This window comes from Chiloscyllium punctatum, chromosome 23, assembly GCF_047496795.1.
Source record: "Chiloscyllium punctatum isolate Juve2018m chromosome 23, sChiPun1.3, whole genome shotgun sequence".
Classification (NCBI taxonomy): Eukaryota; Metazoa; Chordata; class Chondrichthyes; order Orectolobiformes; family Hemiscylliidae; genus Chiloscyllium; species Chiloscyllium punctatum.
The window spans coordinates 88,846,454-88,990,632 of NC_092761.1; the positions used below are offsets into that span (position 1 = coordinate 88,846,454).

The window sequence follows — 144,179 nt, forward strand, 5'->3', positions numbered from 1 at the left end:
TTTACATCTTGTTGTACTACAGATTCTGTTCAATTAGTTACTGATTGGAATCAACTAGACTCACAATCTGTGTTGTGAATACTGCTTTCAGCTGGATAAACTGTCACCTACAGTCAGGACTAAATATAGCCTCATAAGAGACAGTATGTCTACAAACCTGTGCAAATAGTTTGGGAGCAGAAGGAGTTAAAAACAGTAGCTATTTTAAGAGCTTTAAAATGCGGATCAGTCCTTTGGTAGGTTTCCTGATTTTGTTCCCTCTCTTCCACCCTTTCTTTTTTCCTCGACAATAAATACATTGGGATTATTTTTCTTTTTTTTGCTTTTTAATTCAAATGCCCAATTGTTGCAAATTCCACAGGCTTTTATGGTGTCTGTATTAATGTAACTCTTCACTCATGAAAGGAATGTGGTTACTGAATAGACTGGGAGTCCGAATCTTCAGTCAGCCAGTTTGATAATTCAGTTCTTGGATCTGAGTTGATTCAGATAGAACCAGTTTGTCTGAAAAGGGGATTAGCAGATTAAGAGGCTCTGTATTTTTTTTTGTTTTATTTTAATGCAGTGTTACATTTCATAACTGGAAAGGGATTAATTAAAATGTTAATAGACGGGCTGCAGAGGAAATCGAGGTTTCCAATGGCAACGCTTGCAGAGCTCACCACACACACATCAAACATTCCCATGCCCGTCATTTCTGGCTGTGCAGGAACCTCCTTCCCTTAGACTCCTGCAGGCAAAACTCTTCAACATAGCTAAGCACTTCCTGTCGGATTAATTGCCCATGCTACACCGCTTTTATTGCTGTGACTGTAGCACTATTTAAAAGAAATGTTTTCTTTTCTCTCTCTAAAAGGTTTTTTTGATCCATTGTTCTCTGTTTTCTCTGAATGATATATTGCCTGATGTGGAATTTATAAAGTACTGGATGTCGGGCTGTAACAGCTGATAAACTGGTGCTGTGCAGCAACTAACAGTCTTCAGCGTGGAGAGGGGTACAAAGACTAACTCCATAAAATGGCGTCTCAGTGCATCCAATCTTAACGGGCAAGAGAGCCTCAGAATTATGGCAACTGGCCAACACCACTGTAATAACAACTAGTGTTGAAACTGAACCTGCTCCTGGCTTGGCTTTTTCCTAAATGTAAGGCCACCTCCTCCAGGGGTTCCTTCTTCAGAATATGGGACTCCACAGATGAAATTGTCTTATCCTTTGGTACTCTGAGGGCAGCTATTGCCCTCCAGTAGCTCCTGAGGCTCACTATTGAGACAGTAGTTCTGACAGTGCAGCAGTCCCTCAGTACAGCCCAAAGTGATACTGGACATAGTGCGCTCAAATGTTAGAAGTGCAGCTGGGGTCTGGAAATTTCTGCCTCAGAGGAGGATATTCTAGAGTTGATCTTGAAATTTGCAGGGATAAGGGAAACATAGAGCAGTTCGAGATTAAATTGGGGCTCTTTGACCGAGCTAGCATCGGCATGTTGGACTGAATGGCTTCTCCAAATCTGTAAAATTCTATGATTGTTTTGCTACTTTAAGCTAATGCAGATAGAATCATAGATTCCCTACATGCAAAAAGAGGCCATTCAGCCTGCACCAACCCTCCAAAGAGCATACCTCCCAGACCCCTCCCATGGCCAATCCACCTAACCTGCACATCTCTGAACTGTGGGTGGAAATTGGAGCACATAGGGGAAACACAGACTAACAAGGGGAGAATGTGCAAACTCCATGCAGTCACCTGAAGCTGGAATTGAACTCAGGTCCCTGGTGCTGTGAGGCAGCAGTGCTAACCACTGAGCCAATGTAACACACCCCTGACCTGAAAGTAAAGTCCAAGCTGAAACGTTATAAACTTGGAAATATGACAGGTACAGATTAAAGGAAATTACTAGAAATGAAATACTGAAAAGTAGGTGTAGAGACTTTACTGCAAATATGAGAAATATTTGGACTCAAGTCAGGAAGTAGAGACAAATCAGAAACAAAAAGAGAAGTTGCTGGAAAAACTCAGCAGGTCTGGCAGCATCTGTGAAGAGAAATCATTGTTAAAGTTTCGGGTCCGGTGACACTTCCTCAGGATGTTAACTCTAATTTCTCTTCACAGATGGGGCCAGACCTACTGAGCTTTTCCAGCAACTTCTCTTTTTGTTTCTGATTCACAGCATCTGCTTTTTTTTTAGTAGAGAGAAATCACTGGATTTGTTCAAGATACAAGAAGATGCCATGGTTTATAGATTCATAGAATCCCCACAGTGTGGAGGCAGGCCATTCAGCCCATTGAGTCCACACTGTATCCCCCTCCCCACCGAAGAGCATCCCATCCAGACCCATCTCTTGTACCCTATTCCTGTAAAAAAATAACATGGTGGGAGAAGACTTTTTAAAAATATTCTCTTGTGAGATGTGGGAGTTGCTAGCTGGTCAGCATTAATTTACCATCCATAGATGCCTTTGAGAAGGTGGTAGTAAGCTGTCTTCTTGAACTTCTTTATTGGCCTATGACCAATGTTTATGTTCCAGCAACGCATTGCTGAAAGCTTCGAGTTATACTACTGAACAAACCTTTTCCTGGCTAGAACATGCCCCACTCCAGAGATTGGAGCAAGGAGTTCAGACTGGCAGTACTGAGGGGAGTGCTGCAGTCTCAAGCGTCCAACTTTCAGATGAGACATTAAATTAAGGATTGCTGGTGGATGAGAAGGATCTCACAGCATGACTTCACCTGATGAAGGAGCGTCGATCCGAAAGCTAGTGTGCTTCGAATTAAACCTGTTGGACTATAACCTGGTGTTGTGTGACTTTTATCAAAGAAAAGCAACAGAGTTCCACCTAATGTCCTGATAATGTTAAACCTCAAACTAATTAAAACAACGATCCAATCACTAACCCATTATTGTTTGTATGAGCTTGCTGCGTGCAAACTGATAGCTGCATTTCTTACTTTACAACAGTAAATGTACTTCAAAAGTAATCTATTGGTGATAAAGCATTTGGGAATGTTCTAAAGTTATGAATGAATGTATCTCTTTTTATTCGTCCTCTGCATGTGTGTATGAGCAGGTGTTATGGGACAATGAGCAAAACTCTCATTTCATGTAAAGTATCTTTGTGTTAATGTTCTAAGAACTTCAGGAGTTTCACAGTTTCTGCCATCACTGATGTAAAGCTGATCAATGTGCAATGAGCTGCTAAAGGCTTTCATTGATCTCAAAACAGTCACAACTTATGTTTATTGGCTAAGTTCAATTCCAAGTTAACGTCCTCACATTTGCATCAAACTACTTTGTATTGATCTAAAGGTCCTTGTATAATACTTCTAATGGAGTGTCTTCTCCTGTTGTTGAATGAGCCTTTCTCCTGTCTGACTTTCCTTGTCAGAGGTGAACATCAATTCACCTTAATGAGCCATTGGGAAAGACATTAAGGAAATGAAGAACAGTACATTCAAGATGAACAATTTTTAACTCTAAGGGAAAACTAAAGACAATGTCAGCAAGTAACATTTGCAAATTGGAATTGTGTGCTTTATAGTCTAATATCCTCAAGTTGAATTTGGCAACAAAAGACTTTCAGAGATTAGCAAATATTTTATGTAAATCTGTTGTGTAAACACCAGCTTTTACCATTTCCTTAGGGAACTTTACCCTGTCCAGAGGCCAGCACTACACTGGGGGAGAACTCAAATGCAGAACTCCAAAGAGCATGACTTTTTCATTATTAACAGTGGAGCTGATTTGTTTTGAGTCTCAGAGGTACCTGCTTTCCTAATTTAAACAAAGATGTCAAGACCTGTTAGAGGATCCCATAGGTCAATATATCTTTGTCCAATTGTTTCAAACTAGATATAGCATAGCCCAAGGGCATTTATATTCTATGCTTTTACTGTAGTTATGGACATATTGGTTATTAACATAAGGAAATAAGAAATAGGAGGTGGAGAAGTCTATTTCATGTCCAGGCCTGTTCTACCATTCAATAAGACCTTTCAAATCTTCTACCTCAACCCTGCCTTCCCCATTATTCCATATTCATTCATTCCCTTGGAATTCAGAAATGTATTCACATCTGGTGTATACTCATCTATTGAACATCTATCATCCTCTAGGCAAAAATTCACAACCCTCTGAGTGACAAAATCTCTTCCCAGCTCCAACCAGAATCGCTGACCCATTCTTCTGAATTCTTCATGTGGTTGATATTATAGAAACATAGACGTGCAGAAAGAGGCCATTCAGCCCTTCAAACCCACACTGCCTGCATATCCCTAAACACGATGAGCAATTTAGCATGGCCAATCCACCTAAACTGCACATCTTTGGACTGTGGGAGGAAACCGGAAATCAGGAACTGTGAGGCAGCAGCACTAATAGATAGAGCCACCTATCTATTTCAGAGCCATTTAGATGAGCAAAATGTGGATTCCATAGGAGGTTTCAAATCAGAGCTAAACATATATTTGAAAGTGATAAATTTAGAGAGCTATGGAGACAGAGCTGGAGAATGGGACTAGATGGGTAGCTCTTTCACAGGTATGATTGGCTTCCATCTGTATTGTAAAACTCTATGATTCTAAGTAGATATTTGTCTATCTGATGTTTCTCTTTATAATATTCTGGATTTGTAAACAATATCCCAAATCTATAACGTTCTCATAAGTAACCTGAAAGAGCTTCCTGAGAAACTCACTCACACCGACAGTTCTTCCCTCACAATCTCCTGACATCTTCTAAAGCCCAAATCTGTCTAAAACACAATGACTGCTCTCGTGGTGCAGGAGTTCCTATAACTACCTTTCTTACAGAAGAGGAGTTTGTTACCTAACTGTTGAGTGATTATTCCTCTCAACTCAAATCTCTTTCTTCAGCCCAGATTGCAGAATTTAGTTTTAACCTGATTGTTCTGTCTCTGAATGTTCTCCCTTTCCTCCTTAAAAATGATCTGTTTGACAAAGCTTTGGTCACCAGTACTAATATCTTCTTATACGGCTCAGTGTCAAATTTTGTTTTGTAACATTCCTGTGAAATACCTTGAGATATTTTGCTATGTTAGGAGTGCTGTGTAAATATAGCTTGTTGTTTTTAACAGAATGAATTCAAATTGTTCTCATATGAAGGCAATGTGTATATTGATAATTATACATTTCCTTATATCCATTTACAAATACATGTATTTACAAGTTCATGTATTGGTTAATGAATTTATTCAAGGTTAATTCACACAATTAATATGCTGCTTTCTGAATCAAATTGAAAATTTATAAACAAGTGGTTAAATTGTGCATTTGATTTATGAATTTATTTGTAAATGTCTTAATTTATAACCAAATGAGTTTGTTGCTGACTTGCTGAGATTTGTTACAATGCTGGATGGAATTGACAAGTACTTTTTGAATTGAGAAACCTGGTCCAAGTGTCAGTGTTGGAAAGAAGAGGGAAATGAGATAAATCAGGAAGGTGACTAGTCAGCATCTGTGAAGAGAAAATATGATAATACAATAATATAGCATGTTTTAAAATGGTGTTAGAGAAAAACATTACAAACTGATGGAAACCCAGGGGTGAGCTTATGGAGGCTTATAAAATCATGAGAGGCTTAGGTAAGGTGACTAGCCAAAGTCTTTTCCCCAAGATAGGCGAGTCCAAAAATAGATGGCATAGTTCTAAGGTGAGAGGAGAAAGATATAAAAGGGACCTGAGGGCAACTTTTCATACAGAGGGCGGTGTGTATGGGATGAGCTGCCAGAGGCAAGTACAATTACAACATTTAAAAGACATTTGGACAGGTAGATAGAAAGGAAAGACTTAGGGGGATATGGGCCAATTGCAGGCAAATGGAACTAGTTCAGTTGAGGAAACCTGCTTGGCATGGACAAGTTAGGCCAAAGGGTTTGGGCCCACGCTGTATGACTCAATGACTCTATGGCAAGTTAATGGATTGAAGAAAAGATGATTTTGTGGGGACGGGATGACAGAAGAACTTGGGAGAGTAAACGAGGCAAAAATAATGGAGCATTAACATGCTATACAGCCCTTTGAGCCTGCTCTGCCGTTCATTATGATCATGGCTGATCATCCAACTCACTATCCTGTTGCCGTTTCTCACCAATACCCTTTGATCCTTTTAGCCCAAGTGCTACATACAACTCATTCCGTGTTTTGTCCTTGACTGTTTTCAGTGATTGCAAATTCCACAGGCGCACCACAATAGTTTTGTCCATGGGAAATCATGTTTCACTAACTTGATTGAGTTTTTGAAGTTGTGACAAAGAAGATTGATGAATGCAAAGTGGAAAGCATTACCTATGTGGATTTCAGCAAAGTGATCAATAAGGTACTGCATGATAGACTGGTCAGTAAGATTAGTTCACATAGAATCAGAGGGAATTGGCCAACTGGATACAAAATTGGCTTGAAGGTAGGAGAAAGAGGGTAGTAGTAGAGAGTTGCTTTTTGAACTTGAGGTCTTTGACCAGTGGTATTCCACAAGGATCAGTGTTAGTTCCACTGTATTTTGTAATTTATATAAATGATTTGGATGTGAGTAGAGAAGGCTGGTTAGCAAGTTTGCAGATGACATCAAAATTAGTGGTGTAGTGGATAGTGAAGAAGATTATCTCAGAGTACAACGGTGCCTTGGAGTGACAGATGAAGTTTAACTTAGATAAATATGAGGTGTTTCATTTCAGTAAGATAAAGTAGGGGAGGACTCATAGTAGGGCCCTGGGGAATGTTGCCAAACAAAAGGACTTGGAGGTGCAGATGCATAGTTCCCTGAAAGTTAAATCACAGGTAGACAGGGTGGTGAAGAAGGCCTTTAGCATGGTTGATTTCATTGGTCAGAACATTGAATTTTAGGAGTTGGGAGGTCATGTTGCAGGGCTATCCAGGACGTTGGCAAGGCCACCTTTAGAATACTGCATTCAATTCTGGTTGTTCTTTTGTAAACGAAAGGATATTGTTAAACTTGAGAGGGTGCAGAAAAGGTTCACATGGATGTTGCTGGGACTGGACGGCTTGAACTATAGGGAGAGACTGAATAGGCTGGGGTGTTTTCCCCTAGAGCGTCTGAGGCAAAAGGGTGACCTTATAGAGATTTATAAAACCATCTGGACTTGGATAGAGTGAATAGCCAAGACCTTTTTCCTAGGATAGGGGGAGTCCAAAGCTAGAGAGCATAGTTTTAAGGTGGAGGGAAAAGATTTAATAGGGACTTGAGGGGTAATAGTTTCACGCAGAGGGGGGTGCATGTATGGAATGAGCTGTCAGAGGAATTGGTGGAGGGGGGCACAATTACAACATTTAAAAGGCATCTGGATGGGTATATGAATAGGAAGGGTTTAGAGGGATGTGGGCCAAACATTAGCAAATGGGACTAGGTCAGATTGAGATGGAGATAGAGTTATAGCATCATACAGCGTGGAAACACCCTTAGGTCTATATCATCCATGTTGCCAAGTTTCCAAAGCTAAATTAGTCCCACTTGCCTGCTTTTGGCCCATATCCCTCTAAATCTTTCCTATTCCTGTACGTATCCAAATGTCTTTTAAATATTGCAACTGTACCTGTCTACGTGTGAAACCACTTTAAGGAAATATATACCTCAACCCCGAGCTCTCTCTGTTCTACAACACTATCCAGGGCCCTGCCACTAATTGGGTAAGTCCTGTCTTTGTTTGTCTTACCAAAATGCAGTACCTCGCATTTAGCCAAATTAAACTCCATCTGCCACTCCTCAGCCCATTGGCCTAATTGATCAAGATTTCTTCTGAAGACCTCACTGAAAATGTGGCAAATTGACATCAATGCATGGAAGGAAGAGTGGAAATGTTTTGTACACTACCCAAGGGATTGCAAATAATTAAAGTCAAATAGAAAAACACATGTTTGTATAAATCAATATGAGTTTACATAGCTCTTTAATGTAGAAAAATAGCCCAGAGCATTTCACAGAGGCAAAAGGAGAAGATTCCAAATCAAAGATGTATCAGGAGTAGGTTTCAATGAGGGAATTCGAGAGCATGGGCCTTGACAACTGAAGGCACAGTGGTCAGTGACATGGATAACTAAAAGATTTGCTTAAGAGGGAAAGTTTGGGAGGGTCAGCACAGACAAATTAGACTGAAAGGTCTTGTTTCCATGCTGTAAGACACAATGACTCTGGGTGAATGAATATTTTCCCTCACCTCATTCCCAAATGGTTTACCCATATCCTTAGAATGTGACTGCTGGCAAACAATAATGTAAAAATGCATTTAAAACACTGTTCAACAGAGTGCGAATAAAGAATATTCTATTAAAAAGAAAGGAAAGAACAAGATAAACAATACTGGAACTCCATGGATGAAGGAAGACATAAGGGAACAATTGATGGTTAAGAAAAAGGCATTGCATCAATACATGGTTTGCAGGGAAGAGAAAACAAAAGGGTGGCATGGTGGCTCAGTGACTCAGTGGTTAGCACTGCTGCCTCACAGCACCAGGGTCCCAGGTTTGATTCCTGTCTGTGTGGAGTTTGCACGTCCCCCCCTGAGTCTGCGTGGGTTTCCTCCCACAGTGCAAAGATGTGTAGGTCAGGTGAATTGGCTGTGCTAAATTGCCCATAGTGCTAGGTGCATCAGTCAGTGGGAAATGGGTCTGGGTGGGTGACTCTTCAGAGAGTCAGTGTGGACTTGTTGGACCGAAGGGCCTGTTTCCGCACTGTCGGGAATCTAATCGAGTATCAGGAGAGGAATGGAGAAAGGGAACTATGAAATTAAGTTATTATAAGAATGAAAAGTAAAATTATTGACTGTCACCTAAAAAGAAAGCAAATTAGCTATCCATGAAACACCTCTGGATCCCAGTTCTTTTGCCTTGAAACAGGTATGATATAAAATTGATGAATGTGTACATCCCCACTAATAAAGCCCCTTTGAAGCATAGTCATTGTTGTAATTTAAGAAACACGTCCATACAGCAAGATCCCACAATCAGCAATATGATAATGACCAGATCACATGCTTTATTAACGTTAGTTGTGGGATAAATATTGACCGGGACTTTAGGAAAGAACTCTCCCTTCATCTTTGATGATTCCCTTGCTCCTGCTCACCACTTGCCTGTCTTCTCCTCTCCCCGTTGCTCCTACATCTTCTCCTTCTCATTCCACCCACTTGCTCCATTCTCCCATCAGCGTACACTTCTTCACCCTACATTTCCCTTTCACCTCCCTCTCTCCTTCTCCCCTCCATTTCTCTCCTCCCTTCTTCCTCTTCCTCCCTGTCTCTCCCCCTCCTGTCCCTCTCTTTGCTTTCCAGATCTCCAAAACAACCTACAAGCTTCAGTATGATTGATGACATCATTTAGTGCAATTTGATGTAATTATGCACATTATTCAATTATAAATTAATCACAGGAATCTGGAAAAAAGAAATAATGACAATAAAAACACACGATCACAGCAACCTATCAGCTGCAGCTTGTGAATGTTGAGCATGGATGGTGAGAACTTCAGCAAGTCTCCATGCTTTAAAAAGAAATTTAGCTTAAATTATTGTAAAAGACTAATCATTGGTATTAACAGCTTGTTACTCTGAAAATGAGAATACTCCTTTTTTTCGAAGTCATCTCAAATATTCTGGGCAAAAGATACAGCAGTTACCAGAGGTATGCAGAAAAACATACATCAGGGGAAAGTCAAGGAGGACGTACAGATTCAATTGCAACAGATGGTAACATTTTTTCTCAATGTTCTGCGTCTGTGTGTGGAGGAAAAAGTTGTCGCAAGAGTGGTCCTTTACTTGACTTGAGTTTTAGCCAGCTTAAACTGGTTGATGATCTCAGCTGTAAACTCAATTTGATCCTTGGGTGTAATCTCATTCTTCATCCTGGTTGACCTTTGATCTGAGACTTCCTTGTTCCAAGTCTTACTCTTGGCCTTAGTCTTATAGGAACAGGAGTTGAATTTGAATTTGAATTTGAATTGAATTTATTGTCACGTGTACCAAAGCACAGTGAAAAGCTTTGTCTTGCAAGCAATACAAGCAGATCACAGATTTAAGTAGTGTAGATGAGTAAATAATAGTTAAACAGTGGCAACAACAAAAACACAGGTACAGGCAAATATTAAGAGTTTGTGAGGTCCTTCAGTATTCTAACAACAGTAGGGTAGAAACTGTTTTGAAACCAGCTGGTGCGTGTGTTCAGGCTTCTGTACCTTCTCCCCGATGGTAGAGGTTGTAGAAAAACATTGCCAGGTTGGGATGGATCTTTGAGAATGCTGGCTGCCTTTCCTTGACAGCAGACCTGGTAGGTGGATTCTATAGAGTAGGTTGGTAGATAGTAGGTAGGTAGTAGGTAGAGTATAGTTGGAGTAGGCCATTCAACCCCTCAATTCATGGCTTATCTGTGGCCTAGCTCCATATTCCTTAATACCTTTGTTGAACAAAATTATATCTATCTTAAAATTAACAACTAATCCATGATCCACTGCCATTTGCGGAAGCGGGTTCCAAATATCTACTATCCTTTGTGTGGAGAAATGTTTCCTAACATCTCTCCTGAATGGTGTGGCCCTCATTCTCAGACTACGCCCTCCTCCCCAATTCCAAAATCCCAATCAGTGGAAATACTTTATCTACTTTTGGATGTAGGTTTGCTTGCTGAGCTGGAAGGTTCATTTCCAGACATTTTGTTACCCAACTAGGTGATATCTTCAGTGGGCCTCAGGTGAAGCAATGCTGAAAATGCCTGCTTTCTATTTATGTTTTGGTTTCTTTGGGTTGGTGATGTCATTTCTTGTGGTGATGCTATTTTCTGTGGTGAAGTCACTTCCTATTCCTTTTCTCAGTGGTTGGTAGATGGGGTCTAACTCGGTGTTTGTTGATAGAGTTCTGGTTGGACTGACATGCTCCTAGGAATTCTTGTGTGTGTCATTGTTTGGCTTGTCCTAGGATGGATGTGTTATCCCAGTCGAAGTGGTGTCCTTCCTCATCCGTATGTAAGGATATTAGTGAGAAAGGGTCTCTCACACATCCATTCTAGGACAAGCCAAACAAAGACATGCACGTGAATTCCTAGAAGCATGGCATTCCAACCGGAACGCTATCAACAAACACATCAAGTTAGACCCCATCTCCTACCCCCCTGAGAAAAGGAACAGGAAGTGACTTCACCACAGGAAATAACATCACCACAAGAAATGACATCACCAACCCAAAGAAACCCAAACATATAAATAGAAAGCAGGAATTTTCAGCATTGCTTTGCCTGAGACCCACTGAAGATGTTACCTAGTAGGGTAATGAAACATCTGGAAATGAACGTTCCCTTGTGGTTAGATTGTTCCTAGGCGGCATCCCTTGTGGTTGGAGGGTTCTCCAGTTTCATTTCCCCTCCCCCCACCTTGTCTCAGTAAAATCCCTCGAACTCAGCACCGCCTTCCTAACCTGCAATCTTCTTCCTGACCTCTCCGCCCCCACCCCCACTCCAGCCTATCACCCTCACCTTGACCTCCTTCCACCTATCGCATTTCCAACGCTCCTCCCCCAAGTCCCTCCTCCCTACCTTTTATCTTAGCCTGCTGTACACACTTTCCTCATTCCTGAAGAAGGGCTCATGCCCAAAATGTTGATTCTCCTGCTCCTTGGATGCTGCCTGACCTGCTGCGCTTTTCCAGCAACACATTTTCAGCTCTGATCTCCAGCATCTGCAGTCCTCACTTTCTCCTCTAATTGATTCTAGTTTTAGGTTTGATTCTTTTATTTAATATATTCTTACATTAGAATATTAGCATTGCTGACCTAGGCTGGCATTTGATGCCCATCTCTAGTTATCCTTGACAACAAAAACAGAAGTTGCTTGAAAAGCTCAGCAGGTCTGGCAGCCATCTGTGAAGAGAAATCAGAGTTAAAGCTTCTGGTCCAGTGACCCTTCCTCTGAACTCTAGTAATCCTTGAACTGAATGGCTCTCTAGGTCATTTCAGAGAACAGTGAAGATTCAATGGGTCTGTGGGTCTAATGTCACAGGTAGGCCAGGTACGGATGTCTGATTTCCTTCCCTAAAGGCATTACTGAAGTAGATGGGTTTTTTACAAGAATCAATGACTAGTCTTCTATTTCAGATTTATGCATTGAATTTCAAGTCCACCAACTGCTGTAGTGGGGTTTGATCTCCTGTCCTTATATTAATAATCCAGTGACATTCCCACTTCACCAGAGACTCCCACTAATGTTTTAGCAAAGAACAAAAGTAGATTTGGGGATGAAGAATGAACCACAATTAGGCTGAGGAGAAACTTGGAGGGCAAACACAAAGCTAAGGGCAAGCCTGGAATTAAGTAAAACATTATGGGTAACGTTAAACAAAAAGCCAAAGAACTGCAGATGCTGAAAATAAGAAACAAAATTTTTTAAAATGCTTTACAAAAAACACAGCAGGTCTGGCAGCATCTGCAGAGAGAAAGCAGAGTTAATGTTTTGGGTTACAATAACCCTTCTTTTGAACAGTCTAAATGGATAACGTTAGACTCATATTGACGTCAAATTAGGGATCCAGTTATGGTCAAGGTCAATGCTTAAATATTTGGCAGAGGTGGGGGCTAATGGTACCACGGTAATGTCATTGGATGACATAGTAATTCATAGCTAATGTTCAAAATAGATGGGTTCAAATTCCACCACAGCAGACTGGTGAAATCTAAATTCAATAAAACCTGGAATTCAAAGCCAAATGGTGACTATGCGACTATTATCATTAAAAGCCTATCAGGTTCACCACCATTCATTAGGGGTGCCATTTAAGCATAGAGGAGGAATCCTATATGTGGTGATAGTGTCCATGCCTCTGGGCCAGAAGGTCTGGTTTCAAGTCCCACCTGCCCTGGAGGTGTGTCATAAGATATCTGAAAAAGTTAATTTATATAAATGTATATGAGTCTGCAAAGGGGTGTTAATAGGTTAACTGAGTCAATAAATGTTTGATAGACTACAGTGTGAACTTTGAGGAGAAAGTGAGGACTGCAGATGCTGGAGATCAGAGCTGAAAATGTGTTGCTGGAAAAGTGCAGCAGGTCAGGCAGCATCCAAGAAACAGGAGAATCGACGTTTCAGGCATAAGCTCAGGGCTTATGCCCGAAACGTCGATTCTCCTGCTCCTTGGATGCTGCCTGACCTGCTGTGCTTTTCCAGCAATACATTTTCAGTACAGTGTGAACTTGTCCACTTTGGCAGAAAGAACATTTAAAATATCACATTACTCAAATAGAGAGAGCCTGAGCAGCAGAGGGATCGGGGTGTCTTGGCACATGAATAACAATTTAGTATTGCAATACAACAAGTGATGAGGAAGGCATATGAAATGTTGACCTTATAGGGAAGGAAATGGAATATAAAAGTAGGGATTTTTTTCCAACTTTAGTACAAGGCTTTGGTGAGACCATATCTGGTCTCCTTGTTTAAGAAAGGATTTAAATGTGTCAGAAGCAGTTTAGGGAAGGCTCATTTGACTGATGGTCAGGATGGAGGGGACATTATCTTTTGAGGAAAGGTTGGACAGACTGGGCTTGGATCCTTTGGAGTTCGGTGAAATGAAAGGTGATCTTATTGAAACGTGTAAGATCCTGAGGAGACTTGACAGATTGAATACCAAAAAGATATTCTCCTTTGTGAGAAGGGCCACAACTAGGGGAAACAATTTAAAAATGACGAATGCCCCACTTATGACAAAGGTGAGAATTGTTTTCTCTCTGAAGATGGTGAGTCTCTGGAATTCTCTTCTTTAGAATGCAGTGGAGGTTGTGCCATTGATGAAGGTACATTGCTGCTTGTCTAAAAAGGGAGTCAAAGGTTGTTGGGAGTATGCAAGGAAGCAGAGTTGAGGCCACAATTAGATCAGCCATAATCTTACTGAATGGTGGAGTGGGTCCAGGGGCCAAATGCCCTACTCCTGCTCATGATGGGTATGCTCATATGTGACTTCAGACACACAGCAATATGGTTGACTCTTAATTATCTGTTGCAATGGACTAGCAAGACAATCACTTCAAGGGCAATTAATGATGTGCAAACAAAGGCCCTAGCCAGTGACACCAAGATCACATGAAAGAATAAAGAAAAAAGGTGTTCAGTAAAAAAGGTTGAAAGGATATTAATTTTGGACATGCCATTATTATATTCACATAAGCTTTCACCTAGAATAGTTTGACAGTTTATCTTATTCTTCCTTTTGCTCCTGGACTGTATTTGCTTGCCACTTGTCTATTGATGAGAAAGGGGAGAGGGTCTAAGAGAGGAGAGAGAAAGGCGAGGCTGGGAAAGGGATGGGGGAGAGGGAAACACAGAGGGAGTCGGGTGAGTGAAACTGCTTGGATTACAGGGTAATTCAGATAACTACATGTTTTTCTAAAGAATAAAGTTGTGAATGATTGATGGTTTTAGCAGTCCGATTGCCCTTCCCCCAACATTCATAATTATATTCTACAGAATAGGGCTATTTTCCGCACGATTTATTGTGGGCTGTGATTATGCCTGACACGAGGAAACCTGCAGGAGGACATGGTTCCCTGGTGACCTGTGGATTTAATATCATCAGCATGCAGTCCTTTCATCATACAGAACCTACAGTTAGGCTCGAAGGAAGTATTTCCTGGAGAGCATTAGGCTTTGTTTCAACTTGTGCTATCTTATTTCGCCTTTATGCACTGTACAATTCCCATCTGTGTGGCATTCTGAGAATGAAGGACCCACTTAGAGAAAGTGGGCCACAGTCTGTGCTTTAACCATTGATTATCCAGCCTCCTCTGAGTTTTCTAATGTTCCAAATACAATGGGACCACTTTTCATCATCCCCTGAGATTGCTTTCACTATCCACATAAAGTTCCATGAATGGCTGTTACACAAGCAGGTTCAGATAATGAATGGGAAGCCCATGCAAACATTCAGTAATACGGGTCTCCAAAAGCATTGCCAACTCTGTTTGGAGGTATTTCTGCATGTTTTCATCGCATGATATCCTGCTTTAATTGGCCATCCTGCTATTGGCCACTCGACATGGCCAACTTATGTTAAGACCTCCCTCAGCCAGTTGGAAAACCAACAGCCTTGGTTGGAGTATGAGATATTGGAACAGAATTAGGCCCTTCAGCCCATCATATCTGCTCCATCAGTAAGTCATGGCTGATGTGTTTCTCAATCCCATTTTCCTGCCTTCTCCCTGTAACCCTTGATCCTCTTGACAATCAAGAACATATCTATCTCTGTCTTAAATACACTCAATGACTTAGCCTCCACAGCCTTCTGTGGCACTCAGTTCCACAGATTCACTACCCTGTGGCTGAAGAAATTCCTCCTCATTTTGGTTCTAAAGGATTATCCCTTCACTCTGAGGTTGTGCCCTTGGGACCTGAGCTTGCCTCATTGTGGAAACAACTTCTCCACATCCACTCTATCCAGGCCCTTCAGTATTAAGCAAGCTTCAATGAGATACCCCTCATCCTTCTAAACTCTATCGAGTAGACCCAAAGTTCTTAACTGCTCCTCATATGTCAAGCCCTTCATCCTGAGATCATTCTTGTAAATCTCCTCTGCACTCCCTCTGAGGTCAGCATATCCTTCCTTAGATATGGAGTCCAAAACTGCTCGTAATATTCCAAATGCAGTCTGACCAGAGCCTTATACAGCATCAGCAACACATCCCTGCTCTTGTATTCGAGCACTCTTGAAATGAATGCTAACATTGCACTTGCCTTCCTAACTATCAATTAAACCTGCATGATAACATTAAGAGAATCCTGAACTAGAAACTAAAGTCCACTTTTGCTTCAGATTTCTGAAGCCTTTCCTTATTTAGAAAATAGTCTACACCACTATTCCTCCTACCAAAGGATATAACCTCATACTTTCCCACATTATATTCCATGTGCTACTTTTTTGTCTCATCTCTTAGCCTGTCCAAGTCCTTCTGCAACCTCCCTGACTCCTCAACATTACCTATCCCTCCATCTATCGTTGTATCATACGCAAACTTAGCTACAATGTCCTCAGTTCCTTTGCATCACATCATCCCATCAGATCACATTACCTGATTGGATAATTCATAACTTTCAGTCTAAGAGTCAATAATTGAAATCAGTATTCTGGAGAAGGGTCACTGGACCGAAACGTTAACTCTGATTTTTCTCCACCGATGCTGCCAGACCTGCTGTATTTTTTCAGCAATTTCTGTTTTTGTCCCAAGGCAATCTTTCCTCTTTTACAGTGTGTACATTTTCCAATGCACTCAAACAGTGACTGATTTCTTTTTCCCTGTTGTGCCAAATTCTTAATCCAAGCCTAATATTAAAGTATAAGACCCTGGTCCAGGCAGAAGAAAGTTTTCCAGTTCCTGCTCAGTGCTTTCAGAAGCTTTCTGAAAATTCATCATCACTATCATCATGGGATATCCACCTTCATGCAATGTTGCCATCTGATTGAAACTCTTCTTACCTTCACTTTGAAACCCCATTCCCTCTGACCCCAACCTTTTCTGATTCCACTCTTTCTTCCAACTTTGTATGTTCTTCCAACCCCTATTGTCCACCTTTAACACAGTTCTCTTCATCTGTATGCCCCCTCCAGCCTTATTCCCCTCTGATACAATTCCCTCTGAACCACATTCTTCTACAACACTCATACTCTTCTTAGCCCACTATCCTTCTCTAACCTATTTCCTTATAGAACATAGAACATAGATCATTCTAGTGCAGTACACGCCCTTCGGCCCTTGATGTTGCACTGACCTGTCAAACCAATCTGAATCCCATCTAACCTACACTATTCCATTTTTGTCCATATGTCTATCCAATGACCATTTAAATGCTCTTAAAGTTGGCAAGTCTACCACTGTTGCAGGTAGTGTGTTCCACGCCCCTACTACTCTCTGAGTAAAGAAACTACCTCTGACATCTGTCCTACATCTATCACCCCTCAATTTAAAACTATGCCCCCTCGTGCTAGCCATCACCATCTGAGGAAAAAGCCTCTCACTATCCACCATATCTGTCCCTCTGACTATCGCTTATGTCTCAATTAAGTCACTTCTCAACCTTCTTCTCTCTAATGAAAACATCCTCAAGTCCCTCAGACCTTCCTCATAAGATCTTCTCTCCATATCAGGCAACATCCTCGTAAATCTCCTCTGCACACTTTCCAAAGCTTCCGCATCCTTCCTATAATGCGGTGACCAGGACTGTATGCAATACCCCAAGTGCAGCCGCACCAGAGCTTTATACAGCTGCAGCATGACCTCATGGTTCCGAAACTCAATCCTTCTAATAAAAGATAAAATACTGTATGCCTTCTTAACAACCTTATCAACCTGGGTGGCAACTTTCAGGAATCTATGTACATGGACACTGAGATCCCTCTGCTCATCTACACTACCAAGAATCTTACCATTAGCCCAGTACTCTGCATTCCTGTTGCTCCTTCCAAAGTGAATCACCTCACATTTTTCCGCATTAAATTTTATTTGCCACTTCTCAACCCAGCTCTGCAGCTTACATATGTCCTTCTGTAACCTACAACATTCTTCTGCACTATCCACAACTCTCCCAACTTTAGCTTCATCCACAAATTTACTAACCCATCCCTCTACGCCCTCATCCAAGTCGTTTATAAAAATGACAAACAACAGTGGACCCAAAGCAGACCCGTATAGAACACCACTAGTAACTGAATTCCAGGATGAACATTTCTTATCAATCACCACCCTCTGTCTTCTTTCAGCTAACCAATTGCTGATCCAAATTGCTAAGTCACCCTCAATCCCATGCCTCCTTATTTTGTGCAATAGCCTATCGTGGGGAACCTTATCGAAAGCCTGACTGAAATCCATATACACCACTTCAACCACTTTACCCTCATTCAGTTGTTTGTCACCTTGTTAAAGAACTCATTTAGGTTTGTGAAGCACGACCTAACCTTCACAAAACCATGTTGACTATCCCTAATTAACTTATTCCTTTCCAGATGTATATAAATCTCATCTCTTATAACCTTTTCCAACACTTTACCCACAACCAAAGTAAGGCTCACTGGTCTATAATTGCCAGGGTTGTCTCTACTCCCCTTCTTCAACATTTGCTATCCTCCAGTCTTCTGGCACTATTCCTGAAGACAATGACAACATAAAGATCAAAGCCAAAGGCTTGGCAATCTCCTTCCTAGCTTCCCAGAGAATCCTAGAATAAATCCCATCCGGCCCAAGGGACTTATCTATTTTTACACTTTCCAGAATTGTTAACACCTCTTTCTTGTGAACCTCAATCCATCTAGTCCAGCAGCCTGTATCTCAGCATTGTCCTCGCCAACATTGTCTTTTTCTATGATTTGGAGATGCCGGTGTTGGACTGGGGTGTACAAATTTAAAAATCACACAACACCAGGTTATAGTCCAACAGGTTTAATTGGAAGCACACTAGCTTTCGGAGCGATGCTCCTTCATCAGGTGATTGACAATCACCTGATGAAGGAGCGTTGCTCCGAAAGCTAGTGTGCTTCCAATTAAACCTGTTGAACTATAACCTGGTGTTATGTGATTTTTAGCTTTGTCTTTTTCTAGAGTTACTACTGATGAAAACTATTCATTTAGTGCTTCTCCTATCTTGTCTTACTCCACGCACAACTTTCCACTTTTGTTCCTGATATACCTATAGAAAACCTTAGGGTTTTCCTTGATCCTATCTGCCAATGATATCTCATGTCCCCTCCTGGCTCCTCTTAACTCTTCTGTTAGGTCTTTCCTGACTAACCTGTAACTCTCAAGCGCTCTAACTAGGCCTTCACGTCTCATCCTAACATAAGCCTTCTTCCTCTTGACAAGAGATTCAACTTCCTTAGTAAATCACTGCTCCCATGCTCAACAACTTCCCCCCTGCCTGGCAGGTACGTACTTATCAAGGACATGGAATAGCTGTTCCTTGAATTATGACCCCCATTTCCCTATGAATCCTAAACTGCCTCCAGCCCATTCTCCTCTGATCTGTATTCCCCTTGAATGTAGTTTCCTGATGGGACTGTGACTGCACTGGATTGAAAATCATCTCTTTTCCATATGTCACCCAGAGAGAGAGAGAGAGAGAGAGAGAGAGAACGAGAGAGAGACAAAGAGAGAGAGAGAGAGACAGAGAGAGAGAGAGAGAGAGAGAGACTTTGTGGGTGGATGCTGAGCATAATTTCCTGCTTGATCAGAGATCGAGAGCGTTGCCCATGGCACTGCAGTGTGAGAGGAGTGACAGAGGCAGGCAGAGTTTCTCCTGACTGTGGTAGGGTGACTTGTTCTCAGACAGTTCACATGAGTAAACATTGGGTGGGAGCTGTCAGAGCTCAACTGTGAGGTCTGATTTAACCCCTTACACTGTCTCTGACTTTAATTTTTTTTATTCATTCATGGGATGAGAGCGTCGCTGGCTAGGCAGCAGTTATTGCCTATCCCTAATTGCCCAGAGGGCTGTTAAGAGTCAACCATATTGCTGTGGGGCTGGAGTCACATGTAGGCCTGACCAGGTAAAGATGGTAGTTTCCTTCTCCCTACCATAGGAAATATGTTGTTAAACTTGAAAGGGTTCAGAAAAGACTTACAAGCATGTTGCCGGGATTGGAGACTTTGAGCTACAGGGAGAGGCTGAATAGGCTGGGACTATTTTCCATGGGCTGTCGGAAGCTGAGGTTTATAAAATCATGAGGGGCATGGCTAAGAGGAATAACCAAGATGGGTTTTTCTGACAATCGACAATGGATTCATGGTCTTCATTAAATTCTTAATTCCAGATATTTATTGAAATCATTTATTGAATTTATTGAAATGCTTTGATTGGTTGGACCCTGAGCCCTAAGCCCTGGAATTCCTTCCATTCACAAAAATAATTCCAATTCTGTATCCCTCTCCTGCTTTAAGATGATCCTTAGAACTTACCTATTTGACCAGTCTTTCCATAATCCTTCCTACAATTGCTTTACATTACTCAGACTCAAGCTTTATTTGTCAATGCTTCTGTGAAGCATCTTTGAAAATTGCTATATAAATATAAGTTATTGCTGATATAGGCTGACATCCCACCCTCCTCCAACCTGCCCTAAAGTCATCGAATCTACCTCAGCCTCAACCACTTCAGGAAAAGATTCAAGAAAATTGTGGAAATAAGTACAGGAGTTGGGATGTCATGTTATGGCTGTACAGGACATTGATTAGGCCACTTTTGGAATACTATATTCAATTCTGGTCTCCCTACCATAGGAAATATGTTGTTAAACTTGAAAGGGTTCAGAAAAGACTTACAAGCATGTTGCCGGGATTGGAGACTTTGAGCTACAGGGAGAGGCTGAATAGGCTGGGACTATTTTCCATGGGCTGTCGGAAGCTGAGGTTTATAAAATCATGAGGGGCATGGCTAAGAGGAATAACCAAGGTCTTTTCCCAGGGTAGGGGAGTCCAAAACTAGATGGTATAAGTTTAAGGTGAGAGGAGGAAGATATAAAAGGGACCTAAAGAGCAACATTTTCACACAGAGGGTGGTGCGTGTGTAGAATGAGCTGTTAGAGGAAGTGGTGGAGGCTGGTACAATTACAACATTTAAAAGGCATCTTAATGGGTGTATGACTAGGAAGGGTTTAGAGGGCTAGGGGCTAACTGCTGATAAATGGGTCTGGATTAATTTGGGACATCTGGTCGGCATGGATGAGTTGAACTGAAGGGTCTATTTCCGTGCTGCACAACTCCAAGACACTATATACCAACAATAGCACACAGAAGTAGTGTGCACAGATTAGGAACATAATCAATTTTTTATCCTATATGTTGCAATCTATGTTGTTTCTTTGATTAGATTGAACCTCCGGTGAAATGATTGAACAGACTGAGTAACAAGGCTAATCAAATTGCCTGCCTATATCTACAGAATCCTTAGTCATCCTTTTAGTATGTTTAAGCCATGTCTTAGACCTTGTATGATGGACTTCAAGGAGCAGCTGAGAGGTTTAAGGAGGAAATTCCAGAAATTAGGGGATAATCCACTAAAGGTAGGGCCAACTGTGGTTTCAGGGATGTGCAAGAGGTCAGAATTGGAAGAGCACAGAGGGATGTGGGCTGTAATAGTTGATAGGAAGAGTTTTAGATTGTTAGGCATTGAGAGTGTTCCATATCCCATGTGCAAATCCTACTAAACTGAGAATGATCTACTTTCCACATCTATCTTCTCACTCTTTTGAAATTAGTAACTTGTAGAACTCCAATAAAGGAAAAAAGACTTGTGGTTATGTAGTGTCTCTGATGACCCTAATACTCTCTGATGATCCAGTGTGTTTTACAGCCAATGAAGAATGCTTGATCTATAGGTACCTTAGGACAACAAATGTTGGCCTTGTCAGTGACACTCACAATCAAGAAAGGAATAAAGAAATGTGGCAGCCAACTTGTTCACATCAAGCTCCCATATCACCAACAAGAGAGTAATCAATGAATGTTTTAGTGATAAACAAAAGCAGAAATTGTTGGAAAAGCTCAGAAGATCTGGCAACATCTGTGAAGAGAAATCAAAGTTAATGTTTTGGGTCTGGTGACCCTTCACAGTTCTGAGCAAGGGTCACTGGATCCGAAACGTTTACTCTGATTTCTCTTCACAGATGCTGCCAGACCCACTGAGCTTTTCCAGCAATTTCTGATTTTGTTTCTGATTTAGAGCATCTACAGTTCTTTCGATTTTTGTTTAATGTTTTAGAGATGGTGTTTGAGGAAAGATAGTTGGCAAGGACAATGGGGAGAACACCATGTTGTTTTTCAGAATATTGCTCTCTTTTCCAATGGTCCCAATGTTCCAAGATGTCACAAAGCGACACTTGACACTGAGACACATCAGGAACTATTCAAGAAAAAGAAAGCAAGTGTTGGAAATCTAAGATCGACATAGAAAATTCTGAAAATGCTCAGGTAGCAGCTGCAGAGCAAAAAAGCCCAGTTTACTTTTCCAGTTGGTAACACATTACGTACTATGGATGCTGGAAACCTAAAACAAACACAGAGTGCTGGAGAAACTCAGCAGGTCTGGCAGCATCCATGGAGAGAGAAATAGAGTTAATATTTCAAATCCAGTATGTCTCTTCTTCAAAAGCTGAAAGGGATTGGAAAGTGGTTCTTTTATATAATTTGACAGAGACAGAGGGAGGGGCGAATGAGTCTGATGGCATAGAGACCCAGTGTGAATGATAAAGGGGTTATTAATGGTGGTGAAAGAGGAAACGAGATGTAAAATAGGTGTCAATGTTAGAGACATAATAGCTTTTAAAGAATGTAAAGGGGAAAGGATGGGTAAAAGAACTAAAGGGAAGGTCTGTGATAGAATGGAACACAGAAAGGATTGATTAACAAGATGATACATGGGTGTAACTGCACTGGAGAGCATTTGGAAGGGATTTATCTGGAAATTGCCTGGGGTGGAGCAGTTTAAGGATGAAGAGAGGTCACATAAGCTCAGGTTGTTTTCATTAGAGCACAGAAGGCTGAGGGGGCACCTGACAGAGGTGTGTAAGATCATGATGGGCATGGACAGAGGGGAGAGGAAGCAGCAGTTCCCCTTAGTTGAAGGGAGACAATAACAGGGAGACATAATTTTAAGGTAAAAGACAAATGGTTTTGAGTGGAGTTTTGGAAAAGTTTTTTCACACAGAGGGTGGTGGGGTCTGGAATGCATTACCTGGGAGGACAGTTAAGGTGGGAAACCTCACAACTATTAAAAAGAACTTGGATGAGCAAAATGCCAAGTTCTGGAAATTGAGACGAATGTAGACTTAGAGTAGCTTTTTTTTAATCAGTGCAGACTCGCAGGCCAAAGGGTCTTTTCTGTACTGTATGATTCTCTGATACCAGATCATTTATTGGTTTAAGAGTTTGGTTTAAAGAAGCATCTTAAAGGATGACAGGGTTGGCGAGGTTCATGGTAGATTGATTGATCAATGATTGAATTTCCGTATAACTGTAACAAGCGTCAATTAATGCAAATTCTGAGAGACTGTCAGGAACCATGAAATGAAAGCACTTCCTCAATCCTGTCATGATTTGTCACCGTCTGACATTTAGATGTTCACCCCCTCACCTTCTCCAGTAAATAGACTGTTGGAGGGCTGGTATGCATTCATGTTGTGAGACAGTGAGGGATCACATGACATCCTCCACTTTGTGACAATCTGTTTCCAGTAACAACACAGCTGACTAGCCTCACCAATTCCAAGACAATTTTGCCAAAGCTTGTGCTGAAATTTCCTGTCCACCTCATTACGGAATGTTAAAACCAAGATAAACAAACGAAAATCAGTTGGGATCCAGGACAAGTGCCAAACTTATGCCATGTTCTTTCGTTAAATCTCTTTTTATTAAAGTCTGAAGCCATAAAACCATCATTTATGCACATTAGGCACAGCATGGTTAAGAAAATGTAATTATGCGAACTAACTCAATTTTTAATCTTACTCATTCTCATGCCAAAATAAGAAGTTCAAGTTTACAGAAAGCATAGTGTACGCCTGAGTGATTTAAGAAAACCATCTGAATTACACCATAATACACAAGGAATATAATCTTGCAATGTTGTGAAAATTTCTCATGTAAATTTACAATCTCTTCACAACTGATATTCAAGAGTTCTCTTCTTCACCAAAGATCCTTACAGAATACCTTCCAAACACACAACCACTTCCATCTAGAAAGACAAGGACACCAGATTCGTGGGAACACCACTCTGCAAGTTCCCCTCCCACCACCTTGACTTGGAAATTCCTTCACTGTCACTGGATCAAAATCCTGAAATTCCCTCCCTAATGGCATTGTGTGTCAACCTACAGTCCATAGACTATAGCAGTTCAAGAAGGCAGCTCACCACCCTCTTCTCAAGGGCATCCAGGTGCAAGCAATAAATGCTGGCCCTACTAGCAATGCCCACATTTTGTGAGCAAATTAAAAAACAACTTATTTGCAATGTTAGTGAGCAGCAGAGGACCCCAGTGGAGCTTGCTGGAAATCAGTGTCTGTCGCAGATTGAAAAACTGCATTCCATCATTTTATGTATATTTACAGGAATTTCTAGGCCTTTTATTCCAGTTATGACCAGCATTCCCTCTAATTTTTTTCTCCTGAGAGGACCTCCGAGGTGCATGCATGACAGCAACTTTGAGAATGGGAAGTTCGTGCTGTGGTCTGTGTCAGTACTCTGCTGTGTACAGTATAATGGAACGGCTGCACACACGGGCACAGCTTAGAAGGAACTAACATTCAGACTCTATTACGCTCGGAGGTCAGCAAAAATATAATGAGGACATAGGAGCATATGAACATTGAACAAGTGCAGGCCACATATCCTTTCAAGCCTGCTCTGCCATTCAATAAGATACTGACAGATCTGATTTTAGCCTCAACTCTTTATTCCTGCATATCTCCAATAATCATGAACTGGGAAGAAGTTTGTTTGGATAGCTCAGTTGAGTCAAATGGACAATTTATTTTGTAAGTTCCAAATGCATCTGAGTCCCAATCAATAGTTTGTTTCAAATTCTCTTACTCATCCAGAATTGTGATACCCACAACCCATGAATAATTTGTTTTTAATAAACTGATGTATTCTTTCTGGATGATGGACAGATAAAACCTGGAAGGATCTCCCTCCTGATACCTAGGCACGGTATGTACATGAATGCTGAGAGTTCAATCTGTTGTATTCACTCCAACAGCCCCTGAGACCTACACCCGGAGATACAGACACTTTGCTGTGGTGTTGATACGGCATTTGGTTGTTCAGCAAGCCTTCAGAAGAAAATCTGGAAAAGCAACAGAGTGAAACCATCTCAACTGTACAAAATACATCACTTCCCTTGAACAGTTGGTGTCAGCTTTAGACTCCCACCGGCCTTTGAGTTACAAAGGCTTTGGACACAATAGAAAATGATTTTGTGCATTGTAATGTGAAGCAGCCCAAATCATAACACTTCAGAATCAGTCTATCAGACTCGATGGTGCACGGTGTAAACAGCAAGAGAAAAACAAAGGAATTGGCTGTGATCCAGATTACTTACTGCTCTGCATAGCCAAGGGGCACATCTGACTGGTTGAGTAAAACAATGGGACCTTCTTTCTATTGGTCCAGTCAATCCATCACTTTCCCAATCTCATCCCTAATATTCCAATCCACCATTGGTTTCACCAACAATTACTGTTTTTGTTTCAGATTTCCACCTTCTCCAGTTCATTGTTTCATTTTATTCCAATCCATCCTTGCACAGACACTGGCAAACCCCTGTGGTGTCTCCTGGAATTATAAATTAATTTCTCAGGGATGTTTGCAGGAATTTAGGTATTCTTGCTGAGTTCACAATACAACCACATATTTGTATGGATGCATTGTGGCCTTGCTGCATGTGAGCACTCCAGCAGACCAACCTGTACAATGGATAGAGAGGCTTCGAGAGTGCAGAGGATTGTGGGTATGATAGGTGCCATTGTTCACCAAATGCCACATGGCTTGATGCATCAGACAACTCATGGCATGAAGGAAGAAGGAATGTGTAGGTGGGTGCTTGGATATACAGAGGAACCTTGATAATCCAACATTCAATTATCCCAATATCAGATTATCCAGCAAGATCGCAATGTCCTGATGCTTGGTTATTCTATGTTATCTGGCATTCGATTATACGGAATTTGATTAACCGAACAAAATACTCCCGCCCATATGCTTCACATAATTGAGGTTCCTCTGTAGTCTGCAACATAGTGAACCAGAGTTGGAAATCTTGCAAACCATGTCTAATTATCATTTCAATGTAATTTACACACCTTCCTGAGTCATGTCTTTCATTACTCAGCTAATCTGAAAACACCATGGAACAAGGTAGCAAATGTGAAGGCCATTTAGCCCATCTTTCACATGATGACTCTTTAAAGAGTTCTCGCCTTATTCCTAATTTCCCATCTTTAAATACAGGGCTTTCAATCCTTGACCAATGTGAACAACTTGATATGGATCACAGCGGCTTTTCTGTGTGTGAAAGAGCTACCTCAGAGCACCCCTGAACCTTAGTGGGTTGCCTGTCAGGCGAAGAGGGAATTTTTTTTTTATTCATTCATTGGAGAACGAAAGACAGAAAACAGCCACAGTGCTTTACAAGAATAGCATGAGAATGGAGACATTTCCTAACATGAGAATTATTTTCCTATAAATTATCCTCTAAAATTTATAACAATATCAGAGTAAAACCCGAGGACAAACTGCACTTGCATATTTCTAAGAAGCATCTTCATGCAAAATATCAAAATTTGAGCAGTCATTTTGCGAATCTCTGTCCTGCCCCAACTCATTTCCCAGCCCCTTGATTTTTTTTCACAAATCCAACCTACTTGGATCAGTGAGCGCAACTAGAAGTGAAAAAAATGCTAATGCTGTTTATTTACTGTGAATTCACCAGTGCAGTGATGGATTCCTGACTTATTATGCATTCGATTTTGTTTTCTCTCATGGCGACAGTGATCTGTGTGTCAGTTCTATGCAATTCACACAGCTCTGCAGTTGCATAAGAATTCTTGATCATGGTTCTGCTGTTCCACTGCCTCTTTGCCCCCTCAGCTTTCACGCTGAAACATTAACAAGAACTGACACAGGAGATTACAGGCAGCGAGTTAGAAATTCCAGCTCTTTGTGCAATATGGACTTGAGCCAGCGCTGTTTGCATCTGCAATCGTGAGACACAGAATGTGTGAGAGAGAAAGACAAAGCTTACTGTTTTTGGGAGAACTCCCCTTTGCAGAAGAAACTCAGTCGGGGTGGCTCACCGTCGGCTTGAAGGCTCATATTCAATATAGGGCTATGATTGCATTTGGCAGTTCACCTTCCTCCCCAGTTCTGATCCCTGGGCAAAAGTATATGGGCTCTGGGGTATTGAGAGCAATGGGCTGTCTCTGCATCAGCTGTAGTTAGTACACATCCATTATGGATACAACCACGGGCATCGAGGATGGTCCAGGGTCAAACGTCACCTCCAAACCTTAATTCTTAAAGGTTTGAATTATACATGGTATTCTGTCAAAATGTTACCATAATACAAGATTATATCTCAGCCATTTCATGGTATGCACCTCAAATAAATGTCCACGAACAGTATCACATATTTCCCGTCAAGAGGGTTTTTCCTTGAAAAGAAATCAAATACATTGTCATTCCCATTGATGAGTTTGTTATCGTATTGAGACAAAAAGTAAATTTAATTTTAAGTTTTCAAAGGGATGCTACTGATATGGAGCAGAGGCTGGATTCAGCATTGAATATCACAAGGACAGGGACAGCATGAGGTTAGATATAGAGTAAAGGTCTCTCTACACCATCTCCACCAAACACTCTGGGGATAGGGACAGCAAAGAGTTAGAAATAGAGTAAAGCTTCTTCAACACTGCCCCCATCAAACACTCCCAGGACAGGGACAGAATGGGGTTAGATGCAGAGTAGATATTCCTCTACACTGCTCCTATTAAACTCTCCCATGACAGGGTCAGCACGGGGTTAGATGCAGAGTAAAGCTTCCTCTGCACTGTCTCGAAAGCTTTGCCTGAATGGGGCAAGAATGCATTCTGATGCATATTTTGGCCATCCCTTGGTTTTTCTGAATGAGGAATATTAAATTAACCTGGCGTCTTCTGCTTTATACACTTGGAATGATTAGAGTTAAGACTGAACTTAAACTACACCAAAAAATAGTGACACCATCAAGCTGGAATTTACTTGAAATGTGCAACTTGAATACAGGAATAGTTTGCATTTTTATTGTGACATTCACAATTCCTGAGTATCCCAAAGAGTCTTACAGCCAATGAAGTACTTTTAAGTCATTATTATGGAGTAGGAAAAATGGCAAGATTAGAGTGGTGCTGGAAAAGCGCAGCAGATCAGGCAGCATCTGAGGAGCAAGAAGATCGATGTTTTGGGCAGGAGCCCTTCATCAGGAATGAAGTTGGAAGCCTCGGGGGTGGAGAGATGGGAGGGGGTGTGGCTGGGGAGAAGGTAGTTGAGAGTGCAATAGCTGGATGGAGGAAGGGGTAAAGGTGATAGGTCTGCCCCTTGGCCAAACATTTCAACTCCCCCTTCCAGTCTGCTGAGGACATGCAGGTCCTGAGCCTCTTCCACCGCCGCTCCCTCACCACCCAATGCCTGGAGGAAGAACATCTCATCTTCTGCCTCAGAACACTTCAACCCCAGGGCATCAATGTTGACTTCACCAGTTTCCTTGTTTCCCCTCCCCCACCTTACTCCAGTTCCAAACTTCCAGCTCAGCACCATCCTCATAACCTGTCCTACCTGTCAATCTTCCTTCCCACCTGCCCGATCCACCCTCCTCTCTGACCTATCACCTTTACTCCTTCCTCCATCCACCTATTGCATTCTCAGCTACCTTCTTCCCAACCCCATCCCCTCCCATTTATCTCTTCACCCCCAAGACTTCCAGCCTCATTCGTGATGAAGGCCCAAAACATCAATTTTCCTGCTCTCGGATACTGCCTGACCTGCTGTGCTTTTCCAGCACCACTCAAATGTTGACTTTAATCTCCTGCATCTGCAGTCCTCACTTTCGCCTAGGAAAAATGGCAGCCAATTTGTGTACTGCAGCATTCTGAAGACATTAGTGTGCTCAATGACCTGGTAATCTATTTTCTTTTTAATGATGTTGATTGAGGGATAAATATTGACACAAATATTGGGAAAGTTACTCTGTTTTCTTTAAGATAGTGCTATGAGTTCTTTTAACTCACCTGAGGTAGCTGAAGAGTTCTCATTTTAATGTACCGCCAAGAGACAGTGCATCTTAGTATCTAGTAAGGTTTTCCTTCTTCTCAATTAAATCTGAAAGCATTCCTTGTCACTCTCCTTCTGTTTCGAAAGGTCTTGGTTGATTAACTTATTCCTGTTTATGTGACAGCCTGAATGTACAGAGGTGGATGTGTTGGCCAACATATTGTCCTTGACTCGGTTACAGGTGGTGATGACCAACCTTAATAAATCTCTGTGTAAGCAGCATTTAGTCAAGTGTAAAATTTGAAGGAAGGAATTGTTGGGTTTGAACTCATGGTGATACTGAACAGTAGTTCGAACAGTTAAATTGATATGGTTTTACAAATTTTATATGAAATATATTACTACGGGGCATCTGCAAAAGTTGGGAATCATTTTGAGGTTGTATAGATGTTGATGAGGCATCTTCTGGATTACTGTGTCCAGTTCTGGTCTCCCTGTAATAGCAAAGATATTATTAAACTGGAGAGGGTTCAGATGAGATTTACCAGCATGTTGTCAGAAATTGAGAGTTTGTATTATAAGGAGAGGCTGAATAAGCTGGGACTTTGTTACTAAAGCCGAGGAGGTTGAGAGGTTATCTTATAGAGTTGTATAAAATAATGAGGGGTATAGATAAAGCAACTGGCAGAGTGGTGGATTTCCAGATTAGGGTGCATATTTTTAAGGTGAGAGGAGAAAGATTTTAAAAAGACATGGGGAGTGGTTTTTTTACACACAGTGGTTCGTGTGTAGAATGAATTTCCAGAGGAATTGGTACAGTTACAACTTTTAAAGGACATTTAGATAAATATTTGAAGAGATATGACGTGGCAGTGCTGGTGTTGGACTGGAGTGGACAAAATTAAAAATCACACAACACCAGGTTATAGTCCAACAGGTTTATTTGAAAGTAAGCTCAGGCAGGTGGGACAGTTTAGTTTGGGATGAGGGTCGGTATGGACTGGTTGGACCAAAGGATCTATTTCTGTGCTATATGATTCCAGAGAGATATGACCAACTTAATAATGCAGAGTGACCTACTGCCAAACTTGCAAACAGCTACAATGAATGATAAATACAATGAGATGTCAGCTGCCCAGCTACTGCTTAATTATCGCCATAGAGCAGTAAGACACTGGTTCCTCTGTTAAAGGCAATTTAAAATTGTGCATAGCACCAGATACTGCAGTGTACTTGCTTACTGCTTTGCTGTTGGCCTGCCTGGCTGGAGGTGCTGTCTTCCAGAGGAAATTATAAGCATGAAGACTTTTTAAAAATGTTTTTCATGGGATGTTGGCATTCCTGACAAGGCAAGCAGTTGTTGTCCATCCTTAACTGATCTTGAGAAGGTACTGGTGAGCTACCTCCTTGAACCATGGAGGGCACACTTGCAGTGTCTTTAGGGTTGGCTTTGACCCAGTGATTGTGAAAGGATGATAGTGTATTTCCAAGTCAGGATGATGTGTGACTTGGAGGGACAATTGCAGGTGATGGTGCTCTCATGTAGCTGCTGCACTTGTCCTTCTAGATAGTAGAGCTCACGGGTTTGGAAGGAGCTGTCATCAAAGACATGGTGAGTTGCTCCAATACATCTTAATACACACTGTTGCCACAGTGGTCGGGCAGGGGGAGGTGAATGTTGAAGGTGGGGAATGTGGTGCCAATCAAGTGGGCTGCTTTGTCCTGGACTGTGTCAAGCCTCTTGAGTGTTGCTGGAACTGCACCTATCCAGGCAAGTGGGGAGTGTTCCATCACACTCCTGACTTGTGCCTTGTAGATGGCAGATCTCTTAACGGCAATCTCAACTTCTATTTGATTAACCGTTGCTGATTATTAAGTTATTGTCGGCTTTCTCAAAAATTGCTAATCGAAAGGACTTTTGAGGAAAAGAAGTAAAAGGATATCCCACCAGCATTCTCCCTTAAACAAAATCTCCAAAAATTGATCAACTGGTCATTCCCTCATCCAGTGCTTGCTGCATACAAAATTACAATTACAGTTCTCACTGGTACAAATCGCTGCCTCATAAAGTAATGAAATGCTTTGGGGCACCTTTCTGCACAAACCTTCCCATCCTGCTGCCAAAAGCTGTGGGGTTTTGGTGGAAATTCTGGTGACAGGTCAGGACAGCTACTAAGGAAATTCACCCCATGGGGACATGACAGACTTTCCTAAGGGACGGGCAGCATTCCATGGAGGAGAGGAATCATGTCAGAGTGAGGGTTCCACACAAGTTGTGCGGGTTAGCAAAGTGGGGAGTAAAATAATTTGCAACACTCTGAAACCTCACAGAGAAAGAATGGTCTTGGTTTGTGTAAGCTACACAATCTTTTGCTGGGTTTAATTTTGTTCTACATCACACTGACACCTTGCTGCTCCCTCCTCTGCTAAAGCCAGGTTGGAATAAGCATCAATCACTCTATTTGATGTGAAAAACCAAAAATGCTGGAGTAAGTCTAGTGGCATTTACTGAGAGGGGAAAAAAGAATGAATGCATTAAATCCATTTTTTTGTCAGAACTGGAAGGTGATAGTGATCATCAGCTTTTAAGCAAATTAAAAACATATATATTTATTTGTGGGATATAGGCATCGCTGGAAAAAAACAGCATTTATTATCCATGCCTTGAGAAGGTGGTAGTGAGCTGTTTTCTTGAACCGCTGCTCTAGATAGACCCACAATATCACTAGGGAGGTAACTCCAGTGACATTGAAGGAACGGCAATATATTTCCAAGTCAGGATGGTGAGTGGCATCCAGGGGGATTTACAGGTAGTGCTGTTCCCATGTATCTGCTGCCTATATCCTTCCAGGTGAAATCAATTGTGATTTCGGTAGGCAACACATACATTCTTGGCATTTCAAATCAGGTGTTTTGAAGGTCTGAGGTAGTGGGAATTACCAAAACAAAATACTGAATCATTCATTTCAAAGGAGTGACTGAGAAGGGTGGGAGGATGGGAGGATGGGGTGTAGGAGAAAGGCTTTGAGGAATTTGATGGAAAGAAGTGGGTGACAAAGAAGTTCAATCTTGGGTAAAAGGTCACAGAGAAAGAAGGGGAGATTGTGCCAGTGCTAACATCCTTACATCAGGTTCAAACACATTGGTAAGAATGAAATAATTCCTCTGTCTACCCTCTTCCCCTTTGTGAAAAAGTTCTCAGCTTCCACTTGGCAAATACTAACCCTGGCAATTATTGAACTCACTTTCTGGGTTCATCTCACATCATCATTATTTTTGTTTGAATAGTTGGTCCAAAGGTTGGTGCTGAAACATTGTTGAGAATTGGGACTATGTTCTTCAGCAGAAGGTTGGTGAACAACAGAATAATCCCCTTGCTTCCAAAGGGACCATAACATGGTTGATATGATTTATTTATCTATCATTAAATATTTATTTTTATTTACTTATGGGATGAAGGCACCTCTGGCTAGGCCAGCATTTATTGCCCAGAGGCTACATTAAGTCAGCTACATTGCTGTGGGTCTGGAGTCACATGTAGACCAGATCAGGTCAGGGCTGCAGACTTCCTGCCCTTAAGAACATTCACAAACCAGATAGGGTTTTCCTGACAATCAATAACAGCTTCATGGTCATCATTAGACCCTTAACTCCAGATTCTTTATTAAATTCAAATCCCACCATGTACCATTGCAGGATTTGAAACTGACTCCCCAGAACATTAGCTGAGTTTCTAGATTAATAGTCTAGTGATAATACCATCCCAATGAGCATGTTTATCTACCTGTCAACCTATTTAGCTATATGTTAAAACTCTTGTATATAGTACTTGTCATTACACACTTTCTGTTCTAGTTAATCAGTGACAAATTAATTCTAATCTTGGCAAATTTATTCTGCCACACTTGATTAGGTCACTTTGCCATGTGATGGCTTCAAGTGTTGTTCCTGTAGCTTTTAATCCTCAGTTTTTACAACAACTTCCTCAAGTGACACACCAGACTATGGATAAGTAATGTAAAACAGGATAAAAATGTTTGAACAGAGTCAAGCAGTGGTAGAGAAACATGCTTAAAAGGAATAAACAATGATTTTTACAATCATTCATATCATTTGCACATTTTATCAACTGTTCCATCACCAATCTATACAAAACATTTATAAAATGCTCTCTCTAAAATTAAACAAATTCCATACTGCCTCTTCTTTTAAATAAATTTATCATTTGAACAAAATGTCTCATGTGCAACTTGACCTGAAGTGACCCCACTGGTAACTGTAAGAATGAAAAGCAGTTCTATCTTTTAATCTTGCAGTGATGTAGCGCTACATTTTAGAATATTAGTCTGGAAATCAGAACACTTTCATTTTGCTATGAACTGCTGTTTCTAATCCCAGTCCCCTGCGTGCACCCCATAACGCTTTCACATTCCTCATATCCAATAGCTAGCTAACTCTCTTTTACAAGAATTTATTGGGTTAATTTCAGTGGAGAATTCTAACATTCTAACCACCTTCTCTACAATGAAATTTTTTGTCTTCTTTCTGAGCAGATTCTTTCACTTCTACCCTGATCAGAACAAAAAAAATCTGAGATTTATTTTATCATAGTCTGACATAATCTTGAAGATCTCCATCAGCTGCTGTGTATAAAGGACACACTTTATAAAGAAAGCCTTCAAGACTTTAACTCTTTGCTCCGTGAGAACATATTTGCGAATCTAAAACAAAAGAGAATTACACTTACATGGTGCTGTTTACAGCTGCAGGATCTACCAAAGCAAGTTACAGTCAAGAAAGTATTTCAAAATGTAGCCCTAATTATCTATCTAACTATCTATCTATCCATCTCTATATCTATCTATCTATCTATCTATCCATCTATTTATCTATCACATGCAAATCCCTAAAGACAAACAATGGTTTCCTCATTTTCTGCAGTTAGTGATCCACCATTGAGTCTGTAGAGAGGTCACTGCCCAGTAATGTGCAGTATTGTTTGTGCTTCTCCAAGTAAAGGGCTTTGTACTGAGGTGAAAAGTGTGGCGCTGGAAAAGCACAGCAGGTCAGGCAGCATCCGAGGAGCAGGAGAATCGACGTTTCGAGCATAAGCCCTTCATCAGGAGGCTCCAGCGATGATGATTAGATGCCCAGGGCCCTGACTCATTGAGCAGGGACTCTGACTGTGTCGTTCAAAGCCTGCCATTCAATGAGTAGGAGTCTGTCACGGGAATGTGTTAGTGACTGCCTTGATGCACAGAATGTTTACTTACAGGCCTTGTTCATGAGGGCTGCTCCATATGGGCCATTGTGATACGAGGCAACCAGTCCATGCTATAAGGTAAGAAAACTAACAGCCACTCATGCACAGCAAGATCCTGCTAACAACAATGCCATGCCCAAGGAATCTGTTTTCTGTAATGTTTATTGAGGGAGTAAGTATTTCTCAGGAAATTGGGAAACTCTCTACACCTCTTTTTTGAAATAGTGGCTTGGAATCTTTTACATTCAACTCAGATGCTTCTTCAACTGAAATGTTGGAACCTCCACAAAGAGCAGCACTTACCTGGGCACCTCAAGCACATTTTCCTCGCAGTCACATACCAGCCTGACGCTGTTTTTTTAAATAAATTTGTCCATGGGGTGTCACTGGCTGGACCACTATTTATTGCCTGTGTCTAATTGCCATGTGATCTGAGTGGCTTGGATGGGCTATAGGATGTAGACCAGGTAAAGACAGCAGACTCGCTTCTCTGAAGGACACCCATGAACCAAATGAGCTTTTATGACAATAGTTTCATGATTACCATTGGGCCAGCTCTTAGTTCCAGAATTTTGTTGAATTTCACCATCTGCCAAGATGGGGTTTGAACACACATCCCCAGAAAATTAATCTGGAGTTCTGGAGTACAGTGACATTGCCATTATGCTACTGCCTATCCTTAAAGCAACTTTATTGCATTTCCTTCCACGTGCATTAGGTCAAAATCCTGGAACTTACATCCAAACAGTACTACCTACACCCCAAGGACTGTAGTGGTTCAGGAAGGTAGTTTACCAGGGGCAGTTAGACATGGGCATCAAATGTTGCTCTTGAGATTGATTGCCATATTCATTGAATGGATAAATAAATACATTAGAGTACCTCACTACAGATCTGCACAGGGAGTACCCACTTATATATTGTGCTGAATTCTCTGGACTGGCACTTAAACTCATAGCTCTCTGACCAAGAGCAGAAATGTGAGTACCGTTAAATGAGCCATTGCCAATGCACATCTAGGCTGCAGTTTTCCTGTTGTATTTATATCATTCAATTATAAGGTTGTGATTGCCCAGCTTAATGTTCTCCCACTTACAAATTATTGTAAGAAATGCACTGAAAGTTTTGCTTGTTTGTGTGTGTGTGTGTGTGTACTTGTCAATATAGGCTCCTTGTAACTGTCGTGTGTCTATTACATTTTTGACCCTACATTTTAATTTGTTAAGATGGAATGAAAGTTAATCATTTCCTGACAATTATTCAGAACTTCGGGAAAATGCCACAGTTTCACAGCCAGTTGGCAAGACAAAAGTCATTAACATCTTACTGATCTCAGAATATACAGTCATTTAATTGACTACAGGATGTGTCATTTGCTTTACAGATGTTGGACCATTTGAGTAACAGTCAAGTTACATACAATTCTACTGTAAGTGCCAAACATTGGTGTCACTCCTAGCTCTGGTTTGGCATAAGCAATGGCATCAGAGATTGGCTAAATTTAAAACAAAAACAAAATCCTCCTGGACCATTTAAAAATGTTTAGCACAGCTGGTTGTTGTAAGATCCTAACCCTGTGCTGGGCCTCTCCTGATCACCTGACTGTTAATCTGAAGACTTGGAATTCCATACATTTTAATTCCTAATATTTCTTGTTTTTTTTCCCTGTGATCCTACTCTCAAGAGCTGCACTCACTGTGCGTCTGAGTCTCCTTTGTTAGAAACAGTTACTTGCAGTTAAGACAAGAGCAGAGATTGTAGAAAGACCATAAGCTCATTCTGGTATTTCTCTGTTGGCTTACATTGGTTTTCAGATGTTCTGAGATTCTGAAAGGCACTGTGTAAATGCAAATCTTTCCTTTCTTTCTTTTCCCTAGTTCCATGATCAGTCTAGGTATTGTTAACTGAGGAGAAAGTTAGGACTGTGGATGCTGGAGATCAGAGTCAAACATTGTGGTGCTGACAAAGCACAGCCAGTGAGGCAGTATTCGAAGAGCAGGAGAGTCGACGTTTCGAGCATAAACTGTTCATCAGGAATATTATTTGTTGAGATAAAGCTTTGTTCATAATTATAAGGAGCGAATGTGTCCATGTGTTTGTAGGTATAAATGGGGGTATGTTTGTGAGGGGAAGCATATCTCTCTGTATGAAGAGGTGAGTGTGTGCAATTGTGTCTGATGTGATCACCAGTGGACTGATATAAATGCCACTACACGAGAATGACTGTCTGGATGGGCGTGTCTCTACATCAGTTTGTGTGCGTGTGGGAGAGAGTCAGTATATTTGTGTACAAGTATGGTTCAGTATCTGTATAAGTATATGTGTTTCTGTATCTGTGAGTGAGTGCATTTGTGTGCCCATGTGAGTGGGTTTCTTAATGTGTACATGTTTGTGTGAGTGAGCATACGCCAAGGTGAAAGTGATGTATGTGCCTCTGTGTTCATTTTGCCAAACTTGGGTGTGAGACAAAAAAAAACCTGCTGATGCTGGAATCCAAAGTAGACAGGCAGGAGGCTGGAAGAACACAGCAAGGCAGGCAACATCAGGAGGTGGCTGCAAATATTGCCAGGCAAGCAGATTGTGGATATCACAGCTGGAATTCCTGGTTATTTACTCAAAAATTCTTGTTCTCCTAATCCAGGCACATGGATGCAGGGATGTAGCTGGGAAAAAGTACTGACTAACAATTCACTTCAGAGAATCACTTTGTAATTAAATAGTTCAAAACCTGCTTACTCAAAGAGCAGTAACATGTTAAATCGACTGAGATTAGTTAGAAATAGACTCTGTAATCCTGTCTTTGTCATCAAAACAGATGACTTTGTTTAGTGGTTTAGGCTTTATGTAAGTCTCTTTCTTGATCATAGAATCCCTACAGTGTGGAAGTAGGCCATTCAGCCCGAGTCCACACTGACTCTCCAAAGAGCTTCCCCTCCAGACTCATCCCTCTACCCTATCGCTGTAACCCTACATTCCCCATGTCTAATCCAGCCAGCCTGCACATCCCTGGACACCATAGGACAATTTAGCATGTCCAATCCACCTGACCTGCATATCTTTGGACTGTGGGAGGAGACCAGAGCACCCAGCTTCCTGGAGACTGCTCAGAAAGTCTGGAACATTGTCATTTTACCTTAAACCCAACCATAGTAGCATTAGAGGGAACCATTTGTCTACAGTGCCCAGGAATTGGAGAGGGAGAAAAGGTCAACCCAGATTCTGTTGCTGGTCACCAGGACAACTGGTGCATTAAGCACCAGTCAGCAACAAAACAGTTTAGTTACACAGTAATAGACCAGTCACAGTCATTGTTAGAGCTCTCACATGGACAGTGGACATTTCAATGACGTACTTAATGGAGGGAACTTGGTGCCAATTGAAGTGTATGGCCTCGGGAGCTACAGAGAGATTTTTCCATGTACAGCCACGAAGGAACCCCAGACAGCTATGATTGAAAATATTCCTCTGAAAATAATGACTTAGTGTGACTGTCCAGTATCAGTCCTTCCATATATCTATCCCTCCATCCCCAATCCTTCAGTGTATCACTTCCTCTATCTCCGACCCTTCCATGTATCCTTCTCTCTATTCCTAATTCTTCAGTGTGTCTGTCCTTCCGTCTCCAGTCCTTTCATATATCTACCTCTCCATCCCAATCCTTTGCAGGGCAATACTTATATTCTCCCATCCTTTGCTGTGTCTGTCACTCCATTTCACAAGAATACAATGAGATTACTCAGCTCCTTGACATAGTTCAAACCCAATCAATGAGATGATGGCTGATCTGCAGCATTTCTCCAACTACCTGAGGTTTCAGCTCCATATCACATCATCCAGTTGCCCCTCTTCCCCATCTACAGTTCCCCCAGCTCTGAACTGCATTCCCTCCATCTCCCATCCTGAGCTCCTTCACTCTTTGTTATCCTAACAGTTGACCCCATCAAAAAGGTTTCCAGTAGCTATTGCTTGCCTACCCTCTGCTCCCCACCTCTTCACTCCCTAACCTCCACCTCCCCTTCCTATCTTCCTCTCTTCCTCACTAGATCCTCCCAAACCCCGCTGTCCACTCCTTTAATCCCTGCCCCAACACCTGTTCCACCTCCCTGCGCTCTCCTCTGTATTCCTCACTCCACTCCCTCTTCCCTATCCCCCAATCCGCTTCCCTAATTTCTCTTCTCAGCCCTCTCTACGCTCACCTCCACATTTCTCCCTTTCTCAGCTTTTCCCTTTACCACTTTGGTGGCATGGTAGCTCAGTGGTTAGCTACCTGGATTTGATTCCACTCTCAAGTGACTGGGGTTTGCACATTCAGCACAGAAGGAGATAGTTTGGCCCATCATGTTCCTGCTGGCCAATAGAGATAGGACTACATTAATCCTATGTTGAGCTGTTGGCCCATAGCCCTCAATGTTATAGCAGCACAAGTGAATATCTAAATACTGCTCAAATATGATGATGGTTTCTGACTTAATATTCTTACTCTGATAAGTGTGTTGCCTCACAGCACGAGAGGCCTGGGCTTAATTCCAGCTTTGCATCTGTGTGGAGTTTGTATATTCTCCCTGTGTCTCCATGGCTGTCTTCCGGGTGCTCCGGTTTTCTGCCACAATCCAAAGATGTGCAGGTTAGGGTGGATTGGAGAAAGTGAGGACTACAGATGCTGGAGAAGGGTTGGCCAGAGGAAATGCAGAGTTATGGTGTTATGGACTAAACCAGACCACTCAAAACATTCTTAAGCAGCCAGCCCAGACCATAACTTGCAATTTGTTTCAGTAAGTGTACGGTGAAAATTACCCGGAGTAAGATAGTGAGATTGACTACCAGGTTTTAACACAGACAAAGATTTATTCACAAAATTACACAATGAAACACAAAGAACAGAATAAAGAACCCTACAGAACTCTGAAATCTAAACTAGACTTTATTATGCTGTTCTGAATATACACAACAGCCCCAATAAGCAAAACCCCTTAAAAAACAGTACAAATGGAACAGATGCTAACAGTTTGAAGTTAGAAGGGCAGAAAGAGAGAGAGAGAGAGAGAGAGAGAGAGCCTGTTTCCACACAGCTGAACCCCCAACTAGTTCTGCACTGAATTGCTCAGCTGGAGAGCTGATCACTTCCCTTTCATTATACAGGGCACTTCTAAAACATGACCACTTTGGCATGAAGTCTCATTTGTTTAGGTATAAACAAAAAGGCTTCGCAATACCATTTAATCTCTGTACCAAACCAGTCTAATTGGAACCGGGAGAGTTTTATGACCCCTCTGAAACAAATCAAGGACATAGTATCCTTAAGAAAAAGAGCAACCTTTAGAAAAAAGGGACCAGCTTTGTGACAATGGGATTGGGGCAGATCTGGGTGGGAGGGTCAGTGTAGACTTGATGGGCCGAATGGCCTGCTTCCCCACTGTGATTTTACTTCCACATCTCCATTCTTCCTGTCTGTAACCCTTCATCCTTCAGGTCCCTCCATGCCTGCTCTCCACCTACCCAGGATGGCACAGTGACTCAGTGGGGACCTAGGTTCAATTCCTGCCTTGGGTGACTGTCTGTGTGGAGCTTGCACATTCTCCCTGTGTCTGCGTGGGTTTCCTCCCCCAATCCAAAGATGTGCAGGTCAGGTGAATTGGCTGTGCTAAATTGCCCATAGTGTTAGGTATATTGGTTAGAGGAATGGGTCTGGGTGGGTTACTCTTCAGAGGGTCAGTGTGGACTTGTTGGGCCAAATGGCCTGTTTCCAAACTGTAGGGAATCTAATCTACCTGCTCCCATTCCCTGTAAGAGTTTGCCTTCCCTGTGCTGTTCTCTCCAGCATCCAGCAGGTGTTTTGTTTGTTTCTGTCTCTCAATCTATGAGCCAATTCACTCTGAGTATCCCTTTGGGAGAGCATTGACCAATAACTGTACTGTCTGTGACATTACAGATAGGCTGTGCACTGCAGACAAGCCCTGGATCCTGGTTGCAAGCTGTAGCTTGAGATTGAGTTCAAGAGTTAGGCCATCTGATTGACAGTCTGTCAATCCTGGCTCTGAACAAAGGATTTTATTCCAGATTTGAAATTACCCTCAGGGGAGGAGAAGGAGAAACACTGAGGATGTTAATTGTCTTCCTTCCTTTTCCCATTCCCTTAACATAAAAAAATGATAACCACCCCAGCCAAGAAAATACAAAAGGATTTTCAAATCTGAGCAAGTCAATGCGTCGACAAATGAAGCAGTATCCAGTAATTATGCTCACAGCTATTTCATACATCAACTCCACACATTAAGGAAGCTACATACCTGGCTGTCTGAGTGAGACATCAGGAAACAGTTTGGCACAGTGCACTGGAAATGGTTTTCAAATGAAAAAATATCCCACATCCCGATAATTATTCTTGGAAGGATGCAAAGTCACAGCTTAAAAGCAGGTTACTTAAAAGCAATTTCCTCCCAGAATCAACTTGATCTCCTATAGACCAATCTGTAAATCCAATTTCATCAGGGCTGAATCCTCACAGAGGAATTTTTCTTTACATTCCCAGTCGATGGCCTCTGGAGAGAATTTTTCTCAGACATTATTTGTGTTCCCACGCCTCAATTGCAAATCATTAATGACATGTCATTGCTGTCGGCTGATCTGAGGGATATCTAGAACACCCTGAGATCGGACATACCTCAGGGATTTTCTTGCTGCAATTCCTCCTCTTACGAATAACCTCTGGGCACAGTTGCACCCTTTGCTCTTTCACAGAATGCTCCGCAAAATGTACCGCATTCATGTTGGAGACAGTTACCATAACACACAAGGAAGGGTGAAGTTTGGTCAAGTTCAGTCACAATTTACATGCAGTTACTTCAAAGGTAAAAGGGGAGCCAGTGGCCGAGTAGTATTGCTGTGGGACTGTTAATGTGGACACCCAGGTAATGTTCTGGAGACCTGGGTTTGAATCGTGACATAGCAGGTGGTGCAATTTGAATTCAATAAATATCTGATGACCATGAATGCATTGCTGATTTTTGGAAAATTCCTTTGGTTCATTAATGTCCTTTAGTGAAGGAATCTGCCATCCTTACATGGTCTGGTCTACGTGTGACTCCAGAGCCACAGAAATGTGGTTTACATTTCACTGCCCTCTGGGCAATTAGGGATGGGCAATAGATACTGGCCTGGACAGTGATGCCCTCATCCCATGAATTAATTTTGAAAAAATGAAGTTAGCCATTCCGCCCATCCACCCTCCATACCAACCTCCTTCTCCACCATTGGCCTTGGGAAACAAGCTGGTAATTCTGAGTGCATACCGGTGGAATTAACACCCATCCAATTATATATGTACCCCCAACCCACTTCACTAAATCATCTGGATAAAAGCAAATTACTGCAGATGCTGGAATCTGAAACTAAAAGAGAAAATGCTGGAAAATTTCAGCAGGTCTGGCAGCATCTGTAAGGAGAGAAAGGAGCTGATGTTTTGAGTCTAACTGACCCTTTGTCAAAGCTGTTTACAGATGCTGCCAGACCTGCTGAGATTTTCCAGCATTTTCTCTTTTGGTTTCACTAAATCATCTGGTCATTTGCCTCATTGTTTGTGGGAGTGTACTGTGCACAAATTAGCATCTGTGTTTCTTGCATTACAATAGGGGCTAGACTTTGCAAGCACTTCATTGGCTGAGTAGAGTTTGAGGATACCCTGAAGTCATGAAAGAAATGCAAGCCTTTCTTTTCCCTCCTTGCCAGGCAGTTTGCAGGCGTTTTTCTGACCTGCTGGAGTTTAGCTGGAAAACCTCTGTGTGCAATTTCAGGGGAAGGCGTTTAAAGGAGTAAATATCATACAAGTTAAGAATTTCTTGACAGCTTCTGACGTCAGTAATCTCTGCAGCAGGCTCACTAGACCCCAGCCTGCTGGCTGTGGCAGTGCCTGTAGCAGTGTCTGCTTTGATGTGCTGTGTTATCAGGATTTATTCAAGAGCCAGATTAGGGCAATATCAGAGCTTGGATGGAAGTTAAAATAAATTATGGAGAATAGCCATTCTTAGTGATAAGCTCACATCATGCAGTAGTTGGCATCGAAAATTACATCGGACATTCAGCCCATCTAGTTCATACTGAGGTTTATGCTCTATTTGAGACTTCTCCAATCAATCCTTATCCAATTCTGTCAGTGTAGCCTTTTCTTCCTTTCTTCCTTACAGAATCATAGTTTCGCTTTAAATGCATTTACATTATTCCATCTAGAGAAAGGTAACTTGGAAAGGAACTTGGTCAGAGATCTCTCCACATCAGGGCTGAGTTTTGTTTGAAATTCCTTGCTGCATCGCAGTCACGGAATTGGTTATGATGCTGAACCTGTCTGCCAAATTTACATTACAGTCTGGCTAGGAGACAATAACAAGTATTTCTGAAGTAGACAAAGTGTAAGATTCAGAGAATTATGCAGAGAATAAAATCACAAGATTCTACAGTTCTGAATAAATAACAATACTTTTACTGTAGAATATTAGCACAGTTATACAACCTACAGTATTTCTATTTCTAGCAACCCAAATTAACTTGGTAATTATGGGTTATAGACTGTGATCGAACACTCTACATAAAAAAAGCAAATGCAATCAAGACAGATCTCAAGGATTTCCCAGAAATTTGCCCCAAATTATGTTAATAACATGGTGGGGCATCAAATCTCACAAAACTTTACAAGGGATCACAATTCTTCATTTTTGCCAACCTATCCTTGAAACTCCCTCTCAAGAATCACTCCGTCATGGTCTGCATCAACAACAGCTCCTATTATTGGTTAATAATCCTCCTTTCCTGGCTCCCTTCTTCTTTGCTCTGCAGTGCTCATTCGGAAGCAAAATCCCAGTTCTTCATTGATAGCTAGCTTCACCAAGCTAAAACGACCCCTCAATGTTTCCTTGTGCTCTAATCTTGCCCAGTTGTATCCAGAAAATGCTGCTTGGGGGCTTTTCAACCCTCCACTTTCAGCTGCCCTGAGCTATTAATGGCTTACAGCTTCTTCTGGGGCTCCCCCAGCTGCCAAGATTTCACTCAGCCCTCATGAAACAGAGCTCTTCAGCTGTTCTAGGATGATCGTGAACCCACACTACACAAAGCCCATGTAAAAACTGAAAGAACTGTGGATGCTGTAAATCAGAAATGGAACAAGAAATTGCTGGAAAAGTTCAGCAGGTCTGGCAGCATCTGTGAAGGGAAATTGGAGTTAACGTTTCAAGTTCAGTGACCATGAGGTTCTGAGGAAGGGTCACCGGGCCAAAATGTTAACTCTGATGCCAAACCTGCTGAGCTATTCCAGCAATTCCTGTTTCTGTTTCTGACAAAACCCATGCAGTTTAGTTACCTCTAAAAGTAGCACTGCCTAACATGGAGTTTACCTCCATCTCTCTTTCTCTCTCTATCTTTCTCTGTCTCTCTCTCTCTCCAATCCTCACCCAATGCTTGTAACCTTTGAACTCCTCTTCAGTGACTCCCAAACTATCTTGAGTGCCTTGTGAAAATAATCCCCTTCCTTATTGCTAGGCAGAATTGATATTGCCACCTAGCAACTCTGGGAGCTGTCTGCTCCATCATAGATTGTTGATTTGCCCAGCACAATAAAAACAGTTTCACAGAGAGGGTTTTGTTGCCAAACATAGATCCATGCAGCACAGTTCATTCAGCGCTCCATTTCAGTGCTGCTCTTTCAAAGATCATCTCCAAATTAGCCCCATTCTCTTGGGCTCTGCAGATTTCGCTTCTCCAAGTGTTTATCCAATTCCCTTTAAGTAAAAAGACAAATGGAACACTAAAACAAAGAAGAAAACAGAGTTAATGTTCAGGTCAATAACCTTTCATCAGTCCTGAAACTCTATTTCCACAGATAATACCCAAGCTGCTGTGTATTTCCAGTTTTTATCTCTTTGAATAAACTCAATACTATTATGCACGCCCCTTTAGCATACTGTGATTTTAAAAAAACTTGTTCATGGTATGTGGGCTTTGCTAGCTAGGCTGACATTTACTGTTCTAACTGTTAGCAGGCAACCACATTGCTGTGGGTCTAAGTCACATTTAATTCAGAGCAGGTAGGGATAGCAGATTTTGTTCTTTAAAAGGACAACAGAGAGCGCCAGAATTTCACAACAGCAGACACCATCCAGGACAAAGCAGCCCACTTGATTAGCACTACATCTGTAAACACTCACTCCCTCCACCACCAACACCCAGTAGCAGCAGCGTGTATGACCTATAGGCTATGCTGCAGAAATTCACCAAGGCTCCCTGGACAGCACCTTCCAAATACGTGACCATTTCCATCTGGAAGGACAAGGGCAACACATACGCGGAAGCACCATCACTTGCAATTTCCCCACCAAACCACTCTCAATTCTGACTTGGAAATATATCACCATTCCTTCAGTGTCGCTGGGTCAAAGTCCTGGGATTCCCTCCCGAATTGCATTATGGATCTACCTACGTCACATGGACTGCAGCGGTTCAAGACGGCAGCTCACCCCCACCTTCTTGAGGCCCAGCCAATAATGTTCCCATCCCATGAGTAAACAAAGAAAATCTTAAAATACTCATCCCTGTTTTCAAATTCCACCCTAACTATGCTACTTCTGAAATATTCACTGGTCCCAAAGCCCACTGAGATTTCTGCACTCCGCCCATTTTTGGCATTGCCCCATTGGGAGCTATGCCTTCAGTTTCCAAGGCCTGAAGCTCAGGAATTCTCTGTGAAACCTTTTCAGCTCATTACCTCTATTACTTTCTTTAAAAGTCTTCAAAACTTCTCTCTTTGACCAAGCATTTGGTCATTAGTCCTAAATGCCCTTAAATGAATTGGAGTCAAAATGTTTGGCATTTGCTGTTATAAACCACACTTGGAACATTTAATTATGTTAAAGCTGTTTTATAAATGTGACTTGTTGCTGTTGAGGGAGTTATGAGTCAGGCTACTAAGCCGTTCAAGTGCATCAAGACGTGCTCACAGAAACTAGTCAGAGTTCAGTCAGTCAAGTGTAAAACAATGGAAGTAGATTGACTTTGATGCCATAGTGATGGAAGAGAAGAAGAATTTGCCAATTGTAGCACTATAACTGCTGCCTGAACAGAATAAAGTCAGGTCTATTGTGTCAGGTGTGGATCAATGGGCACCACTCTTGGAGTTAGAAGCTTAATGGTTCAAGTTCCACTCTGGAGAAATGTTGGTGTCATTGTCATGAACAAAGCAATGCTAAACCAAGACTCTGTCTATTCTCTCAGAGCAATGCATAATTGCAGAAGAACAGGGAAGTTATCCTAAGTGTTCTGGCTAATGTTTACCCCACACTCTAAACTGGATTATCTAAGCAATGTTATATTGCTGGCTGTGACCTTGCTGTGTGCAAACTGACTGAAATGTACCTGACATTTCAACAGTGACCATACTTGAAGAAAAAAAGAACATTTTTTAAGATTGAGAAAGATGCTATATAGATGCAGTTTGTTTCTCCTTCTTTATTAATGACAGACCAGGGCAGGTATCCACACATTACATTGCACGCACAGAAACACAAATTAACTGCGGCTTCACACTGCGTCTGTATCTTAAAATGAGCCTTTGTAGTGAGGGTGATGCAAACTGCATACTGAGCACAGCAGAATGTATCAAAAAAAAATGAAACTTCAAATCTTTGAAAAAACTCTGCAGGTAATTAAATTATGAAAATAATAAATGATGAAATTATCATCTGAACTCATATCTATAGACAGGAATCTGGAGAGCAGTGGGAAGTTACTGTAGCAATGAGAGCCTACTCATCTATACAATAGGCTGGGACAAAGGTTAGAAAAATGCTGCAATGTGTTTTCAGAGATAACAGGCACCTTACTCAGATTTTTGGAGAGTAAAAGTTAAACAAACATCGTATTTGGAAAGCTGGTAAAAAACAAACTTGGGTTTCCAAACAGAAACATTCTCAGTGGCAAATCAACCTTGCAGAATTATATACTTCATCTTATCATCCCATCCACCGCCTTCAAATGTCTTTCTATTTGTAAAGATCTTTTATCTTGCTCTGTCTTTCATGACCCTTCCTCTTCTTTCAGAAGATGTTTCTCCTGAATTCCCTGTTATATTTATTAGTTGGCAACTTGATGTTGATGCATCTTATTTTGGACTCTGGCACAGGTGGAACCATTTTCTCTACATCAGCCCTTCTAAAGACTTCCATTATTTTAAAGACCTCTGTCAGATTACCCTGTAACCTTCTGTATTCCAGATAAAAGAACTGCAGTCTGTTCAGCCTTCCTTAAGAAGTGTCAACCTCTGTTTGTACTTTCTCCAGTGCTGCTATAGCCTTTCGGAGGGTCTTGGATGGTTTGCAATGCAGAATAACGCCAACGGTGTGGGTTAAATCCCCACACTGGTAGAGGTTACCACAAAGGACTCTCCTTCCTAACCTCTGCCCTTGCCTGAGGTGCCAGACCCTAAGATTAAACCACCACTCCCCTCGCTCAATAAAGGAGCAACCCTGTGGTCTGGTAGGACTGTGGCAACTTTACCTTCTTCCTTGTTTTGATTCTTTCATGGGAAGTGGGTATTGCTGGTATTTTTTCATTTCCCTGGAGAAGATGCCTTCTTGAGTCGCTGCAGTCCTTAGAGTGGATGGATATCCACAATGCCCTTAAGTAAGGAATTCCAGGATTTTGTCCCGGCGACAGTGAAGGAACAGCAGTGTATTGCCAACTCAGGATGGTGAAAGTCTCGGAGGAGGCGTTTACAGGGATTGGTGTTCCCATGTATCTGCTGCCCTCGTCCTTCCAGATGGTAGTGGTGGTGGGTTTAGAAAGTGCTGTCTGAGGAGGTTTTGCAAGTTATTGAAGGGCATCGTTCCTGTGCTGGGTCTTGCAGAGATCTATCCCAATGCTCCCACAACCCCGCTCCTTCCCCAGAGTCTTGTAAAGTTTTTCTTTTCCTTTTCAGATATTTTCCTAATTTTCTTTTGAAATTTATTAGCGTTTGCTTCCAGCATGGTTTCAGGCAGCATGTTCTTGATCACAGCCACTCACTGCAACAAATACTGTCCTCCATTCCCCTCGGCTTCCTCTGCCATTTGCTGTAACTCAGTGCCAGGTACTATCAACCCTCCTGCCAGGGGAAACAGCTTCTCCTTATCTGATCACTAAAACACCATAATAGTTTCAAACCCTCTTTGAAAACTTGCCTTAACCTTCACTGACTGAAGAGGAACAAGCCTAGTTTTGTTCATTTCTCCACATAACTACCGACTCCAGGGCTAACTGCTCAAATTTGGGAGAGTCACAGTGGCTCAGTGGTTAACACTGCTACCTCAGCACCAGGTTTGATTCCAGTCTCTATTGACTGTCTGTGTGGAGTTTACACATTCTTCCTGTGTCTGTGTGAGTTTGCTTTGGTTTCCTCCCATAGTCCAAAGATGTGCAGGTTAAGTGGGTTAGCCTTGGTAAATGCGGAGTTATGGGAATAGAGTGGAGGTCTGCATGGGATGCTTTTTGGAGGGTCGGTATGGACTGAATGGCCTCTATCCACACTGTCGGGATTCTATGATTCCATTCTATGAGTAGAGAAAAAGCCTCAGTATTCAAGTGAGGGTAAACATCAGTTGGGGTTCCCAACCCCAAATGTCAGTGTTAGAGATGCAAGTCACTCTAAGGCCCAACTTGAACTGCTCCAGAGTTGATTGAGTGCAGACAATGTTCATTGGGCCCTAAATTTAAGGGAAGGGTTTATCCGTGGGGAGATCCCCACTGAAGGACCCTCTAGATGGGAATCCTTCCAGCTTCCCATCAGGAATCTGGGATAGTTAGTGTTGCATACAGCAGTCATGTCTGACCACACACTTAGGTGGTCCTGTGCACTGCCAGGAAATGTTCCCTCTAAGTTGCATGGCTGCTCAGCCTTGAATCTGCTCCAAGGGTTCGCACTTGCTGATCGGCATGCTGACATGTTCCGGATCCGGAAGTGACTGCCGCACATGGACCTCGGAGGAAACTAGAGGGAAAATAGCCACTGGGCCAACTGTATGGTATGTGGTGGCATGGAGTCCATGGACCATGTTTTCATTGTTTGTGGGGTTTGCAAACCTTGAGATTTTAAAAAAATAACCTGTTGTTATATTTTTGGCTGCATCTTAGCGCACTGCTCCTGATCTTTGGGCATTCGGTGCAAAGGGGGCTGGGCAAGTCAGAGGATGAACTGTGAGTCTCTCCATCTGTCTGGTTAAATTCGCCATCAATAGGTCCAGGATACAGACCATGAGGGGTGGCATATTTCCATGCCCCAGTATCTTTGGAGATATGTGCTCACCAGCGACTTTGAGGGTATTAGAGATTGGTGGGCACCATAGGAGCTGGAGAGCATTATCTCCCTTTCTAACATTATTTTTATTTAGCTTCCTCCAGGTGTGTGCTGGAATGGTCAAGATAGTTTACCAGATAAATATTGTCCTCCAATTTAGCAACTCTGAAAGAAACACTGTAAATTCAAAATGCTACAGAGAGAGTGATAGAAAAGGAAAAAGAAAGATATTTTGAACAGAAGAGATGAGGGATTTGGAATGGAAAAGGATTCATGTGTTTGTGAACACACCAGAATATCTCTATGACTCTCTATGACTCTATGACACTAGTTTAGCTGAATGGTCTGTTTCTGAGCTGTAGATTTGTCATTTATCATCCATACATGTATAACAACCAGGCTAACAGAAAAAGTACTCAAGAAATTAATGGTCTAAATGTTAATAAATCCCCTAGACCTGATAAGTACCATCCAAGGATGTTAAATGTGGTAGATACAATTGGTCATAATTCCTAAGGATCATTAGATTCTAGAAAACCCCAGATGATTAAAAAACTGCCAATGTAATACCTTTATTCAGAAATGGGAGACAAATAAACAGATATCTATACTGCCATTGGGAAAACATTAGAGTCTGCTATAAAGGATTTGGTAATACATAACAAAATGAAACAGTCAGCATGGCTTCATGAACAGGAAATCATGCATGACAAATTTATTACATATCTTTGAGGTGGTAACAAGTAGGATAGATAAAAGGGAAGTGGTGGATGGAATATATTTGGATTTCTACAAGGTGTTGAATAAGGCACCATATGTTAGATTATTTATTAAGGTAAGAGGCCATGGTATTGAGGGAAGTATATCTGCATAGATAGAACATTGGCTAACTTTGGGGAAAGGGAGCATTCTCATGATGACAACCTGCAACTAGTGCAGTGTCACAGACATCAGTGCCAGGAGCACAATTATTGTCAATACATGCTAATGACTTGGATGAGATAAGTGAATATACTATCACCAAGTTAGAATCATAGAATCTTTACAGTGCAAAGAGAGGCCACTTGGTCCATTGATTCTACAAGGAGGATGACACAAGGAGTCTACAGAAGGATATAGATACATTAAGTAAGTTGGCAGGTGACATATAATGTAGGGAAATGTGAGGTTAAGCACTTTGGCAAGAAGAATAGAGAAGCTGAGCATTACTTAAATGGGGAAAGACTGCAGAAAGCTGTAGCACAGAGGGATTTGGGGCTCCTAATAAATGAATCACATCCAAGTTTAGAGGTTAAAAGGGAAGGCAAATTGTATACTGGTTCTTATTCCAAAGGGAATAGAATATAAAAATAGAGAAGTCTTGTTAAAACTATAAATAAATTTCATTAGACTACACCTGGAATACTGTAAACAGTTGTGGTTCCCTGAGCTAAGGAAAAATACTCTGGCAGTGGAGGCAGTCCAGAGAAGATTGACTAGATTAATTCCAGGTGTGAAGGTTGAGTAGTTTAGATGAATGAGAGGAAGCCTTATTGAAACATAAAAGATTTTTAGGTGGTTTGGCAGGGTAGATACAGAAAGATGTTTCCCCTTGTGGGGAAGATCAGAGAGTATAATTCCAGAGTAAAATATCATCCATTTAAGAGGAAGCTTTCTTCTCTGTGGTAATCAATCCGTGAACTACTTTACCACACAAGATTATCGAGAGTGGATTGTTAATCTCTTCAAGGCCAAGATAGAGTTTTGATCAGTAAGGGACTCAACGGTTATCAGGACTAGGCAGGAAAGTGAAATTGAGGATTATCAGATTAGTCATGACTTTATTGAATAGTGAAGCAGACTTGATAGACTGAATGGTCTACTTCTGCTCCTATGCCTTATGGTCTTGGAGTTATTTCCTAATGTAGTGATTTTTAAAAAATAGGATGGTTCCTATCCTCAACTGATGGTTCTGCAAAGGTCTACGTGTTGTCAACATTTAGGGTGATTAGAGATTTAGGATTGTGAATTGTGTGAGATTTCTCTGCCTCTAAACTGGTGTCAAGCCTACCCTGACAGATTTGCAGTTCATCACAAAGTTATGTGTCCAAACATAAAATGCAATATGACATTCCCAGATCAATACTGAGTATGAACTAGCAAATAATAGGCAAATCTGAGGTAGCACATTTTGGTAGGAACAATGTGGAAATCGTGTTACTTGGGAATGTGTGAGAAGCACAAAGTGATTTCCAACTACAAACATGCTAAACATAAAAAGTCATGCCTTATGTTGGCAAGGCCATTAAAAACAACAAACCTTGTGTGAGAGGCCCATTCTGAAAGGGACCATACATGGAGTTCCACTTGCTGATTCTCATATGCTGGCATTGGAGAGCGCACAGAGACAATTTACAGGAACAATATCAGAAATTCACGTATTAGGAAAAGTTTTACAGTCTGCGTGTCTTTACGCTCAAAGATAGAAGGCTGATGGGTCAATTCATTGAGATCTTTAAAAGGATGAAAGGATTTGATCGATTGGATACGCAGCGGTGTTTTTTGTTGTGGGGAACAGCAGAACTAGAGGCTGCCAATAAGACTGACTACCTGAAATCTAATAGGCAATACAGAAGAAAAAAGATTCTTTCCCAGTCAAGTGTATGAGGGAGAAGGGAATAGGTGATTATGATAGAACTAGTCAAAGAAAGATGGAAGAAGGCTTGAGTGTAGTAAAAACACTTGCAAGGGCTGTTGGGCTGAATGGCCTGTTTCCCTGTATGTGAGAGTCTAGAATGTGTCTGAAATGTGTCTTTCTGAAATTAATGTGTCTAGAATGTGAGCATCTGGAACGTGTCTGTCAGAAGTCTAAGTGTTTGGGAATATGAGCATGAGGGAATATGTGTGTCTGGAATGGAAGTGTATGTGATGTGTCTGGATTGGAAGTGTCTGGGATGTGTCTGGTATGTAAGTATCTGGAATGTGTCTGGAATGTGAGGATCTTGAATGTGAGTCTCTGGGATGTGAGTGTCCGGATTGTGTCTGGAATGTGTCTGGAATGTGAGTGTCTGGGATGTGAGTGACTGGGATGTGTCTGGAATGTGAGTGTCTGGGATGTGAGTGTCTGGATTGTGTCTGGAATGTGAGTGTCTGGGATGTGAGGGTCGGGGATGTGTCTGGAATGTGAGTGTCTGGGATGTAAGTGTCTGGGATGTGTCTGGAATGTGAGTGTCTGGGATGTGAGGATCGGGGATGTGTCTGGAATGTGAGTGTATGGGATGTGAGGGTCGGGGATGTGTCTGGAATGTGAGTGTCTGGGATGTGAGGGTCGGGGATGTGACTGGAATGTGAGTGTCTGGAATGTGAGGGTCGGGGATGTGTCTGGAATGTGAGTGTCTGGGATGTGAGGGTCGGGGATGTGTCTGGAATGTGAGTGTCTGGGATGTGAGGATCGGGGATGTGTCTGGAATGTGAGTGTATGGGATGTGAGGGTCGGGGATGTGTCTGGAATGTGAGTGTCTGGGATGTGAGGGTCGGGGATGTGTCTGGAATGTGAGTGTCTGGAATGTGAGTGTGCGGTTTGTGAGGGGTATTCCTGATTCATGAAGTTAAACAAAAGCTGACAATACAATACGGGATGAGGCTGTTGTGCTTTGCTGCTGGAACTGTCTGTTTTGATAACATTTCAGGCTTTGTTTCTGTAATAACCAACAAATTGACAGAAAATGTAGTGCTGCATTCTGACATCAGATTAATTGACAGACTGTTTTCATACCACTGGCCACGGGTTGAAATATCTGTCTCATATTGGAAAGAAATATGTTCAAACTAAAATGAAAATTGGTGGTGAAGGAGTTAAGAAAAATTGTCTGCACCTGTTTCAAATTTTCTCCCATCGAACAGTGCCCAGGAGCGCAGGGGGGGAGGGGATCGGAGCAAGGTCTTATATCATGGAATGCAAACAAGGGAGACAGGAAAATTGTTGAGATTATATAAATAATACAACATTTAAAACAAAGGAGAACTGGCATTTGCTTGCCAGGCACATTGGCCTCTTCCGCTATTAACCTTTCTCCTTAATTCCGATGTAATGCAAGATCATCACAGTGTTCAAAATAAGTCAGAATAGAAGCAACAAACTCTCTCTCTCTCTCTCCTCATACAAGAAAGAAATAGACAGACAGACAGAAATGCAATAAAAATGCACCGGTTAGGTCAATGCTGAGCCCTCGGGGTCTTTCCTAGCTCACAGACAATCCGCCAGTCAGCAGGCCACAGTCTTGTAATAAAAAGCATGACCTCTGAAGCAAGAGGGAGCACATACATCAACCATGCATCACTAACCCTCTGAAGGGGAAATAAATCCATTTCTCCTACATTGTTAAAGCAGCAACAACCAGCTTGGTAACTCTGATCGATCGATCTATCTATCGTCTATCTTTCCTTCTATCTTTCCATCTGTCCATCTACCTGTCTGTCATTCTGTCCATTTGTCTGACTGTCATTCTATGTGTCTAGCTATGTATCGATCTCTCGAGCCATCTAACCATCGCAATGTTTGGACGGCACCCACCTCCGAGTCTGCAGTGCGGAATTTGAAACATTATTTCCTGCTCTGAGTGAAGGAGCAGATTCAGTCATTCTCGAGTCGAGTTTGTCAGGGCAGGCATAATGTCTTTTGTTTACCTTTCTTAACAGCTTTTCAACATCGAGTCTTTAATGTTAGAATTGTCTCAGCCTTTTCTGCAGAAGGAGTCACTTTGTGGGATGATCTGAAATTGGACGTCATTTCTTAGACCAGAAAGGGACCATTTATAATCAATTTGATACAATCATAAAAGATGACACAGTGGTGGCTGAGGGGGTGGGGGAGGGGTAAGGATGCAGGACATAAGTTTTTGCTGTTTATTTACAAATATAAAACGAATATATAGTTTTCAATTTGCAGGGAGAATGGGGAAATAGCACATCAGTCGCCCTGTGAAAATAAATACTGAAAGGATTGTGTGAGGGTTGTCATGATCCCTCACTAGAAAGGAGAAGGTCAGGACTGCAGATGCTGGAGATCAGAGTGGAAGAGTGTGTTGCTGGAAAAGCACAGCAGGTCAGGCAGCATCCGAGGAGCAGGAGATGGAGAAAGTGAGGACTGCAGATGCTGGAGATCAGAGTGGAAGAGTGTGTTGCTGGAAAAGCACAGCAGGTCAGGCAGCATCCGAGGAGCAGGAGATGGAGAAAGTGAGGACTGCAGGATTCCTGTTGAAGAGCTTAGAAATGTCGACTCTCCTGCTCCTCGGATGCTGCCTGACCAGCACCACACACTTCGACACAATTTCTCATTAGACAGGGAAGAGTGAGTGAACTGAAGAATTGGGCTATATATTTGGAAGCTTCATCTCCGACTTACGGTTACATTCAGGGAACCTCCATGAAATGGGAGCAACTTGGCTAAATTCACATCCTCATGCTGCCATTTGTATTCTCTCATTGTGAAAAACCGGACCTTTCTTCACCAATCTTAACACATTCACAGTGCCTTAGGAGAGATAGGGAGGTAACTCATTTACAAAGTGTCACTGCTTGATTGCCTGTTGGCTTTTGGGATTGAGTTAATGAAATGCTCAAATGAAGTGGTTATGACAGAAGGTTAATAGTCCAGACAGCTAGACCAAACAATGCAAAAAGATACAAGTTAAATTTTTTGGGTGGCAGATTGAACATTTGATTTTGTGGTTTTAAAAACATCTGGAAATAAATGAAGACAGTCAGATTGTTGTTGAAAACCTAGAAGTTTTGTGAATGGTACCTTTAAGGATGGGAATCTGTTTTGCTGACCCAACCTGGACCAATGTGACTCTAGTCCCACAGTAATATAGTTGACTTCTAAACACTCCTTCAGCTGGATAGCAGAACATAAGAACATAAGAAATAGGAGCAGGATTTGCCCCATCAAGCCTGCTCCATTATTCAATAAGATCATGGCTGATCTTTTCAAGCACTCAGCTCCACTTAGCTGCCCACTCATCGTTACCCTTAATTCCCTTATTGTTTAAAGATCTCTCTGTCTTAAAAACATTCAACAAAGTAGCCTCAGTTGCTTCACTGCACAGGGAATTCCACAGATTCAAAACCCTTTGGGTGAAGAATTTCCTCCTCAACTCAGTCCTAACTTCGCTCCCACCTATTTTGAGGCTAAACCCCCTAGTTGATGCCAGAGTAGCAAACATCTTGGGAATTCATTTAAGAAGAATTCTGATAGCCGACAAATCAGAAACTGTTAGCTACTTGGAAATGGCCAGTTGTTTTTGGCTGGGAAAGAAGGTGAGGGGGTGGAAGGGGACACGTCAGAATGAACCAAGAAGTCTTGAGTTACTGACTTACTATTTACAGTTAACATTAAAACCCAAATAATTAGTATTAGATTAAGGAGTAAGGTCAATTATAGTCCACAGTTATCTTTCTCCTTTAGGGAGAGACTTTTGGTTATAGGTTGAAGGTAACCACTCCACTATGTAAGAAGGCAGGCCCTTTATGAGCTACTAGAGCAGGTACATGGTTTAAACCCACGCTGTTTGGTTAGCACTGGAGTAGTTCATTAATTAATGTGACCTCTCATTAGCTAGTCAAACCAATCGAATGTAGCTTCCTATTGATTTCCAAGAGAGTCACTCAAGGTGATGGAGAGTTTGAACTAGGAAAGTGAACTGCAACCATGGTTTGGATACAATGCATTCCTCATAAACTCAAACCATGCTCCCCTACACCACACCATCCTGTACTCCCATCACCCTGTGCTCACTGACACACTTTGTTCTTGGTCCAGCAGTGGCTCAATTGTAAAATTTTTGCCATTGTTTTCAAACTCCTTCATGGCCTATACTTCTCCACCTCCATAATTGCTTCCAACTCCACAAACCTCCAAGTCTTCGTTTTCTTCCAACTATGACCTCTTGCACATCCTGACTTTAAACACTTACTCTTTGGGGGGTTGTGCCTTCAGCCATTAGCACAGTCCATCCTGAAAACTCTCAAACTCTCTACCTCCCTTTCCTCCATAAAACTTAATTCTTTGAGCACGTTTTTGACTCTCAAAATTTGAGTATCTTCCTATGAATGTCAGTGTCGGATTTTGTTTTGTCAGCGCTCCTGTGAAACATTTTAGGATTTTTTTACTGTGTTAATGGTGCGATACAAATGCTAAGTTTTAATATTCAATGATGTCAATTGACAATCCCAATTGCCAGTAAGCTGAGTTAAATGCAAAATTGTCCTGCAATATTGTCCAACAAACCTGCAAATCCAAACCTTTACTATTCCTTTTCAACATGCTCACAACATTGTTGTTCAGTAAAACTCATTATTTCATCATTATTTATTCAGCGAATAGCTTTTGAAGAAATATATACCTATTTTATATAATTTTGGTACATATATAATTACAGACCTTCATCACATTGTGGTCCTGTGAACCCCTTTCTTTGTTTATAACCTTCAGGAAATGTTTCATTGTTTAGTGAAAAAACACAAAGATCAATATTCACTGAGATCCTAGAGATTAAATATTGATCTTTTTCTCACATTGAGATTGAGGCCCTGCAGTTTGCAAATGAATGGAGCCCAACTCTGAGGATTCTAATTATACCATTGAGTCATTTTTGGTAACTAGGTTCAGGATATTTCCTCAGGTGCTTTCACTCCTCATTCCACCTACATTTCATTTACTTCAGAGAACATTTCTCTTCAAAAGTGGCTTGGCTGAGCTCACCCTCAGTCAGGTTTGGGGCAACACGGTGGCTCAGTGGTTAACACTGCTACCTCACAGCACCAGGGTCCCAGGTTCAGTTCCAACCTCGGATGACTGTCTGTGTGGAGTTTGCACGTTCTCCCCATGTCTGCATGGATTTCCTCCGGGTGCTCCAGTTTCCTTCCACAGTCCAAAGATGTGCAGGCCAGGTGAATTGGCCATGCTAAATTGCCCATAGTGTTAGGTGCATTAGTCAGAGGGAAATTGGTCTTGGTGGGTTACTCTCCTGACAGTCGGTATGGACTGGTTGGGCCTGTTTCCACACTGTACGGAATCTAATCAGCAGCAACCACCTTCTCCAAATGATTGAAACCACAACAGAATATCTTTGGTTTGTCTCAGTTGTTTTTGGTTGCCCTCCATTTTTGTTTCACCCCTCTCCTTCTCTCCTGAAGCTGACACTTGCTGAGGGTATAGGTCAAAAAACACCATTTGCTGCTCTTTGACATCCCAGTCAAACAGAATCCACATTGACCTTTAGGCCAGAGACTATTCTTCCCATCATGACGTACTGTCCAGGGCATGGGAAAGAACTTCACCGCCCTTCTTCAAAAAGGTGTCACGGGATTCTACACCCACCTGAAAGGGCAGATTTGGCCTTTTGTTTCATACCTCCTCTGAAAGACAACTTGTCAGATGGTGCAGGATTCCATCTGAGTGTCAACCTGGAGTTTTATGCTTCACTCTACCTTCTGAGTTGGTAGGAAGAGACCATTACTAACTGAACTACCACTGACACCTGAAAAGTTCAACTTGCATTTGGAAAGCAACAAATTATTTTTAAAATGCCATTGCTAGAGTAAAGGTCCATTACTTTATGAAAGCCTTTTAGGTCTCTCAGATTGAAAATTGTAGCCTATGCCAATTGCAGTTATATAGCCCCTTTATCATACTCAATCATCCCAAGACACCACACAGGAGTGTTATCAAATGATATTTGACAGTGGGGAGAAATTAGAACAGGAGATCAAACACTTTGTTGAAAACCTAGGCCAAGGCAGAGGCATCTTAGTAGAAGAACAACCAATAGAGAGATGGAGAGGTACAGAGGTGGAGAGATGGAGAGCTGGAGGGGCAGAATGGTGGAGAGGTAGAGAGATTTAGAGAGGAAATTCCAGGGTTTTGGGTCAAGGCAGCTGAATTGACATCAGGGTTGGGGTGGTTGAAATCCCAGATGCTCAAGGGGCCATAATTGAAGGAGAACACAGAGTATTCATAAAACTGGAGGAGATTACAGAGACATGGAGGGCTGAGAAATTCTCTGCATTCAAAGAATGATAATAATCCGCAACCTGCCATCATAAAAACACAAGTGGGAATTTTAACATTGAGTCAATCCTCCCACTCCATTTTGATTTCGTCTCCTCCATCTCTCCCTCACCTTTGATGGTCTGCATTGTCTTTGACATGTTTTGTATGCGATTATTTAATCAATTGGAAATTGTACTCGATTTACTGGTGATGGTTGATATTTGATAAGAAAAACCACAGGTGGTTTGGTGATGGGAGAGAAAAGCCATTCAGTTGTGTGTTAAGAACATTTCTGGATATAGGAGAAAGAATAAAATTTACATCAATAAAATTGAGGTGTGGCTGGCCCAGAAGGCAGTGTGGGTCAGTGTGCAGTGTGGACATGACTTGGGTGTGAGGTCCATCTTTGAAGAACTTGGCTGGATGGAGGGTGAATAATGTGACACCAGAAGACCATTGGAAATAAACGGTGAGGTAAGAAAAGACATGACTCACTGTTTGATTGCAGACCAACAACCTCAGAATATGAGTGAATCACAGGAAGCAGTGAGCGTGAAAACACACATTTCTCTGGCATTTGCTGTGAGATTGCCATACACGACAGATTTTTTTCTGATGATGAACAAAATTAAAACCAGATCAAATTCAACCAAGCATTCTTGGAGCAAAGTTACCAATCCCAAAAACAGGCTAATAGGGCCCAAAATAATACCCAAATCCATTTATGGGTTATTTTCAAAAGCGATTGAATTAAAAAGCTGTAAAGTTACATTAAACCTGTATCAGACTGGGTGATAACACATGGGCCTTCTGTTGGAGATTGCATGGTGCAGTGGGTATCATCCCTGGGCTAGAAACCCTGAGTTCAAATCCCATTTCAGGATTTGTTGGTTGCAGGAAGAGCAACCTTGATGTGGTTCAACAGGCTGATTATCCTGGAAATCATTCTCCCACTTCCTCAACATTCCCTGAGGAAGGAATATGTGAAGCAAATCAATTGCTGTTCACAATTCTGATCTCCACATTGGCAAAAGGATTTAGAGACACGGGGACAAAAGGGTTTACCAGAAATTAGAACTTATAACCATCACCAAAGTGTATTCTACTGAAAAAGGAGGTGGGGTTGGGGTTGAAAGATGTAGAAGGGGGGAGTTTGAGGTAGGGGTTGGGGGCCTTCTGACAACCTTTAAGAGTAACGAAAGGTTTTGAGGTGGAGAGAAGATGTTTGCATTTGTTAGGGATGAGGTTTGTACCAATAAGATGGCAATTAACAAACACAGGAATTCAAGCTGAATACCTTCATCTAGAGAATGGTGAGCATATGAAATTTGCCTCCCGCATGGAGTGGTTGAGGGGAATAATCCATTTATAGAGATAGTAGGTAAGTTTATGAGCCTGAAGATAATAGAGGAATATGTTAGTGGACTCAGGTAAAAAAGGGAGGAAATGTTCCAAAGGTGGCTAAACACCGGTATCAACCAGTAAGGCTGAATGGCCTGTTCCTTTGTTGCAAACTTCAGTATTTTCTAAGCAGTTGCCACCCACAAGCAGGTGGGAAACTGTTTGAGAATTTCCAGAAACAGCAGGTATGTTCTGAGAGCTGGCTGGATTGACTCTCGAGTTTATAATTTAAAGCCAGGGCATTGTTCACCAAGCCTGACAGTTTTTCAACAAGTCACTTTAAATGCAGAGCAAGTTCAGGCGTATAATGCCGTGGGCATGGGATACTGCTGCAAAAACAATCCTGCTCTTATTAAATTCCAAAGAAAATATGGATTTTACCGACAAAATGAAAGTCTCAGCATTTTACATCCATCTCATTTAAATGATTTGTTTAAATGGTCTAATTTGTGTACCTTCATATTGAAGTTTCAGTGACATCTGTCACAGTTCCAATCTTGTAATCAGACACAACTAAATTTACCAACAAGGATCCAAAGGGACTTTTCTCTCAGCAGATCATATTCCTCTGGGATTGATAATCCCTTATACCACAAAAAAGTTAAACAAGAGGAGCCATTCAGCCCATCTCTTTTTCAATAAGATTAAGACTGATCTCTCTGCTAGCTCCATATACCCACATGGGTCTGTGCCCCGTTAGCCAGAATCTTCTTGGTGAATAAAATTCTTTCAGTTTCAGATTTAAAGTTAACAAATGATCTATCACCAATTGCTATTTGTGGAAGACTGTTCCAAATGTCCATCACGTTTTGCATGAGCAACTATTTCTTAAATTCACTCCTGAAGGGTGTGGTTCTAAATTTTCAGAAGCATTTCTGATTCCTATGTTCCAGATACTAGTTTCTCTTTATCTGCTCTATCAGTTCTCCTTAGTAGTTAAAAAATTTTAATTACTGCTTAACCTTCCAAATCCAGTGGAATACAATCATCCTGTAGTTAACCTCTCTGTGTATGGTGCATGGTGGCTCAGTAGTCAGCACTGCTGCCTCACAGCACAAGGGATCTGGGTTCAATTCCAGCTATGTGGAGTTTACACATTCTCCCTGTGTCTGCGTGGGTTTCCTCCCACAATCCAAAGATGTGCAGGTTAGGTGAACTGGCCATGCTAAGTTGCCCATAGTGTTCAGGGATGTGCAGGTTAGGTGCACTTTCAGGGGTAAATATAGTATAGTTGAGGAATGGGTTTGGATGGGTTACTCTTTGGAGGGTTGATGTGGATTTATTGGGCTGAAGGGCCTGTTTCCATATTGTAGGGACTCTGTCATGTTCCAGAGAGATGTTATCCATCACAGAATGGAATCTGCAAGGTCCAATACAAATAATTCAGTTCACCAAGGAAGTATCACCTCACCTTACACCGCCATCTGCCTCAGCCCATCACCTCACTCCATTCCCACCTTAGTCCTCCACCATCTGACTACCTACGACCTCACTCCCCAATCATCACAGCTCTCTACCACTTGCCCCATACCCGCACCCGCAATGTGTCCCCCAAATGGATGAAAAGGAAACCTGTTTACAAAGTTCCACCAAAGATTACACAGATCCTAATATTTCAGTTCTGGTTGACGAACAACTATTTAGAACATAGAATATGGAGCAATACAGTGCAGAACAGGCCCTTCGGCCCGCGATGTTGCGCCGACCTGTGAACTATTCTCAGCTCGTCCCCCTACACTATCCCATCATCATCCATGTGATTATCTAATAATTAATGTGTTATTGAGGCTAGCTTTTCTGTTCCTGATTTGTTAAGCGGATTTAATTTAAGCAAGTTTAAATGGGATTTGATCCCTTGTCCCCACAGCATTATCCTGAGCCTCTAGATTACAAATTCAGTGAAATGACCTCAGTGTTTTTGCCTGGTTGTTATGTCAGATGGCTGTTGGACTGAGGAAGGATGAAATGTCACCACAATGTGATCGGAGACCACACCACATTTTGCCTCTCACTAGAGATGCTGCCTTGATTTGAACATTGAAAATTACAATTGATGCAACATCACAGTCAATTGTACACTTTTATTGACAATTTCAAACAATACAACTTCAATTAAATCATAGTTACCCCTCAGGTGGTTAATCTGAAAAGACTGTCTTTAACCAAGTTTAGCTCAACATTTAGAATCACTCTTCATGTTGATATTAATATTGTGTTTTCTTGCATGGGTGGTCCATGTGGGACTTTCTCAGAAGTTTACAATTACAATGCAACTTGTGATTGAGTTCAGGCACAACGGTCTTTCCGATGCGGACTGGTTAGAAAGATGCACGTTTAGCTGGTTGTTGGTTGGTATATTCCCAGATTATCCTCCACTGGTTTAGCCATTTAAGGATTTATTTCTGAATAAAAACAGAAAGTGTTGGAGAAAGTCCAACAGGTGTCCCTGCATTGGTGGAGAGAGAAGCAGAGGTAATGTTTCAATTTTGGTATGACTTTCTTCAGAATTGAAGAAACTCGGCTCTAACACTGACTCAGTTTTTCTGACCACGGATGCTGCCTTACATGCTGAATTTCTCCAGTATTCTTCGTTTTTGTTTCAGAATTCCAGCATCTGCAGGATTTTGCTTTTGTTTGAAAATTCTTCCTATCCTGCTACGATTACCTGCTTGGCATTGATTGGCTTTTGCCATTAACTGTTTCATTTCAATTCAAGTTGTTCTGTTCAATTTAGAAGTACCAGCACAATTGTCATGTATCAATATAATGAGAGGGTATCACATCAAGCCAGTTTGCACACAGCAAACAGTCCTCTGAACATGGAGTCAGTCTGTTACAAACATATAGATAAACATGGTCATTTTGGGGCAGGACATGGCTATTCATCCCTTAAACCTGGACTCACCATTTGAGAAGATCATGGATGATCTGATTGCAACCTCGATTCTACTGTCTTGCTAGCCCTATACTCTTTGCCAATCACTGGAGCAATAGAAACACAGAATTTGTAAAACCCTGGATTGGATTTGAAATCTCACCTCAGCTGCTAGTAGAATCTGAATTCAACTAATAAAATCAATAATATGAAGCTGGTTTCGCTAATATTGAGCATGAAACGATCATTAATGGGCACTAATGCCCTTTCAGAAAGGGAAATCTACTAACTTCCTGGTCTTGTCTACATGTGATTCAGCAACATGGTTAACTCATAGAATAGCTGAACAAGCCACTCTGTTCAAGGCAGTGAATACCAGCCTTGCCAATGATGCCCATCATGTTAATGATAATGTTTTGGTAATCAATTACTTGCCAGGAATTGATTGATTCTGTGTGATAGCTTATTTAAGACCAAAAAGCCCACTGTAACCAAAAAGCAGACATTACAACAGACAATTGATTTTTGTGAGAATGGAGGTTACAAACCCACAGCAGACTAATGATCAGACTGAGTCACTATATTGTGTACACTTAACACATGAAGATCACAGAGTTGTAAAGGAATACAGCACGGAAACAGACTCCTCAGTCCAACTTGTCCAAGCCGACCAGATATCCTAACCTAAGCTAGTCTCATTTTCCAACAGTTGGCCCATATCCCTCTAAATCATTCCTATTCATATATCCATCCAGATGCCTTTTAAATGCTGTAATTGTATCAGCCTCCATCACTTCCTCTGGCACCTCACTCCATACACGCACCACCCTGTGCATGAAAAAGTTGCCCCTTAGGTCTCTTTTATATCTTTCCCCTCTCACCCTAAACCTACGCCCTCTAGTTCTGGACTCCCCTACTCCAGGGAAAAGACCTTGTCTATTTATCCTATCCATGCCCCTCATCATTTTATAAACTTCTATAAGGTCACCCCTAAGCTTCCGATGCTCCAGGGAAAACAACCCCAGTCTATTCAACCTCTCCCTATAGCTCAAATCCTCCAACCCTGATAGGAAGGAGACCAGAATTGAGCTCAATATTTCAAAAGTGCCTAACCAATGTCCTGTACAGCTTTAGCATGACCTCCCAACTCCTGTACTCAATATTCTGACCAATAAAGGAAAGCACATCAAACGCCTTCTTCACTATCCTATCTACCTGCAACTCTACGTTCACGGAACTGTGAACCTTCACTCCAAAGTCTATTTGTTCAGCAACATTCCCCAGAACCTTACTACTAAGTGTATAAGTCCTGCTCTGATTTGCTTTTCCAAAATGCAGCACCTCACATTCATCTAAATTGAACTCCATTTGCCACTCCTCAACCCACTAGCCCATCTGATCAAGATCCCGTTGTACTTTGAGGTAACCTTCTTCGCTGACCACTACACCTCCAATTTTGATGTCATCTGCAAACTTACTAACTTTATCTCCGATGTTTACATCCACATCATTTATATAAATTATGAAAAGCAGTGGACCCAGTAGCAATCCTTGTGGTACTCCATTGATCACAGGCCTCCAATATGAAAAGCAACCCCTCCACCACCACCCTCTGTCTTCTACCTTTGAGCGAGTTCTGTATCCAAATGGCTAGTTCTCCCTGTATTCCATGAGACCTAACCTTGCTAACCAGTCTCCCATGAGGAACCTTGTCAAGCGCCTTACTGGTGCCCATATAGATCACATCTACCGCTCTGCCCTCATCAATCCTCTTTGTTATTTCTTCAAAAAACTCAATCAAGGTCATAAAACATGGTTTCCCATGCACAAAGCCATGTTGACTATCTCTAATCAGTCCTTGCCTTTCCAAATACATGTACATCCTGTCCCTCAGGAATCCCCCATACAAATTGCCCACCACCGATGTCAAGCTCACTGGTCTGTAGTTCCCTGACTTTTTCTTACCGCCTTTCTTAAATAGAGGCACCGTGTTAGCCAACCTCCAGTCTTCTGACATCTCACCCGTGACTACCGATGATACAAATATCTCAGCGAGGGGCCCAGCAATCACTTTCCTAGCTTCCCACAGAGTCCATGGATACACCTGATCTGATCCTGGGGATTTATCCACTTTTATGCTTTTCAAGACATCCAGGACCTCCTTCTCTGTAATATGGACATTTTTCAAGATGTCACCATCTATTTCTCGACATTCTATATCTTCCATGTCCTTCTCCACAGTAAACACTGATGCAAAATACTCATTTAGTATCTCCCTCATCTCCTGCTGTTCCAAACATAGGCGGCCTTGCTGATCTTTGAGGGGTCCTATTCACTCCCTAGTTACCTAGGTCCGAAAGCTAAAACTCTATTAAAGTCAAGACACACAATAATACGCACATTAGTTAACAGAATATTAAAAGAAAAATCTATCTTACTCTCAACGTTAAAAATATTCAAGCACCTCCCTCCAGTATCTTTCTGGCAAAGAGAATTCCACAGACTAATGATGTTGTAAGTGAGAAAAAAAATTATCTTCCGCTGGGAAATCAGAACAACGTGCTTCTTGTCGCAGTCTGGTGGAAATCAAATACCCAGCTAAGTTCCAGGGGTAGCCTTTGAAATTGTCCACCCTGTACTTGCCTCTAACCCCCTAACCCCCTGACCTCCCTCTCTTCATTATCTCCCCAATGTCCCCAGCTAAAACCCTTCTCACTTTTGGATCTACAAAACAGCGGGCTTGAGTTGTCAAAGTTTAGGAGCCAGGAGCTTCCAGCCTTTGATAAAACAAAGATCTGAAACAAACAAGAATAGAAATTGCAAGAGAAATTCAGCAGGTCTGGCAACATCTGTGGAGAAAGGGAAACAGAGTTAATGTTTTAGGTCCAGTGATTGTTCTCCAGAAACACATTCTGGCGACCTGTTGAGGCCTGTAGTTTGCTGTGAAACTTGGTAAAGCTCTCGGCTCAGATTCTAATGAGCTGATTAGTGGGTGCTTCAATGAGATGTGTGTGTGTGTGTGTGCGTGTGTGTGTCTGTGTGTTGAAAAGGCAAGTCACTTATGGCTTAACATACCAGCCCCCAAATAAAAACAAAAAGAGAAAATCCTGTCCTTCATTATTTTTTCATAAAACTTCAAAAGCGTGGAATTTGTCAACTTTCTCCTTATCCTAAAACCTGCAGATGTTTGACAATGAAAACCTGCATTTAAAAAGCAGCTTTAATACAGTAAAATGTTCCAATGTGCTTATCAAGATCATTACTAAATAAAATTGGACATCTACCAGAAGGTTTTTGTATAATATGATCCAGATCAATAGTATGGCCGAAGAGATAGGAATAGTTTGAAGCAGAGAAAGGTAGAGAGGTTTGGGGAAGCCCAGAAGTTAGGATCCTGGCAACTGAAAGTAGAATGACTAATGGTAGACTGATCAAAATCAAGAGGCCAGAATTGGAGATTTAAAATCCAAGTTTGTTCATTCACGCCTGATATGCATCTGCAGGGGCGTTGACCTCCAGATCAGCTCACATCTGGTTTAGGTGAACCCTTTTGAATGAAAAATTCATGACTGGTGCATTTTTCCATAAATTAATTAATGAAAATGGGTGGAAAGCAGTTTAGCTATTTCTGTCAGTACCTGCTTTGTTAGCATTCTTCAGAAAACTAGTTTTATTGAAAGTATTCATTAAGGAGCAACTTATTTCTTTTTTAAACATTATGAAAACTTCCCCCCTGTGATTTAAGTCACAGGAGGGAAGGGTTAGGAAACCAAGGATTTTTTGACGCAATGGTAACACTGCGACCAAACTTTATTGAGTGCAACAATCCTTCTGTCTTCCAAAATCCCTTCACAGGCAAAGTACTTTTGGAGTGTAACCATTGTTCTGTAGGAAACATGGCCACCACATACAGTGATACACACTCCCACATGGACATGATCCTATTCAATGACAGAGCAGGCTCAAGGGGGTGACCTTTTAGAATTCTTTAAAATGATGAGGGGCATGGATAGGGTGAATAGTCAAAGTTTCTTTCCCAAGGTGGGGAGTCCAAAACTAGTGGGCGTGAAAGATTTAAAGGGAACTAAGGGGCAGCTTTTTCACGCAGAGGGTAGTGTGTATATGTAATGCGCTGCCAGAGGAAGTGGTGGAGGCTGATACAATTACAACATTTAAAAGACATCTGAATGGGTTCATGAATAGGAAGGGTTTAGAGGAATATGGGCTAAGTGCTGACAAATGGGACTAGATTAGATTAGGATATCTGGTCGGCATGGACCGGTTGGACAGAAGGGTCTGTTTCCATGTTGTCCATCACTATGGCTCTATGACTGTATGAATAGCTACTCATAGAACATAGAACATTGAACATTCCAGTGCAGTAGAGGCTCTTCAGCCCTCAATATTGTACCAACCTGTGAAACCAATCTGAAGCTTATCTATCCTACACTATCCTATCATCTATATGTTTATCCAATGACAATTTAAATGTCTTTAAAGCTGGTGAGTCTGCTACTATTGCAGGTAGGGCATTCCACACCCCTACTACTCTCTGAGTAAAGAAACTACCTCTGACATCTGTCCTATATCTATCACCCCTCAATTTAAAGCTATGTCCCCTCATGGCAGCCATCACCATCCAAGGAAAAAGGCTCTCACTATCCACCCTATCTAACCCTCTGATAATCTTATATGTCTCAATTAAGTCACCTCTCAACCTTCTTCTCTCCAATGAAAACAGCCTCAAGTTCCTCAGCATTTCCTCGTAAGACCTTCCCTCCATATCAGGCAACATCCTAGTAAATCTCCGCTGAACTCTCTCCAAAGCTTCCACATCCTTCCTTTAATGTGGTGACCGGAACTATACACAATACTCCAAGTGCAGCCGCACCAGAGTTTTGTACAGCTGTATCATAACCTCATGATTCCGAAACTCAATCCTTCTACCAATAAAAGCTAACAAACAGTGTTCCTTCTTAACAACCCTATAAACCTGGGTGACAACTTTCAGGGATCTATGTACATGGACACCAAGATCCCTCTGTACATCTACACTACCAAGAATCTTACCATTAGTCCAGTACTCTGCATTCCTGTTGCTCCTTCCAAAGTGAATCACCTCACACTTTTCTGCATTAAACTCCATTTGTTATCTCTCAGCCCAGCTCTGCACCTTATCTATGTCTCTCTATAACCTACAACATCCTTCTGCACTATCCACAACTCTGCCGACCTTAGTATCATCTACAAATTTGCTAACCCATCCTTCTACGCTCTCATCTAGGTCATTTGTAAAAATGACAAACAAATGCTTTGGGCCCAAAGCAGATCCTTGCAGTGCACCATTAGTAATTCCTGCCTCTATTTCCTACAGTCTTCTGGTCTTACACATAGCAATCACAGGCTATTCTGTTTTCAATGATGGTGTTTGAGACACAAATATTTGCCCAGATACCGATAACACCAGGGGATTGTTTTTTACATTTGTGTGAAAATACAAATAATGTCTTTGTTTAATGTCTGACGAGAGAAATGACACCTCCAGCAGCACAAATACATCTGAGTACTGGAGTGAGATTTGAACATATAATCAATTGCACACTCCACATTCTAATTCTAATAGGGTTAAACCTGTTAATAATATAAATTGGCAGATTTCTGTTAAAAGAACTAACATAAAGAGATATTTAATTTTTGACAATCTTTCCAACTCTCCCTACACTTAGCAAACCATCATGACTGCAGCCATTACAACCTTTGTGTGTCCTGGGGAAGTTCATCAGATCAATTTGTCTCGCTTCTTTGATTCAACCACCTGCTTGTTACCACCTTGCTTTAACTTAGATGTAAATTCTTCTGAAGTAGCTTTGAGTCTGCAGCACAGGAACTTGGTCCAAATGATTCATGTTGGCACTCATTCTCTGTACAAAGCCATTTCTCTTTCTTTACCTTTATTCAGCATTTCTTTAAGTCCATCTTTGCTGGTTATCTCCAGCAATCAATCATATCCCATAATCAGAAAATCCTAAGCAAATTCAAAGGGGCCAAATAGTCTACTCCTGCTCCTAATTCTTATGCTCCTAGTTCCACATGCTATTCTCTTTCAAAGTTAATTCCCTATTGGATTTATTAAGGACTATCTTATATTTATGGCCTCTAGTTCTAATCTCACACACACTGGATGAAAATATCTTCTCCATGTTTACCTTATCTAATCCGTTCTTAAACTGATAAACCTACATTAGATCACACCTTAAAGAAAAGACTTTAGCCTTTCCTAACAATGTATGCCCTCAGTTGAGGTATCATTACATTTAACGGAAATTTGGGGGATGTTTTACCTGAATGGCAAATTAACAGGTTAATATGACTAACTAACCAACCAATAAACTAACAACTAAAGTAATTAACTATCTCCCTGTTGGCACACCATGAGGTTAATATGACAAAGCAACTAACATCTAAACTAACTAATGAATGAATGAACTAACTAACAAACAATTAAAATAATTAACAAAGTTCCATGTGGAAAAGTAAGTTATTTAGTTAGTTAGTTAAATTACTTAGTTGTTAGTTAGTTAGTTAGTTGATTGGTCTTCTCTTTAAGATGTGATCTGATGTAGGTTTATCAGTTTAAGAACAGATTAGATAAGGTCAACATAAAGAAGATATTTACATCCTGTGTGTGTGAGATGAAAACTAGGGGCCATAAATATAAGATAGTCACTCATAAACCCAACAGGAATTTACTTCAAACAGATTTGTATGGAAAATTAATTAACATGTAATCAAACTAACTCACGAACAAAAAAAATATTTAAATAGCTAAGTCCCTAAGGATAAACTAACGGACCAATATGGCAAGTTACCTGACATGTAAATTAACAAAATAATTAACCAATCACTTGAATGGCAAACCTGTTATTATGGCTAACTAACTATCCAAACAACATACTAACAACTAAAATAATGAACTAACTTCCGAATGACTAATAGATTAATATGTCAAACTAACTGACATCTAAACTAACTATAGTAACTAACTGATGATGAACTAACAAATTAAAATGGCAAACTAGCTAACATCTAAACTAACTAAGTAGCTATTTACCTAATGGCAAACTAACAAGTTAATATGTAGAAGAGTGTTGAATGGTGCTTTGGCTGATATAGGAGCAGCAACATATGATTTGTTTGTGTCTCTCAATAATGTATCTAATTTACAAAAGTTAACAGAAGAGAAAGAATGTATGTAGCAAACAAAAAAACTAAAAAGATGAAACATTATTGTATTCATATGGTTTTGTCAATATATTTTGGTGGGATTACAGTTCAATGTAAAGGGTTTATTGGTAATAGCTTGTTGCATTTCTATCTAGTTTCATAGATTTGCTGGCATTTTACTGTCCATTATTCTGGTATGTTTAATATGTAATTATGTATATTTGGTGCTCTTTGCAGTGAATTTGGATATTTTGCCAAAGTACTTTTATTTCTCGTAAGTTTTCATATTCTGATAAGTTTTTCTCTGCTATGTTTTGATACTTTCCTCTTTCATTTTCTTCTCTGTCTAATCTTGGCACTTTCTCCAGTATATTTTTTTCTCTTTGCTTCCAGTCCATTATGATGTTTATCCAGGATATTTTGACGATCCTTTTTCATGTGTTCGGCCAATGGTTTTTCCAATGTCTTTTGTTTTTGAGATTTTTCCAGTGAATTTTGCTTTTTATTTCTATCCAGTCTGTTTTGTCAAATCTATCAAGACTACTACGATCTTTCCCAACTGAAGCTGTTTTCAGTGTACTTTGGCGCTTTCCAACTAATTTGGTGCTTTTCCCAACTTTTAGTATTTATTTCCAGTGTAATTTATTTTTTCACCCAATCTGTAATGGTAGATTTCCATTAGTATTGTGTTTTGATTTAAAGTCTATGGGTACTTTTTGTTCATTTATTGTTTGGTGATTTTCCAAGGCAATGTTGGTGTTTTGCTCCACAGTACTTATCTGTTTTTATGCAGTAGATTGGTTGATTCTTTCTGGTCTTTTAATCCAGTTCTATTTTAATTTTATATCCCATGATTTTGGAAGCTTTTCACAAAGTATTTTCCAGTTTCTAACTAATGGATTTAAGAATTTTCACTGTTCACCGTAGTCTTTAATTTTGTGCATTTTGATGAGGTTTTCTTTTTGTCTACTGATCTTTGTCCAAAGTGTATTGGAGCTCCCAAGTTTTGTTTTATGATGCTCATAAAAAAGCACATTGGAACATTTTACTGTATTAAAGGTGCTATTGAAATGCAAGTTGTTGCCAAATTTTTACGACAGGGAGAAATTGTTTTATCCTAAGTGTTTTCTGCAGGATACTTTGATGTTTTACTTAGTGGGTATTAGTGTTTTTAACTCAGTGTGTTTTCTGATTTAATCAGCTGTCTGGTGAGTTTCCAAAATATTTTACTGCTTTTAGTCAATTAATTTTGATGACTCAATACGGTACATTTTGATATTTCCCTAATACACCTCTCTGTTGTTTTCCGATGTATTTTAGGGCATTAATTTTGTATACTTTAGTTTTTATTTCAAATGTGCTTTAGCATTTTGTTCAATATATTTTGACGTCTTTTTCAGTGCACTTCGGTGCTTCCTCCAATGGAGTTTGTTATTGATCCCATGTTTTGGCGTTTCATGTGTGTTTTCTTTTCTTTTTTTTAATCCAACTTACTTCAATAATTTTTTACTTCAGCCTTTTTAGCTAGTCTATCTTAATGTTATTTTTTTCCCCTTGTATTTTGGCATTCGATTATCCATTGCATTTTACTTTTCCAGTTTCATGGTACCTTTCCCCAATGTATTTGAACTGATCTTTTAATCTGGTACACATGCAATACTTGGTGTCTCCATTCAGTGAATTCTGGTATTGTATTTAGTATAATTTGGTTCTAAACTCCATTTGGTTTGGCCGTTGTAGCTATTGTATTTCACTGTGTTTTGACAGTTTCCTTTCCTGCATATTTTTATTTCTTTGTTCCAAGAATTTTCATTGTTTTCTGAATATATTTTGGCACATTTATATACATGAATGGACTGTGCAGAGGCAAAAGATTTTTAGTTGAGAAAGGCATCATGTTTCAGTGAAGGTTTTGTGGGTTGAAGGGTCTGTTCCCATTCTATACTGTTCTTTATTCACTTTGTTGCTTGTCCAGTATATTTTGCTATTCATTTCAGTCAATTTTGACGCTCTATCAGCCATACATTAGTGTTTGTATGCAGTATTTTGTGTTTTCATTCATTAATATTTGCTGTTTTTAGTCTGGTGCTTTTCAACGTTTCTGCCAATATATTTCCCGAATATATTTTGGTGTACAATTTCCAAAGTGCTCTGACAATTTTATTAGTTTGTTGAAATTTTTCCAATGCATTTTGATAACTTAATGAACTTTCTCTTGGTATTTTCCAATGTATTTTGATGAGCTTTTCATTAGATTAATTTTTTTTAAATTTGGTTCCTATTGCAGATTTTAACTGATGTATTTTCATTGGTTAATACAGAATTGTTTTAATGTTTTATTGTACATTCCATTTCAGCATTTTTCTGATGCATACTGGTGCTTTCTTCCAAGTAGCTTAGATTTTTCTCGGGCTTTTATCCCCCAGTGTATCTCAGTGTTTGGATCCAGTATCATTTTGTTTTTATTTCCAGTATATTTTGGTTTTGATCCAGTGTATTTGTTTTCTCTGTATTTTGTTTTTTATTTGATGGATTCATATATTCAAAGTTCTTTGCTCTTGTTTCCGATGGATTTTGCTGCTTTCCTAAAACATATTTGGAGAGTTTATACCCAGTGTATTTGGGTCATTTCTTTAGGTGATTTTGGTGTTTTGCTTTCCAAAGGTATTTTGTTATTTTTATCTGGGCTGTTTTGACTCCTATTAAATTTATTGTGTGCTTTTACAAAGAATTGGTTCTTTTAATTCCCATTCTGATGAGTTTTTTTGAATAGAAATTTTTGGTCTGTTTTCCAGTGCATTTTGATATTCCTTCAATATATTTTGTTCTTTTCTTTCTGTAGATTCTCTTGATTTTTTTTCCCGTGGTAGTTTAGTATTCCAGTCCAGCATGTTTTGTTTCTTACCCTATCATGTACTGTTTCCTTTGTTTCCAATGTGCCTTATTGTTTCTTAAATGGATTTAAACAAATATTTTCTAATGCACTTGGTGATTTCTTCCAGAGACAATTGGTGTTTTTGTCCTTTGTATGCTGATGCTTTAATCTAAAGCATTTTGCTGATTTAATACAATGTAAATAGTAGTTTTTCAATGTATTTTAAGTCTTCCCAGTATATTTTTGTGTTTGCGCAGTGGTTTTTTAATTTAATGTATTTTAATGTTTTCATTTAATTATTTTGAGACGTTATCCAACGTATTTGCTTTTTTCCCCATTGTATTCTTTTTTATCTAATTCATTTTGTAATTTTATCAGTTTATGTGGTGTGATTTGGTCATTTTATTCAGTGTATTTTGATAAAATTTCCTTCATTTTTGACTTTATTTACCACCACACCCCCACACCCCCCCGCCCCCCACCAACAGTCAATTCTGGCATTTGTATCCAATAACTTTTCAAGCTTTTCTCTGTCTATTTCAATCACTTCCCAATCTATTCCGGCACATTTTTCTGTTTACCTGATGTGTTTTGGTGGAATTGTTCATTACATTTTGAAATTTTCTTGATGATTTTTGGTGCACTCACGTTGTCCATTCTAACTATCCAGATGTATCTAGGAAACATCTGCAAAGGCTTCTCTTCCTGTTCACAGATTGATGCCTCTAGTGTTTCTTTCAGGGATCAAACCTAGAATCTCCCTTCCTCCCAAATGATGACCTTTGTTGACATTGTCCAAATACAGTCTTAGCTCCCACATTAATGCTGTGATAAACCTCCACACTCTCTTATCTCTCAGAGTCTTAATAATATGTTAATTCATTAGAGGTGAACATTGCTGGCTAGGCCATCATTTATGGCCCATCCCTAATTGCCCAGGGGGCAGTTTTTAGTCAACCATATTGCGGTGGGTTTGGAGTCATGTTTAGGCCAGACCAGGATGTCAATTTCCTTCCCTAAAGTACGTTAACAAACCAAATAGGCTTTTCCAACAATTAACAGCTGTTTCAAAGTCATTACTAGACTCTTAACTTCAGATTTTAATTGAATGCAAATTCTACCATTGCAGTGGTGGGATTTGAACCCAGGTCCCCAGAACACCATCTGAGTCTCTGAATTAACAGTCAATCGACACTATGATTAAGTTTACTCAACATTCAGTACTGGATGAATAAAAAAATTCTTCCCATTAGACTAAGAGTGTTCATTCCCTGCCATCAACTCCAACCCACTCCCTGATTCCTATCCTGGGTATACCAGCCTGTTGGTAACCTCACATTCCATAAACTTCCATCCATGTGTTCCCTCTATCACTAACAACAGTATTTCAAGCTCCCTGCCTTAGTTCAGCTGCTGCTGAAATCTTCATCCATGCCTGTGTAACTTTTGTACTTGAATATTCTATCACTCTATTAATTGGTATCATCTAATGTCTTGTTGTCTGTATATTGACTTACACCAGGTTTCATTTACATTCATCCCTGTATAGGCTAATCTTTGGTTGAGTAACACCCCAATTTTACACTTTTCATCTTTGGTTTTCAGTCTTTCAATAGCTCTTTAATATCCTCCAAATCCACAACCACTCAGAATATTTTTTTGATTTGATTTATTATTGTCATACATACCTAGATATAGGTAAAAAGTTTGGTTTTGTGTACAGTACAGACAGATCAGACCACACAAAGTGCATAAGGGTAATAAAACAGAATGAGGAATACAATGTTACGGATGCAGAGAAAGTGCACAGAGAGTGAGATCAACATTAAATTTGAAATGGAGAAGTCCATTTAGAGGTCTAATGACAGTGGGGAAGAAGCTGTTCTTGAATCCGTTGAACTGTGTGTTTAAACTTTTGGATCTTCTGCCCAATGGAAGAGGGTGGAAGAGATTATAATAAGGGTGGTCAGCAAACATCTCAGTCTGGCCTCTGTTTTAATCTCAATATTTAGTGCTCCTCCATTGGCAGTTGTGCTTTCAATTGCCTTGGTTTTCAATTCAACTGTAAACACCATGATTTTTTTATTCTTGTATTTTTTTTAAACTGCGGACTAAAATGAGAAAAACCAAGAAAAGCTAAAGATTGCTGCATGTTCGAAATCATATAACCTGACACACATTGTCGGCATTGTTTATACAGCTGCTTATGTACCAGTAGCTGTGTAACTTGTCGATGAGCTGGAGCAGAGGAATTGTGCACAGATAGACATTCGGTTGGCAACAAGACGTTGTATGAACTTGTGGTCAGTCTGCCTGCCATCAACAATGTGATTTGCTATGAGGTAACTGAACAGCTTGAGGTTATGAATTAGATATGGAGAAATCTTCAAATCACTGAGGAACTCACTCTCTGACTAAGGGAATGTTTTTGAGAGAATCACTTTCTGCAGCAAGCCACTTTAAACCTGAAGGAAACCTATTTACTATTCACTGTGTGGTTGCTGTAAGCTGTGGCATTTAATCATAACTCAAAGAACTTTTACAGATAAACCAGACACCCTCTGCCTCTTGCAGATTAGTGGAAGCATCCAGAGAAGGGGAACTGAGAAACAGCATTCTAACAGACCCAGAAATCATACAATCATCTCAACAATATTTGTGAACAGGAACCACTGACCTGTTTTCCCAGTTTTCTTTTCCCTCTGTCCCTAACCCACATTTGTTTTGTGTGTGTCTGTCTGTCTGTCTGTGTCAGTAAGTGTGTGTTATGTGTTTGTGTGTTCATCTGTGTCAGGTGCATGCATATGTATGTCTGTGTATGTATGTGTTTATCAGTGTGTGTCTGTGTTCTGTGTTATGTATGTGTGCATGTATGTGTGTTTTGTATAGTGTGTGCAGGTGGGAGTTTATAAAGGGGTTAGAGTTTTATTAATAGAGTTACATGTAACAGTTCATAATTGTTTACCTGTTACTAGTGTAATAAATAGCCATTCTTGTTAAGAATAGAAACCTGGTCTATGCTTTCTGTCAACTTGAGTCTGAAAGTAAGGTAAATTGGGGAATCTTTGTATATTTTAAAACACTTTTAATGTGTGTGATAGCAGCTGGGCATGGTTTCCTGCATGCTACCAATGAGTCGTAACATTAGAATTCTCTCCCTAAACCTTGCTGTCTCTCGATCTCTCTCTGTTCTCTTAAGACTCTCAATAAAAACTACATCTTTGACCAAGTGAAATTGTTCATGCTCCTGTGAGGCACTTTGGGATTTTTTGCTATGTTAAAGGTGTTTTCTAAATGCAAGTTGTTATCGCTGCTCCTTCACTGTTGCTAGGTCAGAATCCTGGAATTCAGTTCCTAAAGCACTGTGGGTATACTTACATTCCAAAGACAGCAGCAATTCATGAAGGTAGCTCAACATCATCTTCTCAAGGGCAATTAGGGATGGCCAATAACTGCTAACCCAGCCAATAATGCTAATATTTGTTGAATGATTGTTTAAAAAAATAAACAGGACATTATTGGTAGAATTTCTTGCTGGCTGTCAGTTGAGAAGTTTTGCTTTGAGCTGAGTTTGCTGGAGTTTATTGATGAGTCTGTTGGTATATTTTGCTTGGTTTATTGTGGTATTTTTATGGGGTCTGTAGTTAAAATACACTATGAAATAGCTTTGACCAAAAGCCCAGGACTGTTGTAGGTTAAACCCACACCAGTTGACTTCAGGACACAACTTATTCTCTACATTTTTAAACAGATGACACACAGGATGCAGTGGCCAATAAATGGGATGAATGCAATGCTAGCCCAATGAGTAAGTCACAATGATTTCCACAGCAGAATGAAACTCTGCCAACATTAATCTGCTCCAGATAAATAAGCCCTTGTTTTAGCTTTCCTTATTTAAACAAAACGATAATTTAAAACCCATTGGTAAAAATCCTGTGCTGTGACAGTGTGGCTTAAACCAAATTGGGAAGGTTGGTTTTTAAAAAATTAACCACTTATGATGTGGTTTTTATAATCGCCTGAAACCGGAGTATGTTTTCTGTGTAACGATTTCTAGGCGTGTTCTGAACAGATGAGGGCGAAACAGTTTTGATTTGACATTCCCTTTAACATTCTTTATGTGGTTTTCCTTTGAACTTCCATACTTCCTAATTAATTTAGTTTGTTCTGTTGTATTTGCCAGCGTCATGCTTACTTGTGGTATTTTCACCACACTTTACATTTCTTTTCATAAAGGTATATATAAATTCTGGTTTAAGGAAAGGAGAAAGTCAAAAAGGACACCACAAACACCGGTGTGTGAGTTGGTGAAAGTATAAAAAGAAGATTTAACCCCTTACACAACAGTAATCCAAAAAGAATAACCTTCATGAAAAGATGTTGAACCTTTGAGAGGTAAGTCTGAGGAATTTTCCCCAAAGCCCTTAAATTATCTGCAAGAATGCCAAGAATCCATGTTTGAAAATCAAGCCAAATTATTAAGGAGCTAAGCTTCATTCCAGTTCCTATTCCTCTGATGCTCATAAGAGACTCAATTTGCACAGAGTCGTAGAATCTATTCTCCTCAACACTTGAGGCCTTGACACCAACTTGTGCAGTGTCGCCATTAACTAGAGGTTGTCCCTTCATTTCTTGCCTCCAGGTTTAGCACCCAATTACAGAAACCGGGGTTTTCTTAAAATGTTTTCTTTGCTGGAATGTTGTGTTATTGGTAAAGCCAACATTTGTTGTTTGCCTGTCATTGCCCTTGAACTGAGTGTTTTTTGTTAGACCATTTCAGAGGGCAGTGAACCACATTATTGTGGCTCTGCAGTCACATCTAGGCCAGACCAGGTAAGAATAGCAGATTTCTTTCCCTGAAGGGCATTAATGAATCAGATGAGTTTTTATAACATTGAATCGTAGTTACACAGTCACCATCACTAGTCTATTAACAGAATTTAGTTTCTAGCAGCTGCAATGATGGGATTTCACCTCAAGTCCCTAGGGCTCTGATTACTAATGTTTTTGTGCTGTAGGCTGGAGTGGGATTTGTGACTCAGATGCAAAAGTGCTTTCCACTGAGCCAGAACTGCACAACAATACTGAAACTTCTTAAAAAGTTCTGTTACAACATGGGGTACAGTACACCCACTAATTAATCAAATAGAGGTTTTTCTCAATGCCATGAACACAAAACTGCATTTTCTAGGTCAATTACGTTGTTCGGCCATAATTATTGCTCAGATTGTTGTTAAAGTTGCAGTTAAACGAAATTAGAGAAGTTGTAACTTTTCACAGAGTTTCTAACAGCCATGCAGCAGGGGAGTGGGGTAACGTTGAGTGATTGCTGACTTTGAGAATGGTGCTAGGGCCGCAGTGGAGATTGTGTCTACCTTCTGAGAGACAGACTGCACCAACACGATTTTCTCACAGTCTGTGTACACTTTGCTTCCTGAAGCTGGGGCCAGTTTTTGAGCACTAATGCCCAGGTAATGCTGGCAACTCTGCAAAATCCCAGCTGTTAAATCATTATCCTTCCAAAAAAGATTATTTGAAACTGTTTAAAATGAGAAAATTCCTTTCCCTCTTTTCTCAATCCACTGTTAGGAGACACACATCCCTCCCAAACTTCCAAAAACTCAGATGGCACTCATATGGAATCACTTGCAGTAGAGCAGGGAGTTCTCCTGAATTGTGGTCAATTGTAATCCCTCAACCAATACCACAACACATTATACAATTAAAGAACAATCCAGAGTGATACACTGCAGCGGGAAACCAATTGGTTCTTCTTTCTTGCATCAGCTCTTCAAAAAGAGCCACCCAATTGGTAATCAATCAAGTGAAGCACTTGACAATGTTTTGATAAAGGTTTGGGAGTAGGCTGAGTGGAAAGAGAGCAGGAAATTAGGGCGAGTGGACCATTTACCTGAAATGGTGACATATCTTGTGAACAGTGTTGACCTCGGAGTGTAAGAAAGTGACGTGATGCTTTATAGATGGAGTCTGGCTCCAATCCGTTTTCCAATACAAGTTAGGGACTGCTCTATAGACTGTGGTGGAGGATGAACCACAAATAAGTCTCAGCAGAAGAGGCTGTTGTCTTTGATAACAAGATGTAACTATTACATCTCAAGAATTCGAAGACACATTAACTATTACCAACATGAGGTACAGAAGGTATATGTGGCTCCATAAGGAGATTGGGCCAGACTCCAGCTGATGTCTGCCTGAAATGTCCTGAGCTGTTACACCAATAAATGAATTGTATATCAGAGTGGACAGAGCTTACTGATGAATTGTTTCATAACCTACACACCACCTCGAGGCTTTGGATATTGGACTTCAAAATTTTCTTTATTCACCCTTGAGAAAGTGGGGGTGAGCTGCGTCTTGAACCGCTGCAGTCCACCTGTTGTAGGTAGACCCACAATATCCTAGGAAGGAATTCTAGGATTTTGACCCAGTGACACAGAAGGAGCAGAGGAATATTTCTGAGTCAGGATGGTGAGTGGCTTGAAGGGGAATATGCAGGGGATGGTGCTCTATGTGTCTGCTGCTCTTGTCCTTCTAGGTAGAAGTGGTCATGCATTTGGAATGTGCTGTCTAGGGATCTTTGGTGAATTTCTGCAGTACATCTTGTAGATAGTACACATGCTGTTACTGAGCACTGGTGGTGGAGGGAATGGATGTTTATGGAAATCAAGCAGCTGCTTTGTCCTGATAGTGTTAAGCTGCCTGAGTGTTGTTGGAGTTGCACCCATCCAAGGAAACTGGGGGAGGGGTACTCTATCACACTCCTGATACCTTGCCACCAATTTAGGGGAGATGGTGTGGAGGTAGGGTTACTGTGCTATCAATCCCAGAGATCCAGTCAAAGGGTATAGGACAGAGGTTCAAATCCCTCAATGTCCACCGGTGAAATTTAAATTCAATCAATTTTAAAAAGTCTGGAATATAAAGCTAGCCTCAGTAACAATGACCAAAATTATCACTGACTGTTGTAAAAACCTGGTTCACTGATATCCTTCAGAGAATAAAATCTGCTGTCCTTGCCCAATCTGGCCTACATGTGACTCCATACCCACAGCTATGTGGTTGACTTTTAACAGCCTCCTGAAATGGCTGAGCAAGCTACTCAGTTCAAGGTCAAGCAGGGATGGGGAACAATCATTGGCCTTGCCAGTAATGACAATTTCCCATGAAAGAATATACAATTAGCATATAGCAATGTTGTGACCAAAGTTTTGTTCTGACTGTTCTTTGTTTCCATGCTAATGTAGCCCAGGATTAAGAGTAATATCCTCATGTGAGCTGAAGGTGGTGCTGTGGTAGGAGGCCATACAGGTATGTGTTGTCCAGGCCACCACTGGTGCCCTTTGGGGCTTATGAAGTCCTCTTTGTCCCAGATATCCCAGTGCCTAAAAATAGCTAGAATGTAAGCCTTTGAATCTGCCCAACCATCCAAACAGGATTATGGCTGACCTTTCAATTCATGTCCTTTCCTGCTCCAGAAGTCTATTAATTTCAGTCATGATCATAATGACCAAGCATCAATAGCCATATGAAGTAGAGAATTCCAAAATTTCACAACCTAAGAGAAGACATCTATTCTCAGTGCAATCCTAAATCACAGTCTCTTCATCCTGAAACTATCACCCCAAGATATTGACTAATATTACAAAATCAGAATTGTTACAGTGTAAAAGGCCAGTCAAACCTGTGGTGGCTATTTTTATGAGCATTGGTGTCCGTTCCTTGCCTTTTCCTCCCAATCCCGTACATCGTTTCATTTAAATAATCACCCAATATTCTCTTGAATGGCTCAATTGAACCAGGGAATGCGTTCCAAACCCTAACTACTCACTGAGTGAAAATGATTTGCTCCTTTTATAAATTACTTTAAATCTGTGCCATTTTATTCTCAAACCCTTTACAATTATTCATCATTAATACTATGGCAATTAAAAATTGACTTATTTGTCGGCAGCATTGTTAGGGGCCAGTTAGACTGATGGGTCTTCCTGCTCATTCCCTCAGCCCCTGACTCTAGCTGAAACTATTGCATCAACAGAAGAAAAACTGCCTTAGACATTTGGAAATTCAACCTTGAAATTTCCCACAGCGTCGGAGTTGTATGAGGGATCAGTAACTCTGACCTTAACAGCAAGAACAACTTGCTTTCCTATAGCCATCTTTAACACAGTAAAAATATTGCATGTGCTTCACAGGAACAATTATCCAACAAAATTTGACACCAAGAGGTATTCAAGCTGATGACCAAAGGCTTGGTTAGTGACAATCCAAAAGGAGAAGAAATATTTTGTGAGATGGAGCAGTTTAGGGAAAGATTTCTCAAGCTTGGGGTCCAGGCAGCTGAGGGTGTGGCAACAGTGGTGGGATAATAGCAAAATGGTGATTCATAAGGTAAAATTAACGAGTACAGATATCTTAGAGGGCTGTGGAACTAGAGCATATTACAAAGTGTCATTGCCATGGTGACAAAGCCATGGGTAATGTTGCATCTGATGCAGCATTCTCTCCACATCTTTCACTGTAGCCAAGCAACCATGGCATGTTTCCTGTTGTCATTAAGTTACTGATGTCATTGTGACCCCCGTTCATGTGACTAATGGTGCAAATTTCAACAACACCCTGGGCATCACTTCCTTGTCCATCACGCAAACTCAACATAGGGTTTAGTTCTTCGTCTTGATTAGATCCAAATTGAGAAGTTCTGAGTTTATCCGCTGCTGAAATCCTCATTTATCTCTGAACTCAACTAGGTCGATGCACTCAAGAACATATTCCCATATTGCCTAAACATGAACTCATTCAAAAGTAGGGAATCTAATTGCCAAATCACGTCTCCACTCAATGATCTACATCAGTTCCCACTCGAGCTTTTGCCTTTTGTAAATAAAAGTCGTTGTTTGTATTTATTCATCTACTGGCCTGTTTGTGAGGTTACCCTACTGGATAATGACTGTCTGTAGATCAACAGTCGGCACTGGAAACAGGGAAATGCTGACCTGGATGGTGTTCAGGCAGAATGTAGCTTCAGACAGGTAAAGTATGATGGTTACATAGGGAATGGGGTGACAGAATAGGGTACAAGGCAGTGTCAGCCATGTTGCCTATGTACCATAAACAGAGAGAACTCATTGCTGCTGTACCATAGTGTTGCCAATGAGGGACAATTCTGGATTGCAAAGCTTGTCTGGATGGTTCATAGCAGCTTTTCAAAGATAGTACGTGCATAAGGAGGGTGCCGGATAACCATTGAGTAGCAAGTTATTCAAGAGACCATGTCTGGCAAGATGCATTCCAATTAGGTCACTGGATCCTCAAATGTTAACTCTGTTTCTCTCCACAGATGCTTCCAGACCTGCTAAGATTTTCCAGCAATTTCTGTTTTTGTTTCTGATTTCCAGCATCTGCAGTCCTTTCTGTTTTTATCTGGCAATTGGAATGTGAGAAGCACCATGCAGTGGGGTGTCTAGTTAATGCAGTGAGTTTACTGAGACATGTCAATAAAACACTCTGGACCTCACACATGAATCCTCCCAAAAAAAAAACTCAGTGTAACTTACACAGCCAAACAAATGTCATTTACAGCCCTATCTTTCTGTCCTTTTTCTTTGCTAGTAACAACAATAATTTGTATTTATTTACCACCTTTTTTATAAATATTTTTATTGAAAATCTTTTTAAATCTTTTACAAAATGTTTGTATATAAAAACAACATCAAAACAGGAAAAGATAGGCAGTACCACAAAGCCGTAACACAGTACCATTGTTAATAAACGACCTACTATTCTACTAGAACAAACATATCTACTTAACTTCGACTAAACTACAAACATATTAAGTACATACTAACTTAAACTAAATTCAAATAACTTAAAAAATATCTCACTCCTTTATTCTATCTCATTCATCAAACCTCCACTGAGGCTCCCATTCCTGGGAACACCATCTAAGGTACTTGTATTCTTTTGCCCCCAGTCTCCTCCTCCCAGGGCCCCATGGGCACCCATACTGATTCCCACAGCTATCCCATGGCCCTAATTAATATTGCTGATAATTCAGTGTCAATGTAATTTTAAAAGGGCTGCCACATTTTATAAAATTATTCTGTTTTGTGGTGCACCATATTTGTAAGGTAGTCTTGGGAGAGATGCTCCATCACCAGTCTATGCTACCACATAAGATCTGGTGGTTTTTCTGACGTCCAATTCTGTAGAATGTTCTGCCTTGCATAATAGGTAACAATGTTACACAATCTCTTCCCGTGTTCCCTCCGAGAGGGCAAATTTGGCAACCCCAAAAGAAGAATTACCGGATTCATATTAATTTCAATCCCCAGGATGTCCCTTAGCCCCCTTACTATGGCACTCCATTATCTCTGGATCTTACAACAAGACCAGTAGCAATGTGTAAGAATGTCTATACTAATTTTACATTTGGGACATCCTGGTGATGCTCCTCGAATTGAACTTAGCTAGTCTCTCTGGCACAATATGAGCCCTGTGTAAGATCTTCAATTGCATGGCCTGTGCACTGTTACATACTGAGATTTTCCTTACATTCCCCCAGATGTCTTCCCATACCTCCAATGAAACATCCTCTCCTAACTCTCAATTCCACGTCCTATAGAGTCCTTCCATGTCCCCCAGGGTGCAACCTTATTATTTAGCACCTTCAATGTGGTAAAGTATCCAAAGGTGATTCGCAGATTCAATTACTGAAGAAACCTTGACACCAAGTCACATAAGGGGTGTACACAGTCAAAGAGATTTCAGGAATCTGTAAAAGGAGGAGACAGAAGTGGAAAGGTGAAGAGGTTTAGGAAGGGAATTCCAGAGCTTTGAGCCCAGACAGCTCAAGGCACAGGCACCAATGGTACACAGTGAAAATGAAAAATGACTCTATTCATGTCAACCTTGCTGCATTTTTGCATTTTCTGATTTACTTCTGTCCTTCATAGCTTACAAATCCATTGTGAACTGAATGAGTTTGTGACATCTGCCTTTATTATTGTCTTTATCTATTACCCTTCAGTCTTTCAATTCCTTCCATCTTTTCTTTCTTTTTCTGTCCCTTTGAGATTTTCTTTCTCTTCTGTGCTCCCATCTCTGTATCCTCCTTTGATGTCCTTCTCATTCCCTATTTCATGCTCACTACTTTTTTGTTCTTCTTATTTGCTCTCTCACTCAATCTTGCGCTTGCTTTGTCTTCCCCCTCTCTCTCTCTCTCTCTCACATTCCCCTTTCCTGCCAGTGTCCTATGCTGCCCAAGGATATTAAGACAGAGCATAATTCTCTGATGAGGAAATCATATATCGCAGTGCACTGTTTATGTTGATATTTCCTTCATTTTGATTTTTTAATTCAAACTCCAAAGTTAGTTGTTTAAAAGAGTGTTTAACAATCTTTTGAGTAATTTCTGAAATAATTACATGGAGAGTGAATTATTAGTTGTAGTGCTAAAATTATTAATTGTTCTTTTAAATTGAATTCAGACAACTGTCCCGGAATAATGTTCATTTATAATTTTAATATCCATAAAAATTGCTTTATTGAATTGAATGCATTTATAATTTTAAAATGTAGCACGTTAGTTCAGATATTCATATTTCTGATGCTGGTTTAAGTGTTCCACTATCATGAACAATTTTGCCACACTAATAACTTAAAAAAATATACATTTCAGATCTTTCTTGAGTGGTCAGAGAGTGAGGGATGGCTGACTGAGTTCTGACTTTGTGAGGTAAGAGTGGAAAAGTTTGAGGAGTTGACAAGAAGTGGTATTGGTGAACAGGAAAGCATGGGAAAGGGAAGCATTTTCCCATTGAGAAAAAAATCTTGAGCTTGTTCTATTGCTCAGGAACAATGTCAGAAGAGGATTTTTGCTTTGAGGAGGGAAAATCTCGAATATAACAATCTCATCAATAGCTTTCTGAAAAATTCATTCTCAGGACCCATGTGTCATTGGCAAATTGTTGACATTAATTGTCCTCTTTATGCTTCCCTGGGAGGGTGGTACTGGGTCTTCTTGAATTGAGCCTGATCTCAGCATCTTCATTGAGTTATTATCTGAATGCCATGTTTAACACATCAGCAAAACTTTCCATTTGCTGTTGTCCTCATTCACCCACACCCAAACTTTTTACGAGCTGAAACAGCTCATCCAGCACAACTTGCCTGTGCTGACATTTATATCCCACACCAGTTCTTGTTCTGTCACCTTCAGGTTCCACTTCACTTTATCTCCACTTTCCCTTTGCTGAGTTCTCTCTGTAAACTCAGAAACGCCTCTTACACAAAGCCCACTGCCGTCTTGTCCTTCTCTGTTGTAATCACTATTGTGCTGCATTCAAGCTGACACAGAGTCATCACTTGGAGAGATGATGCTGTGGGTCTGTTCTGAGCACTAAGGAGGTGGAGGTGGAAGGGATGGATGGGGGAGCTGGAGGTGGGAGATTCATAACTGGAATGCTGTGAAATCAACAGCAATTCTTTTTTCATCCATATAGCAACTATATTTATTTTTTATTTGTTCATAGGGTATGGGTGTTGCTGGCATCATAGAAAGAATGGCTTACACTTACAGAGCAACACACATGATGTCAGGTCTTCCTTGCTTGCTACAGACTCAATGAAATACTTATTAAAGTGCAGTCACGATTGTAAAATAATAAACGTAGGGAGGAAGAAAGAGACAGAGACTAAGAACACATCTGGGAGGAGAGGTAAAGATGATCATGGTCAAAGGGTTGGGTTTGAGGAGAAACTGGAAGAAATTTAGTGGGAGAGTTTAAGAGAATTTGACCTTCAGGTGGGAGGTGACTGGAGGCTGTGGGATAAAGTAGCAGCAAGTTGTGCTAGTTCAAACTAAACATTTGAGTTTCAGGCAGAAGGATAGTACCAATGAAACTGTACCAAGGTGGTGTTCAAAAACAGTTGAGGAGAGACTGCTGGATGTCTTGAAATGCATAAAGGTGGATAAGTCCCGAGAACCTGATCAGGTGTACCCTAGAACTCTGTGGGAAGCTAGGAAAGTGATTACTGGGCCTCTTGCTGAGATATTTTTATCATTGATAGTCACAGGTGAGCTGCCGGAAGACTGGAGGTTGGCTAACGTGGTGCCACTGTTTACGAAGGGTAGCAAGGACAAGCCAGGGAACTATAGACCAGTGAGCCTGATCTTAGTGGTGGGCAAGTTGTTGGAGAGAATCCTGAGGGACAGGATGTACATGTATTTGGAAAGGCAAGGACTGATTAGGGATAGTCAACATGGCTTTGTGCATGGGAGATCATGTCTCACAAACTTGATTGGGTTTGTTGAAGAAGTAACAAAGAAGATTAATGAGGGCTGAAGGCTTTCGACAAGGTTCCCCATGGGTTAACAAGGTTAGATCTCACGGATTACAGGGAGAACTAGCCATTTGGATACAGAACTGGTTCAAAGGTAGAAGACAGAGGGTGGTGGTGGAGGCCTGTGACCTCTTTTATTGGTCAGAGTATTGAGTACAGGAGTTGGGAGGTCATATTGCGGCTCTACAGGACATTGGTTAAGCCACTGTTGGAATATTACGTGCAATTCTGGTCTCCTTCCTATCGGAAAGATGTTGTGAAACTTGAAAGGGTTCAGAAAGGATTTACAAGGATGTTGCCAGGGTTGGAGGATTTGAGCTACAGGGAGAGGCTGAACAGGCTGGGGCTGTTTTCCCTGGAGCGTCAGAGGTTGAGGGGTGACCATATAGAGGTTTAAAAACTCATGAGGGGCATGAATAGGATAAATAGACAAAGTCTTTTTCCTGGGGTCGGGAAGTCCAGAACTAGACGGCATAGGTTTAGATTGAGAGGGGAAAGATATAAAAGAGACCTAAGGGGCAACTTTTTCACACAGAGGGTAGTACGTGTATGGAATGAGCTGCCAGAAGAAATGATGGAGGCTGGTACAATTGCAAATTTAAAACGCATTTGGATGATGATATGAATAGGAAGGGTTTGGAGGGATATGGACTGGGTGCTGGCAGGTGGGACTAGATTGGGTTGGGATATCTGGTCGGCATTGATGGGTTGGACCGAAGGGTCTGTTTCCATGCTGTACATCTCAATGACTCTATGACTCTACATACCAGACAAAGGACTAGAACAGGTATGATAGGCAGAATGACCTGCTTGTACACTACATGATCCAATGATTTCAAAGCCAAGCATCCTGAGTCTTTAAAACTAATTTATCTGGCCATGCAGTTACACAGTCAGCCAATTCCCAGGAGCATTACCTTGGATCATATTCTTCAATCACTTATAATGCCTCACTGACTCATGGTGACTGAAAACTTAAATTCCATTTTTATTAAATTGGATTTTCCCGGAGATTTTAACAGGTCTTTTGGTAATTTATTTGACAATCCCATTGGCTTCTTCTCAAAAAAAAAACACAAATCGTTAACAAATAAATACACACAGACCTGTTCTGCCCAAGTATGATTTGTTTCTAAATCTCTGCTGAAGATTTTAAACACAATTAATCTGCCATAAACCACAGTGTATATGCTGCACCTTCAAGCAAATGGTTTCTATCCGGGAACAGTTTATAAAAATGTCAGTCCTGGTCTTCTGCAAAGCTTGGAAAGGTGGTGGTGTAGCTGTAATGTCACTGGATTGGTAATCTCAAACCCCAGGCTAATATTCTGGGGTATGGATTGATTCAAATCCCACCACAGCAAAAGGTGTAATTTAAATTTAGTAAAAATCTGGAATTTTAAAACAAGCTAACCTAATGACAATTATGTGACCACTACTGTTTGCTGTAAAAACCCATTTGGTTCATTTTGGAAAAGAAATCTGCTATCCTTACCTGGTCTGGCCTACATGTGAATCCAGACCCACAACAGTGTGGTTGGCTCTCAGCTGCCTTCTGGGTAATTAGGGATGGATAATAAATGCTAGCCAGCTATCAATGCACATATCCTGTGATGTATTCTAAAAACTCATTAGCGTTAAATTACACAGCTTGAACTTTATCACACCTGATACTGATCCACATTTTTGGTTGGATATTCCAAACTTGGCTTCTACAGAAGTGCAGAGCATACAGTCCACAACGCAATGCTGGAGCATCAGGGAGTGGGGAATGGATGGTAGTGAGGGTGATGGAACAAGACATGACCCTTTTTACAGCTCCGGCTACCAAATGTAAGATCAAATATCAAGTGGAAGCATTCTTAATGGGCGAGTGGGTGGCTGGTTGAAGTAGTAGGGGGACAGTTGGCTGAGATGATATTAGGTGGAAGGTGGAAAGTATCAGCAGTTCAAGAAGCCATCTCACCTCCACTTTCTCAAGGACAATTAGGGACAGACAGTAAATGCTGGCCCAGCCAGTAATGTCCACGACCCACAGGGGAATTAAAAAAGATGAATTGGGTCCTAGTCAGTTTAGGGTGGAAGGAAAAGTCAAAAAAGGTGGTGCTGGAAAAGCCCAGCAGGTCAGGCAGCATCCAAGGAGCAGGAGAGTCAACAGGTTGTGGGTTGATATGGTGGTGTTGTGGTAATGTCGCTAGACTAGTGGGGAAACCTGGGTTCAACAAAAATCTGCAACAGATAGGTTCCCTTGCATCAACTGCCATAAACAATGCAACTGTTGTGGCCTGGATAGAATGGATTCTAACTCTAACCCTAACCCAGTTCCGAAGAAGGCTCACTGGACCCAAAATGTTAGCTCTGCTTTCTCTCCACAGATGCTATCAGACCTGCTGAGTTTAACCAGCTGATTTTGTTTCACGTTTTCAGCATCTGCAGCTCTCTATTTTATTATAGGAGAAGGGGATAGTTATGTGAAATAGTTATATTGTTGCCTCAGAGCTTCCTCAGAACATCTATTATCTAGGGCTATGTGGTATTTGTTTAAATTCAAAGTTTTAGATGGTTTGGCTGCAGTCACATGCAAAAACAACTTGGATATGCAGGCAAGAGTTGGGTGAATGGGACAACCAATACCAAGAGTTTGATAAACTCACTTGTGAAAGGTGCTATCTCTCCCTCTCAAACCCCTTACACCTTGATATGACAGACTCAAACTGTGTACCAGCATCACCCCAACAAGCTCATGTGAGCGGTCTTCTGAAGATCAGATAGCAGGACAAAATACCAGGTGCTCACCTGAACTGACATATCAGCCATCCACACTGAGTTGAGATAAACACAACTAAATTGAGCTGGCCAGACTGCCTGATTCTCGCTTACTAAAGTCAAAAATCACACAACACCAGGTTATACTAGAAACACTAGCTTTCTGAGCGCTGCTCCTTCATCAGGTGGTTGTGAAGAATAAGATTTTAAGATACAAAATTTATAGCAAAAGTTTACAGTGTGATGTCACTGTAATTTTTTGCTATAAATTCTGTGCCTTACAATCTTACGCTCCACAACCACCTGATGAAGGAGCAGCGCTCAGAAAGCTAGTGCTTCCAATTAAACCTGTTAGACTATAAACTTGTGTTGTGTGATTTTTAACTTTGTACACCCCAGTCCAACACCGGCATCTTCAAATCATGCTTACTAAGAGCCAATCAGTATAGAGAATGAAGGGGGATGCTCATGGTGGTCAAAGGAAGCACCAAAAGGACACTCTGCACATTTTACTTCAAAGTTTTCATATAGTCATGAGTCCTGGGACCCATATAATCAATCAGGGCCTGGCTTTGCCACTAGCTGCATTGGTTTGGATTCAACCTCCACTTGTATTCTGTTTCAAAATTCCAGCTGTCAAAGGACTGAACCTGATCTTCATACACTTATATTTATGCAAAGTTACATTTCACAAGAAGACACCTCCTAACCCAACCACAATAGTTTTCATATATGGCTATTTCTAGATATTTCCTAATCAACCTGTTCAGAGATGTTATGACACACCTCTAAAGCAGATAAACTTGAACCTGGGCTTTCTGGCTCAGAGGTTAGGACACTACCATTGCATGTCAATTAATGTCCACCACCTCTTTATATGATTAAAGCACAATTAACAATCTGCATTCCATGATTTGTTATCATGAGATCATTACTGCACATTAATTGGGAAATTGTTTACAGGAATCATTATAGGAATATATAGTTAATCTACACAAAGCACTACATTAGTCCCACAATCTATGGTAATTGAGAAGGTGGGGCTCTTGTGGTGCAGTGCTAATGTCCCTAACTCTTCACTGGAATGCTGGGGTTCAAGTCTCACTCAACCCAGAGATGTGTCCAAACAACTTGATTGAAAATACAAACTTCAACAGGGGGGGGAGGGAGGGGGGGGGGGCCTTGTGGTGCAATGGTAATGTCCCTGCCTCTCAGCCAGGAGGCCCAGTGTCTAGTCTGACTTGTTCCAGAAGTGTTTCCAAACCAGTTAAATGGACAATAGCCATGGTTATTCATCTGCAAGGGGGTGTCTTGTTCCCCCTAACCTTTACTTTCGACATTCTGCTTACCACTTGTTCTCTCTCACTGCCCCATGTTCTTTCCCAAAACCTCAGGAAAAATGTTGACTATCTCAAAGTCTTTCAATCCTTAGAACCAGGCACCACAAATATTGAACAGACACAAAGAAATCCAGTTGGCATGTCTGGAGAAATTCCTTTGTGAAGAAAGTGCTTTGAATGTGGAACTTCGTACTGAGGGGAGATGCTGAGACAATTAATATCAATCCGTTGAAGGGAAGCTGGGTGAACCCATGACTGAGAAATGAATCAAAAGAAATGTTGATGGGATGATTTGAAGAGGGCTAGGAGGAAGTGAACATGCATCAAAAACAAAGTGAAGATTTAAATAAGGATTTAGTTCTTTCAGGAGTCATTTGATCCTCATGCAGTCCAAGTGACTGATATACCGAACCATATTATATTATAACAGTCTTCCTGTACCTTATAAAAATCATAAGATTTTAAACTCAGTGTCAACTAAGCTCCTTGTTTCCCTTCCAGCTCTTTACCAGTGTTAGTAAACACAGCATAATGGGTGATTGCCTTAGTTTATCAGGAGGGTAAGAGTGGTTAAAATGGGGAGAGGTATTGTCTTCATACAATTGAGTGACTTGCTTGAGCCATTTGACCATATTGGTAATGGTCTGGAGTCACAGACCATTAAGAAAGGCAGATTTCCTACTGAAAACAACTCAGTGAATCAGAAGGATTTCACTGATAATTTTCAGTGGTTACATTGGGTGAGTTTCTTTTTTACCAAATTCTATTTCACCATCAAAGTGAGGTTCAAACCATGTGCAGCCCAATGACACTAACCCTCTATGGAGCAGGGTTCAATTGTTCCATGAGAATGTCAGTTGAACATAGCGAAGAATCAAACTGATTTCCGTTCTGTGAATTTGAATTGAAATAATGAATTAAGGATCAATTAGAGAAGCATTGCATCACCGATACCTTACACTGGTCATCAAGTTGAGAAACTATTGCAGCATCAAACATAGGAAGGTATGGCAGTACGGTCAGGTCAAAGTTCACCTCGTCCCTCTATTACTATTAACAAAATCACCAAGTGCAAATTGGCAATTTACTTTTAAATGGACAGTTGAACACATTAAGGGCTCAACTTTTGATATTGATGTTTAGGTTTTCTTTTACTTTAGACTTTAGACTTTATTTTATCCTACTTCCATGTGAGAAACCAAATCACAGGGACAGAACAGTTTGAGCCCCAATAGATCCCAAATCCAGGGCAGATCCTCGTCCCAAATAAACCATACAGCACAGAAGGAGGCCTTTTAGCTCTTTGTTCCTATGTCAGCTTTGAAAGATTTATCCAGTAAGTTTCACTCCCTCTGCTCTTTCCTTTGATCCTTGCTTTTTTTTTCAATAATTTATCCATTTGTTCTTTGAAAGTAATTATTGAATCTGCCTCCACCTCCCTTTCAGGCAGCACAGTGCAATACCGCACTGTGAAAAAAGAAAAATTCCCTTCATCTTCTCTGTCGTTCTTTTGGCAATTATGACGATTCTGTGTCCTCTGGTTACTGACCCTCCTGCAGTGAAAACAGTCTGCTGTTGTTGAGAAATTGCAGAGAGCCGGTCTCCTGGCAACAGCCACCCTGTGCCAACACGTGGGCAGAAGTGACAACGTTCCTGGTGCCTCACACACAGTCTTTGTGTTCTCCTGCAAAAAGAGCGAGCTGCCCTCTCAGGTCCAGTGAAAAGATCCAAAGTGGAACTACTTTGAAGGAGAGTGGGAGAGTCTTCTTCAGTGCCCCAGTAAAAGATCTGTCCCTCAATCATTATGGCTGGGACAGATTAACTGGTTGTTGTTACACTGCTGTTTCTCGGAGCTGCCTATGTGCAAAGTTTGCTGCTGTTTTTTCCTAAGCTGGAAAACGCTTTGAGACTAGGGTCGTGGAAGGCGCTATATGCACAAACAAACCTTTCTTTAATTATTGATCTTCTGATAATCACAAAGTCTTGAGCTTAAACCCAGAGAGGAAGGAACTGAAGTCTAGACTATGGGCCTGATGTTTCAGTTCCTGCCTGAAGATGCAACTGTTTAAGTGATAACAGAATGGACTCACATTTAATAAAAACACTGATGGAGCTGGAGTGGGGTAGAGATGGAGAAGGGGGCAGGGATAATAGGAAGCTGAACAAAAGCTGTCTTATTCATATTGCGTTGTTAAGACAACATGAGTCAGTGGTCCGACTTATACGATAAAGATTGAAACCACATTTTCGTTGTTGCTTGTCCTCTCTTCTCTGGAACATCCCAACTGAGAGAAGTGAACAGTGCAATGTGGGGAGTTCCCTACTTTACAGAGACCACTGTCACAACAGTCAGTATCGGTGGTGGCTGAACAACGAGAAAGGAGGACACCCACTGTAGGCACCGTTTTGACCACATCCCCATCTCCCTCATTCTCACATCAACAAAAACATTGCCCATTTTCTCCAACAGCCACTTCCACGCAACTTTTGCCAGAAATTGAAGCAGGAAATCAGAAGTGAGAGATAATAAGTATTATCTCTATAAAGCCCTATAGTGCAACCGCTCACTCAAACCTAACATCACGTTTTGACTCTGGGAAAATCCTGAATTGTCATGGTCCCATTGGTGTTTAACCTCTATTTATTTCTCCAGTGACAGACCTGTAATGTGGTTTTCTCAGTTCAGCACTGAGATAATGCAGACCTCTATTAATCTAGCTCTCTGTATAAACCCCAGTATCGGGGCAATGGTTTTGTTAATACACTGAGACAGAATGACCTTCTCACGAGCATTGGTTTGAATTGACTTGCTCCAACATTAGTGTAATACTCCTGAGCTGTAATTAAATCTTAATCTCCTGCCATCCCGAAGTTCATTGTCTTACGTACGAGGGCACCTACCAGGGACAAAAGCTGATGGTCTACAAGCAGCTATCCAGGAGAACAGCAGTCTAATCTTAGTCAGGTATTGTTTTGACTGGCAGGCCACTTCCTGTTTCAATAAAACAAGTGCACTCGTACACCTATACAGACCACTCAAACGCACAAAGTCACAGACACGCACACACACACACTCACTTAGATAAACATGCAAACTCACACACACACACAAACACTCACTAGCAATGCAGAGCACACAATAGCTGAAAAGGGAGAAAAAAATCTTTCACACTGAACACTTCTGAAGCACCAGTGCGTTGGAATGGAAGAAGACGGCATATGATCTAAGAGGAGGGAGTCTGCCACCCACGGGGGAGGGGGGGGGCGTTCAGAGAATGGTCACTTTCACTGCATTTCACACACAATACCCTAAATAAATAAGCTCGTCACAGAAGCTGTCTTCCATTACATTTAACACTTCCTTTTGTGATTAAAGAGATTGTCTGCTGATTCCCGCAGGAGACAGCGACACACACTTAACTTTTCAACCAATGGTTGCAGATGCTAATCAATATTTTATCTTTTTTTTTAAAAAGCATGTAAATTTAATTCAGGAAAGGAAGAATTATTGATTTGGTGATAACAGACAAAGATATTTATCCGACTCCCGAAATCCAATTGTTTCAATACCTAGTTCATTTGAATGAATTTGAACCTGGGGTCAATGCGAGCAGCTGTGAAAGGAAATGATGCACCTTGTACCATAACCGAACACAGACTGTACCTCCCACCTACAAACCCCGACAACAACCACCTTTTCCTACAACAAAACTGTGGAATTTTTATTTTTGTCTTTCCTCGCCACTCCTTGGAGTGGTGGTTTGGACAGTCACTGACAGGAACAAAAAAGAGAGAGCAGCCATTCACCCTCTCTAGCCTGTAACACACAAACGCAAGGCCATTCAGCCCCTTTGTATCAGTTTTAATAACCCTTTGTGTTTGTTACATATGAACAGAAGTAGACTATTCAGCCCCTCAAGTCTGTTGCATCAGTCAATTATTCATAGTTGACTTATATTTTCGACTCAAACTTGCCTGGCACGGTTCTGTAATCCTGAATGTCTGAAGCTAACAAACACACAGCAACGTCGCTTTTGGAAATAATCGATTAACCTCATCCTAACTGCTTTCGGAAGCAGACTTCTAGGTTGTTCAGATTTTTGTGTGAAGCGCATTCACCTCCATCTGAGTGGTCGAACTCGAATGTGAAGGTTTTGTTCCTCGGTCCCCACCGCCCAGTGTGTAGGGGATATGCCCGGTGTTCGATGCCTCCAACAAAACCAACATCAAGCCCCCAGTCAGTGAGGGCTACTCTGATGTTCTGCCTCAGGGATAATATTGGAGCAATGCTCACCACTTCAAAGAATGGGAATTTTATTTCTTTACCACATTTTAAAAATAAAATTATTTCAAAAATGCTTAATCTTTTACAGAAAAATATTTCGCCTCAACCCCTTGCCTAGAGAGGCCTTTTAAAGAAATACACGCCAACAAAAATTGTTTGCTGATGTTATAGTGGGAATGGGGACAGTCAGACTTTCCCGGTTAAGCGAATGACAAAAGCAAAAACCTTTATGTGCTGGCAGCTGAACCTGATGGGCCGATAAGAGGGGAAAAGGGGCAAAAATCATGAACTGATGAAAGTTTGCATTGGTATAGCGACATCCTCTATCACAGAGAACTTGTTATAAAATCTAGCCACGTTGCTTTTTAAAAAAAAATCATTCATGGGTATTGATGGCAAAGCCAGCATTTAATGCCAAAGGGCAGTTAAAGGTCACATTGCTGTGGGTCTGGAGTCACATGTAGGTTATCAGTGAACCAGACGGTTTTTTACAACAACAGTTTCATGGTAATTATTAGAGGTTTATTGAATTCAAATTCCACCATCTGCCACGTCAGGATTTAAACTTTGGCACCCAGAACATTAAGAATCTTTAGGAATAAAACCATTAGGTCATTGTCATCCTCAGACTGGATGGTGGTAGAGAGCATACACCAGTCTAGTGACCTTCTATGGTCACTATGAAGCACATTGGAACATCTCACTACGTTAAAAGGTGCCAATTAAACGTAGGTCAAGTTCTACAGATTTCAGGATAGGAAAAAGCTGAAGGATTTCACTTTTTAGAAGTTTTATGGAAAAATAGCATAGGGCAGGATTGTTTGTTGGGGGGGGGGGGGTGCTGATGTCTTAGGTGACAACTTACTTGCCTCTCCTTCCACCCTCACCCCCCACAGAACCGCGAAAACCCATTAAATCATCCGCTATTCCGCTCACTAGAAACTGAGCCGAGAGCTTTATCGAGTTTCTCAGTAAACCACAGGCCTCGCCAGAATGTGTTTCTGAAGAAGGGTCAGTGGACCTGAAATGTTCACTGTTTTTCTCTCTCTCCATAGATGCTGCCATACTTGCTGAAGTTTCTCCAGAAATTTCTAATTTTGTTTCAGATTTCCAGCATCCATAGGTCTTTAGTTGTATTTTACTGTATGCAATCTAAAATGAAGTTAACAAAAATCTTGTTTAAAAAAAACATCAAAACGAGTGGATGCTTCTGGGAGGGTAGGTTGAGGAGATTTTAAAAGAGAATTTTTTTTCCCCCCTTTACTGGCTGTTCAGTCGGAGTTCCTAATGATCTCCCTTCCCCGTGGTTTTGATAAGGAGACACAGATCTTAAAGTAAGCGCTCGATGCTGGCAAAATATATTTCCTGATTTGAGGGGGAGGGGAATCTGGAATCAATAATCAAGGTGTCTGGGCTACAGGTTCTCACTGGAAAGTGAACTGAAAGAATGAAGTAGGAATGTTGTGTAGACTGTATTCCATTAATCGATTTATTTTCATTCACATAGAATGGAGCCGGATGATTCTATCAGAGGGTTATATTCCCCCCACTCTCTTCCCCCCCTCCCTACCATCATCCTCTGTCAAGTGCAGTTCTTTTCGTGATGAAAGACAAGGTGAAATAATAGCTCGGCTTGTTTCCATGCCAACCAGACAAGATTGCTCGGTGCAGTGAGAAGGAGCTGGGGCTAGGAGAGAACTGCTAATTCTTCCTTTTATCAGCAATTCGAGATAGGGCAGCAAGCGTCAATTACTACTGGGGATTTAGGAAAGAAAATACGTTAGCAAGTTGACAGAAAGCTTCTCTCGAAAACATAAAACAAAGGATTACACGTAGCATTTGAGAAGAATTTATTTTTAAAAAAACACCCGTCTTTCAGTTACGATCGAATCTGGTGGGGTTAAATATTTACTCGTATTTCTTATCGCAAATGGATGTTTAGGAAACAAAATAATTTAAAATATATATTTTTAAAAACTTCTCAAAAGATCTCTCAACCTAAGGAATTATTGTGCGGTTTTTGTTAATATTTCAACGCCGTTTTATAGGGGATTGATCAAATGACTAGGTGTTGTTTGTCTGTCTGTCTGCATAATCACTCAATGTTCCACACACGATTAACCTATTATTGTCAAAAAAAGCCTAATTTCATCCGGTTTTTAATGATTGACTTGGTTAATGAGGGAGGAGGGAGAGGACAGTGTCAGTGATCTACCTTAACATCAATCAGAAATTACGTCCATCATATTAATCTCAGGGTTAATGGGGTAATTGATGACACCTTCCACCGGCTAGCCCCAACAATAAATACCCACGATCATCACTTCAGACCTTGTTAAGAGTCAGACTGAGCAGAGGGAGCGGGGCAGAGGAATCTCACTGCGGCATCACAATTGCAGACAGCCGTTCCCTCAGTTCATGTATCTTTTGTCTACATAGACCTGTCAAATCTTGTACCACACACGGTCCCCTCAACACACACACCCCAGTAGTGGCCTCTCAACCCCGAATGGATTCATCAATGAAGCAGATCAATTAGCTCTGAGCAGAAATAAGTAACAGTCTGTCTGTCTGTCTGCACCCCCACCCCGGCACTGCCTCCGCTGTATCCAGCACTAACTGGGGGGGGGGGAAGTGAAATGAGCAGCGTCATACAATTTTTTTTAAGAACTTAAACCAGACATCACCTTAAACACAAGGAAGACGGAAAAGTATCAAGTGACTTTTTTAAAAAAAGGTTTGTCAACCGAGGATTGTTCCAGTCAATCTGGGGCTGGCTGGAGAAAGGTCAGACAGTAACGAATGTGTGAATGTTATCCCTGGGCTGCCCTGTAAAAACCCAACTCCCCGAGGGAGCCCCGGCTTCTCGCTCTGAATGGGGCGGGGGGAGGCTCATTACGTTTCATTTATTCTGCTTCCTGGGATCAGCCATGTGTGCAAAGGTTGGTGTAGGCTTGATGTGCGAGAGCAGGAGTTTTACTGCAGAGATCAGTCTCAATAAGGTAGCGCTTGTTTCTGCTCCGCTCCCCCCTCCCTCCCCGAAACAGGCACTAATTGATGTGTCTGGACCAGTCTAGACTATCGGTGATTGACCCAACCAGCAATTATGCTATTCATTTCACTGCACTCTACCGCCAGGGTAACCTGCCTGTCTTGCACAATAATACCACCTTTCTCATTGATTTCAAACCACCTCTGGCTAACATTGAGACATCCTGCATTCCAACATTGAACTCCACAGCCCTGCTCATTTCCCTATCCAATTATCCTTATTTCATCACTGAAGCTCAGCTCAACGTTCATCTGCAGTGACATGGTTTCCCTGTCTGCCTTCCCTCGCCGCGGTTCTCTCAAATACTATGTAGTTTGAAAGATGATTTTTGACACTCCCCACCGCCTCTTTTCTCTATCCGCTCCTTATCTCTAAAACCTCTTCCAGCCTTTTTTAAAAAAAATATAAAGCTTTCTCGAACATCTTCAACACACTCTCATTCTGACTGAGACTCTGACTGGAGTCCCCTCCTCAAAACCTCTGCTAACACCCTCCTTTTTTAAAAAAAAACCCCTGCACCCAGCCACAAACTTGGTCACCGGTCCTGAAGCATCCTTAATAAAAACTGAAAGAATTGCGAATGCTGTGTAAATCGGAAACAAGAACAAGGTACTGGAAAATGCTCAGCAGACCCCACAGGGGACACTCGGCCGAAGCGTTAACTCGGATCCATCTCCATAGATGCTGCCAGATCTGCTGGGCTTTTCCAGCAATTTCTGCTTATATTTCCTCATGTGACAAATGTCAAGTTTGTGTTTTGACCAAATCGGGGGGAAGGGGAAGAAACACACTGCCCGAGTACGTTAAAAAAAAGTGCTTCGTTAAAGCCAGCTGTTGTTGCTATCCTCAAACCTGTCCACAGCCCAAGCCCCGAGTGACCGGTGTCCTTCCCTGGATGGTGCCTGATGCAGTGGGAAAGCCTGGGGAGCTGAGAGCAGTCACAGGGTTATCATGAGCGTGAGAACTCTTACCTGAAACCATCCTTGCAGGAAACCCCTGTCTCCCTCCACAAACACCACCCCCCCTCCCCCAAGTTGGGGTTGTGTTTCCATCACCCCTCCCTCCCCCTCAGACAGGTCCCCGGGGTTTTGGAAACTCACTGAGTCTCCAGTGCGACAAAACTCTATAGGCACGGGCTCTCTCAGCCTCAGTGCGACATTAACTTGTGATCTCTTCCACCATTCAACTACAACACTGCAAGAATAACATCAAACCCCACACATTGAGTCGTTTCAAACTGTTAAATCATTTTATTTTTATTTGTTGTTAATAAAGAGGCCCTTGAAACTGTTACACAAGAGGGAGAGAGAGAGATAGCCGAGAGGGAAGCGAAGACAATTCCAACCATCTTATCAAAGACTTCACGGTGTATATATGAGAGATATCATCAAATATTAACAAATATCATGTAGTTAATCCTCTTTCAAATCTTGGCATGCCTTTGTTTCATTTCAAATAGAATTTTCAAATCAGCTGACGCCTCTAAATGTCACCTGACATTGTTCTGTCTCTCCTCCCCATCACCAAAACTCTCTCATTCCAAATGTCCTCCTATTTTTAAGATGTCAACGCACAGCACACAGCTCCCAAGAGCCTAACCCGTGGATTAAGGAGATACACATCACAAGTTAGGGTCTCAGGGACTGAGAGGAGTGCAACTTGTTACAGAAAAGAAATGAGGTACAGAAAATATCCAGAACAGTGAGAATAAGGCGTAAGGATTCTATCCTGCTGAAAAGATTCCTTCTTCCAATTCGTTTCACTCCGACATCACAATCTCACAACCCTCTCTCAGCTCACCAGCTTTGCTCCTACATTTAATCAGTTAGTTTTGTAGGAGAAAGGAATTCTTAAACCAGGCGAACAATCACTACTTGTTCCAGAGACGGAAAATGAGGAAGGTTAGGAAGAGGACAATAATCTTGTCCAGGCTTTCTTCATTTGCATCAACCTGCTATTGATAGGACAGCAATCAGGGACAAGATCCCCCCCCTGCTGCAGGGCTTCCTCCTGCTCACCTGGAATAAGGAAATGAGTGGGGCCGGGTGAGGACAGAGCCTGCCATCCAACCAAAATCAACGCTAAGCCCAGACACTGGGGTTAAAGAGCAAAATGACCAGGTGCAGGAGGGTATTTCTGGGAGGGGGAAAGAACGTGTTAGCAAAACAAATCACAGCAGAACTCACCCTTTCACACTGAGCACCCTCAGGTTGTAAAACCAACCCCAGGAAGGAGGACGGGGGCAAGGGAAGAGCCTCGGAACGTGAAGCTCGGCTCATTACAAGAGAGAGAACAATGTGCAAACCAAAAAGGAAGATAACCATTGAGAAAAGCAGTTAGGACTGCCGCTGACTCTCGAGTCGCTTTCAGCTTATCCACAAAGTCAGCGCCGAGACAAGAGGCAGCCCCTCGCTCGCTCAGACACACAGATGGTTTTTAATTCTCCCCCCCCCCAACTTCCCCGAGAAACATTCTCAACAGCTCGCTAGCTTCGAGTCTGATTGCTCCACAAACCCGCACCACCCCCCCCCCCCCGCCTCCCCCAGCACCGGTCTGTCTGATCCAGGGATGAAACTAAAGGCCAAATTAACAACTGCAGTTTCTGATGTGTCATTCAGTAGACGGCGGGAGGGTGGGAGCACGGGGGTCTGTCAGACATTTCCCCCCCCCCCCGTTACCTCCTCCTCACTCTGTTCCTGTCTCTCTCATTCGAAAGGGGGCAAAAGAGGACACTTCCCATGTACTCTGCCGAAGGAAAAATACTTTTCCCTCTACATAAAAACGAAAACTTAAAAAGTTCCATTGGATTTTTGTATAATCCCTCATTTGCGTTTCTTCCCCCCCCCCCAATCCAAACCCACTTCGATATAAAACCACAATGGAAACGAGAAACACCTGGGAGGGGGTAAGGGGCGGATAGATAGAAAAAAAACCTAACACCATTTCAGACAAGGCCTTTTCTCGACAGATCTGAAAAAAAATCATTCAAACACGGGGGACCCTCTCCTGTACCGACACACAGAACAGACTTTAAGTTACATTCTTTTAAAAAAAACAAACGTTACACTGCATGCAGAAAATCCTGCTCGTTTTCTCACCTTCGCTGAACAGATACAAACAGCCCAGAAAACAATCCGTCTCTGCCGGTATCGCCAGACCGTGATCATTACCACTGCCTGTTCACTTAATCGTGTAGACACATCGCACCATCGATGTGGCTGACTTTTTTAAAAAAAAAGTGTATAACTCTCTGGAGCTGGCTCTCTCTCTCTCCCCCCCCCCCAAGGCTCCTAGAAGGAGGTTGCTGATGGACGAGACATTGGGTAGTATTCAGTGACATGCAGAAATGTTTTCTAATACTGCACTGCCCTCTCAGGAAGCTTTAACAACATGGCTCTTTGTCAGAGTCTCTCTCTCTGCACAGATGTACATGACTGCTCCCAGCAGCGGCAGGCTCAATCAGAAATCAATATCACTCTGATCAGGCCCTGCTCCCTTTTTCCCGCCTTGCGGAAGGAAAACAAAATAATATATAATATTTATATTTTAAAAAACCCAGGAGGCAGCGATGTGCAAGACTCTTGGTTTTAAAAAACCCATCGTCTGCCTCTATGAAGAGGGGGCAGGAGGAAGAAGGGGGCAGGAAAAGATTGAAGAAAGAATATATCTAGCTCATAAAGTAAATTTCGCCAGGAGGGGCTCTGGGATGATGTACAGGCAACAGCAGTGCAAATGAAAAAAAAAGTCTGAGGCAGATTGCAGCAAAGAAAGAGAGCAAACTTAAAATCGATTCTCCCAAAATCAAAGGGCAATAATAAGGATAAATTGGTTTTTAAAAACCCCTGCACTCCGATCCACAAACTCTCACTGGGTTTACATGGGCCAGGGGAGGGGAGGGTGACTTGGAATGGGTTCAGGAAGGAGCTAGCGCGGGGTGGGGATTTTTTTGGGAGGGGGCAGCTCTGGTGGGAGAGAAAGTCTTTGACTCTGGATACCGTTAGTTGAAAAGGGTCCCGAGCCAAAACCGGCGCTAGTGCAACCCAGTTTGGCCTCAGCACCTGTGGGAAGCGGAGGGAGCTGCAGAATGAGATTCCTGAATCCACACAGGCTGGGACTTTTACAAAAGAAAAGCTGCAATTGTTGCGAATGGATTTGCTCAGGTACAGGTGGTAGAGACACGCCTTTGCAATGGGTCTTTGTTTCAGCTAAAGACAGGGGAATCTCACCGGCATCATTAAAACACATCATTTAACAGGCGCCTGGCAGCAGCAGCAGCGAGCCAGTTGAGTTGCAGACGCTGCTCGGAACAGCCTCAGTCCGTTTTAACCGGCGTTGCTTCCACAAGCTGCTATCCCTCAGCAGATGTTAGTCGGCCCAGCAAACGGTCCCGATTCTATACCAGAGCTCGGCCTGAGTACTAAGCGGCTATTTGCCTAAGGAGGGCATTACAAAGTGACCCAGAGCCCGGGGTGAGTGGCCGCAGAGACGTGCAGACTACACACTCGGTGAACACTCTGCGGGAAGGGGTCTACTGAACTCCCTGAAGGAACGCGCCTGCAAACGGGCAGCTTGAGAATTTCGAAATTCACTTACACAGTCCCGGAATCACAAAGCTGCCCCGAGCACACGAGGGAAAGATGCACCCAGTCACCCCCCCCCGCCAGCCTGGGCTTTCCTACATCACAACAATCATTCCACATCACATATACCTTCATTGGCTGCGAGAAACCCACGTCAGGGCAGCCTGAAGACGTAGTAAGGCGCTAGTGAAATGCAAAATCCTTCTTATTTGAAACTTCAGAGCAACCTGCGGGTACAATTGGGTCTCCCCATTCCTAGGGGCAATTAAAATGCCTTTCTTCCTTTTTCTAATGCCACACCCACGCGCCCTTAATCTGCCTCCACTTCAACATGCCCCTCCTATCAGGCTGCTCTCCATCACCTCCTGAAGGGCAGTTAGGAACGAGCAAGGATTGATACTCACTACCAAAATTTCCGGGGGGGGGGGGGCTAGACTGGAGGTGAGGGGCCGGGCTGATGAAAGCGCTAAAGTTTGAGAAGGGAAATTGACAGGATTTGCTCGCTTTTCCAACAGTCATTTAGAACTCAAACTTAGTACTGGGGCCAGTTAAAACCAAGTCTAGAAAATCCTTGTTTCCTCCCAATGCTCTGGAAAAATATAGTACACAGATACAAGAGGAAAATTGATATTTACTGGAAGAAGGTAAAAGGAGGTTGATAAACAATTGGGAATTGAGAATTTAAATGTAACTACAGTCCTGATTAAAAGGCTCAATTGAACAGCTGACTCCTCACTGTCAGCCGGACGGATTCTCCCCATTTCCTAACTCAGACAGGGATCGCACAACAGAGAGACTGTATTCTTACTGAGCATTAAGGAGGAGCATATAACAGTGAGGGTTATAAGAAGCAAATAGAATGCTGAACTACATTGCGAAATATAAACTTGCCTTTATATAGCACCTTACGCATCATCAGGCCATCCCAAAGCATTCTGTGGCCAATTGAGTACCTGATGAAGGGCTTTTGCCCAAAACGTCGATTTCACTGCTCCTTGGATGCTGCCTGAACTGCTGTGCTCTTCCAGCACCACTAATCCAGAACTTGCTGAAATGTCACTGCTGTAACACAGGGAGCCCAGCAGCCAATTTGTACACCCCAAAGCGTGAGTTAGAAATAGAGTTTTGAGGAAAATCTGGATAAATTGGAGGCTAATTACCCTCAAACGGGGTTGCTAAACACAGGCAGCTAAGCAAACAGTGCAGAAATGGTAAATCTAAGAAAATTACCTCAGACTACACCAAAGGTTTATGCAATGGGGAAATTAGTCAAAGCATAGTTAGGTTGATGGCAATAGATTTTAATTAAAAGAGTAATCCACACCTGGGAAAAAGAAAAATCAGGAAAGGTGAAAGTGTAATGGAAGGTCATATACCTGAAACATTAACCCTGTATGCCAGAGATGTTGTATGACCTGCTTTTTTTTGGGTGGGTGGCTGTGGGTGGGGGTGGGAAAGAGAACCTGCATTTTCTACTTATATTGCAGCTTTCCAGCTTCTGCAATCACTTTTGTGTCAAGTTGATGCTGTGAAAGGATTGGCAAGGCTAAAGGGAAGTGCAGGATATTTTTAGATGAATGAGCTAAGATAGATCAAGTAGTCTTTCTCATCTGTATCTATTCTGCAACAGCCTGATGACAAGGGACACAAAGATTGCAATATGAGGGACAGACTGAAAATGAAGAGATGGTTGCAACAGAGGGCTGAATTTAATTGCAAATATTTTTCTTTTACATGTGGTTTGAGCTCATCAAGGTCAGGACTGAAAAAGTGAAAGGAGAAAATGAGGACTGCAAATGCTGGTGAAGTCAGGGTGGGAAAGTGTGGTGCTGGAGAATTGATGTTTCAGGCGTAACTCCTCCTGATGAAGGGCTTATGCCTGAAACATAGACTCTCCTGCTCCTCGGATGCTGCCTTGACCTGCTGTGCTTTTCCAGCACCACGCTTTCCGACTCTGAAAAAGTAAAATGCCAAGTATTGGACAATTCTGTTTCAGGTTCTCCTGAAGTCTCAGTTCCCAATCTCTACCAGCACACGTGGGACATTTGTCTATTCTGCTCCGAGAACTCTCTGACTGAGAGTACCAGGTATGTGACGGTGCAGATAAGGGGTAGTGCCAGATGTGTGATGTTGCCAAGTGAGTGACAGGTTGGGATGAATCTTCTGACTATGCAGCATTTCAGGCTTCAGAACCCCAATATACACTTCACACAGAAACATCAGTTACACCTTTGAAATTCAGAAGCTGAATGAGGTAGAAGAGTAAAGAGATCAAGATACAGGGGAACAAATCATTAGCAACAGAATTACAGGTCAGCAGAGCAATATAAAATGTTAAAGCACTCTCGAGATTGCAGAATTCAAAAGTAGTGAAGTTACATTCAAGTTGTGTAAGACCTCAGGCTGTGTACACAGCTCTGGTAGCCAGAAAGGGCACAAAGACATTGGAGGAAGTGCAAAAAGAATTTACCAGAACCAAGATTATAATCGTTGGGAAAGACTGAACAGATTAGGACTTTTTTCGTTAGAAAGGGGACCTACATTTGACCAAAATGGAAGTCTTTAAAATTATGGATGGATTGGACAAGGTAAATATAGGGAAAATGTTTCCACAATGGAAGAATCAAACACCAGCAGCCGTTACTAATAGCTATTAACAGGGAAATGAGAGATATATTTACCTAATGTAAAACAGGCATTGTTGGGACAAATGACTTATTTAAACCCAAGTTTGGTCATGAAGATCAATCTCAGGTCCCCTGAATTTCTAAACTGGTCCCAGCACCTTGTGGAAGTATTCACTTTGGAGCTAAGTGGACTGAATGTTACATCTCATACCAGACTTCAGTCTGGGTCCATCAATCAAATACTATTTCCTCAACTCATAATAATGCAACCAAACTATTTTGCTGACTCTGGTTTCTTCTCCTATTTTGAGACACAGGTTGGACTCCTGACTGACCACTGATTCTGTGGAGAACTCAGAACTCTCCAATGTTGCTGATTGGTCACATTCATCACATGTCCAACATCATCAATCAACTGCAATTGAGTTGGCAGAGATGCCCTTGAGGATTAGGAATGGCAGAGCTGGTAAATTACTTTGCTTGTTGCAACAGGGAATGAGAAATTTCCTTGTTTTCTGGGGTCAAGAATTGGGCCATGTGTGAACATGGATACTGGATGAGAACAGGTCTGAACTTGACCAATGAACTCCTAACACCCTTCATAGTCAAATATCAGGTTATAGTCCAACAGGTCTGTTTAAAATTCCAAGTTTTTGCAGCACCGCTCCTTCACCTGACGAAGGAGCAGTGCTCCAATTTGATTTTAAATAAACCTGTTGGGCTATAACCTGGTGTCATGTGACTTCTGACTTTGTCCAGCCCAGCCTAACAATGGTCCCTCCATATCATGGCCAAATAACCCTCAGTCACTGGCTGACATGGGCTTAAAACTGGAAAAAAAGCTACTAAGGTGAAGTATTTGAGGACAGCGGAGACCTTTGAACGATTCAGGAGGGGATATATAAACAATCCTGTGATATTATTAAAATAGAAAGAGTTAGTTAGGGTTCAAAAGACTTCTCCACAGTTTCCTGGCCAGTCCTTTTCACTCTTCCAACAGGACTACAAAAACAGATCAGAAAGTTATTCTTTTGTTGCTGTTTGCGGAATATTACTGTGTGCAAATTGACTGTTACATTTTCTACAACATTGACTACATTTCTAAAGTATCTACAGGTAAAGTGCATTGGGGTATCATGTGATCATGGAAGATGCAATATGGATGCAAGTCTTTCTTTTCATTATTTAAACATATTTTTCTCATCATCCTGTTCAGAGATATTATTACACACCTCAGGAGCAGGTGGGACTTGAACCTGGGCCTCTGAGTCCAGGAATAGGGATTCTACCACTGCACCACAAGACAGCAAAGTTATCTCTTGCATGTGATGCCAGATAGGAGCTGAACCTACAATTTTCCGAACTGAGGTCAAATATTTTCCCTGGTATACCAGCAACCCCTCTCGCTGGTATATTTCATGTCTTTGTGCAGAGACCTTCCGTGGCTCTATGGATAGGCAGCCAAATTTCTTTAAAAATCAGTGAAGATTGCAACCTGTATTATAACCCCGAAACAAATATTTTGCTTAACATGGCACATCTCAAATAATCAGAATCAGCTTCTTACTCCTTATTAAATTCAGCCTGCAGAGACAGGCCTGAGTACCAATCTACCCTTGGGATCTAACTGGCTTACTGAAAAATTCTTACTGAAAGCAAACAAGGTTCCTGGAAGTTTGAAGCAAACCAGAATGTTGGTTGCAATGTTACAAATTTTTCACAAAATTCTTGTGAAATATTAAGAATATGTAATCTCTGATCTTCAAATTATTGCAACCCAATTCCAGTCAAATGGAGCAGAACTTCAATATTTTAAAAAGAAAATGAAATTAACTACCATAAAATTACCATAGAAATAGATAAGATCTGTTAAGAGTTATAAATGTCAATGAATAGTTTTCTTTTTTTCCAATGAAAAGTCATTCCTCTCCTTTAGATGTTCTCTCGGAAAACTTAAATTGTGTCAATAAAACCAGAAGACAGGCAATATAGGTGCGATGGAGAAGACGAGAGTTTGACTGAGATTTTGGACATTGCCTGGGCCAAATCAAAAGCATTTACAACATTAACAGGCCACTTAGGGAAGTTTATGCTGCATGCATACCCTCGTTTTGCTGAGGAAAAGGTTCAATCCATTTTCATCCAGGTTCCAATACCAAACACTCCAGGGTTTGAAATAAAGCTCCCTCCATACAGTCCCTGTCACATTTTAGATTCACATTGGTGTGGATAGCTAAACTAGCCCACACAACAATTTTGTTTTACAACACTAAGGCAGTTGCAAAGTTCAATATGTCTCCCTACTTTTCATTCTTGTTTTTACCAGATACCTAATTTCAAAAGCTGATTCTGGCAGGAACCCTGTATCGGGGTATTCAAACTATAAGCTGATGAATCACCTTTAGCTTACTAAGCCAGGTAATTTAGTCCTACTCGGGATTTCACTTTTCACTACTATAGTTGGTTTGTTCTGATGCCAACTTGTTGGTCTGCAGATTTAAAAAGGCTGGGCTGAGAGCTGAATTGGTGAATGGATCTGAATCAGACAGAAAGTCAGAAAAACTGAGTCAACGGAAATAGAATAGGGCGGCGAGTATACAGCCTGCTGACTCATCACCACCCATTATGAATTAATATCCCAGAAAGAAATAACTTGCAGTAATATATTGCACCTTTCACAATCTCAGGATGGCCCAACATTTTTTTACAGTCAATGATATGTGGTCAGTGTTGCAATGAAGGAATGATGCCAACCTATTCACACACAGAAAGATCCCACATAGAGTTATGTGATCTTAACCACAGCATTTATGATATTGATTGAGAGATACATTTTAGCCAAGACACCAGGATGAAGAGCAGTTATGCTGAACTTGAGACATTAACTTAGTTTCTCACTCTATAGATGCTGAGTTTCTCCATCATTTTCTGTTTTTATTACAGATTTCCAGCATCTGTAATATCGTACTTTTTTGTACCAGGAAAACTCCTAGCTTTCTCTGTATTGCAGCCACGCAACCTCCCATCTCCCTGACAGGTCTGAGTAGGCTGTGGTTTAAAATCTCACCTGAAACACAGCTCCTCGCTCCTACATCACAGTGTTCCCTCTGTATTTGCCACAGACTGTGGGCTCAAGCTCTTATGTTGGAGTTAGCAACCTGACATACAGCACATGGTCATTGTGCTAAATGTTCCATGCAATTCTGAAGTTACAGGGATCAGGAGAGCGAAAGCTTCAACATCACTGGGAAAGGGACTTTATAGATGAATTTCCCCTTTAAATAAATTTGTCCAAATGTTATCTTCAATAATTTAAAATAGGAAAACATTGCTTTATGTTAATTCCAATTTTTCAGGCTAGAATGAATTAAAATGTAAAATTTCTGTTTGGAGAGAATTGTTCACATTACAACCTTTCAGAAGGTCCATGGTCCATGGCTGTTACTAGATCTGTGCAATCTTTGTAACTCTGCCCCCAATTACCCATTTTGTAACTTCCCCGACACCATCTAACAAAAATAAATGGACATACCAGAGGATTTGTGTTTGACTGTCTGTATAATGCTAATCTGTTAATTGATCCTTTTAACAGCACCATTTAGTAGCTCATCACTCACCCAGCAATCACACTCAATGACCAATTTATTGCAAGCTCCAAAAGCTTGTGATTTCAAATAAACCTGTTGGACTACAACCTGGTGTTGTGTGACTTCTGACCTTGTCCACTTCAGTCCAACACTAGCACCTCCACATCAAATTGCAGCCGATCAGCCAAGGATTTAAAGACTGTGTTTTGGGAGCCCCACCTTGAGGTGGTATCTATTCCTGTCCTTGTTTTAATTTCAGAAAGACTTTTAGAAAAAGTATTAAATAGATTCTCCACGATAAAGTGAACTAGAAGAGACGCTGGCTCAGATTTGGTTCAGTGATTAACACTCATGGTTCAAGTCCCAATCCAGACCCTTGAGCAGTTAATGTAGCTAACATTCCTGCCACCAGTACGGGTGGAAGTGTTGCACTGTTGGATATACTGTCTTTCAGTTCAGATGTTAAGCAAGTTCCTATGGCACTATTTCTAAAAGGAGCAGGGATTTATTTCCTCATACAAAAATAAAATACTGCAGATGCTGAAAATCTGAAATAAAAACAATACTGGGAATGCTTAGCAGGTCAGGCACTATCTTTGTAGAGAGAAACAGGGTTCATGTCTCCATTAAGGTCAGATAACAGTAGTAGAGACAGAAACAGATTGCGTACTACAGCTAATGTTTCATCATCATTTGAGGGAAACTGAAACGTTACTTCTGATTCCTATGCTGAGTACTTCACCAGCTGTGCTCCTTGACGGTCAATATTCATTGTTCAACCATCATCATGAAAACAAAACTTCTGTATTTGCTGATGTGTCAGACAGAAGTACTGAGAGGAATTGGTCAGCTCAGTTGGCTGGATGGCTAGTTTGCGATATAGAGTGATACCAACAGTGTGGGGTCAATTCCTGCACTGGTTGAGGTTATCACAATGGACTCTCCTACTCTCCCCCTCCCCTTGTCTGAGGTGTGCTGATCCTCAGGTTAAACCACCATACTCTCTCTAATGAGACACCAGCTCTCTGGTCTGGTAGGACTATGGTTCCTTTAACTTTTTAATGAGAGTTCCAAAGATCTTCAGGATAGCAACATCAGATGAGGAGAAAGTTTTTCTCTAAGTTTTTTTCTTAGAGGGTTGAGAGCCTTTGGAACTTTTCCTCAAAAGACTGGAAACAGATTGTTTGAACTTTTGAGAGAGAGGGGTATAGATTCTTGCTAAGTAAAGGTGTGAAAGGATTATTAGAGCAGGTTGAGAATGTGGATTATCAGGTTAGCTGCAATCTTACTGAATGATGTAGCAGGCGCGAGGGAACTACTCCTAATTTGTATATTTGTATCAGAACCCAGACTCTAATCACATTTCCTTTCATCCACTCCAATTTCTGTATCTTGGGTTCAGGCTTCACTAAAAGCAGGAGATTGGTGACTGAGTGAAGAGCTGGAAGTCGATGTTCCCATATCCTGGTGGGAATGTGCTGTTGTTACACACCCCACTCAATGTTTCTTCCCTTTAACACTAATTGGATGGCTGTATAATGGACAAATTTAAGACGGAGATAAAGAGGTTTTTGATTGTCAAGGAGATCAAGGGTTACAGGGATAAAGCGGGAGAAAGGGGTTGAGGAACTTATCAGCCATGATTGAATGGCGGAGCAGACCTGATGGGCTGAATGGCCTAATTTCTGCTTCTCTGCCTTATGTTCTAATTGTTTCACTCCTGGTCATTTTGTACCTTCGTTGAAGATAATGTTTCACATCTAGTATTGCTAAAGTACCCAGATCTTCAGCATCATGATAGTAGCTCCCTCACAATTTCCCCATCACGAGTCACTATTTAAACAACGCAAGAACAAACTGTAAATTCATATTGGAGACATGATAATTCATAAATTCATGATAACTCCTGGTTCACTAATATCCTTTAGGGAAAGAATCTGCCATCCTTACCTGGTCTGGCCTACATGTGACTGCAGACCCACAGCAACGTGGTTGATTCTTAACAATTAGGGATGGGTAATAACTGCTTGCTGAGTCAGCCATACCAACATTCCATGAATGAATTAAAAAAACTGGATAGTTTCAAAAACAGGTTTTGCATTTATCTTTTGCAAATTTCCTCCAACACTGGCCCCTAATGCAGCTCTCATTCCCTTCATTCCACTATTAACAATGCTATCTTCAGCCACTTATGTCCTTAGCTTTGGAATTCTTTCCTGAAACTCTCCTGCTCTCTTTTTTCCCATAAAACACTCTGTAAATCTCTCTCTTTGACCAGGTTTTTGGTCGCTTCTCCTAATACCTTTTGCTTTGTTTTGGTGTCCAATTTTATCTGATCACAATGCAGTGAAGAGGCACTGGAACATTTTACTACAAGAGGTGCACAATATTGATGAAACATCTTATTATTGAATCAAGAGGTGAGTTACTGGGCATTAGAAACCTGAAACTCTCTGCAGGATTGGATGAGAAGTCTCCCTACCTCATGGCATCTTAGCACATCCAGGGTAATATCGGAAGGTGATCTCAGTCAACACTCAAAAAAATCCAGATGATCGGGTCATTTAGTTTGTTGCTGTTTGTGGGGGCTTGTTGTGCACAAATTCATTGCTACTCTTACCTATAAAACAACAATGGTGACATCTCACAGGTATTCATTGTTTGTGAATGACTTTGGGGCTCCCTACAGGGATGAAAGGTACCCTCTAAATACACATTTGCCTCTACCGCTTTCTGATACAAACAAAGGTTCTGAGAATTGCCCCAACTTTGCAATACCTGAGGACATTATCGGTTTGCAACAAGTTTAAGATTTGGGAGCAGCCTCACTGAGCTAGTCAGGTTTTTGTTTATTATCTCAGCCTTGGGAACAAATCACAGAGCCAGTGTTTTAATATTCCACTATTAATAGACTATCAGTAAGTAACATCCCTAAGCAAGACATTGCAGAGAGGTTGATGAATTAGCAGTCTTAATACAGGAGATGATCAGTTGGATTGAGTTATTTGGACATCTGTGAGGATGTCAGCCAATGAATGTCACATTGAACTTGCATGTTATATATGGAAAGCTCCCCATTTAAGTGCATCAGGCCTTATTCCAAGAACATAAATATTAAAGCCTTCTGTCATTCCACATGCATAGTTTATACGGACTTATTCTCACCCATCTCAACTCTCCATAATGAGCTGCAGGAACTAGTATGCACAGTAGGGACCAGTCAGTCAACTAAGACTCTACAGCATTCATTCATTCATTCACATCTGTACTCTCTTGCATTAGCCTGCTGCGATCCAGGGACTATTTCCTTACCACAAGCACCATTGTCTCTGAGGGTCATTAATCATCTCAGCCCATCATTATAGATCTAATCTCCTCCAACCAGACGCTCATCCAAGTAACTGCTGCTAACTATTACACATGAGTTTACGTGGTTCCAATCTCAGGTCAGGTTCCTTTACACGTAATGGCGTTCTAGATCTATAGCCTAGGCAATGGCAGACAATGCCTATTGACTTTGCTGGCCACTCAGTGTCCTGAAATAGTACCTCGTACAGTCAAGAGGTATTTGATTGAAGTTTTTAAGGTTTTAAGCAGAACTAATAGGATAGATAGAGAAAAGCTATTTCTGCTGACTAAAGAGTTTAGGACTAGAGGACGTAATCTAAAAACTAAAGTCAGACTTTGTAGGAACTAAATTAGGAAACACTTTCTTGTGCAAATTCACTTTCACAATGACAATCAATAGTGAGTCAACTGTTCATCATAAATCTGAGATGGCTAGTGTGTCCTCAGAACGTACTAACAGTCAAGTTAAAATATCACGTGGGTTTTGCTTCTGCTTGCTAGTACAGGGAGTTGTGCTAGGAAAAGGACTATGTCCTGGTATTCTGCCATTTTTGAATTAAACAAAGCGTAAGGGACTGTTTATTCTCAATGACAACACCTTGATCAATCAGAGTCAACTTGCCAACCAATCAGCACCCTTTTCTCAGGGATTCTTCTGTCTGTTCTAAGGAGTGCACTATGAAAAGCTTTGATCTGGTTTTCAAACAATGATTGATTCTTAGTAACAAGGGAGATGAGAGGATGTGGGACAATGGCAGGTATGTAGAGATATGGAGGAGGTTAGCCATGATCTTATTAAATGGTGCAGCAGGCTGGAGGAGTTGAGTGTTCTCCTCCTGCTCCTAAATGCTAACCAAGATTTTTTTTTGATGATTTCAAGGCCAAGTGTGGGTATACCATGGTGACTAATTAATTCTTAATCAGTTTACATGATCACCCAGAGTTAAAACTGGCAGTCAATGAAGCAGAGTCACAAAGGTTCTCTTTGAAATGTCATTCTTTCTTGTGACCAGTAATTTTTTTCCCCCCAGTGTTCCTTACATCTTTATCACATAGCCACTACACTGAGCACTGAACAAGCCTGAGCAATACCTTGCAGGCTGCTGCATATTCACAAACATGGTCAGTTTAGCAGCAACACAAATAGTCACTTATCCTTGGATGCTGACTGACCTGCTGTGCTTTTCCAGCATCACACTCTCGACTTTTATTCAATGAGTCTGGTTGAAAACTGAATTGATGATTGTGGGGCAAAGCTGTCCCTACCATTTTTCTTCTTTGGCCTTTGATATCTCTAAAGTGAGCAGCTGGGAGAATTGGGTGGGTTATTGGCTATTTCCGGGAGATTTGGCACATCAGGTGGGGATGGTGAGGGGATTGTAAAGGGTAGGAATTAAATATAAACGCGTGTGTGGGGTGGGCAGGCAGGTTGGTGGTAGTGAGATGGAACATTCAGTGGCTTTGCCTAAAAGGAAACATGAAGAGTTCCACAGTAGACCTGCGAGGTGATAGCTTATTTGAGTCGATGGCAAATGCTGTCAGCATTGAATTTTGGAACAGGCCACCAGCATGACACTGTCCACGGAATAGTACCTGGCTCTGCAGTTCTAAAAGCAGGGTGTGCGGGAATTAAATATTTTTACAGAAATACTGAGTATTTTTAGGTCAGCCATCAAAATTAACCCAAATCTAAAGTCTGGTCTCTCCAAAAAATCTCCAGATCAGGACATGATTAATGTGTGTATTCAGCTTGATGCTTTGCTATTTTATCCTTTCAAAAGGAGACATTACTATACTTAAAATTACAATATTTAGATTTCCAATTATAAAATTCCTCCAACTGAGATGTCATAGCATCTTGATGGGTATGTTTGACCTGGGGAGACCTTTTGTACTAAGACTCAAAACGGGGCATTGTTAATGACGACAGAATTCTGGTTTTGCCCAAACTGCCTTTTTGCACAAACATCTTTGAACTAAAATGACAAAGGAGCACTGCGCTCCTTCAAAACTAAATGGATGGGACCTGATTTTAAACTAATTCACAAGGCAGGAATCCAATGGAATGGATGAGAATTTCATGGCATGGCTGGAAAATTCTACCTGAGTTGAGAAGGAAAGATTCTATTTTACAATGTGCCTCTTTAGGTGATTCTTTGAAGATGGAGAAGGGATTTCACCCAATCAGGAAGTGTCAGCCAACTCCGACAATTCACCCACTGCTGCCTACCTTTAATCTCAGTCACTTTTCTCAGAAAGTTATTTCAATAAGATGGAAAGATATAAAAGAGACCTCAGGGGTAATTTTTTTCACGCAGAGGCTGGTGCTTGTATGGAATGAACTGCCAGAGGAAGTGGTGGAGGCTGGTACAATTGCAACATTTAAAAGACATTTAGATGGGTATATGAAAAGGAAGGGTTTGGAGGGATATGGGCTAGGTACTGGCAGGTAGGACTGGGATATTTGGTCGGCATGGATGAGTTGGACCGAAGGGTCTGTTTCCATGCTGTACATCTCTATGACTCTATGACTGAGCAGACATACAGAAGGAACAACAAGATCCCTCTCACAGAGTTTAAACCCAAAGTTGGCAGGCTAACACATTAATAATTAAATTAGAAGTAACAGCACATCTCGTAATATTATTGCACTGAGAGTGAAGCAACATCTTGAACCAATGGTTATGCTTGTAGGTTATACCAGCTAGAGAATGAAGAAGATATGGAACCTACTGCCTCATGGTGAAGCAGATAAAGCAAAACACTTTGTCACAATTAAAGGGCAGTTTCACGTCACATAAGGGAAAAAGAGGACAGAGGATGTGGTGGAAGTGATAATTAAAGTGATAAATCTGAATTGCAAACACTAGATTAGAGTAGTTGGGCTCAATGGTAGTGTACAGGTTCAAGATAATAGCTAACGATTCAACATAAACAGAAATTGCTGGAGAAACTCAACAGGTCTAGCCACACCTGTAGAGAGAGAGAAACAGTTTCAAGTCCAGTGATCTTCCTTCAGATCTGGAAGAAGGAACTAGTTCTAAAGAAGAGTCACTGGACTTGAAACGTTAACTCTATTTTCTATCTACAGATCCTGCCAGACCTGCTGAGTTTCTCCAGCAAGTTCTGTTTGTGTTTCACATTTCCAGGATTTATAGTTCTTTGTTTTACCTTATGATTCAATCCAGTTTAAAATATTTCTCTGCCTTTGCCATGATAAATGAAAGGTGCATTGTGGGGAGGAGTCTTATAGGTCAGCAAATGAAGGAGACAAATTTCTGCTGCCAATATTAAGCATTCTTATTATTCCATGTGTGATTTCATAGCCAATCCTTTCCTTTTTATTTAAACATGGAAAAGGGAAGTTGTACCAATTTTGCTGAAATTCACCATTGTCACCCAATAGTTCCCATGGATAAGTGTATTGCCGAGTGTGGAACTGACTATAGCGTCTATCACTGCAGTGGGCAACTGTGAGGATGCCACAATTAGCCTCCACAGACTTGGGTCAGGCTTTGTTTGTAATGTTCTACTCCGAAGACACTCTGCAACAATTTGGACTCAATAGCGGTGACTTGGACAGGCCATCTTACAATGACACCCATTGATCATAATCACAGCCAGAATCTGCATTCCCTGGGGAAGAATATGGGGTAACCGGGGAAGTGGAAGTGACCTTAGAGGGGAAAGATTTGTTAAACAATTTCCAATGGATGCTGCATCAAGAAATGTTGTACAAACTCATTTTTTCTTGAGTAATCTCCTGGATCAATCACATGCTCAACTGAAGCTCTTTATAACAGTTTGTGGTAACACTCAGCCTCAGTGACAGAACAAGTCACTCTCAGCATTCCGCTGAGGGCATAGAGCTAATGAAACCTCACTAAGTGAACAAATCATCATAACCCAGGATACCGCATCACTTGCTCTGATATTGGAAACAGTTTCCCTCACTAATCAATAGTCCTCATGAAACTCAGCTTTATAACAGCATAAGAAATAGGAGGAATAGAGCATTCAGGCCCTCAAGCCTGTTCCACCAGTTGAATAACTCTACAATTTATCTTTGACCTCAACTCCCAGCCGATCTACATAGCATGCAAACATTTACCAATTTCAGCCTTGAAAATATTTAACAATTGAATACTCACAGCTCTTGAGATAGACAATTCCAAAGATTCACAAGCCTCAGAGAAAATAAATTCTCATCATCTCAGTGCGAAACAATCTGACCCCTTGTCCTGGGAATGTGACCCCCGAGTCTACACTGTCCAGCAGGGGGCAAACTACCTCTCAGCATCTCCCCTGCCAAACTCCTAAAGAACTTTATAGGTTTCAATTAGATTACTTCCCAATAATGTGGAGAGTAAAAACTCATTTTGCTCATTCTCTCTCTAAAAGGATAACTGTCATGCCAGGAATCAATATTTACAACATCCTATTTCTCTACCTTATCATTTTTGGAAATCTAATGTTCTTGGGTTAAGCATGCCTTAAATTCTAACCAAATGTCTCATACATCCATTTCTGTTTGTGAGGAGGAGGAGGTAAAAGTCATTGGAAGGACCTTTCCTTTTCATTTGATTTCAACAGAATCCCATCTACTGGACCCTTTGACACAAAGATGGAGTTTCATTCTCAGAATGTGGGCATCACAGATGTTTCTGTTTTGCGAGGCTGTCACAGAGGACAGTTAAAAGTCAATTGCATTGATGTGATTCGGAGTTACATATTGGCCCAGAATAGGTAACAGCAGCAGCTGTTCTTCCCTAAAGGACCAAAGGAACTGTTAGTTTTTTTTGTTCCTAACAATCCAGTAGCCTCATGGTCACTGTTATCAACAAAAGCTATTTATTTCTAGATCTACCATTCTTGAAGCACCAAGGTTCTTTTAAAAGCCAAGTTCAAGGTGCTCTGTAAAAATAAGTTGGTGATGTTGAAACTGACTGGGTGAAATGTTGCCAGAACAAACATGACAGACTGGACACTGAGCTGGTTAACACGGGAGGAGGTACCATGCCAATCTAATCTTGGCTGCATTCACCAAATATTCATGTACACAGGAACTGCCATACAAAAGGGGCCTGCATCTATCTCGGTCAAATTCCTGATCGTCACATGATAGCACTGTTGCTTACACTCAATCAGGATCAATGAGTCTACAACAAACCCAACCTCAAATCCACAGGTGGAAGAGCTTCAGGAACAGATCAAAAATTATCTGTTCACCCCAAACCATGTTATACTCACCACCTGTTATGTCTCAAATAATTAGCACACTAGATCTCAACAGGATTATTGGACAGCAATTTGGTTAGAAGGTAGTTATTTTTAAGTAGAGGGCTAAAAGGTGAAGACTAATTGCAGGGCACCTGCTTGATGGAGAATACTTGATTCAACACCAGCCTGGGGTCTGGCACAGCTATGCTGATTTACATGGCTGATGAGCACTGTTGATGGTGTATAGGTCTACCAAGTCTCTGGTATCTGGTTAGTGGGAAGTGGGGAGACACAGAGTGAAAAAGTGCAGTAAGGAAAACCAACACATCCATCAACTAGGATCACTACCCCACCCCAAAGAAAACTGATACACACTAACAGAATGCCACTGTTAGAACAATATGCCTTGAGTCAAGCAATAGAGAGACCTGCAGGGAACAAAGGATTATTAAATACTGTCACTTTAAACACCGACACTTTCCTCTGTAAAATGAACGTCTTGAAGATCTGCTAGTGATCACTCCCCCAGCATCTTTCTAACAGGAAGCCAGGTACTTACAGATAGACTTGATGGCTTTCAACCCTGGAGAGCAAACCAATGTGCTTACCATTACAGTGGGGGGTTTATTTTCCCAGGGGTTGATTGTCCATGATTGGTTTCCCCTGCTGCTGTTGTACGCATGCCCCAGGGAAAGCTAGGAGGTTGTACAGTTATCTCCCTTGGTATAATTCTAAACTATACAACCTACTACCTCAGCCTGAATGCACACAGCAATTAGCCCATCGACTCCTGCATCAGAGGTTCGAAGAGAAGTCTTGTCAGGGGTGGGTGGCGAATCAAGGGTAGGGTGGAGCAGTGAGTGGGGAGGTGTAGGTGAGAGTAGGGAAGGGATGAGTGGAGAAGTGGTGACATTAAAGGATGCAAGAGGATAGGTGAGAGGAGAAGGAGCACAAGGGGGATGGAAAGTGCAGTATCAGTCTGAAGTTTGGCTTTTTCTCTACATGACTATACTTTCTAAAAGGGCAGCTGGATGATGCAAACACACCTTGAGAAGGAGAAAAATGGAGAAATCCATAAACATGGCCTCAGTGTATTCAATTTTACAAATCCAGACAGTTGTACACCCAATGGCAGACACACACACACATTAGTTAGTACACAATAACAGCTAGGTTTCTTTAGTATTAATTTTAAGAAAAATTGATCTTTGCAACACGCCTCTCAATGCCACTGATGGGAATACAGGACCACCCAAATAACAGCTTGCTTCAAACCTCCAGGATCCATGATTTGCTGATCTCCCCTCTCCTTTTCATTAACAATCTCAACTCAATTCCTGTCCTTCTTTCCACACCAAGAAAGGATCCATACAACAATGCTGTCTTCAATGAGACTGCACCTTTTACTGAACTGTCAAGACTGTGATACAGGGAAGCTATAAATCTCAAGAGACATCATACTGTCAGGTGGGCTTGTTGTTGCAGTCTGTGCCTGGCCCCACATCTCCCCTGAACCACATGTCCCTTCCTACTTTCATGGTTAGTCCCTCATGGGAATTCAAACAGATTTCATCCAAAGGCCTCAGAAAGTAAATCACTATTGGCTTTTAGGTCACTATTTCCAGAAGAGAGTAAAGGACTGTTTAAACAGTCAATTATTGTTAGGGAGTTCACTGCTGGAAGCTCAGCTGCATCACTGACTCACGGGTTAGGACTTTCACACTGCTAGCCCCACCCTGCTGTAAAAGAAGAAACTCAGGATTTAAATAAAAACCAAAAGAGTTGTGGATGCTGTAAATCAGAAACAAAAACAGAAGTTGCTGGGAAAGCATTAAATCAGAATTAACATTTTGGGCCTGGTGACCCTTCCTCAGAACTGGATTTAAAGTTAGCCTCTCTCAGCTTCAGTTACTGAGGAGGGTCTTGTGGAGCTCAGACACTAGCATGGACAGGTGGGATAAGTGGCCTGTTCCAATCCTGTACAGTTTGATGTGATTATCATGTGGTCGTCACTCTGACTTGGGTCCTCTGCACATACTGTTTGGAAAAGAGGGTCTTCCACAACCCTCCCCTCCCCAGCCCCTGGTCTAAGCCTCACAACTGGGATGATCTGAGGCTGAGAATCACCACAAGATGTCTTTATATTCCCAAGTTGATCACTTATTGCTGAGGAGAAATCTTGTTGTTTTTTTACCATGTAGACACAGACCTATAGACACGAGCTTGTGGGATATGCAAAACACAAGTTCGGATCTACGGGTTAGTGGCAGCTGGCTTTGCAGTTTTAACATCTGTATGCATCTGGCTTCTCCCTCATTTCTTTTCATCTCCTTTCCCTTGGTGCTAATACCATCCCATCCTGCTCTCTTCCTCCCTCCTCTATTCCCCTTCTCTCGACACACCCAGGTTCACACCCATTGTGTAAATTGTGAACAGAGTCCAAAGCTCCCGAAGTAGAGATTGCCTTTCACTTTGGTTGCCATTTTAAATGAATTTGCAAAAAAGTCACTGCATCTTCTCAACTCAAAATCTGACCAACGAGGGGGGCAAATTAAAAGCTTTTCCAAAACAATAATAAAAATAATATTAAAACCCAAAACACCAACACACTGCGGTCTAGTTGCTGTATGTGCACATGTAGGGCCATCTGTTAGCTCTCAGTTTCAACTTCTGGCATTGGATGTTGTTGGCTCGTCAGGCTGTGTTCTGTCTTGCTAGGCCGCGTTCTGAAAATAGAAGGGAGAAAAATTAAGAAATGAAAAGGAGTTTTTAAAGATTGCAAATGAAATACTTCACTGCTAATACTTCCAAAATACCTAATTCGGGACATTTAAACCAGACAGTGCCTTGTAATTTCTTAAACGTTATGAAGAGTGTTTATCCAATCTTGTCCATCGAGTATTGGGCGTTTATCTGTATGTACGTTTAAATGTAAATAAAGTTTCTTGATTCAAATGACTGAAAATGAGATATAGCGACAGAATTGAGTGAAAAGTATGATCTCTCATTGAAAAAAACACAACCATTATCCATCAGAAGAATTACTTGACTCAAATTCTGGAAGATTTCTTTTGTACCACAGCAGACTCCTTGGCTCGCTACCCAGGCGCCTTCTCCACGCCAAGCTTGGATACACAGCCTTTGTGTCTTGATTTCGCTCTCTCACTTTTATTCTCGTTTCTCCCCTAAACCTTTTCCTCCTGGAAAAAAGCAACAATGCCTTTGGACCAACTTTAAGTGTGGCTGACGGTCCAAGTCTTCCTCACACACGTTGCGGAATTCTGAAAAGAAACGGCAATGTGCAGTTGGACTGAGGCAGCTACCCACCCCCACCTCCCCCCCCCCACTCCGCCCCCTTGCAAAAGGCAAGCACCCGATCCACGCACATTTTGCTAAAGGCTGAGGCGCAGGCCTCATCTTGCTGCTCGCTGTCTCTCTGTCACAGCGCAGAGAATGAAGAAAGGGAACACGATAAAGCTGATGCATTTATACAAAATCTACACACATCACAACAGGTTTGTGGGGGGAGACAGAGAGAGACAACAGTCCAAATGGAGCTGTATCCAAGCTCCCTTCCTCCCTGTGTCCCTTCCCCACACATCAGACACCACCATACTTTCGCTATCTGCTCTCCTCCTTCCACCCAACCTTCCAGCTCATTTTAAGATGCTTCTCTGTTTGTGACAGTAGGGCCTACCTCAACATTGCGCAGTACCACCAACGTTGAAAACAGCGCTGCCAACACAAATGCTCCAAGCAGGGTTCGGGTAATTCCACAATTCCGGAAAAGCATAGAGACAACACAGGCACAAGCAAAAGGGGGAGACTGCCTGCTTCCTGTCGTCCAAATAAAGGATCACCAAATAGAATTTTATCCTTCGCGAATGGAATCAGTTTCCCTCGCAATTAAATCTGCTGACTGCACAAGCCAGCTGTTTCCCCTTGCTAGCAAAAAAAATGGCGATTACTATTCTTTTGTTTCATCTGGGTGGGATTAGCAAGGAAATATTTGCGTTGATTTCCATCAACGAAAACAAACAACAAAAAAAACCGTTGGGAGAAAGCATTGCAGCAGTTTTCAGACGGTGCATTTTTTGAATCGCGCCCCCCCCATGCAATCTGATGCTGCCCCAACTAAGCAAAACTGGCATCATGCAGTGCCCGGGCACTGCGGATTCTTACTTAGTACAGCGACAGTACCATTTGGTTGATGAATAGCCATCAGCAGATAGGGGAAAGAGAAAGATTCACAGGCTCACAAGGACTTTGGAGAGGTAACACAGACTCTCTCACACACACAAAAAAAAACTCGGCCTTTCAATTGTGATCAAACATCTAATTCCCAGAGCCAGAAAACTTTGAAGGAGCCTCTTTTGGTTTTCTTTTCTCTTTTTCTCTAAGCGTTAAATGGCAATTAAGGACGAAAGGGGTGGTAGGAAAGACAGAGGGAAAGAACGAGAATGAGAGAGAGAGAGAGAAAGAGCGCAAAGGGCTTAGCGTGGATCTTGGCACAATACACAAAGCCCGACAATGTGAATTTTAATATCAGATGGTACCCTGTGAATCTTGAATGCAAAGAGAAGACAAATCTGCTTTGAAATGCAGTTCCGGTGCCAAATAATTTTAACACTTTCGAGACAGAGGCACAGGTCAGGAAAGCAACAGAAAGCGAAGGAGGATTACAGACGGCTGTCTATGTAGATGTCTGCATCCTGGCAAAGACAAGCAATATGGAGTAACGTTGGCACTGAAGAGCATTAACAGTTGCCTGGCTTTGCACACATTACCTCTTGCTACTTTTCCATTCAAAGTGGATCGCTTCCCTCAAGGCTAATAACTTGAGAGCCACATTATGTCAAAATAACTATTTTCATTTGACAATACGGGAGGGGTAGTGGGAGGTGTAAGGAGGGGGGTGGGGGGGGAGCGACAGAGGGAAGGAGAATGTTCACGAGAGACGGATGCCAAGAAGAAAAAGAACCAAAAAGAGACCATTGTGTCTGTGGTAGTGTTCTCTTTAACTCACCAGGAACGTCCGAAAATTCCCAATCATTGTTTTTTTTTAAACTTTGTGGAGACGGGTGAGGAGCTGGGATATTTTAAGAAGAAGGGTCTAGAATTCATTCACTGCTTTGTCCACATGCGGTTGATGAGAATAGATAAAAGGAGGCAACTTTTAATTTTCAGAAACAGTTTACAAAATGAAATACTGAGATTAGTGAATTTATAACTGGAGAAAATAATTTCGATCTTTTAACAAATGTGAATAAACTTATGGCCTTCCAATCCTGCGTCTACCCGTCTACCCTGAACACACCTAAAAACAAACCCCTAAAAAGCCGTCTAGAGTGCTTGAACTGTTGTTCTGGTTTCTGCTTTAACAGAGCATCAAGAGGCAACATCTGTTTGTAAAATCGCCAACCCTGAGCCTTTCAATTTTTTTTGGCGTGCTTTTTAGAAGCAGAGAGCCATGACAGAGAGGAGAGAGTATTTACAAGCAGCCTGATTGCAGCACACCGCCTCTTACAATCCCAATTTTTTCCTTCCCTCTGTTGATCGGGTTTGAAATGTGGCTTCTCCGTACTTGTGAACAGCTGGATTGGAGGTAGTGTTCCAACATACCTTACCCAGGAAGGACAAGGCAACTCCTGAAGGAGCCTTTTCTCCCCCTCTCTCTCGTGAAACCAATGACTAATTTTTGTGTGTATGTATGTACGTGTGTGTGCGCCCGTTGAGTGGGGGCTGGAGGGGGGGTTGCGCAGGTTAGGTAGGGGGGGGGTGCAATTGAGGATTGATGCTTTTTTTACATAGTCTTTTCATCACCAATTCTGGGTGGGTTGTTGGGGTGGAGGTATGGGGGGGGTTGGTGTTGAGAGGTTGAAAATTAGCGACAAAAGCTCTCAGGCTTTGCCAACTCTGTGGCCGGAAGAATGAAAGAAAAATGCAAGAAAGAGTAGAACGAGACTGGACAAGAGAAAGAGAACAAGAAACAAGAAGGTGTAATGAAGAGAGAAATGAGAGGAAAGGGGAAAGACGGGTAGAGAGAGAGAGAAAAATATGAAAAGTGGAGAGATTAATAGAGAAAAGATGGAAAGAGTGACACAGAGAGAAAAATTAAGGGAGTGGACATGAGAGAGAGAAGACAATCAAGAGAAGGAAAAAGACAAAAATGTGTGTGAGATAGAGAAAACATTCAGAAAAAATGAGCGAGAGAGAGCACACAGTCATTTGACTACTGCTCATTACTGCAATACAGCGAGTGTCAATTATTTAAAAAAATTGGACGAACATAATTCTTTAGAAAGAAAAGAGGAATATTGCTGATAATAACATCAAATATTCTGGTCAAGTGAATATACAGTTTTAATCTGTCCTCACAAAAAAAATCAAACGCATACAGAATAACTAGGCATGTTACTATGGAGACTTGTGTAAACTCTTGAGTATAGGCATGAATCTTGGCCTTTCCCCCATATCCCATCTTGCATTCTGCTCACGGATTACTGCGGCAGTCTTACACCAATCATGGACATTAATCTCGAGCTTCAAATGTGCTGACTGGGAATGAAGCAGCTAGGGATCATTTTTCAAACTGAAAACCTAATTTGCAGCATCACTCACTCACTCACACACACACACCATCACATAGAGACACAAAGAAAGAGAATCAAAAATAAGCCACTGCTTGGGAAAAGGAGGTTTCACACTGCAGAACACTGCTTTCACAATCCCTCTTATCCACCCCCTCAGCTCCCCGCCTTCCCCTCCCCTCTCTGTCGTCTCCATCGTTTGATTAACCATGTAATCATGCCGCCCAGCACTCCATGTCTGGTGCCAGGCAATTGAGATGCCTGAAGAGCCACCGACCATTGTACAGCAGTACAGGACCCATTAATGCCAGGGGACAATGAACTGTCTAGACCCTCATGGCCTTGAAGATACCAAGATATCTAAGGGGATAGCAGCCAAATGAAACACCAAGCAGCAGGAGTAACTCCTTAGTTAGGACCTCCTTTGCAAACAGATAGGCAGAAACATGACATTTTAGAACTAATCACTCTGCTGCAGTCTTCCAATGCCCATTGTGCAGTATAATTAACGCAAGGCATTAACATGTACAGATAGCCAATTAAACTCTGCAGAGATTATTTGTGACGAAGCAATGTATTAGAACGAATGTCACTGTCTTGTTTAGGTATATTTGAGGATGGAGTGTTGCCTTCAAAATACTGGAGCATTTACAGTTGATGGAAACAAAAGAATGTGACTTCTCTCTCCTTCAGAAACCTCTCCGAGGTGGCTGAATTTACAGGAATACAAGTATTCATCTTATTTCAAAAGTCATTCTGAACCTGTCTGCCCTTCACCACCTCCGTATATTAAATTGATTTGCAAAGGTTCAAGAAGTCAGCTCACCATCACCTTCTGAAGGGCAATAAGGGATGGTCATCAAATGCCAGCAACACCTACATTCAAATGCAAAACAAAATTATGTCTCTGTCCCCACACAAACACACAGACACATCTTAATGTTAAACCTTCAGTCTGTGAGAGTGGCCTTAAAGCTCAGACTCCGGTATCTTGATGCAGTGCCGATTGCCTGAAATGGGTTAAACATAGAGAGAGAGAGAGAGAGAGAGAGAGAAAAAAAAAGTTGTCTGGAGCCAATCTTTTCCCTTCTGTGATTTAACAGTGAACAGCGCAGGGCAGGCTGGCTGCGTAGCAACCTGAGACTGGCAGACAGCCAACTTATTTCACCAGCAATTGATCGTGGCTCCTAGCCATCATAGCGAGGCCTCAAAAACCAGTACCATCATGCATCTGATATTCACAGCCTGGCATCCTGCCAAAGATAAATCCTCTATTAAACAGAGAGAGAGGTGGAGAAAGAGAGAGAGAAGACATAAAGCTGCTAAATGCCGATTTAAAATAAAAGATAATACCTGGCCAAAACAGCATCGAGGTTGTCTGTGCTTTATATTTGGACAGTATATATTTTTCAGTTGTCACGTTGATTCACATGACTTCAGTCTTTTCTGTATGTGCCCTAGACTAAGCAGTGGACTATGCACTGCCAGGCACTGTTTCCTAACCTTAGTGTAACTCTCTCCTCCTCCTCTCTCTGACTGCAGCCCTTCCATGAGCCAGAGGAAATGGGGTGCTGAGTGCAAATACTGATCATCAACAGTGCGGAGTAAACTCTGAACTTTGTTCCTTCTTCATTAAACAGATTTCTGAAGCTATAATTAGTACCTCAGTTATTTCTCTGATTGGAGCCTGACGCCAAGTGTTATTTAAGATCCAGCTTTGCCAACACATCCCATTGAGCCGGTGTGGATTCAGGAGATCAATCTCCTGTCAAGTGATTAGATATACAATTAACTTGCTCAGTGAAGACAATTTTCCTTACCAGCATTCTTCTCCAAGAGGCTATCATCTTGTGAGCAACCTTCCCAATTCTAACATTCTGTTTCTCCCTGTGCAGATCATATTTTAGCCAATCATATTGTTATACAAACTACTTCTTTTCTAACAGTGGTTTGAAGAGATACAGCTTCCACGGGTAAATAATTTGATATTACACTAACATTATTTCTTCCCAAGCACAAAGAGAATGGAGACTAATCATTCCATTGATTTACAACTTCTTGGGAATGACATTGGGACAAAACATTCCCTCTCCCGGGTGCAGAGGAATTTATCAACTATTTCTGTGTAGATTGCCCATTTAGGTATCCACATGGCTCAGAATTTATGTTTGTATATTTCCCATAATCAAGAAAGAACAGACTTTTAATTGTACATCTGGGTGAGTGTGAGCTTGGTGAATGTGAATTCGGTGTGAGTGTGAGCTCAGCTTGAGAGTCAGCGTGGACGCAATGCAAGTATGAGCTGGGTGTGAACATGAGGCTATGAGTGTAAGAGGGTGTAAGTCTGTGCTCAGATTGAGCTCCTTTTGCAGGTGAGTTGGGTGCAAATGTGAACAGAGAATTGGTGAGAGTGTGGGGAGAGTGTGAGCTGGTGCAAGTGCATATGTGTAGGTTCAGTGTAGGTGTGAGTGTGAGTGTGAGCTGTGTGTGTGTATGGGCTGAGCATGAGCTGGGTAGGGTGTGAGCTGGGTGTGCATGTGAACTGGATGTTAGCTGGGTGCAAGTGTGAGCTGGGTGTGTATATGGGCTGAGTGTGAGCTGGGTGTGTGAATGGGCTGGGTGTGAGCTGGGTGTGCATGTGAACTGGATGTTAGCTGGGTGCAAGTGTGAGCTGGGTGTGTATATGGGCTGAGTGTGAGCTGGGTGTGTGAATGGGCTGAGTGTGAGCTGGGTAGGGTGAGAGCTGGGTGTTAGCTGGGTGCAAGTATGAGCTGGGTGTGTATATGGGCTGAGTGTGAGCTGGGTAGGGTGAGAGCTGGGTGTGTGTGACAGCTGGATGTTAGCTGGGTGCAAGTATGAGCTAGGTTTGTGTATGAGTTCATTTTTGTTCTTTTTTTTTCCTGAGTGAGCACTTTGTGAAGATTGGACTTTATGTTTCATTTTTCTTTCTCTATCTCTCCCAAAGTCTACAGATGCCTGGAGTTTTGAAGACAGACAAGCCGAAGGATCATCAAATGGTAAAAAAAATTTGTGACTGAGCCACTAAGCAGTGGGAAGGTAACTAACTACAAATAAAATATTTGACAGGATTCCTGCTCTGGATTGAGTCCAGTAGCTTATGCAGAATCTCCAAAATACAACATTTCCCACCTAAAGGGCTGTAGGAAGAAGTGGTATACGCTAACATCCTCATCTCTGAACTCTCCTTCAAATCACATACCTTTGTGACATTGGTTCAACCATCAGCATTGCTGGATCAAACTCCTGGACCTTGCTATCTAACTTCACTGTGGGAGAATTTCTACCATAAAGATGGCAATGATCCAGGAAATTTGGTCACTGATTCAGGGAAGTAGGGATTAGCAATAATTGTTAACCTGAAACGCAATACTCAAATCACGACTCTGTGAGAGTAACTTCAGGAGAGAGCAGGACAAGCAGCAAACAAATAAAGTTAAGTATCTATTGATGCATTGGGACAAAGTGACATTTGCAATAACTGAAAATACAAGAACTGTGGACAGAATTTCATGTGTAGGTGGATAGCCATAAAGAGTCCAAGGCATCTCTCTCCAATATAGAGAGAATTGGTTATATTTCACTTGAGAGACACCACTTCAGAAGCATGGAATAAAGTAGGAGATAGATGTAAAAGATCTCTCTGTGCTACTGTTAGAGGTGTCCAAGCCAAGATTAGTCCCCCAACTCACATCACTCAAACAGTCTATCTGGTCATTATCACATTGCTGTTTGTGAACTTGCTGTGCAGCTATTGGCTGCTGATTTCTGATAATTTCAATGAACAACATTGGTTTTGAGATACTTGAGGTCATTAAAGATGCTACAGAAACAAGTCTTCTACAAACAGATGCAGATTAAAGCAGTGACCGAGTGCAACTTAAATAATTTAATTTATGCATAAGAGGCTGTGATATGAATTTCTTCATTATTAATGCAATGTGCAAATATTCCACGGAACTACTTATTTATGCATTGCAAAGACAGAAAGACTGACTTACCTTTATCTAGACTTATAGGGTAGAGCAGTCCATCAATACTTCACCACAAATTTCAATTTAAGTGGGATTTGAACCAACAATTTTCTAATTGTCTCACAATCATATGACAACTGACACTGTGGGATGTGCAATAACAGTGCAGGGGAGAGTTACGAAAGGAGCCAGGGATATCCTTTAGTATTCCGAACACTCAGGATCTCAAGATATCTTACTTGTTTCCAATTCAAATACTGAATCTCAAAATCAATCAACTGCCCCTAGGAACTGTGCCACAGAAGGAAGGGATTATTTGTAATGTAGCCCCAGGAATAATTGTAGGATGGATACTCTCCTATGACACTACCAGCCAGCTGCTCTTTCCGATGACTCAAAGTTTATTGCACTGAAGAATTCTCTGAAAAGCCCATGATGGATTATAGTTTGATCTTTCACGGGTAGTGCATGACTGAAGGGACTAAAGGATGAAAGGAGTAAGAGAGCAATCAGGATTTCTTATAGTGCTTTCCTGGATTAAACTCCTCGTGGATAAAACTTAGTCTTTGGTTTATCTAATCTTTGGGCAAAATGAAGTCCGATTCTGGGAAAATACAACTTGTGTTTCTAGAGTGGCTTTCATGATATCAGCCATCCCAAAGTGTTCTACAACCAAATATGTGTTTTTGAAATGTAGTCATTGCGTTAATGTAGGTGATACAACATTAAGTGTGCACATAGCAAGTTCCCGCAATGGCTCTGTAACAATGAATAGGTAATTGGTTTCAATAATGTTGACTGGCCCATTGGTCTTCTTCAGAATATTGCCACGTGATTTGTTTCACTTATGAGAGGGTGGATGAGGCCTTTGTTTAATGCCTCATTGAGAAAGTGGCATCACTGCAAGGGCAGGATTCAAGGATTGCACATTTAGGATGGAGGTCCCCGATTGGGACTTGAACTCACAACCTGCTGAATCAGAAAAAGAGTGCTTCCTGCTCTGAGACACAGCTGACAACTCAGCAAGGAGCAATATTCTGCATTCAAATGGCAGCTGGAAGGACGTCCAGGTTTGACAAAATTACAGCTAACTCCTACCGGCCATATAAGGCAAACATAAACTCCATTGCATTCATAACATGAAAGGCCTATGACCTCTTTTCAAGCCTCTTAGCTGAACTTGGAGGGGATGGGGGTGCAGAGCAGGAGCCAAGAATCTCCTAATCCTAAGGATTGTTCGATAGCAGCTAAAAGCCCATGGAAAGAAGCCCAGAGCACCCTCAGCCCCTCGGTGAGCTGCAGGTGCAATGTACAGTGGCAGGTCCACTTCCAGAAACACATCTGGTGAAAATCAAAAATATCTGTTGAGTGTGCAGAATTGTAAACCCTTACAGCAGGGAATGTGGCCATTCTGTCAGCCGTGCTAGTGGCAGCTCGTTAGCAAGCTGTCCAGTTTCGTCCATGCCCCAGCTTTTCCCCTTTACCCTGAATACGAGTATCCTGTTGTGCTTGTGGGGTGTTCTCTTGGAGACGGATTTCACCGTCTTTTCAGGGAGCCGTTCCAGAGTGTAATAACCTTCTGTCCCGAACCACTCCACCATAATACAGCTGTTCCATTAATAAATAACTTACAACTCTTCTCCTGCACTTTGCAGCATCATGTACCCTGAAGAATCAGAGAAATGTGAAGCACAGAGAAGGTCATTTGGTTCATGAGCCTGATCATAGAAAGAGCTATTCAATTCAACCTGATCTCTCTCCCCTTTCCTGATAGCCTTCAAATTCTTTCCCTCTTGCATGGTAATAGAATTTAATACATGGAATAATGGGTAAAAGAATGAAAGTAGGTACATTGGTGGCAGAGTGCCAGCTTTCTCCATGTTTTCTCCCCAACTTCAGAATTGCAGCTTCAAGTTTCTTCAGCTCAAAATGGCACAGAGTTGCTTTCAAATTAATCTGAAAATTTAGCTGCAGCTCAATTAGTAAGATTATATATCCTTTTTGATACATTAACTGGGAAACTTAATTTAGGCTGTTGCTTCAGGAATAGTCATGTTGTGTTTTTTTTCAAAGTGATATGTAAACAGAGCACGTTTCTCCTGGTCAAACTCTTGGGTAAATCCAATCTCGAGTGCTGGACGTTGCTGGCTAGTCTATTTATTGTGCATCCCTAAATGCCCCACACCAGGTGATGGTGAATCACTGCAGCCCGCATTGTATCAGTGCACTCAGTGTGGCTACAGAATTCCATAATTTTCAGCCAGTGGGAATAAGGGAATAATGATATGGCTCAAAGTCTGATGTTGCATGGGTTGGAGGGGTGCTTGTTGGTGGTGAATTTTGCACATGCCTGTTCTCCTCAGTGTCCCAGGTGGTAAGGGTCATGGGTTTGGAAGGTACAGCTGAAGAAGCCTTGGTGAGTTGCTGCTGTGCATGCTGGAGAAATCAGGAAGTAATACAGTCACAATACAGTTCCATCATTAAACCAGTGGAAAGGCCAGGGACATGACTTTGAGTAATTCTCAACACAAATTGCTAGTTTAGTGGGAAGACTAAATATTAAGACTTGGCAGCAGAACACAATCAGCGTCCAAACTGATTTCTTCAAGAAACAATATCTTCCAATCCAAATTCTCCAAATGGTTAAGCTAATATTATTTTCATTAAAAAGCTGAGCTGTGCTCATCCCCACCCCAGCCTGAACTCACCAGATGTCTGCAAAGACAAACAGTAGCTTCAGAACCATCCAATCAGACAGTGCAGAAGGAAGCCATTTGACCACTGTGTCTGTGCCAACTCTTTGAATACTGATCAATTATTCCCATTCACCTGCTCTTTCCCCATAGCCCTGGAAGAGCATAAGATGTAGGAGAAGGAGCAAGTCATATTCAGTGACTCAGCTTCCACTGTTCTCTGCAACAGATAGTTCCAAAGATTCACGACCCCCCTAGAGAATAATTTCTTCCACATCTTCATCTTAAATAGGAGCCCCTTTACTGTGAAACTGCTAACCTTTCCCCTTCACATATTAATTCTTGATTTCCCTTCTGGAAGTGCGCACTGAAAGTGCAGCATGCCCTACACCTCAACAACTCATTGCATTTTTAAAAAAGATTGTGGAAACAATTTCTCCTTATTTACTCATTCTGAGTAGTTCTTGAAATTTCCTCTTTACCGTCTGCTGTAAGGAGAATATCTCAGTTTCTCCTGACTCTCCACAGAATCACAGTCCTTTATTTCCAATATCCTTTTTTAAATTCATTCACGGGATGAGGATGTCGCTGTCTAGGCCAGCATTTATTGCCATCCCTAATTGTCCAGAGTTGAGAGTCAACCATGTTGCTGTGGGTCTGGGGTCACATGTAGGCCAGACTAGGTAAGGATGGCAGTTTCCTTCCCTATTAAAATATTAGTGGACCAGATGGGATTTTCCAATAATCACCAATGGATTCTTGGTTATTATTATATTCTTAATTCTAGTATTTTATTGAATTCAAATTCCAACTGGTTCCCCAGAACACTATCTGGGTGTCTGGGTTAACAGTCCAGTGATAGTAACACTAGGCCATTGTCTCCTCAATCTTACTGGCCACAGTCAATTTGTCCAGTTGGAAGTGACCACAGGAGCTCAATTAGTTTCTGATGAGGATGTTGTGGAAATTGAATGATGTGCTGAAAACTTGACTTTTTTGTGGGGGTGTTTGTCAGTTCTATCAATGTTGCCAGACCAGACCATTTCAGAAGGCAGTGGCAGTCAAGCACATTGCTGTGTGTCTGGAGACAAACGTAGGTCAGATCAAGTGAGCATAGCAGATTTCCTTCTCTAAAAAGACATTCGTTCAGTCTTCTGAATCCCCAGGCCACTAACATTATCATTATATTACAGTTAACATTAGGCAGCTGATTATTCACTGCAAGACAGAGGTGGAGTCTCACTCCACAATTCCTGTCAGCTACAGACACCATTTGAGCAGATATTTCACAGCTTCAGAGGTTCTAAGCTCTTCAGCTCCCCCTTTAAATTCTCAGCCTTGTTCTATCACCTTTGCTTTAAGTGGCTCCTTGAAACCTACCTCTGATCAAGTATTTGGTCACCTGTTGCATTATCTTCCTGTCTGACCTAGTGATTTTATTCCTTTCTGATTTTATTCCTGTGAAGCATCATGAAGGTGGTGAACTGTGTCAAAGGTGTCATAAAAATGCAAACTGACATTGTTGTTACATAACCTTTTCTGAAATGCAAATTTAGCTCATCTTCAAATTGCACACACCTACACACACCCACACATTTGTATATACACATACACACAACCCTGCCAAGTGCTCATACCCACACCTACAGATTCGTACATACACACTTACACACTTGTACATATACACCCACATAGAATCATAGAATATCTACAGTGTGGAAGCAGGACATTCCACCCATCAGGTCCACACAGACCCACCCCATCCCTTTAACCCTGCACTTTCCATGTTTTATCCTCCTAGCCTGCACATCCCTGGACACTATAGGCAATTTATCATGGCCTATCTGCCTGACCTGCACACCTTTGGACTGAGGGAGGAAACCGATGTAGCCACAGGGAAAATATGCAAACAGAATGTACTAACTCCACACAGGCAGTCACTTGAGGCTGGAATCGAACCCGGGTTCCTGGCCCTGTGAGGCAACAGTGCTAATCACTGAGCCACCATGCTGCGCCTTTGTATTCTGGAAGAAAAAGCAACAACATGTTCATGAATATAGACAGACACACACACACACACACACACACACAGCTCAGCGATATTTCTCACTTGGTTCCCAGTTCATTCCCAAATCCAAAAATGAAATTATTGCATGACAGAATAAATGTGTCAAAGTTCACATCAATACTGTACACATTGACAATTTAAGTACATCAAGACTGCCTGGAATAGTCCAGGGCGTCAGAACATGAGGCTCTCATTTTAAAGGCTGTGCAGCCCAAGTGATGGTAAGACATCACAAGACGGAGCAGGTGAGAGTTGGGGTCCTTTATTTTCTGATGCTTTTAGTGTGTCCTTTATGAAGTTAGTGTGAGGACGATTGTTGATTCAGTTCTCAATTGGTGTCAGCCTTTTGGTACAAAAGACTGTTCTGAATTTGTACTTAAATTAGTGCCATTGGCTAGTTAGTGTGAGATATGGCTCATTGGTGCAATAGATGTTGCTCTTAGTGTCATTGAGTCATACAGCACAGAAACAGACCCATTGGTCTAACTTGTCCATGCTGACCAGGTATCCCAAATGTAACTAATCCCATTTGCCTCGAAACCCTTCCAATCTATGAACCAGTCCAATTGTCTTTCCAATGTTGTAATTGGACTTGCCTTTACCACTTCTTCTGGCTCCATTCACGCCCCATGTTTTGCATGAAAACGGTGCCCCTCAGGTCTGTTTTAAAACTTAACATCTCAACTTATGGGTTGGACCAGGTCAGAGTAGAGGGCATTGAATGTTTCTCACTAGTCCTGGGCAGAGGAAACAGGACTGTTCTGATCCCCAGCACTGACCTTGATGAAGGGACAGATTCCTCCAAATGCACCCAGTCCATTTTCATTCACTTCTCCTCATTCAAAGAGTACATTCAAACACACACTTACTCATATGCTCCACACACACAAACACTCTCTTCTCCACACTAAAGCAATTCTTTATAAGGAGGTTTTGATCTGGCCTCTCTACTATCTTTACATAGCAGCATTTCCTGCCCCATAATAGTGACTCAGGATAGATTCATGCAGTTTTCATGCTCCTTCTGTTGTTTACAGTGCTGCATTGACCAGGTCACAGTATATTAACCAGATGGTAAATGAGTACTCAGTGTACAGGAATGGACTGAGTGTTGAGCATGGCTGGAATGATGCCACATAGCAACTGAATTCCATTCAATCTGCTGTACCTTGTAGAAGACAATCTGCTAGGCACCAAAAATGTCCTTTTCAGTAAAGCTTTCTGTAATGCAAGACCAACGAGTAAATGTATTGGCCTGGTTTAGAACATTTTTTTATTCATACATGCGATGTGGACATCATTGGCTGGGCCAGCATTTATTGCCCATCCCAAACTGCCTTGAAGAAGGTGGAATTCAGTTTATTTACTTGGCCATTTCAAAGGATGTTACAGTCTGGAGTCACGTGCGGGCCAGACCACGTAAAGATGGTAGATTTCCCTTCACAAAAGGATGTTAGTGAACCAGATGGTTTTAATTCAAATCCTGAGTTTGCTGAACTTTATTGACCTCAACATCTTTGAATGATCACCTTTTGGCCAGAACATAATCACTGTAGAGAGAGTACAGAGGAGATTTACAAGAATGTTTTGCTAGGAATGTTTTGCAATAGCAAATTGCAGCTATTGCATAAAATTGGATAGGCTGGGGTTATTTTCCTTTGACCCCGAGTGGAGGTCAAATATTTTGGGGAGGTTGGGGGGGGGGGGGGGGGGGGGGAGGTGCTGTGGAATCTAAGGTCATTGCTAAAAGCATTAGAAGGAACAGGAGAAAAAACCATTCACCTAGAGTTGGCTAAACAAAATACCAAATAACCGCAGATGCTGGAAACCAGAAACAAAAACAAGAATTGCTGGAAAAGCTCTGCAGGTCTGGCAGCATCTGTGGACAGAGATAGCAGAGTGAACATTTAGAGTCCAGTGACCAATCTTCAAAATCTGGAGTTGCTGCCCAATTTGGTGGTTGAGGTGGAACTCGTTTAAGAGGAACTTGAATCTGCAGCTGGCATGCTGGGGCTTGGAAGGCTAAGGACCAGGTGATGGTAAGTGGTATTAGAATGGGGGCTAGTTGATTCAGCCACATTGGGCTGAATAGCCTCATTCTATGCTCTAACCTTTCTAAGGTTTCTACATGACAATTAGTCAGGGCTCGTATCCTGATTACCACCTGTGTAGATATTCTTTGTCCCCTGGCCCTTCTCTACAGCTTGTCAATATTCAATCTCACACAATCAGATGCCCCAAAACTGCTACCATCCATGGATGCCAGTATGACTTACTATGGCCATAACAAATTTCATTCATACAACACCTTAAACACAGTAAAACCATCCAAGGAGTTTCCATGGGGCAATTATCTTATAAGAATCAACGTCAAAAAGTATTCTACTTGGAGATAAGAGGACAGATGACAAAAGGTCTGTTTAAAGAGGTAGGTGTTAAGAAGCATCTCAAAAAGGGAAGAAAGAGAGAGAGAGAGAGACAAAGAGGGTCATATTAGTAATCTTGGACATTAAGGCCCTGAAGCTGAAGGCACAGCAGAAAAGAGGTACCAATAATTTCAGAGAAAAAAAAAGCAGATTTCCTTTGATGTCAGATTTAACCCGAGTTCTATCTTTAACATCGATATACAGAGGAACCACGATTATCTAGCAATTGATTCACTGAATTTCCGAACAAGATCACAAGGTCCCAATGCAGGGCTAATTCCACGAACGAGATACTCCCTTCGGATAATCGAGGTTCCTCTGGATAAGGGTTGTCAGAATTAACCCTTGAAACATATGAGTTGCCAAATTACCTCAAGTATCCGGCGTGGTGGGATGGACAAAACTACCAGGAATTCAAGGTCAGGCATGTGTGAAAATCACCACAATGTTGCTACTCTGTATAGTGTCAGCACTGTCCACCTCCCAGTATTCCCCAGTCTGCCTTTCTGCAGTTGTAAATTGCTCATACTCTCTAATTTGTAATCCTGCCCAGCTCTCCCATCTTCCCAAATGAGACTGCAGCACCCCTCTCCAGCTCATGTTCAGCCCCACTCAACTCTCCGCCCTCATTCTCGGAGTTAATAGCTTTGCTCACTCAAAATTGAACTTTGCCAGCCTCTCAAAGGAACAGGAGACTTGATACTATACTTTTCTCTCCCCCTATTGACTGATGCTTAAATACCAAGTGTACTGTTATTTAACTAATTGACTTATTTTGTCTCCTGCTTTCGTCCAGTTTTCCTCTCAGCTTTTCACATGAGGCACAGTCAAACAATACATACAGTTTAGGAAATGTGTCTTCATTGAGCCATTGACTGAGTGGTGGCATAGTGATAACCATTCTGGATTTATAATCCAGAGGTCGGGACTAATGTTGAAGGAGCTCCAGTCTAGAACTTATCAGGTGCAGCTGGGGGGGGGGATTTACATTTGACAAGAGCTGGGAGTTCACAGTTTAAAAATGGAGTAAGTGCAGCTGGTTTAAATCACTTATTCCACATCCTAACATGTAAGAACATATGAGCCCCCAACTACCCTCTCTCCTAAAGATCCCATGGCACCACCATTAGATGATCTCGTTGTTATCACATTACATTTCCAGGAAATTTATGAGTGTATATCGGCTGCTGCGTTTAGTGTGTTTCTTTGGAATGAATGGCAGACTGGGTGAGGACATGGGGCTGGGACTTATCAGAAAGATCAAAGGTTTTGGCAGTTCTGATACTGAAAGGTGACAAACCCGAAGAGTTCACTCCCTCCATTGAAGCTGCCTGACCTGCTGAGCGTCTGCAGCATTCTCTATGGTTTCTTTTAATCAGCTGGGTGTTTAGTCTGATCCATCCAGTGGCATGGAACATTAATCTAAACCTCTCCCCGATCTGGGCAAAGAGCCTCACCTCCACCATTCCAAGGCAACTCGAAGCTGGTCACAGGGTGTTATCATGGCCACTCGTTATCTTGGTGCATCACCTTCACAGAGTGACCATCTCACTCTCCATTCAGCTGTGTTTCAGTGAGATATTGCAGTCCACCTGTTTAGAAATAAGGTTAACAGGAATAAGATTGGAAATAGGAGAAAGTGAGGACTGCAGAATCGATGTTTCAGGCATAAGCCCTTCATCAGGAATAAGGCATTCCTAATGAAGGGTTTATGCCCAAAACATCGATTCTCTTGCTCCTCGGATGTTGCCTGACCAGCTGTGCTTTTCTAGCACCACACTCTTTGATTAAGATGGGAAATAGTTGATGGGAAAGAACAGGACAAACTGGGGGTAGAGATGGTGGGAAGGAGAAAACAACAGAACTATTGAATTTTCCAGCACATAAGGAGGCCATTACCTGTGCTGGTTCTCTTTTCTGTTCTTATTCCACAGTTCTGTTTTTGTTACTTTATCAGTATTTAGCCAATTCTCTTTCAAAACTTACAATTAAGTCTATTTCCAGCCGCTTACAGGCAGTACATTGAAGATCATAAAACCATAAGACATAGGAGTGGAAGTAAGGCCATTCGGCCCATCGAGTCCACTCCACCATTTAATCGTGGCTGATGGGCATTTCAACTCCACTTACCTGCACTCTCCCTATAGCCCTTAATTCCTTGCAAGATCAAGAATTTATCAATCTCTGCCTTGAGGGCATTTAAAGTCCCGGCCTCCACTGCGCTCCATGGCATTGAATTCCACAATCACAACGATTCATTGTGTAAAATGTTTTCACATTTCCTCCTGGATCCTTTACCAATAATTTTAAACCCATTTCCCTTGGTTACTGACTGGCAGGTAAGAGGTCAGATAGGATACAATAGGTTGGGGTTGGATAGGAAGGGATCTCATGATAAGCTGAAGGTGAATAAAATGATGGATAAGAATGTCTTGAGTATCAATGAAGAGAGAAGTGCAAAAACATCAGTCACATAAAAATGTGATTAGATAAAAAGTTGTCTTTCCTGCAAATTTGGAAAATATTTTTTTGATAACTGAGAAATCACCCATATGCTGTGCACAGTAATATGATCTTCAATAGCCTTTTATGACCATAGGATATTAAAAAATACTTAATTTATAAACAATGAAGCACTTTTGAGAGGTGGGGTCACTGTTATAATGTAGAAAACATGGCACTCAATGTGTTCAAAGCAAGCCCCCACAATCAAGAACAGCTTCTTCCCCACTGTTATTGGACTTCTAAATGGATCTCTTAAATCTGATGTTGATCTTGCTGTTTATGCGTTGCTGGAAAAGCGCAGCAGGTCAGGCAGCATCCAAGGAACAGGAGAATCAACGTTTCGGGCATAAGCCCTTCTTCAGGAATGCCCGAAACGCGATTCTCCTGTTCCTTGGATGCTGCCTGACCTGCTGTGCTTTTCCAGCAACACATTTTCAGCTCTGATCTCCAGCATCTGCAGTCCTCACTTTCTCCTTGCTGTTTATGCACCTTCTTTGTAGCTATAACTTTGTATTTCTCATTCTGTTTAATCTTTGTATGTTAAGATCTGCCTGTGCCACACAAAAAACAAAACTTTTCATTTTGGGGTGGCACAGTGGCTGTGGTTAGCACTGCTGCCTCAGAGCACCAGGCACCCGGGTTCGATTCCAGCCTTGGGTGACTGTCTGTGTGGCATTTGCACATTCTCCCTGTGTTTGCATGCATTCCCTCCGGGTGCTCCGGTTTCCTCCCACAATTCAAAGATGTGCAGTTTAGGGTGAATTGGCCGTGTTAAATTGCCCATAGTGTACAGAGGTGTGTAAATTAGATTAGATTACTTACACTGTGGAAACAGGCCCTTCGGCCCAACAAATCCAGACTGACCTGCCTAAGTGCAACCCATCCATTCCCCTACATTTACCCCTTCACCTAACACTACGGGCAATTTAGCATGGCCAATTCACCTAACCTGCACATTTTTGGATTGAGGGAGGAAACCGGAGCACCTGGAGGAAATCCACGCAGACACGGGGAGAACGTGCAAACTCCACACAGACAGTTGCCTGAGGCCGGAATTGAACCCAGGTCTCTGGCGCTGTGAGGCAACAGTGCTAACCACTGAGCCACCGTAATGCCCAGGTGCATTAGTCAGGGGTAAACATAGGGTGGGGAGAATGGATCTGGGTGGGTTGCTGTTTAGAGGGTCAGTGTGGACTTGTTGGGCTGGGGGACCTGTTTCTGCACTGTAAGAGATTCTATGACCTGTACTTAGATACATGTGACAATAATGAATCAAATCAAAAATCAATCATAATGTGATAATGAGGTGATGCCACTCTCGGCACACCACGGTACTGGAGAAAATTCCCCGTTTCTCTTCAAAATAGCACTGTGGGATATTTTGTGTGTCTTAGAGCCTCAATTTAATACCTCATCCAAAATATAGCAGCTCTAACAGTGCAGCACTTCCTCAGTAGTGCAACTAAAACAAAACACTCAATATGAAGACTAATCACCCTTTAACAACTCACTTTGTATTTTTACATGTCTCTGCATTACTGTAGAATTTCCTAGCATCAGTCTTCAGTTTAGAACAATCTGCTGTTAATTCCCCCTTCAGTATTCACTGAATGGATCAACTGTAGTAGTTAATTCTATGGTAAATAATTTGGCCAATAAAAAACATCAGCTAATTAAAGCCTTCAAACAATCTGTTATTCGTTGAAATGTTGGCAGAACAGTGCACCCATTGATTAACCCTCTCATTTGATTTTAATGTTGTTGCACTAAAGCTAAGGTTTGAACATTTTTTCACCTTTGCCATTAACTGGTTTCACTAAATCACCAGGTAAGCCCCAGCCTTGATGTGTCCAATTTTAAAGTGCTACACTTAAGCATTTCAAAACTTTAGAGAGAGCCTAATGGACATATACTAGAGCATAAGGAATTTTAAGTTGTATGGAGAGACTGGAGAAGCTCAGATCTCCTTGGAACAGAACAAGATCAGAGCTTTGAAGAAACATACTCTATTTCTCTCTCCATAGATGCTGCCAGATTTGCTAAATTTCTCCAGCCTTCTCCATGTTTGTTTCAAATTCTCAGCATCTGTGGTATTTTATTATAAGACACTATGGGCAGAATGATCTCATCTGTGCTGTATGATTCAATAATTCTAATGCTTCTCTTCTGAAGACGATGATCATGGGTCAGTATTATGAGCAGCCAATGTCCCTCCAGCCCTTTACCCAAATACCTGTTCCTTATGTGTTGAATCTTGTTGATTCATGTTTGCAAGTTATTCAATGTTGGTTTGAAGGGGGCAAGCAGTGAGGAAATCTCACAAACAACAACATTTTGCATTTATATAGCACCTTTAACATTGTGTATCATCTCAAAGCGTTTCACAGAACATTAGAAGACAACATGAGTTACTGAACCTAAGTGGGTGTTTAGGGCAGATGATCAGAAATTTGCTGAAAGAGGTTGGTTTTACGGAGTACTTTAAAGGAAGGAGGAACAGTGGAGAGGTTTAGGGTGAGAATTTCAGAACTCTGAGCCTTAGCAATTGAAACACAGCCGCCAACGGTGAAGTGATTAGAATCCAGATTATACAACAGGCCAGAATTGGCAAAGATTGTAGGACTCATGTTACTGTCCTTGTTTGATGCTGACGCTTGCTTTGAATCAGTGATTCAGAATTTTGCCTCTGGATAGATCAAGAATACAGAGGCTAATTGAGGTGCCACCCAGCCGAGATCAGCTAAATCTGCAGAGAGCAGGGATTATAGACTAGTTGTTAAATAAACCAATTTAGTCTCATAATCCAGAACACTGATAGTTAGACAGTAAGGTGTTAATCCAGATCCGCTCTCTGGCGCACTCAGACACTGGCAAAATGCCACCTGTTCTTCCATGAGGCACAACGCTTATTGCCCAAGGAGAGGAGAGAATGCACATTCTATTACAATTCCCCAACACCCCTTATTGGAATCCAAACAAATTCTACAATGTTTTAGTTGGCTAATTACAGGCTTGTGAATCCAGCTTGGAAGCAAATCAACAGAAATGATTCTATGATTCCATGCTTCTATGAAATACAATTGCTCCAATATTGCTGAGTTTGATAAGCTGAGCTCACAGGATTGAGAGAGTTTGGAATCAGCCCTGAAATCCTGCCCTCTCACTCAGTGATACCACAGAGGAGGGAGTTTCATTTACGAGGGACTCACATTGCAAATGACTCAGAGATGACTAAAGCGTTCACGTCATCCTTCCTCAAGCAATAGCCAAGCACTGAAGAATTTATTTCATTTTTTTTCTTTCCAATGCCTCATTCTGTTTAATTTGAGTGATGATTCTGCTGCCAAACATCCACTAAATATTCCCTTCACAGTCAAAACCATCTGAAGGACAGACTGAATGCACTATTCCATCAATAAATTCTCCAGCAAGACAGAAGCCATTGAAATATGCAGTACTGGCTTCCTCTATGAGCACAGTCCAAATAATATTGCCTCAGTGTGTCCAAAATAGTACAAATAAATGTACAATCCATTTCGGAGATCAAACCTGGATTCTGACTGAGGCGTCTGGAAGGTTTAGATAATAACAATAAGCAAAGAGTTAGGTGTAACCTGAAATCTAATCAAGGGGCTCAGAGTGGGTCAGTCACCCCAGAATGGGGTAATGAGAATGAGTCCAAATCTAATCGAGGGGGGTTGGTGTTGCTGTACAGGTGGAATACCAGATATTTGAAAGTGAATTATAGCGTGGAATCTAAAATTTTTACCTGTACATGGGAGTTAGGTGTCACTGGCTAAGCTAGTATTTATTTCCCATCCCTAATTGCTCTGGTGTGCTGTCTTATTGAACTGCTGCAGTCCTTGAGGCATGTCAACACCCAGGGTGGAAGCAAGTTCCAGGAGTTTAACCCAGCAACAGTAAAGAAACCATGGAATATTTCCAAGTCAGGAGTGTGGGGCTTGGAGACTTGTTTGGGGTGGTTTAACAAGAGAATAACGTGGGAGTGTGCTATAGTCTAGAATCTAATTGGGGATCAGGGTAGATGTGATACAATAATAGATATCTGCAAGACTGAATCTAATCAAGGTGTTCAGCATGATTTATAAAGAGAATAACAGATATCCAAAAGTGGGCTACAGTTTGGAATCTGATCATGATAAATATAATCCGGTCTAATTTAATCTAACCTAATCTAATCTAACAATGAATAATAATGATAGATTATTTTGATTAATGATGATCCCACCCACGATGTTGACGGTGGAAGATTCAGCAAGTGGTAACTGGAGAGCATTAAAAGAGTCGGTTGTGTTGGAGATGAGAATTACCTGACATTTGGGGGTACACAAATATTATTTACCACTTAGCAGTCCAAACAGGGGCATTATCCAGGTCTTGCAGGGTATGGGAGGGAATTCCTGAGCTTAGTCTGTGGCAGCAGAATGCATGGCTACTAATGGTAGAGGAAAACATGTGGGTGGTGAACAAGAGGTCAGGGTTTGAGGAATGAGAGATCACACTATAAGGTTTAAAGCACATGACTGGAATCACAAGGTTGTTATGTCATTTTGGATTCATCTTGCAGTTCCTAGCCTGTGCTGTGTTAGCTGTTATTAGCTGGTGTGTGCTGAAGCTGCATTTGCGTCAGTGCCTTGCTGTACCCCAATGCCTTCAGGAACTGTACCCGAACAACAGGCACGGTGCCTTCAGGAACTGTACCCGAACAACAGGCACAGTGCCTTCAGGAACTGTACCCCAAACAACAGGCAAGGTGCCTTCAGGAACTGTACCCGAACAACAGGCACGGTGCCTTCAGGAACTGTACCCCAACAACAGGCACGGCGCCTTCAGGAACTGTACCCCAATAACAGGCACAGTGCCTTCAGGAACTGTACCCCAACAACAGGCACGGCGTCTTCAGGAACTGTACCCCAATAACAGGCACAGTGCCTTCAGGAACTGTACCCCAACAACAGGCACGGCGTCTTCAGGAACTGTATCCCAATAACAGGCGCAGTGCCTTCAGGAAATGTAGCCCAATAACAGGCACAGTGTTTTCAGGAACTGTACCCCAATAACAGGCACAGTGCCTTCAGGAAATGTACCCCAATAACAGGCATAGTGTTTTCAGGAACTGTATCCCAATAACAGGCATAGTGTTTTCAGGAACTGTATCCCAATAACAGGCACAGTGCCTTCAGGAAATGTACCCCAATAACAGGCACAGTGTTTTCAGGAATCATACCCCAACAACAGGCACAGTGCCTTCAGGAACTGTAGCCCAATAACAGGCACAGTGCCTTCAGGAACTGTATCCCAATAACAGGCACAGTGCCTTCAGGAACTGTAGCCCAATAACAGGCACAGTGCCTTCAGGAACTGTATCCCAATAACAGGCACAGTGCCTTCAGGAACTGTAGCCCAATAACAGGCACAGTGCCTTCAGGAACTGTACCCTAACAACAGGCACAGTGCTTTCAGGAACTGTACCTAGGGACAGTCAGTGCCTTTGGGTGTATAGCGGGAGGAGAGAAGGAACTGGAACAAAAGCAAAAATATTTTTAAAATTAAAACAACACAAATCTGGGACTGATCTGCAAGCCGCTGCAATGACCCGTGGTTGTGTAGGTGGAGGCTGACATTAACCAGTGTGAGTCACTGCTATGCAAACACATTCTCTTTATAAAATACTTGTCTGCCACCACCATCTTCCTCTTCCTTTTCCTCTTCAAGGAGAATTCAATCATTTCTAGGCTCTGATTCACTTCCTGCCTCGCCTGCATAGGGGATGTTTATTAATGGGTCTTCACCATTAATTCAGCATAAGTTTGGCTAAAGCACAACTTTCGACAGGAATCATCAATGTTACTTATGCTGTTCCCTGCCTCGTGGTGACATCCTGGTGTCAATCTGTCTCCCTTCCTTAGAGATCCCAGACTGAAAGGATCAGTAACATGTCACTCTCCCGTGCATTGCAGAGGTTTATAAAATCATGAGGGGCATGGATAGGGTGAATAGTCAAGATATTTTCCCAGGATGGAAAGTCAAAAACTAGAGGACATAGGTTTAGGGTGAGAGGGGAAAGATATAAAAGGGACCTAAGGGGTAATTGTTTTCACACTGAGGGTGGTGTGTGTATGGAATGAACTGCCAGAGGAAGTGGTGGAGCTGGTACAATTACAACATTTAAAAGGCATCTGGATGGGTATATGAATAGGAAGGTTTTAGAGGGATATGGACCAAATGCTGGCAAATGGGACTAGATTAATTTAGGATATCTGGTCGACATAGACAAATTGGACCAAAGGGTCTGTTTCTGTGCTGTACATCTCTATGACTCTATTGGGATGTAAGAAATCCAGGTTACATCTTAGAGTGGGGCTGATCTCAGAAGAACTAGCTCTAAGGGTTCTCCAACTAGCCTTGGTACCTCTGACATTTGGTAGCAAGCATTGGTTAGTCTTCCAGCACCTCAAATCCCATTCCAGGGACTTGAGCATAATATCCAGAAGCTACTTGGATGCTGCCTGAACTGCTGTGCTCTTCCAGCACCACTAATCCAGAATCTGGTTTCCAGCATCTGCAGTCATTGTTTTTACCATAATATCCAGGTTGACACTGTCAGTGCAGTACTGAGGGAGTGCCAAACTGCCAGAGAAGCATCTTTTCATACAACATAGAACAGATGAGATGTTAAACCAAGACCCTGTCTTCCCCCTCAGGTGGATGCAAAAGATCCCATGGCACTGTTCTGAAGGGGAACAGGAGAAGTCCCTCAAGCAACAGCACAATGACAGATCATTTGAAACAAAAATTGCTGGGGAAATTCAGTGGATCTGGCATCATCTGTGGAGACAGAAGACAGAGTTAATGTGTCGGGTCCCGTGACCCTTCTTCAGAACTAACAGTAGCAAAGAAAAGGTGGTATTCATGCTGGTGATAGGGGGCATTTGGGCAGAGAAAGGAGAGTGAGTGGATAGATGGAATAGTGTCCAGAGGGAGAGAAAGAAAGTTAGGCAAAGAATGGATAATATGAAAGAAGGGAAAAAGCAAAGTTGATAATGTGGGCAATGAGTAGGTGAAAATGTGTCTGTGCTGGAAGCAACTCAGGGCCTTGGGTGTGGGGTGGGTAAAGGACATTGAAGGAAGTATTCAGCCTCTAAAATTATTGAGCTTGATACTGAGTCCTGATTCCACAGGGTCCCCAAGTGGAAAATAAGATGCTGTTCTTCCAGCTTACCTCATTGTCTATCCCTTTGCGCCTTGTGGCATCTTGCTGTGCACAAATCAGATATGTTTTTTCTCCACTACAAGTGGCCACATTTTGAAAAAGCACTTCATTGATTGCATGGCACCTGAGGATGCCCTAAAAGGTGATGAAAGGGGCTACATAAATACAAATCTTCTGTCATGATGATTATCTAGCTGCTTGGACTGGAAGTACATGTGCAATGTGACATTGTGGAAGAAAATCTGGTGAGGCTCAGGCTTCTCCATTCAGGCCCGATCAGGGATCAGAGGTCAGGGCTTGGGGGTGTGGATGCAGACAGGTAACTGAAAACACCAGCTCCTGCCTCTGTGCTGGCTCTCCCGGTGATGGGGTGGGGGATATAGGAGCTAGTGTGCTCACCTGCTTGCATGGGGTAAGCTCACAGAGCCTTGTCAAATGTAAAGTAGACAACCAGAAGAGCCCCAGTGGTACAGCAGTAATGCCCCTACCTCTGAGCGAGGAGGCCCAGGTTCAAGCCTCCCCAGTTCCAGAGTTGTGTGAGAAATTCTCTGAACAGGACAATCGTAAATGCCTAGGAGGTGACAGGATATTTCCGTTTGACTTTCAGTTTCCTGAACAAGCAGAGGCTGGATTGTTAGGACAGGGAGGGCCAGTTTTTCAGGGGTGAGTGCAGACATACAGTCACTCTATAGAGGTATTCCACTTCACACTACCCAGGCCAGCCTTGTCGCAACACCACTGTTTCA

The 144,179-nt window shown here is 41.6% G+C and overlaps 1 long non-coding RNA gene across 1 annotated transcript; it reads right to left on the reverse strand.

The window, feature by feature from the left end:
• Positions 1-42,491: 42,491 nt before the first annotated feature.
• LOC140494236 (uncharacterized) lies at positions 42,492-113,765 on the reverse strand. The gene is made up of 2 exons (XR_011963921.1): positions 99,662-113,765; positions 42,492-43,831 (listed from the first exon to the last, which is right to left on the reverse strand). It is a non-coding gene; the product is annotated as an uncharacterized lncRNA (long non-coding RNA).
• Positions 113,766-144,179: the final 30,414 nt, after the last annotated feature.